Source organism: Strigops habroptila, chromosome 1, assembly GCF_004027225.2.
Source record: "Strigops habroptila isolate Jane chromosome 1, bStrHab1.2.pri, whole genome shotgun sequence".
NCBI classification, from domain to species: domain Eukaryota; kingdom Metazoa; phylum Chordata; class Aves; order Psittaciformes; family Psittacidae; genus Strigops; species Strigops habroptila.
Genome location: NC_044277.2, coordinates 128382845 through 128527023, shown reverse-complemented (window position 1 = coordinate 128527023; position 144179 = coordinate 128382845). Strand labels below are relative to the sequence as shown.

Here is a 144179-nt window from a genome sequence, read left to right as displayed (position 1 = left end):
TTTCTGGACCGTATTTCTCTCTTCCCCTAAGTACAGGTGGTACGTATGCTTACATCAAGTCTGGCACCACGACGCATGGAATTTGGAAATATACTGCACCTGCATGTCAGCCCTACACAGGATGGTTCACACTGAAATCAGAGACAGTCCTGTGGCAACCCAGTTTGCACGCAGAAAGGGGCATGTAGGAGACAGAGTGCCTTTTTTTTCTGTTTTCTGACATATAATGTCTAAATGCTTGCCTTGCTAATGCTTTCCTAATTGCTAATTGCTTTGCATGATATTGTTCTTTTAAATTCTCATTAAATGATGCACATGCACGCACAATTCTATTGTTTTTTAGGGGTTTTTTTTTGAGATCCCTATCAGCTAAAAAGCATTTAGAGGTGCTACAAGTGAAGATTGTGTCCACTACAAGGAAAACAGACTAACTAACATGTTATATTCACTGCAATTGAGCTTTTCTCCTATGTATTACCATAAATTATTTTCTCTACTTCAGTACCTTCCTGTTATTAGTCTCCATTTATGTAAATGGTATAACTAAGATCAACATCAGTCAAGCAGCTTGCAAATAAAATTCAGACTATCTTTGGAGGCCGGGCTCCTGTAGCAGGGCATTGGAAACAAAAGCAGTCTAACAAAGGAAATGGAAACCAGTTGCTACAAATTTATAAATGCAATTTAGTGTTCTCCGTGAGTTGTTAAGGCTGGTTTAGGGTGATTTCAAGCAATCTTTGTCTTCTTTTTCAGGTTAATATATGTCTTGTCAAGACAGACTGTTAATTTGTTGTAGTCATTGTGATCAGTTTTGAGAGAGTATGACATAGGAATGTGGGCTCTAAAGCAACCTTGGCATGACTTATTTGCCAGGGCCCATATGTGACAGGTTAAAATCAGAAGTTTTATATTTGCTACTGAACAAACTGACAAGTTAGTTACCACTAATGAAGACCATTCCTGTTAACAGTGAGATTCCACAGATGTCCTGAAGCAGTCTGGATGAGCTGGATGGATCCATATAAAATGAAAGTTCGGGACTTCCTCAGCAAAGCTGTTATACGTGACGTGATGGTATGTTATGAAACACTAGCAGAAATGGGAAAAGATTGGATTGGAAGGTTTATGATATAATGCATGATTAAATAGAGCTGGTTGTCATCCAGCTTTGTGTGCGACAATCAGTAGCAGGCTAGAATGGCTGAGCAACAGATGGCTGGTATGGATTTTAGAAAGGTTTGTGTTTAGGCACCCCATGTTAAGACAACTAATCTACCTCACAGATGTCCTTGCTTTTGCAGCTGTTTTCTTTAGATGTCCTTGAAAGTTCAAAGTCTGATCCAGTGCTACTCCTAGATACACCTGATATAGCTTGTATTTCATGTTACTTTCAAAGAGTGATAAATCCAGCGTTCAATCTAAATACTGTGAAGATGTAGTATGATGGCTGTATTTGACTAAAACTTATCACTGGTCCTAGCATAAGACCAGATTGTTCATCTCAGCAACCAGTTTTTTCTAAGATGCTCTGACAGAGCACCTTTATAATGAAACGGAAGGCGTTTCTACATAACTTTAAAGAAACTGATATATTTAATCAGGCAGTGTGAGACCAGCAGATTTGTTGGCTAAGGCAACTTCTACCAAACTCAGCATCCCATCAGGACCTCAGGGTTCCCGGGGAACACAGTAGTTGAAGTAAGATTGTAAGAAATGAGGCAAAAGTAGCAAACAGTAAGACAGAATATAGGTAGCTGTACCTGAGATGTTAAAAAGGGATACTCTTCCTAGGATGGGTCTAAAATATTTGGGTATTTCTAGACAAAAGATCTTGTCCAAACAAAGGAAAAATATCTATAATGTATGAAGCCTACAGGTACAGCTAGAACCATTGGTGCAGGAAGGGCAGTGCTTGAGTTGCCACAGACTGTCTTAAGGGAGGAGAGCACCATATGTAGTGGTATTTTAAGAAGTTTTATTGCAACATGTAGCTGTCAAAGTGCTACGGTATTTTTGAGAAAGGACATGCCAGACCATAGCTACATGCAAATATTGGCTGCTACTTATCCATTCAGGTACCAAAAGGCTGTGGAAATAGCATTGGCACTGTTGAATGAAATCTGCAGAGATTGTCATGTCAGTTAAATTTAAACACATCTGAAAATTGTGAGCTTGTATGGATACTGAATTTGCAAGGCTCTGCTTGGATACTAGAAACATTAACCGTAATCATAGAGTTTTAACTGCCTGTTAAGCATAGTGCTCATTTTTTCTAGAAAGTTTATAGAAAACAGGCCCGTGATATATGAAATGTAGCCCAGTACTTACATTTGGGCATATGTTAAAAATATCTGTCTTATTTTCCTTCTGGAAAACCACCAGAGAAACAAATCCGAAATTTAAGAAGCTTGCAAGATAGGGCTTCTAGGCATCTGTTTTCTTACCTTTTTCTCCACAGAAAATTAGAAGTATTGCTGCAGGATTTTCCAGTAAAGAGAGAAATTGTCATAAAATAGTGAATAGCAGGGACAAGAATACACGTCAGATAGCAGATTTTACAGAAACTATATTTTCTTCTTAGGGCTATGTTGAGCATCGCCCTTCCTTGGTAAATGAAAGAAAAACTACCATGGGGCTTGGAACACACTCAAAAAAGTGATTTGGATAGGAATTGAATTATGATAAGGTAAAATACTTCAAGAAAAGACTGTGTATGTATCAGTGCTTTATTTTTCATTATTCATAATCTATTAAGTTATTTCTCTTTTTGTTTGAATAGACGATTTAGGTGTGTCCTTTTTAGATGTATTGGAGCAAAAAAAAAGAAGCTATGCTGGATTTATCTTTCACCAGAACTAATGAATTCAGCCTGCATTTTAGGTAGTTGAAAGAGAGCTAAGGCTATGCTTCCACAAATAAAAACCCAAGTGTAGTGCCAATTCAGATGATCTGTGTAGAAAGATGTTGCTTATTATTGTTTTACTCAACTGTATACACAGAAGACAAGCTTCTCAGTTGGAGAACAGAGAAGTAGGGAAAGATGGGAGCTTCAGAAAAGCTTGCAAAAGTCTGTCTTGGAGACAGTGGGCTTTGGGGTGGAGGTGTTTGCTGAAGGCTAAGAAAGTGTTTGTTTCATCATATGTCCAAGAGAGAAATATTTTGTACATTTTTGCCATATGCTTCAGCCTCAGAACTTGGTAGGAGGCAAGGACTTTTTCTGTTGTTCCAACCACATTAGAGGCGCAACATTTCTACTGCATTTGTGCTTTCCACTGCTAGCATTTAGCAGTATTGTTTCTAGTCTAACTAGAGCTTCTTCAAAGATGCCCAAGTCTAGCACCATTTTTTTCTGCTAATTGAAATGTCCCAGAAAAAACAACTATTGGCTAGCCACTCTGGCTAGAAGGACTACTGCTTTAGCTTTATAATAACATTTTTGCATAACATCTTTCACCATGTGCCTAGCAAACTGCACGCATCCTTGAAACACTAAGAAAAGTGGCAATTGCCTAAGTGTCTTCGAATAACCCAGTACAGATGAAGAAAGTAAATCATATTAACTTTTTATAATGAGAATTTTAGATGGATATATAAATGAAATTCCAGTTTTCTGAACCAAACCAGAAGACAGCCCTTTTATAAATTAACTATTTAGCTTCTGGTCAGGATGAAACCATCACCCTTAGCTTAGAAAGGGATGGTCCAGATTATGGAGCCTTGACAGCTGACATGTCCGTTCCTCTCATGAGTTTATATTCTGCATGTCACTAAATTCCTGGACAACTCAGTATGCTTTTCTAGACTCCCTTCTTGTTGCTATTTTTGTCCTGGTGAAGAGACTTTTTTCAAAGGTTGCAGGGATCCATGAGTATCTTCTGACAGCTTAGCCACCAACAAGAGCAGCGTTGAAGAGCTGTAGATAAGCCAAATGAATCAATTACACCTCTTGTCCTATGGAACAATGCATTAAATTCCTAAAGTCAAGAGTGCCATCTTAAAACCTCTTCTGAAAAAGGACAAAATCCCCAAGTCAAGCTGGACAGATACAAAGGGACTCCTGGGGAGGGGTGATACTGAAAAAATCCCTAACAATGCTTTTTGCGGAGCGGTTTTTATTCTTTCCTATATCTACCAGAGACTGAGGATGTAGGTAAAGTCTAGGCCTGGGAAATTTTTCTTCGAAAAGAGAAAAAAGCTTTAGAGCGAGGATGAAAGAAATCTTAAATCTTTGGTTTTGGATCCAGGATCCACATGAAACCCTGTGCCATAGCAAGAGGATGAATCCAGATTTCCTAACTCCTGTCTAAGGCCTCCAGCCATTTATTTGCTTTCACATTTTTCCTGAAGCTATGGCCCTGGCAGGCGCTGATTACTGTATGAGAGTCACAGGCAGAGGTGCATGGCTATTCTCAAGCAGCCTACGTAAGCAGTCTGCAGACCAGAGTGGAGTGTGCTTAGTTTAAAATCTCTGGAATTTTAGGGGTGGACCAGAAAGAGCACAATTAGCAGAGCATTACTGGGACTCACTAGCACGCTGTGTTGTTAACCTGCCAGGCATAAAATCTACTTTATTGTTGGGAGTTTGTAATTCCACAAAATCCCCAACAATTTTCGGTTTTAACATCTGAAGGGACCTTGATGTTTACAGCACATGTTTGTTCATGATCTACTGAGAAATTCACCCCCTGAGATATGTTACTGGCAGGTATGACCTTTTGGGTAAGCTGGCAGTCTGGCTTAGTACTTTGTTTATATCTTCTTAAAGCTAAAAAGTAAGAAAGTAACATACAAAACAGTCTGCCTTCTCTGATATTGGAAAAGGTTATTTTGATTCTTTAGCGTGGACAGTTGATTTATGGCAACTCTTGCAGCATTTGTCTTACTAGCACATATTTCCAGAAACTAAGGGTTTTTTTGCAGTACCTGAAATACAATTGAAAAACTATGGCGCTTGTATAGTATTTTTTTGTTCATATTAAGAGTATTGAAGCCAGTGTTCTGACTGTCCACGCTTGCTGTATTTTGGTGAGCAATGTTTCTACGGCTTCTGAAACTGGATTCCTTTGGGATGAAACCAAACAACAGTATGCTCCAGGAGCAGAGCTGATGTGGTCCAGCCATCACTGGGCATTCAGTCCACTGAACCAGGCTAGAGATAGCCTGAAGTAAAAGGTCCCGAAGCATGCAACATGGGCAACATATCCTTAACTCCAAATGAGGTCTGGTTTTCCACAAAAACAGTGGGCTCAAAACTTCATGCTGTCTCAGCACTTGTCTGAAATTACAAAGTTAAGATCCATAAAGAGAAAGTCTTACTACAGAACATACTAACCTCCTTATCCTGTCTTTAGAAAATGGTAGAACTGATGAAAATGGATAACTGACATAAACACTACATTTAAAGTATTTCTTCAAACAAATATTATGAAAAGTCAAAAATATTGAAAACTAACTTGCCTTTCTTCCCAGTGGTCCTTTTTTATCAGCTAAGTTGTGCTTTGTGCAGCGACTTTTCTGTAGAATGGTAGTAATTCCTGGAGCTCCAGTAGTAATCAGGACCCCATGACTGAACAATTAAACAAATGATTAAACAAAGGTATCAGTACCTTCAGTCTAAATACTCTAGTGAAAAAAATCATAGCAGAAGAAAGAAATCAATGGGATGAAGTGATATGCACAGTATTACAGAGAAGATCTATTGAAGAGCCAGCGAGACTCCTGATAGTATTCTGATAAACTGCAATTTTTGCTATGCATGAAATGTCTGTGGGGATATCAGAGACATCTCTAAAAGATGAGTATGTTTTAAAGAAAGCAAGATGGTATAAAATAGCATCTGTCTTAATTTCAGCTCAAGGGTAGAGTTTCCACAGTATACATCCCTGCCTTCTGGAAAAAAACCCCAAACAAACCATTATTGCATACTATGCTCATTTAAGATGGTCATGACCAAAGTTCTGACACGGAGAGGTACTGATTTTTCCCAGATCACAAAGTTTTGCTGTCAGAATGCAAATGAAAACATTTACACTAATAAATTGAGATTGACTTGGAAAACTAATAAACTCTATGCAATTGTCTTCATAGTAGTAGCTGGAAGGAAAACGGTAATGTCTCTGCAGATACAATAACAGTAATCAGCTGAACAGAGTTTCTATTCAACACTTGTTTCTCAGGCATCTCAGTCCTATGTCCCATCAGCATCTGCCTTAGTTCAATATTCCTCAGACTTAAGAGCTGTATTAAATATTCTTTAGATCTGCCTCTCTACTCCTAGATTTTCTTGCAACATGCAGATTGCCCTATTTGTATACAAAGGTGAGTGTTGTTCTTCTTACAATGTGAGATTGTATTGTTTGAGTTGTACCAATTGTGTCTCACATTCTTTGAGGACAGTCTATTAATTTCATCATTACTGTTGTCCTCCCAAACTTCCATTCAAATTATCACTCTTCCAGGTTATGCATCCTGTATTGTGCCGCCTAAAATAAGTTTGCTGCCTCAGAGAACTCATGATCAGACTTGTGTGGTATTTGTATACATATGCAATGGGTGTTTGCATGATTTTCTTCTGGGTGCTCCATTGTAGCAATGACCAATCAGTCAAATCACCAATGATCTACTTATTTACTCACCTATATTTTTCTCAGTCATTCCCAAGTCATTTGAACACTGACCCTTAACTAGAAATTCAGCGCATAAATAGATCATGTCCTTTCTCTTGAGAGCTGATAATGTAACCAGATCATGCAGCAACAGATTACAATCAGGCCCTTCCTTAGAGAAAAAACTCTACACAAATGCCCAGGCAGCCACAGGATTTGGGGTCCAGGCAGGAACCAGCTCTGCAGAACACCAAGAGGCAGGGTTTGACTGATGTTACAGACTTTGGGCCTCACTGTGCTCAGTGAGGATTTTATATCTCCATGTGTTAATCCATGGTGATTCTATTTTTGCTTCCATGTATTTATGAAAATAGAGCTTAAAGCTACATTTCCAATGGCAGTATCTTAGCTTTTTGACACACATAGGTCATGACATTTGTATTTATGTGTAACCCAAGCCTAACTAGCAATACATGCAAAACAAGGGATAAGCTGCTAGAGCAGGGAGAACTATTATTAGCAAGCCATTGACTCAGCAAATGTATGTCTATTTTGTCTTTGTGAGTTACCTATTTGTCCCCACTGGACAGTTCCCAAACCCATAGAAGTGTTTCTAATGACCACTGCATACCTCTGGCATGAGCACTTCTGTAAGCACGTAATCGTGACAGCTTCTCATCCCATAAATAACTTTGCAGATAAAATGAACGTAAAGTTTCAGAGGAAGTGAATGAAAAGCAACTTTCAGTCCAAATGACTCAATTGTAGCCTGTATCCAACCAGATTTCCACAACTATTTACTTATCATCCTTTCTACCTATAGAGTACTAAAATAATTATACAAGAATCATGAAGAACTTATTTATTTCTACAAGGGCTGGAATGCTAAGAAGTTGCAAATATCCTTGTCTACACACAGCACTGGAAAGTGTATTGGCTAATGTTCTTTTGTACTGAAGTAATGCAATTAAATACTTTTATTGTGGCTAAATCCTACAAGGCACATTTAAAAATATACTTCAGGGTGGTTCTTTGTCTTTTGAAACACAAAAGCTTGTGTCAATGACACTGCTTTTATCTTATGAAGTAGCATTGGTAATAGCGGGCATACTTCAAGGAAACATTAATGCTTGTCACAGTGGACAGCTTTTTATTTCTCAATTGAGCTAAATTCCTTACTCTACTCAACTAATATAGTAAAAAATAGTAGGTCTGTTTTCAGGATATGGTACCAGTTTGGAGCTAAGGCTGTGTAATCAGGAAGCCGGGATTTCTGCAATATGATATTGTCTATTTTTTGTCTATCTGTCTCTCCCTTAACTCTATCTTTCTGGCTTCCCCCTACAGAATATCTCTCTTATATGGATAATAAAAATAAATAGTAGCATATGGAAACAGCTCAACTAACCACAAATGTGTATGATTAGAAAATTAAAGAAAAGTGTCCTACTCTCAGAAGGCTTCTGTTCTTGGAAAACTGTGGGGAAGTAGGAGACTGTAGTATGTTTGTTATTCATTCTCTCCATTTATTATATTAAAATAATTATCCATTTTTGTTTGTGCCTCAAGTCTAAATGGATAGCAGAGTACAGTGAATGAAACATCCAACATACAATTAAATATACAAGCTAAGTCGGCCATTAATGGTTCACTCTCTAGCGTCTGGATCCTGAATATACAGTTACACAAGTTGAATGAATATGATTGTTTACTCACATTCTTCCAGAGCATTTTCAGCCATAAGCCCTTTGCAATAATATTACACCTAGCCAGGCTGGAGTCTTACGCAGCTTCCCAACACAGTATCATTAATTTTTACTTGCATCTGAGATGTAAGTAATATGATTTAAAGTCTACTTAACCTTGAATTATCAGCATCCTTGTTAGGTATACTAAATATAGTTGGCTAGCACAGCAACAGTTTGAAGGTATTTTGGTATTCTTTCAATTTTTAACCCTATGGACTTTTCTAGATACAACTAGTGTTCAAAATGTTAATATTACTTGGAAGAAAAACCAAAGCTTGTTCTCCACCTGTAGAACTTAAATTCTTTTTTCCTGAATCTTTCAGAAGTTTCACCCTTATGGGGGAAATTCAGCCAAGGCAGCTTTTTCCAGCCTGAGGACTATGGCTGCAAAGCCTCTACATGAAAATTCAGCCACTGATCCAGCCTCTTTTTATTTTGCTGTCCATTTTTTCTCCACATTTGAAAGCTTTCTGTAAGGTTATGTACAAGCTGTTATTTCCCTGGGCTCTCCAACTACCAGCAAAATGTCATTTTAGGTGTTTGGAAGACCTTACCCTAAAATCTTTCACATGTCTCTGGAGGATCCAATACTATGAAAGGAATATTATAATTACTCAAAAACCAGGAAAAGTTAGGATCGTAATGTATTTACTTTCCAGTGGAATTTAAATCTGAAATCCATAGGGATCATCTGAAGACCATCTATTTAGAATATCCAAATGCCATGCTATGGTCAGTGCCACAGTATACGCTTTGATCTAGAAAAGGAGATAAGATGTTTCAATCAGCACTGAATAGCAGCTGTCTTTAATGGCTTTAAAGATAGAATAGACTATTTCAACTATTTTATAGTGTCATCTTTTAACATCTCAGTAGTAGGAGTGGTAAGCAGTGACTGTAAGATACATAGTATGGTATGGGGTGAAGTTAGAACATTTCTCTCAATACAAAAATAAAAATAGCATACAAGGTGAAGCTTGGAGATAGATACTGAAAAGAATCTTAATTCTGAAAACAGCCCCTGTGAAAACTTAGTTTTTGTATTCTTATTTCCCATGAAGCTTCATTTTTTGAAGGAAAATTACAGAAACTTCAAAGATTCCCATGAGATAAAAATTCTAAATTTTTACCAGGTATGCTTGGGAATCATGACAGATTGGCAGCTAAATGTTAGCCCATGCTTCAGCACTGTAGGTAAGAGAGTATATATAGACACACAGGCAAAGTAATATCAAGTTGCTACCGTGTTAGGGAGGTTAGGACTACAGTGCTACAACCTTTTTTTTTATGTATATCTTATGAGACAGAGTTCTGAAAAGTGCTTCTTGTGAGGACCATAATCATAGCAATCTACTGATTTAGTTCAAAGCAAAGGTTTAACAGTTCATTTAGTTACACATATCTGTGAAAACCAGTTCTTAGAGTATGAGGATCTCCAATAGAGCTGACAAAGGTTTAGCAAGGTCGCATGGCTGCAAGGGGAAGCCTGAGCAATTTAGGAATAAGATGAAGAATTTTGAAGCTAAGACCAGTTATTTCATTGTCACAATGTCTTTTTTTGGTGCAGCTCTTGTCATCTTTAAAAAGAGATTTGGAAAGATTCTTGAAAGAGATTCTGCACTCTCTGGGTATTTGCAGGCACACTGAGAGAAAGCTGAGGGCCTTTGCTACCCTGCTAATCCCAAAACTGCAAGGGATTTCAGATCACTCAAGGAATACTGGAGTGGTCACAGAAAGAATTTATTTTGACTCTTGAGTGTGTTGCACTATAGTTAGTGACAACAGAAATATCATGCTCTTTCCCTGCTTTGCTCTTAATTTTTTTCCCAAAATGAGCAAAATACATTTTTTCTCATTAGATTTGTTCACTGCCTTCCTATATCATTTATGACGGGATTCAGATTTCTTTTTTTCTTGAAAGCTCCCATCTTCTATTTCCTTCCCTCCTGTTTCAGGTCTCTCCTTTTCTCCATGTTTTCCTTCGTACTTAGAAAACAAAACAAAACAAAACAAAACAAAACCAGAACAACTAAGCAAACCAAATACAAACCTTCTTCCTGTTTGCAGCCACCTTCTTCACAGTGAAGATTATGGCTATTTCTTTTTTCATGAATTACCGCAGCTCTGCACAGTGTAATGCATTTGTTACCTAGGCCAATTTCATGAACAGAGACACACAGCAAGATTGTCTTTTATGATACAAAGCATCATCTTAATGACATTTCTTCCCAGAAGGAGAGAGAGACAGAGGAAGAGAGGGAGAATTTTCTGTTTTCCTGCTTGCAGCTTTAACTACTTTAGGATCAACCATTCAATCCAAGCTTAATGTAGTAATTAGGTCAGTGTGAGGCAGTTTCCCAAGGGCAGAGCCTTCTGGAATTTTTTGTTCTTTCTTAAATACAGAGATGTTATCCAAGACAGCAAGGTTCTTACAAACAATGTTGTGTAATGCACATTTAATCTTGTATCTATAACACAGCACTGCAGCAAGTCATAATTATTCAAGCTAGACCTGGCGACATTTCAATGTCTCTCCCATTTTCCTTTTCCCCCAAAAGAACCCAAAGAACTGCTTTTTCTTGTAAATATTCTTGTTCTGCATTGTTAGCAGCAATCCATGGAATTTTTCTCAACGCTGAGGAGATTGTGTATTGCAGCTCAGCTAAGTACTTTTTCACTGTCTGAATGAGTACATTGTGGCAGCAAACCACCACACTATCTGCACAACAATGTGCACAAAGTTGTATCTGTACAGTATATGACAGAGGTCCATATGTAACTGACAGTGCCATTAATATATTTTCCTACTAATAAATAATGCAAATGTCTCGTGACATTCTGTACATTGCATTTCTGATATAACTGTATTATTGTTTTGTTGACATCAGTAACAGTCAACTACTGTTTCTGTACAAACTAGAAATGCTAGAATGAAAAAGATGATACTACGTCAGTTTAGCTATAAAGATTAATTGCTGGAAAGCCATAAAATACTTCTGTGCTAATCAGTTTAAGTAGCAATAATCTCTTTCTGGAACTAGAAATTCATTAATTAATCATCCCAACTGTAAATGCAGTCTAGGCAGAAAAATCAATAAAACCCCCAGCCATTCTTTTGAGGTCAGATGTTATCAACCAAAACTCTGCTGTTTTACTTTCGCAAGACTGCACATCTAGTTAGAGATAAGGCAACCACTGCTGAAAATTCTTTGTATATGCGATGACGAATTTTCATAAAGACTTGAAAAAAAGTCTTTCTAGCTTTACTGAACTTGCTTTTGTCTTCATCCTTCTCACAGCATTACCTCCTCATTGTGCACTGCCTGCCCATAAGCAGAGAATTAAATGGGATTTTCACTTAGCATAAGGCAAAAGGGGAGTTTTGATCATTATTGAATTCATAGTCTTAACAGTTGTTCTTCTATAGAAGGACCTGGGAGATTTTCCTAAGTATGCAAGTAACTACTAGATGATCAAAATTCTAGAAATTCATGAATGATTGAGCAATAAATAATTAACAGTTTCTCATAAGAAAGGATGGGGTAGGAACACTCAAAGAAAAGTTAATAGGTGTAAAAACAGCACATGGTTGCAGTGTGGTAATTAGTAACACAAGATGCACTTAGTACTGAATCCTAAATAGATCAAAAAAGATTTATCCTACATAAGAATTTTGAAAGAAAAATCCATCAAGAACTATTAAGCACTATTATGTGCCTCAAAGACAGACCATTGTAGATACATGAGACACGTATTCTTACAGTTTTCATGCATTCTTTCCCTAAATATCAGCTTCAGACCTTTGACAGAGGCAGGATCTTTGGCCTTTAGTCTTTCTTTAACATGAGTATTTCTTATCTTCTGCTCTAGCTTTTGCATTGTATGACTCACTTGTCCATATTTCTGTCAGCAGATGGCATTACTCAATGTGACCCATGAATGTAAACAGAACAAAAGGGAGTTGATTGTTTCAGAAGAGGAAGTCTTCATCAGAGTACGATAACAAAGTAGTCTGATCTATTTTCATTCTGGAAATTCCACTCTGAAAGTTAGCCAAAAGAGATTAAAATGGTTCTCAGATGTATCCCTTAAAGTGTTACATAATGTGAGGCAAGAAACTAATTTTCCAGAAAAAATAAGAATTGCAAGTGCAGTATTTAACTCAGATATTTCCTTGAAGTGTAAATGTTATAAAGGCTCTCCAAATTCCACCTGTCCAGGCTGTAATAAAAGATTCTGCTGTTGAAACAAATTTTCACTATCAAATGAAAGCGTCTACTCCATTAAAAATATAATATTAACGCAGCTAACGAGACAAATTATTAGTTTACCCATCCTTGCTCATGTTACAAATGTCTTGCTATATGAATATGATGAAATGTATGTAACTACTTCTGATAATGATGTGGGAAAAATTTGTTTCTTCTTCAAAATTAATTCTGTTTATCAATGGAGAATGACCATGTAAGGCATGGGAGGCTAGAGAGAGAATCTTTTGAGGGTTGTTTTTCCTTTCTTTTCAGCAATACTGGTAGAGGTTTTCTGAATATGTTGATTCCCAAAAAGCCAACTAAAGTAGACCGGAAACAAAATGGCATCCAAACTGCATAAAAAATACAATTTAAATCAGGGTTAAAACAGTTCAAACTGCATGAAAAATATAATTCAAATCAGGGTTAAAACAATGCAGCTCACCTCACACTGGATAAAACAACTTGTGAACTTTGAAAGAGAGACAAGGAAAAGACGCAAAGAGTTGTGGTAAATGGCTCGACGTTCAGTTGGAAACCTGTAACGAGTGATGTCCCTCAGGGATCGGTGTTGGGACCGTTCCTGTTCAACATCTTTGTCGGCGACATGGACAGTGGGATTGAGTGCGCCCTCAGCAAGTTTGCCGACAACACCAAGCTGTGTGGTTCGGTTGATACACTGGAGGGAAGGGATGCCATCCAGAGGGACCTTGACACGCTTGTGAGGTGGGCCGATGACAACCTTATGAAGTTTAACCAAGCCAAGTGTAAGGTCCTACACCTGGGTCAGGGCAATCCCAGGCACTGTTACAGGTTGGGCAGAGAAGAGATTCAGAGCAGCCCTGCAGAGAAGGACTTGGGGGTGTTGGTTGATGAGAAGCTTAACATGAGCTGGCAGTGTGCACTTGCAGCCCAGAAAGCCAACCGTATCCTGGGCTGCATCAAAAGAAGCGTGACCAGCGGGTCGAGGGAGGTGATCCTGCCCCTCTACTCTGCTCTTGTGAGACCTCACTTGGAGTACTGCGTACAGTTCTGGTGTCCTCAACATAAAAAGGACATGGAGCTGTTGGAGCGAGTCCAGAGGATGGCCACGAGGATGATAAGGGGGCTGGAGCACCTCCCGTATGAAGACAGGCTGAGAGAGTTGGGGCTGTTCAGCCTGGAGGAGAGAAGGCTGCATGGAGACCTCATAGCAGCCTTCCAGTATCTGAAGGGGGTCTACAAGGATGCTGGGGAGGGACTCTTCCTTAGGGACTGTAGTGGTAGGACAAGGGGTAATGGGTTCAAACTTAAACAGGGGAAGTTTAGATTAGATATAAGGAAGAAGTTCTTTACAGTGAGGGTGGTGAAGCACTGGAATGGGTTGCCCAGGGAGGTTGTGGATGCTCCATCCCTGGCGGTGTTCAAGGCCAGGTTGGACAGAGCCTTGAGCCACATGGTTTAGTGCAAGGTGTCCCTGCCCATGGCAGGGGGGTTGGAACTAGATGATCTTAAGGTCCTTTCCAACCCTTACTATTCTATGATTCTATGATTCTATGATTCTATGAAAATGTATAACTGACTGAATCCCCGGTTATGTAGGCTGCTCATCAAGTGAAGTCATTACTCTGTGAATCATTCCTCCATGTTCTGAACTCTTCCGGAAGGTCAAGAACTTTCTCAGCAAATATGCAAGTGACCTGCAATTTTACAGGCTTTCATAAACTGCTTTTAGTTGATCATGATATTCTCACAATAAACTTACGTGGCTTTCAGTCTGTGTTTCATCTTAAATTGCATTCTTAGGAAAATTTACAAATACAGGGAATGTGGTTGACATCATCGCGAACACTGACACTGGTTAAACCATTTCGGACATCTAACTTAGGTACCACTTCTCTTCCTCCTCCTTTTCTTCTCCCCACCCTCTGAAGGCTTCCATCCTTCTCCCTTTGACTATGAAGAAAAGACAAGCCTCTCAGTTCATTGAAACACACCTAAGCCCCACGCCTAAAGTGAGAAAATGCAGATGGTGAAAATACCCTCTTATGAGTAACTACACCTAATGTAGAAGCAATGCAGAGCAATCCCTTTGGAAAAATACCCTACTAAGAATTTACACACATATCTTACAGTCCACTGAAAAATAAATCTTTTGCTGGGGGAATGTTTCAGAGCAGCATTTTTTTTTTTTTTTTTTTTAATAAAAAGACCTCACTGAAATGCTGTTTATCTTTCCAAATGTTTGCAGTGAATGAGGATGTTCAACAGCATAATGCCTACAAGGATAATTTAAAAAATTATGGGGAAAAACCTTGATATGACAAAACATAAATGTACGGTCATGTTTAAAAGCAGAAAAATGCTGACAAGTTATCTTTGCTTTAAGCTGGAGTATTGCGGCTAAAGATACTATGCTATTCAGAATGTGATTTGCATCACCATTGAAATTCTGTTTGCAAAACCAAATGCATTTAAGAATGCGGCTGGGCAGGATGAGTTCAGAATTCATTTATTCAACTCTAAAAATTTTAACTCATATTCTTACCTCAGGAATTTCATTTGAAAAGTATTTCACATTGACTTTGTGGCTACCAACGAGATATAACTTTTCTTAGATTAGTATAATGAAAGGAATTGCTGCTGTTGTTTCATTTTTGCTCAGAAAAAAAAAAAAGGAATTTATTTAGACAGTCATTTTATGTATGTTTTGCTAAAACTGGAAATGCACTGAAAAAATTTGCCACTTCTGTACAGCTTTAGGGAAATAATTTTATAGAAATCTTCCTCATCAAGAAATACCCAAGCAAATTAATTCCATTCAAACATCTGCAGCATTTCTCTGTATTCCTAATTTGGCAGATCTTGCAGGGGTGATTTTCATAATGTGCTTAGCACCACCCTCAGGAATCTTTAAGATGTCTCCCATAAAACTGGAGAAATGTCTTATCACTACTTTTTAAAATACTTTCTTATTTCTTTCTACCAGGAAAAGTTAATTATATGCACCATATGAAGAAGCATGAGAACTCACGAATACTCCAATAAGAAGAAAACTATAGCCTGAAAAAACCCCAGTATTTCCACAACGAGTAAGATGAGCAGCAGGTGAGAAAAAGATGTATAGGGGAGAATCACAGATTATAGCTACCCATAGCTAATTGCTGTTTAGATGAAACATGTGCATCTGTTTTCAGCAATTAGTGTGGAGATCAACAGAAAACATATATATTTAATTAGACATATGGTTCATTTTACTGTAATTGGAACCCCATGCCACTTCTGGCTCTCCATATACAGTATGCTCTAAATTGTTTTCTGGGGTGTATTTGCATCATATGGAAGGTGAAGCGCAGACACCAGCTGATACTCAGACCTCACTGTCTTCTGGTGCTGTTACATGTAGGCATTTACGGTGATTTAACCAGACCAGAAACCAATGAAACTTTGATTTTTAACGTCATTTAACCCTTTCCCTGGTGACAGACCACACTGCTTGTCTTGTAACGATCACAGCTGCTAACACCACACCTGTTCAACAGTGTTCAAATTTACCAGTACTTTGAAGAAAACTGTTTTCCAGATCTCTAATCAGTAAAGCAATTTTCATGTCAATACTTCTGAGAAATGGATACATTCAGAATAAAGAAGAATGGTAGTCAACTTATGCTATTTTATTCACAGAATGCCTCTTAATCAGTGATTTTGGTTTTGTTTTGATGTTTTGTTTTGTTTTGTTTTGTTTTGTTTTGTTTTGTTTTAAAAAGGCAGATAGAAACAGGAAAAAAAATCTTCCAACAAAGTCTGAGTAGACACTCTTATCCCAGCTCCCCAAATTTGTCCATTTACATAAGACTTGGTTGCTGTAGGTGAATTTATAAATATTAAACTATAAATGAGGGGAAGCTTCTTTTGCAGTGTCCAAGAGCAGATATAAAAAGCAACAGGATTTGGAAGAGAATTAGTAAAGTGCCTTATTGTCAGTGCCCAAACTGCCTGTTTGTATACATGTGATATCATAAAATATGTTAACAAACATTTAAAGGGTTTAACTCCAGCATCTAACTAGGACTATTTTAAATGCTAATTTAAATATTTCAATATTGTTCACCAGTTTTTTTAATTTAGAGACATAAAAAAAATTAAACAGGAATAATTTCATGAAAATCACAGCTTTCACATAGTTCTTGCTGAGAATACCTCACATTGTAAACATCCATCTGGTTCAGGTTAGCGTATCTGCTTTAAGCAGAACTCCTAATTAATAGACAGAGCAAGAAAGTTCTGTTAGAGAGGGGAAGGGAAATGACAGAAGGAAAGTTGCATCAACAGTATTAGACTTTCATGGTAAAAATTCTATGCTCAGTCTAATAAAGGATGCAGACACCAAAAACTATCACAGTGAAAGTATTATTTTAAAAGGATGAATGGGTGCCTTTGACCTGTTAAACGACCCGCTAGCTAAAGCTCACAAACAGGAACTAAGTGCTGAAGTAAATCAGATCTTCCATCTGGATGGAAGATTTCAAAACCTCATATCAGGAGAGCAACTTTGCAACCAGATATGGGATATTCTAGGTGAGGAAGTTTTCCAGTCTTCTTGTTTTATGCTCTGATAATACCAGGAAAGCATTGCTGTTTCATGGAGAGTGAAGAACAGCAAAATCATTAAAGTGCTGAATTTTACCTTTGAACCCCTTATATATAACTGCACATACATTTTCTAAGGTGAGATGTTCAACATAAAGAGGCTTTGTTTCCAGGATTATGTTTCAGGAATGGAGATCTTTAAACCAAGATCTCTAAAAAGTGTACGCAAACCTGAGTATTTCCTCTAAATGCCCTTCACTAGAGTATTTGATCATATGCACTAAGAATGCCACTTTTTAGTCTAACATGACTGCAAACTAACTGTGACTTCACTTTACCTTAATGTACTGACCTAAAAACTTTTGAAGTTGCTGATCAGCCTTTTTATAAGAGGTGGAATGTATAGATTTGGCATTTCTCAAGTTGAAGAAAAAATTTAACCCTTCTTCCCACTTCTTAGGGAAACCTTCTAAACTAATAGTAGGCACCTTCACCACTATTTTTTGTGAAGTCTGGTCCTGTCAGAAAAGGAGGTCTGGGAAAATATTCTTCTCAGGAGTCTTATATGGAAAAATATCTCTATATAATTAATTCTGAGAGAAATTAGGCAAAATTGCTCAAAACAGAGCAAGGTTGGATTTTGAACATCTGAAGAGAATGAAAATTTAAAAGTAAAGGATTTGCGGATTTAGAGGCAAGTTTCTCAGGAAGTTTCTAGATTGCTATCTTGGGTATAGGTCCTGAAACTCTATCCATGCCTCCTTTTCTTCTTAGACACATCCCTCTCTAACTGTGCAAGCTTCCTGGGATGTTTGGGGCTCTCTCTTACGTTTATTTGTTCACTCCATATTGGTAGAGGAGTCCACTGACCCAAGGAACCTTTGGTAGTAAGGCAACAGCTCTATAAGATGCACTTCCAGCAAGCAAGTCAGCTGCATGAATTTGTTTTGTCAGAAGGTTTTTCTTTATCTTAATTATATAAATAGGCTCAGAACAAAGCAGCCAGGGAGCAAGTGTCAGAAATGCCAGGGAACATCACATAGTTCCTTTCTCATGCTTCAAAGATCCTCTTTGCCCTGCCTAATATATTTTTTTTTTTTTCTTCCTTGCCCTTTAAATTGAAACTGTCCAGATCAGAAGTATTATTCTTGGATCAATGCCTGTGAATATTGTTGGTAATTCCCCCAATTGATGGGTACTTTCAAAGTATTATTGCCATTGAATGAATTGCCATCATTGCCTCTGTTTTACAAGGGGAAATTTCACTGGTATCTGAATTCTTGCTTGCCTCATTCTGCAGCCTTGGATATTGTTGCTGGACAGAGGTCTGGGTATGGAGAGCACTGAAGGACAAAATAATAACAATAAAAAATTCCTCTAGAAATCTATTGAAAGTGAAATTGTGTGTGTGAAGTTTTGTTTTTGCAGAGTTAACAGAAGTGCAGCTGGTTTGGTCAGGGGATACAGTGAACTGTGCTGAGCTACCTACGTGGTGCCCCACTTGCAACAGGAGGAAGGTGTGACAGTACCAGTCCACTCTGCAAGTGATATTAACAGTTGATTTCCTGCTAGCTCAGGATAGCATCAGCTTTTTTGGCTAACAAGGCCAAGTTTATTGCAAGGGCCGCTTGGGCTACCTTTGCACCAAGAGCATGTCCTCACTAAGGATCTGCTGGGCTTCCTGGCCATGTCTTGGCTGCACAGCAGGATGTGACCCAGAACTGACGAACATAAGAAAACAACATATTCAGATCAAGAAATATAAATGAGAGTGCTGCTCCTGTCAAGATTCGAGAGCCATGCAGGAAGGCAGCAGAGCAATGTCTGTGTGAACAGCACTGCCAGCGTCTGTCTGTGCTTGCGAGGAGCCCTCATCCTCTGACCAGGACTTAAGCACCAGACTGATCCAACACCATCTGCATGTTACCACCCACACAGAGATTATTCCTCTGTTCAGGCTGAAAGGATTACTGTTTACCACAGTGTCTGCCATGGAGTAGATATTTGCAAATAGTTACTTTTTTGTGCCTACCACCAGGCTTAAGAAACAAAGAGAAACTAAGTCCCAATAAAAGGTTTTATCTGCATCTTGGTATTTTTTGCATTTTATGTATGATTTTAACATTTTATGAAAAGTCATGAGCCTATTTTCTTCTTCTCTTTAAGCTGATTTTAGAGTTCTTTTGGCGTTGGAAGGATAGGTGCAAACCAGGTGAATTTTCATGGACATAAACTGCATTGCCTATACATCAGAGATATGTGCTAGGAGATGCAAAGCTAATGCTGCAGCCTCAGTGAAAAGCCCTTTGCTTGTTACTATCTCACTAGCAACTTCTCTAAAGACTTAGCTGCTCTGGGGGAATGGGAAAATGTCATCTCCTCCCAGCCCGTGGTTATTTAAATGTTCCAGTGTCAACCAGTATTATTCTGCTTTCATGTTTTCTCCGTTAGACAGCTGCTGTCTCTGCCTTTATGGGAAAGCCACCCTTGAAGTCACTTGACCTCTTAGTCCCTTAGCCAACACAGATGGAACACTGAATAAAACCAGGATGTTGCTAGAAATCATATGACTCATTTGAACTGGGAAGAGAGGGAATTTTGGGGAGTTGTTTTTCTTTCTCTTTGGATAAATAAGAGTTTGGCTTGTTCAATTATATGCAAAGGTATAGATTCTGTTTTGCAAAAATACATTTTTACATTCCAGCAGTCATCTTTAAATGGTCAACAGTTGTGTAAGAAAAAGTAGCATACATTTTCATCTAAATAAGTACCCTATGTTTCTTGTACTTCACATATGAGGATTACTGCATGGGAAAACATTGGCATATAGATGGTATCTGCTTTATATATCAAGAATTTAATTTGTTTTATAATGATATTTAGAAGTGTAACAGATTTCTTGTTACATGTAAAACAATCTAATAAATTGAAAATACAATTTTTTCTCAGAGACGAAATACCACAACCTGTAGTGATGAGTTTTTCACTATCATGACTAAGCAGCCCCCCCAAAGAGACCCTTTCTCCAGACAGCAATTGCCTGAAGGTCATGAGCTTGTTTCCTTCCATTTTTTCTGGCCTTCTGCCAAAGCAGATTAGTTCAGACGTTAAAACCAGCTCTACTTGCTGCTTCAATTCACCAACAATGCCTAATCATCCTATTCTGCCAAATCATGGAGTGGATTTGCTGAAGTATCATGGGAAGTAGGACTAAAGATACCGTGTTGCTTTAGAAGTGGGCTGAATATAAAAAATATGGAGCCTGGAAATCACGGGCTGGATGGCAACACAGGTGGAAACAGCAAAGTTCGAGACGTCAAACTGGAAAAATGCACACATTATTTATTAATCTATCAGAAGGAAAAGTGTCTAACAATTTTTCTCATGTCCACATGATTGATGTCAATTAGGTCCTCCCCTGTAAATTATTATCTCACTGAAGAGGCATTGACGTGAAGCTGTCACACGGTGAGCAATTCCAGAAGGCTGACCCTTTAATTTGGGTGCTTGTAATACAGGCAGAGAAGTTCTGGAGGAGCATGATAGGAATTCTAGTACATCCTCATTGTTATGTATCTGGACACAGAATATCTCTGCTTGCAAGCAAAGATCAAAGTGGTTTTCATTGGAATGCAGCGTTCTACCGTTGTTCATTATTGCAGTGCACTGCTGAACAGTGCATGGTCAGAAGTTTCCTTTCATGATCCCACCCAAGCACATTCTTTAGCTTTGGCGAAGGAAGCCTTCACCTCATCACTCCTGATATTTTCATCTAGCTTTCACATTTGATTTCAAGATTAGAAAAGGTTTCATTGAAACTATGCAATATTTACTGCTTCACATGACTTTTGGGATCACCAATACATTACAAAAGGTTTGTGAGCTTTAGTGGGTCAGTTGACAGCCCTGGTCTGAACAGGAAAAGATCGAATCAGGATGATCTCAGAATCCTAAAATACCTCTGATGCTGTGGCCCGCTTAAAATTCTGACATCCATTTACTGGGAGAAATAAACTCTGTAACAATGGCAGTAAAATAGATGTCTGCACACACAGTATGAGAAAGCCGTATATACCGGATGACTTGAAAGTCCATAAAAGAAGCACAGAAGAAACAGATGCGTCAGAGAATCACAAAACAAAGAGCAATGGTTAATTCCAGAGGAAAAGATACACAGCAGTTTAAAGGCATGGCTGGAAGCCCAAATTTTAAGAGAATGCCTTTGTAGAAAGGGTGACATTAGTTACCACAGCTATAAAGTAAGGGCTGTGTTCAGTCTTGGGGTCTGTGGGTTTCTGCTCAAAGAAGGTGTTGATGGTCTCACTGAGAAAGGACCAGCCCACCAAGAAGGACAAAGCACAGGCTTGCAGCTGGTGCATACGCCAAGTTCACATCACAAGCTCAGGAGTGCTGGGAAGTATTTTCATCTCTCCAAACTCCTTCAGGGAAGGTGTGACTCAAGATGGAGCTGTGCCTAAACACCACAACTAATCTCCGTGTTAACATGACAGATACTCTTCAAGTTAAATGTACTCACAACACAAATTGTATGGATAAGGCTGCTTGTTTTTTACAGAGCACTGAATCTCAGTTTGCCTGATGTGTCCTGTTAAGTACCTTATTCTTAAGGCAAATATATTTATATTGACCATGATCACACATTTGTTTTGTAACCCCTTGCCTATTGTGGAACTCTGGTAGATCTGTGTAATTCAGAGACCTCCCTCTTGACCTATTTCAGTGATAACTGCTTTTTGTTCCATTCTTTGATAAACATTATTTCACATCTGGAAGACAGTCCCACGTATTTTAATATCTATAACAGATGTTTTGTGTATAATTTAAAAATAGTTTTTAAGTGAAAGTTTAAAGAGTCGCTGCATATTATTTTGTTGTTGTTCTTATTGAAAACAAATAATTTGTAAGTTTTCTTCCTCCACCATTACAGCAGAAATGTATAATGAACTTCTGTTAAGCATAACAAAGGTTTCTGCCCAGCAGAAGTCACTTTAATGAAGTTCCATTGAATAGCATTGTTAACATCAATGCAAAATCCTGATGCAGAACTGCCCCCCAACACTATACTAAAAGCAATTATTTCATACTGAATCTCCTTGTAAGTTATAAAAGGAAGATATATTCCTCATAGACTGTAGGTAACCCAAAGTCACTGTTTATCAACAAATTTCATAAATGTATTAAACTCTTGATATAAATGCTGTTACAGCGAGCATTATTTTGCATGCAGACATGCACTCGCTAGGCATAAAACTTCCAGTAGACCTCACCCTTCACCCTCTTTCATTGATATCGTCTTCCAATAACTTTAAAATCTCTGTTTTCATGATTCCTCTCTAACTCCTAGAAAGGCATAACTGAAATCAATGCAGCAGATGATATCAGTAGGCTTTTATATTTGAAGTCTTAGGGATAGGGTAAGGACCGGAACAGTAGTATCATCACAGACCTGTTTGGCTCTCTGCAACCCACAAGTGAATCACACTAGTCAGTGGCTCTGTTGCATCTGTTCTGTGCATTTAAAAAGAGTTTCAATTCTCAGTGTGCTCTAAATGGTACACATTTTAAGTGCATGTGAATTCTTGAGGAAACCCATTCTCACCCAATAGTGCAAAAGTAAAGAAAAAAGCCTCACTGCTCAGTAAGCATTAAAAGTGGCTCAAATCTGTCACCTAAATATAAAATATTGTTTTTCTCTTTACCTGCATCTTGATTGCCACCCAAAAGTATGTCTACAGAAACTACTCATAAAGTTGCTGAATTGTTCACTGAATTAGCCAAAGGGATTCTGAACTTTATTGTGAATGGGACTGAAATAGTTATTCACAATCCAACTATTCATTTCCTCAAAAATAGTAAGAAAAAACCCCTTCATTTTGCAACAATACTAGTATAAATATATACTGGGAAGTTTATTACATTATAAATCGCTGCTATAAAAGATTTTCTTTGGAACAGTTATAAAATAAATTGATGAAAGAAGATAAATAGAATGATTCATATGTTCATGTGAACTCTGCTAAGCTACTTACGAAATGAATGAGAATTAGTGGTTTGTTAAGAAGTCTCTGCTTTCCTAGCTGTAAAGTTTTGGTGTTTTGTGGAAGAGTCTGATTGAAAATAATGACCTCATCTGCTGATTTACAATTGACCATTCTGTTATTAGAGATATAACGAGGCTTTCTGCTAATTAGAGCTTATTGGGTCTCATTATCTAAAGACTGACATTTCCCATAAAATAAAAGGGTATGCTGGAGGCATGTATGTCTCAGATGTAGTCTGGCATTCTGGAATCATTTGAGGACTGTAATTTTGAAAAATAACTGGAGACCTCATGGACTGTGAAGAGAAGGAAGCAGACAGTATAAAGGCTGGGCAATGTGCCACTGTAAATACAGAAGTGTTTGCCATCCATCACATCACTGGTCTGGGCAATACCCAGAGTTATGCCTCCAGGCCAAACTCAAAATCAGGTTTTGTGGCTCTCAAAAACAATTAACTGAATCCGTTATTTGTTTAACCCTTTATTGCTTAGGGAACTTATATGAAATGTATCCGTAGATCAACCACATATACTGGCTGGCATTCAAGTGAATCTAAAGAAAGTAGGGTATAGAAAGTGTTCAGATTAAAGAGCAGTAATGCTGAAAATTATTTCTTCCTAAATGTTTGATCACAGAGAGTTAAAAACCTAACCAAAACAAACCAAACAGTATTTGATCCTCAAACATCGCAAAGAACCTTCTAGAAAAATTATTACAATGATTTTTTTTTTTTTTTCTGTTTTCTGCTTTCATAGGCTTTTGACACATTTCCAAATGTTCTGCAAACCCATTGAAGTCAGTGAAGTTTCTTAGGTATATCTGAGATTGAAAATGTAACTTTCTGAGCTTTGTTTTGTTTCCTCTTTTGACAGTAAAGGTAGACACCTGTAATTACGAAAAAGTCCTGTCAAATTATTTGTATTTTCAAATGTTTTTCAAATGTTTTTGTAATGTTTCCAAACAACTCTGTGCAGTTTTGGGCCTTGCTCTGTTCAGATGCTTGAAGAGTAGTGCATACATAAGGTACAAATTTCTCTCTTGTGGCTTCCTTCTGAGCAAAACAGTGATTGACCATACATTCCCTTTCCTAACTGTGTAGAATATATTGGCAGATTTCCCTCCTTCAAGTGTTTGTATGTCTCAGTGGAGGCGTGCAGTCTGACAGCACCTTTTAATATTAATACAGACCTTGCCATAGCAACATACGTGTTGCCACAAAAAGGTCACTCAAGTCACTTACAAAAAGAATTTGAATTATTAAGGGGAAAATTCTAAAATAAGCCCAGCTTCCCAAAATTGTTGTAAGACACACAATTATTTCAGTCCCAAACTCTCAGTTTTGCATTCCCCCTCCATTTACAAGAAAACATGGCCTCATTTTTCATTAGATCTTAATAGCAAGAATTAAGAATAAACAGAACTCTGGCTTTAATTGCCAGTAATTTGCAGCACTTATGAGTGATTGATGGTGAACACAGAGAATAATCTCCCTAAACCAATAAGGTCTGTAGGCCCAGCCCCTCAGCAGATGTTTTTTGTCCTCATGGCAGCTCTCAGGAAAGAGTCTCTGTGAGGGTCGTAAACCTCCTCCAAGTGCTCAGGGCATCAGTGAAGGGATGGAGGAGAGGACTCAGCCCTCAGAGTCACTTCAGCCAGATGCAGGAACCAACTGACTGCAACCGTCAGTACTTCAGGCTGATCTGTCTGATGATATATTATAGGACACAGAAGGGGAAATTAATAAGAAATGGAAACCAAAATGAGCACAATGAATCTACCAGTGCAGAACTGAGGTCTGGGTCAGGCAACAGGCATTTTTTATAACCTCTAAGTATACCTTTCTCCTCACATAAAAGCAGCAGACTGGTGTTCTTCTTCGTGAGTCTGGCCACCGTTTTCCTTACAAAAGCATTAATTACAGTGGCAGAGGGGAGCCCAGGTAACATAACAAACAGTTCACATATTTCTTTTAATCTTTCCTTTCATTTACTCTCTGCCCTGTGAATCATTGGCACAAGATTTTCCACAGGAAAAGTTGAAGTTAATAGGTGAAACCCTTGACCTGAAGAAAACAATGCTGAAGCCTTCCAACCCTGGGCTAGTAACTCCCACATGACTATGGTTCCTGAGTTGAGGATAGAAGACAGACAGGAATACCAAGAGAAATTGTCTCAGGTTAGGCCGTGCTGACATCTCTTCTTCAGACCACTCTATGACTCCTTACCAGTTAAGGTAAATTGCAAGGCAATCTTCACTGTGCTGTTGTCTGAAGTTTGCCCATGTGTTGAAGACAGGAACAGAGCAGGTATCAAAACCCACAGGCAGAGGGGTAACTCCAGCTGTACTCTAAGATCAAAAGTCCTGAGGAAAAAACTCTTCATGCTTTTTTGAGTGAACACTAAAGATGAAGCAACAGGTTTCTATTTTTAAATGAGATACACTGTACAATTTAAGTACTCTTGTTTTAAGCTTTGTAAACCATAATGCCTTCAGAAAGATTTTTCAGAAGAAAACTGTAGGCTTTTCAGAGCATCTCTTCTTTGAATTGGTGCTTAATGATGCAAAATCTCTTTGCCTTTTGAACTCCGCTCATCATTGTCAAGGCAAGTACTGAGTAAAATTTATAGGATGTATCTGGTACTTGGGGCAAACATGAAAAGACTTACCAGAAACAAAAGAAACCATAGAGTTCACTTTTATCATGTGCTCAAGGATCACAAAAAGTATTTCACAAGATTCAAATAGCTGGAATGGGTGTGGCTGATCTGAAACAGCATGAAAAGACAAGAAAATTCATCTGTGCAGGGATCTTAAACTGCTGCTTGATAAGTATTTTGCACGATGACTCCAATTGCTTTGCTGAAGCTGTGGGAAGGTGCTACAAGTGGCAACTATGAGATGATCATGTACAGAGAATCTGTCCCCATTGCTGTTGGCAGCATCGCAGAAGAGCCAACCGTGAAAGTATTATTCTCCATGTGAAGATGTGGGGACCACACCCTTCAAGGTACCTTGGAGTCGAAAACTGTCCCAAAGGGATCCTCAAATAGCTAAAAGAAAGCATCATCCTGGACCAGCTACATCCCATAGTTTTGCCCTGAAAAACAAGCTAGAAAATTACTGAGCCATGATGAAGTTATTAAGGCTGCCAACTGAAGCATGCAATAGAGTAATCTTAACACACACTCCCGTATATATATGGCAATAGGAATTTTAACTAATTTAATTGCTTCCAAGACCTGTTGACTTGTTAAGTGTACAGGATGGCGATGAAACAGCTCTGCTGAAGAAGTCAAGGTCCTCCAATATCCTGTCAGCTGAGACTTGGGAGGCTCAATGTGAGAGCCTGCTATGTGCTCCAAGCTTCCACTGAGCTGGGAAATATATAGCCGCTATCCCACATAGACACAATGGTCCTAAGGATCACAAGAAAAAGCAAGGGAAAAAAAACCTAATTCTGTCTTGACTAGCATTTAAACAGTTTGCAGTAAATACAGCTGAGAAGCACACACTAAACACACAAAGAAAACAAATTTTAAATACCTGTGTAGTAGGGACACTCCATCTATGCTGAGCACTGGACAAGCCAAGGGTGATCTGGGATCCTACCTGAATGTATATGCACAAAACAGCTGGGTTACTGTCACAAAGACAAGCCTTAAGTCTACCATTTCCTAACTTCTGCATTACATGGCTTTTAATATTGTGGTTTTTCAAGATAGTCTGTGTGTGTATCGTTTAAACATATGGCAGCCAAAGAATCCAAATGAGGAGATCCAGACTCTCTACAAACCTGCTGAGAATTTTTCTCTTCCTTGAAAACCACAAGACTTCTTGCCAGAAGTTGAATGGACTTTTGTTTCAGTGTAGTTTTCTCACTAAGGCAAGTGACTGCAAACCAAGACATCTTTCTTCTGTTACAAATTCAAGCTAGGAAAGTTTGGAGAGATTGATTAAACTTACCTTTCTCTCCATTCAGCTCATACTCCTTCCTGACTTGCCTTCGATGCTCTGAATCTTCAGAGTCTAAATTCTTGCATGCTTTTGTCTAAATCCTGACATCAGAAGAATGTGTATAGCTCATGACTAAGCTCCAGCATGCTGCAGAAATGCATTAGTGTGCCTTCCCTCTTAACACCTTTTAGGAGCCAATATGATGCTTTTCAAGCAAAAGACACTGATTAAAGCCCATGTCTTCTTCACTGAGAAATCAGTGTTGAGAGGGCTTAGGCAGGATGGGGATATCCAAATACAAATCTGCCTGATCTGTGTGTGGGATTTAAATCTAGATCCTCTAACCACTGCAAAGCTAGAGTTGTTCAGTTCTGATAGCTCTCAGTCTCTCTTGTCCTACTGTGTAAAAACACTTAAATATTCATTGAGCTTGGACAGAGTGTGAAGATGACTATATATAGATCCAAACCTCTGCTTATACAGCTATTAATGTGTGTGTAAAGTGCATCACCTTCAATAAACAAAGACTTTGCTCAGCTTATTCTACGGTCTAAGAGTAAGGGAGCTCTCTTGGGAGTAAAGCAATTTTATTTCAAAGCCTTGTTCTAAATCAGGTGTAAGGAGGACTTGAACATCAGGATTGAATGCTTTTATTTCAGCTACAATGACAGACTTCCTCTCCTGGATTTTTATAACAACACTTTTGCATCTACTCTACTTCTGAGAAAGATTCATGGCTGTGAAGTATATGTTAAAGGAAGCCTTTGTCCCTCTACTCAAAAATTTGCAGGTGACCCACCTTTTAGAAGAGAGCTAAATCCTGTTCTTGCCTGGGAATTCTCTGTTGGCCACCTGAAATTGCCTCACATGCATCTGTCTGTCTTTTCTGAGCCTCTGGGGTACAGATTTTAAATGTACTCTATCAGTTGCCTGGCACTGATTTGGCAGTTGAGGACTGCCCATTTGTGCAAAGGGGAGCGAATTCCCCCATGTGTGCTCAGTCCAGACGGGAGGCAGTGTGATGGCTCTAGCAGCAATTTGGAGGCGGCAAGGACAGCAAGGGTGACACTGCCTCCTCAGTGAGGTAGAGAGCCTGGAGGGGGGATGTTCTGGGAGTCTCAGGGCCAGGGGGTGGTCCCAGATGGGACACAGCCCACCCCTCTCTCTGACAGCACCTGGGGCAGAACCCAGCCCTGCAATATCAGGCAGTTGTGCAAAAGCCAAGTAGAAAACATATGGAAGGAATGAAACTGGGGGACCTTGTAAAAAGACTGCATTTAGAAAGATGAAAAACATGGAGAACAACCTGCGAGGCTTAGCCTGAAGCCAAAGCTGTGGGTACTGCCAGCCTTTTTCTGTGCAAATAGAAACCCTTGGCCAAGATTTGAGGTATGAGGTAATTGTTAGCAATACTAAGGCTAACCAAGATCAGATTGGTACACTTGCAATATTTGCACTTTAGAAGGCCTGATTTTAATAAGCAATGGAGTTAAGTTAGAACCTCAGAACTTCTTGCACTTGACAAATACTCATGAAAATAATTTAGTTTCCTCAAAATTGTTATTCACATTTTTCTCTCCTGTTCCCATCCCTTCTAAGAAAGTGTGGTCTCCTAGACTGTGTACCAAGCAGAAGCTTCAGCTCACCCCAGGTAAACTCTGCCTGGATATTCCCCCCCGGCTCCATTTGCTATTGCTCATCCCTTTTATTTGAAGAAAGAGAGGAATGTATCTTGCCCCAGGGAATCTCTTCCCAATAGCACAGCAGAAAGCAAGCAATACACTCAAACCAGTGAGGTGAAGTTATCCCCAAAATACTTTGCTGACCCATCAGTTATGGCAGTATGCCTTGCATCTTTTATTGTGATCATAAGCAAAATAAGAGCTAGAAAAGGTAGTATGCTGTTCATGGCACAGCTACAAACACTGTAAGCATTCAAGCACCGCAAGCATCCATGAATGTTTTGCTTTCTGTGCATACTGCAGATATGAGTGAAGAAGTTTCATTGAATGAAGTTGTCAGCCATCCTTCAAAGCATAAAAATATTTCAGGATGCAGTAAATTACAAGCATGAAATCAATTGAATTGGGGATTTTTTCAGTTGAGCTGCTCATTGGATTTCATCTGTACTTATATTGCACAGGCTTTTTTATTTTGCTTCCTATTCTATGTTTATGATGTGTAAATATATGACAGCAAGGCTATTGCCAAGGGATACATGAAAGTAACATTTTCTAACTAATAAATTGAGAATCACTAGTGGGTTACGCCTAACCTTTCTGAGAATCCAACTTGGAACTTTTAAAGTTGATAACCGTACATCATCAGTGAACAAAACTAACAATGATTAATTCTCCTTAAATAAATCGTGCTTCTCTTCCATTGGCAAATTCAAGAATTTTGCTTATACAATCAGAAAAGCGAAGAGAACTTATTTATGTGAAAAAGTTTAGTGTTTGATAAGTACCACACACAAACTGAAAAAATGAACTGATAAATGAACATATGTTAAAAAATCCTAAAATATGATTATATGATAAACCCCTAAAACCTATTAAAATTGAAATACCTTGTTCAGGCCAAAATATATTTCAGCCCTATTCTGCAATGGCCTTGAAAAGGACTGGGTAGTGTCAACATTAAGCTTTCAGCTAGTGCACCTGAAATGCAGTAAATGTGTTTTGCTATTATCTGCACCTGTCTGAACTTGCTGTATTACTCCAGGGCTGCTCTCCACGCTAGTGTCTCTGATGTCTTTGCTTTGAAACAACCAGCCTGTAATGTAGGAAATAAACAGGTCTGTAGCACGCCCACTTAATTTTTTTGTTATGCCTGTGTTATCATGGAGGAACGTACACATTGCAACCTCTCCTGTTTTGTGTTAACGTAGAGTGACTATAGAATTCTTTCTGGATTACTTTGCAATCTGCAAGAACAAGCAATTACAGTAGGTACAAGGTATTACCTATCAAACCCAGTGTACTTATCATGTAAGCAGTGAGTGCTTACGTGATAGCCATGCTCTGTAACTTAATTATCTAAAACCCTGCTAAATGTTTTAAAGATCCTTTCACAGGCTTCCCCATCACTATAAAAACTAAAAAAAAACCTAAAAAAAAACCTAAGAAAAAAAAAAGTCAGCAGATGATATGTAGTAGCTGTGTTTCTAGCAGCTCTGGGCACTCGAAAGCACCAAAGATAATAGTTTATGAGACTCAAAAGTAATTCTTCACTTAAAAGCACAGAGGGCATTTATTGCTCAATGCAACTAAACCAAAAACTTTTGCTTCAATAAAATAATTGAAAACATCAGAATAAATAAACAAGTTAGCAATCTAAAATGAATGCAAGCCATCTTTGATCCTCAGTTTGACAGTTCCAGCAGTATGTTTCGTTCTGATCTAAATTACACTGGGTCATCTAATTTTTTACACTGTAGTAGTTTTTTCAGCTCATTAAAAAATAGACATTTATAATCCCTTTGCATGTTGAAAGCTGACTATTTCTTCTTGCTTTATAGTCAAATCCTTACCCATGACAGAACTTTACCCTTTGCCCCTTTATTGAATTAATATTATCTCACTACCTTAATAGGTATAGTTCTCAAAGGACATCAATTCTTTATAGGCTATTCCAGGATTTCTGTTGGCCATTTATTCAGCAATCATATTTCTGCACATACACTGAGGTAAATCTGATAAATTGAGCTTAATTTTCCATATGTGGAAAATACAAAAGAGTAGTTTAACCACAATGGACTGACACCAGGTGTGCATGAGGGTCCCCGTTTTTGTAAGCTTACTTTTCAGCTCTTGTAGGAGTTGTCAGAGCCTGTTCCACTCACATTTGAAACCTTTTATTGCTGGGACTTCCTTCAGAAGGACCTCATTTCTCCACATAGGTGAGCCTGTGATTCCCTGGTAATGAGTTCCCCCCTCATTACGCTTTGCCCACAGAGCACCCTGAAACTTTATTTCTTCCCCCTGTCAACAGGCAAGAAGACTTGATTTCCCCTCCCCTAACTCCTACAGATGTGCTCTGGGACTGGCAGTGGGTAGGGTACAGGGATCTGAAAGGTGTTCAGACAGGAAAAAGAGCAGGGACAGTTTATCATATTGTCGGCAGCTGATGAGAAGCTTGTTCTTGCCCAAGAAGTTCTATGTTCCCTGTGAAGTGCAAGCATATTGCTGAATATAATGAAAAAAAAGAAAAAGAAAAGGTATCTTTGCAATGACATACACCTATTCTTGATCCTCCATCACAAAAAATCTTTAGCTCATCATCTTCCCTGAGATAACATCTGTCCTTCGTTACCTTCTCATGTAGGTTTCTCTCTGATTTGTTTTGTGAATACCTCTTTTTTTTTCTGTGATAAGCCTGACATTACAAGACTCACGCTCACATTAGAAAACAAGGGTTCTTTTTGTTGAATTACTAGTACTGAGGTTTTCAGAGTTATGTTTTTAATGAAAGTTTCCATATATGGTGGATTTTATTTGGATGGCATTATACTCCCATAAAAAACAGTAGGTCTTTATTGTTTCCATATATACCTCTTACAGTTTTTTTGAGCTTGTCACAGGAAAAGCTGATGTCATGTAAAACATCCATGAAGGGACCCTTCCAAAGCTTTTTTGGATCATTATCACAGAAATAGAATAGGAAAGTGTGTGAAAGACCAGAGGAATTTTTACTAACTCACCTTTCTGGTATTAAGGTAGAAAGCTCAGCTTAGCTGTTCTTGGTCATGCTTACACTCACATGAGCCACAGAAGAAACAGTGAGTGTGGTGTTTGTGCTGTTTTCTCTAGTCATGATTAATTGTAGTGCTAGATTTTATTTTCATCTATAGTCTCTGAAGATCCCTACACATAAAACTTGCAGACACCTACATATATACATGAGTTCTAGATATAGCACTAGCATAAAAGATACAAGTCCTATCAACTTCTATTCCCTTCATTAAACCATGGATAGTATCTGTAATTTTGATGCTATTAGGCAAGGGTAAGAATTTTTCCTATAATTTAGGGCGAGGGGCTGAATTAATCTCATATGTCTTTAGGCATGTAAGTAGTAGGTGCTGTGTGTAAACTGGTTGCCTAGGCTGCTTCTGCAGGCACTAGAGGGAGATAAGAACATCTATGGGGCAATTTATTTCACTTGACTTAACAGCCCTCAACAGCCTTGGATCTACATAGCTGCCACACTTCTGGGAATAAAGCTGTGGCAGGCAACCTTAAAAATGAGGCCATACCAACTGTGCTGCCACAAAGCAAGTGGGTCTGTGCTTAGATATACTTGAAAATCAATCCTTTTTATTGATGTCAGTGGATGGATAGCAAGATTCACAACATGATGGAATAAGTGACAGGCATGAATGAGGCAAGAACTGAAAGAAATGTTTAAGCATATCTTCTCCCTGTCCTTGAGACTATGTTATATATACTTCAGCAAGAGTGTGCATGGTGCTTTGCAGGCATAAGAGAGCTCCCAGGGAATTTACCATCTAAGGTTATTTGTCAGTGCTTTACATGAAACTACTAAACTTGGCAGGATCCATATTCTTTTCTAATATTACGAGGGATAAAATAAGCAGCCAGAAATCCCACAGACTGAGTAATGCTAAAAGAAGGTGTTTTATACTGTAAATCTGGCACCCTCCACTTCTGTATCTTGAAAGTTGAGAAGCATCTGGTTTCAAGATGGCCTGGAGTGGAAGTGGACATCATGGTCATGTATAAAATTCCTCTATCTCAGCTTGAGAACTTGGCTGCTCCCGAGCCACAGGTGGTCCTCTGCTGGGGACACTGCCGCTTGCCAGGAGCTCTTAGCCAAGATGGGAGAAAGGAAAGCTCCAGAGTTTCCTGTTTTTTTGAACTGAAGTGTCAATGACCATTATTTATTAACTGACAAAGGGGCCTTTTTTTGCTCTTTTTTAATTAGAAACTACAACAACTTGCTTTTCAAAGCTGAAAATACTTGAAATGATCCCAAGTAATATTCCAAAACCACTAGCCTAAAGATGGCAGTTAAACCTAATGAAATCTGATCAACTGGCTGAGCTCTCCTTTTCCTACACACATACTCACATGCACACACACGTTCCCCTTGCCCCGGGACCACAAGAAAAGACCCCAGACAAGGCGACCACATTCCTTTTGAACAGCCATCTACATTTGTTATGCAGTGGACAACTTGGGATCTATCCATGAGAGATTACGCATACTGCTTTGAGAAGCAAAAAACTCCTTCTCAAAAACTCCCAAACAGACTAAGGAAAGCACATTCATTTCACAGGCTATTTTTAATTTAATTCCAGGCTCATCCCAGGGCTTTAAAATCCTCTTCTGTGGGGAATATCTTCACAGTTTGAACTCCTCTGTAGTGGAGTAGTTTGAGCATTTGCTGTGGGAGGGGGAAAAGCTAAATGAAGCTGCACTGAGTTGCAGCAGCTGCTTCATCGCAGGCTCTCTCCTTCCCTGTTTAGCACGGTTGCTATTCTAGCACCAGCCTCTGCAGCACACCATACCAGCTCACAAGATGTGAGCTGTGGGGGTTTTTTCGTGGCAGAATTTGACAGACAGCTTGCTGCTGAGGTTCAGCCAAATACAGCTGGTCAAAGCGATGCTGCTCATTTACATCTGTCTCCCATGCACTGAATTCTGTCAGCGTTTATTTGTCATGGATGGAGTTAATTGCGAAATGCTTGATACTGAGAGAATATGGAAGATGCAACATAAAACAAGCGTCTGTTCTATGAGAAAAATTAAATGCTGACACAAAGCTGGCCTAAAGCTCAAGCAGTTTAAATGGCAGCATAGACCCCATCTGTTTGAATGCTCTGGGATTATTTAGTCTGTCCCATCAAATCCTCCTCCTAGCAAGTTCCTCTTCCATATCCTGCCCATGGGAACAGCTTCTGAGCCTGTTCTTGCACTGTGACATTGTAAGAGGTGCTTGAATACGCTGGTAGGGCACAGATATATAAGACTATGCCACAGGGATATAAACAGTCACAAGGCTAGGGCTGGTGTATGGCTGAAAGGGTCTGAGGAAAAGGGACTTGTAGGGGTGGGGAGTGGGCAGAAGTTGGGAATGCTGAAGATGAATCAGTCACAAGACAACATAAAAAAATACTTTCCAAATGTGAAGTAGGTACTTCTTGAATTTTGCTTAAAGTATGCCCACATCACCTCAAACCTATCTGATACAGATGGTCTATGCTCCTTTTGCACAGGAATGCCTGTCTGCAGCGTGTTTCCTCAAACTGGGGCAGATGTTCTGTGTGTCATCCTCTTCAGCAACAGCAAGATTACTGTTAGCTGGTCACAGAGTCGTCATGATATGTTTGCCACCAAATGGAAAATGATTTTTAAGAGACTTTTCTAAAGACATTATGGTGCCCAGAAATTTCCACAAGGAAAAAAAAAAAAGCATCTCTCTGAAAGTATGGAAAAAACTTTTCTCTATAGACCTTCTCTATAGTCAATGACTGCCTCTAGGAAATGTAGGGATATATAAAACTGGCAAGTGGCGCTTCTCACACAGTATAAAGACCTTTTCCAAAAGCACGCTATTTGTCAGAAATCATGTTTCATTTCCATTTGCACAGTTTTATCATGTGTTATTATATCCATGCTTGATTATATTATGACTCTGTCCATGAAATCAAATCTCAAATGAGAAACTTTCAAGGCTACCCACACTCTGTATAGTTGGAGCATACTTTTTTCCTATGTTAACCTTTCTATAGGTGGAGAAATATCAGCGTTTGCAAAATATCCACAACACACCATACAATGAATATGCCAAGACATACACTTAAATCCTATTGATTCAAGTGAGACTTCAACATTGTAAGTTAAGCACGAACATAAACTCTTTGTGAAATGGTGCCTCAAATATTTTTTAAAGTCTACCTCTTTCATACCAAAGGATAATAACTTGGAGTTAGTGATGCCACTTCTGAGTACTTTGATATATGTAGCAAACTCCTCCTTGTTGCCTGCTGCTGCACATCTGTGTATCTTGCACTCCACAAGAGCCTCTCTGAAGTCCTACTCATTTAGGTGGGATGCAGCAGAAATGCAGTCCTGACCCACCAGAAACCCTAAGAATATTGACGCTCTTGAGTTGGGAGTTAGAAACTGTACCAGATGTGAAGAGGAACAAATCACAGCTAATTGTAGAATACTGCCAGCAACCCATGGGAAGATGCAGAACCAAACCAGGAAATCCCACAATCTTCAGGAACAGAAAAAATTCCTCTAGCCTATGGTGTCTTTACAGTCTTTCTTTAAACCCAGCCTCTACTCCTTTTAATGTCAAGTTAGCTACCCCTTTGCTTCTTCGTTAGTTTGCTACTCTTTTTCGCAATCCCTTTCCCATCACCCTCCCTACCTGCAAAAATATACAAGTAAATAAATAAGCAGTGGCTGTGACCTCTCTCTGACTTTATTCTGCTTTCAATAGAAACATGGCACAGGTTGATGCTTGAGCAGAATTCATGATAATTTTAATCCTCTTAAAATAAATGTTTTCCTGGTTTTGTCACCTGGAGCCTTAGGATAAATTTAGGGACAAGAATATGCTGTCTATATTTGTTTGCATTGTTTTCAAGATCTTTATGTCTACTTGGTTTTATTTGAATTTAGTATATGGTCCACTACCAAAAGAGAAGATGGAGTCTCCATGGAGTCATAGCTATTTGTAGTAAATCATTAATTTTTCTGTGCTTCAGAAATTTAGAATTCTCTTCCATGTTCAGGAGAATCCCTGAATACATCCGCTTCACATCTTCCTGAGCAGAGAAGGCAATATTATACCTGCCCCATTCACTAACCGATTTTCTTTTTCTTTGTCTTTGAAGTGTCATCATATGGAAGCCTGTGCAAGCAACAGATTTTTTTTAATTGCCCCATCTTTTTATGTCAGCAATTCTCCATCCTTTCTGTCCATATCATTTCTCTCACATCAGCAGTTCCAGAATAAGAAAATCTGTCTGGTCTACCAAAGATATGTGAAACTGCCACATCCATAGAAGGGCAGCTTTTTCACATCAATAAAGCACTTGACACATAGTAGATAGACTGGGTGAAAGATATCACACACCAAAACTGAGTGGCCGAGCACGGGGCTATGAATATTTTTATTCCACAACATTCAGAACTCTATTCTAAATGCAATAGGTAACTAGTTTTGGACATTTTGCCAGGTGTTTTCTCAAGGAATTTATGGATTTGCCTGGAAGAAGTGAAATGGTTTGCCAGATTATGTCAATTAGTGCTTTCTGAAATCCTGTGTTGGGCTCCATATTGTGAACATGTGCTTGCAGGTTCCACTGTAAGATAATAGAAGGCCAGGTCTCAGCTTGTCCAGCTGGCAAATGGCAATATTTACACTTCCTTGTCTACATTAGAAATTCATAACACAATAATTCAGAGCACATTAATGTGGGTGCTGAATGTGTACCAATTTCTTTGTGCCCGTAAGTACTATTTCTTATTTTTAAGAAATCAGAAGAAAGTTTAAATAAATAAAAACGAATACGTACACTTTGAATTTTTCCATGCTTTAATAGTTCAAGAAAGAGTTTTAAATGTGTAGTTATTTCTAGGACTTACAATACTAAATCTGAGATCAAGCAATTTAAAAGAACATAATATTTATTGGAACCATGTTTAGCTTGTTCTTAAAAACCAACATTTTGGCTCACAAACTCAGATTATTTTCATGCGAAATTAATGCCTACTGCTAATAGCTGGATTCAATTTCTAAGAAATTACCCCAGAAGCAATCTTCTGATACACAATTAAAGATCACTTGCGGATTTATCACATGGCCCAGATTTAAATTTGATCAGGTTCCCTAGTGTCTTCGTTTGCATTAGTGAGAGCTAATTCCAGAATTAAGGGGCTTAGTTAGTTGCAAATTTTTGAAGGACAGAGATGATGTTATTACATGAACAAAGCCTAGGATTTTAGAAGAACTTAGGGGAATTAAAGATCCTGCTTGCGGTGGAATGTAGACACCTAAATCTCCTAAAGCTTATTTATATTATAACTAAAAGATGTTTTGTTACAGAGTTACCTCCTTCCAGAAATGTCATGCTAACTATTCGTTAAATTTTGACCAGAGACCTCTATTGCAGGAAGGAACACGAGAAGTGCATGACCCATATGTAGCACTGTCTTTCTGGCATTTCCAGCCACGACCCATTAACAAAAATGCCAGGCATGGCAGTATGAAGCATTAACCTATGTCAGGGAAAAGCTCCCTGTTTCACTTAATTTTTTCTTAATAGATTATGGATATGAGCAGGACAGGGACAGCTGAAAAGATGCAGCTGAAGGTAATGGTCAGTGAGTGTACATGTCAGCTTCTGCCACCCAAGTAATGATGTGATTGTCTCAGCTATTAGAACATGTTACTGATGTCTTTCCATCCACAAAGAACTGCCTTGACAGGAAGATATGGGAATAAGAAAGAGAACGGTTTGAACATGAGGGAGAGTATCATAGAAAGGCCTTCAATTTTCCTTTTTTATTTGACATGCTATTGCTGAATCCTCAAGCTTCCCCTTTAAAGTGCTGCTTTTAGTTGACAGCATGGCACTGTGCAACCCTGTAATTTGGGTATAGAAAAAAAAATAAATAGGTGTTTCTTAATGCGAATTTTAGCCTTTTTTTAAAAAAAAGATGAATCAAGCTGTGGTATTTCTACTTTGCATGTTATTGTTTGCAACAAAGTTCTGCGCACCAGTTTGTGATACCATTCATAGCTCTAAAACAACATTCTCCTCAACTGTGCTGGCTGAGGAAGTGGGAACTGTGAGGTCAATTAGGTGTCAGTGTTTGAACTTGGTGATTGCTAGCAGTACCCATGGATAAACAAGATTAAAAGTACTAAGTAGTTCTTTCAGTTGCTGCCCCCGAATCCTGGGTAGCCAAGAAGAGCAATTGCTTTGTGAAGTTCAAGATCAGGCAGCGTTTCAATCAAACACAGTGATCTAACATAAAAGGGAAAAATGTCTTTGGTGGGAGAATAAGTTTGGTGATGGGAGACAGGAACGTGAGATGAATGTTCCCACTGCTGTATAGTACAAGAATTCTGAGGCGGATGAGCTGTGCAATGCATTGCTTATTGCACTAATTTTATTGTGGAGATTTTATAGGATGTCATATGTAAACATATGGGATAATTCAGCTCTCACTCTCCCATAAAAAGGGAATTTTTCAGTCATTAACTAATAATTACAGAGCACTAACTTGGAGCTAATGTGGCCCAGATCACAAAGAAATTAATTATTTATATAATAGTGACCAGATGAGGGCAAGCTGAGCGCCCATCTCCACTCAGTCACGGACAATGGTCAGAAATCCTCAGATCCGTGTCGTTACGCCCAAGGTGCAAATGTAGAACTAGAAATAAATGCCACAGTGAAGTTGACTCTGGTTACTTTATATGTTTCAGCTCAGGCTGGGTTGCTGTGCCACCCATCACAGTGTATTTTCCCTCCACTTGGAGAGCTTGGAGTAGCATCCTATGGACTGGTCTGCTCTATGTTACTGATTTGAAAGAACGAATAGAATCAAAGAAGTCCAACCCCCCTGCAATGAGCAGGGACATCTTCAAATAGATCAGGTTGCCCAGAACCTCATCCAACTTGGCCTTGATTGTCTCCAGGGATGGCGCATCCACCACTTCTTTGGGCGACCTGTGCCAGTGTTTTACCATCCTCATTGCAAAAAATTTCTGCCTTACGTCCAGCCTGACTCTCTCCTCTTCTAGCTTAAAACCATCACCCCTCACCCTATCGCAACAGGCCCTGCTAAAAAGTCTCTCCTCATCTTTCTTATGGGCCCCTTTTAAGTACTGAAAGACCACAATAAGAAAGTACTTTTAAGTACTTTTAAGTACTGAAAGACCTGGAGCCTTCTCTTCTCCAGGCTGAACAAGCCCAGCTTTCTCAGACTGTCTTTGTAGCAAAGGTGCTCCATCCTTCTGATCATTTTTGTGTCCCTCCTCTGGACCCTCTCCAGCAGGTCCATATCTTTCCTGTACTGAGGACTCCAGAGCTGGCATAGGCACCACCAATGTTTTAGACACATTTTTAGGTCAGACTTGGCAAAACCCAGAATAGTTAACGTACGCACTCTCACTTCAGACTATGTTTCAAATTGAACTGACACCTCTCCCTTTCCATTTACTTTATAAACAAGTAATAAATCATTGACATGCCTCAAATGAGCAGCTGGCTAACACTATTATTTTTCTTGAGATGAGAAATACTCACAAAACAAAACCTAATAGCCAAAACAGAGCTAGTTTAGTTGAAATACAATAGACTAAGTTTTTGGCTGTAAACCCTGTTTGTGGTGTACTATAGTGTTAGCAATTCTTCTACCCTGTGGGTAAGACAAAAATTAAAATGGTTGTTCTAAAGCACAAACACACAAAAAAAGCCCCAAACCTTATTCATTTTGGATGTATTTGTGCTTATCTAACCATAACGGTTAAAACTATTTTGGCAGTGTAACAGTGCATTATATAGTTTATTGCTTTTTGTTTTGGAAAATGAAAGCTGCTAAGATATTGTGGTTTGGAAGCTGTTTGCAGAGCGTGTACAGTGTTTCTCACAGACATACACTTTCACTGTGGTTTTGATTTGTCAATGAATTACAGACATCACATATAGTTAGACTTTTATGTATCTTTTTAAAGCACCTTAAAAAATGTAGGTAGACTCTCAACTGGTTTAATTTGAGTCAATCCTACGATATCAGAAGTGTTATGTACTATGCCATAATAAAATTAGTAATAATAATATATTATACCTCCACAGGAGTTGGTTTTATGCGTTACTATTACAGTTTTTGGTTCCTTATTTAATAAGTGAATCTGTATTCCCTTTACCTTTCCTTAAATAAGGTTTTCTATCTGTAAAAATGTCTCTCTTTTTGAAATTTATTTAATAAATAGAATGAAATTCCACAATCTTTTTTTATCGTGTATAGTGTCCAATACCAAGACACATAAAAAAGCAGTAAATGAAGAGAGAAATGAACAGAGCAAAAGATTTCCAGGGTAAACGACATAAGGAGTGTGAGGTGGGGACTGATTCTGATGGGTTTGCAACAGCGACAACAAAACCAGGTTTTATACTGAGGAAGGATCACAATGTCTATGGCACATGGCTTAGGTTATTTTTTTCAGGACGCTGAATATACAGAGATATGATGAGGGATAGTGTCAGGATGTAGTTGGAGCTTAGCACCTGGGGTTGGGAAGGCTTTACACATCTGTAGCTCTGCACATAAGTAGCTTTACACATACGGACACCAGTGTCATCAAAGTTGCACCAGATTCCTGCTTTGCCTGGGGACGTGGAAGGTGGCCTGGAGTTACCTCAGGGCTGTTGATGGGTAGTATATGTTGTTCTAACCAGTACTTTCAGCTCTTACAGCTGTGTTCGGATTACATTCCATGTCTTTAAATCAGATTTATCTTGCACTCAGTGTGCTGGGTGGTTATGGGGAGACTCCTTGTCTGTTTTGCTCAAAATGAATCCAAGTGTGGTAAGATTCCAAAGATTACTAGGGAAAAATAAGGAGTTTCAGTCCAAAGGTTATAGCAGAGATGTAAACTCTGTCAGGGCTCCATGAGCCAGACCTTTTCATTTCCCAGCACAGTCGCAGTGGTAATCCCTAACTTGGGATAGATATATTTAGGTTGAGGAATGTTTCACTGACTTCAGAGTTTCCTCCTTTTACAAATAAAATGTCAAGCTGCCATTTAAGCGCATCTCAGTGCCTTTTTCATTCTCTTTTCCTCCCACTTGTTTATCCCTATCAGCGAAACAGTAGCTTGAGTAAGAAATAACTGACAGCTTTTAAGATGGATAAAAAAGTTCTTTGTTTGTTCACTTTTATCTCAGGGCAGAAAGACTGATGAAAGTACAAGGAAATAAATTACTAACTTATTAAAGCGCTTGTCAAAGAGAAGGGGCTCCATTCTGCATGGTCCAACGTGTGAGTCGAGAGGAAGTGGGGAAATGCTTTTCTAGTGGAAAAGTACTACCTCCAAGGTAGTCATGAAAGTGAGCAGAGGCTGAGTGGCACTCAGGTGCCAGCCTCTTCCCACCACAGCCATGTCTCCCAGGCAGCTTGCCTGGCTGTGCCTTGGCAGTGTGCTCACCCCCAAACATGCTGGGGCAGGCACCCCAGAATGTGGGCTCTATGTATGCCTGGGGGTCATGTCTGCAGGCACACAGTACATGGAGAGAAGTCTGACCATGAAGAAAGCTTTCTTGCAAGTTACAAGTGCAGTGTAGACATGGCCAGAAATTCAAAGCTTGAGGTATCACCATTTTGAGTGAGGATATAGGTTTTAAAGACTACAACACATGGGGAAGACAGACTGCATTTTATATGTGGTTAAGTAAAGCATGTACTTACTAACAATCAAGCAGCCATTGCAGTGACTGTATACACAGTGCTTGTTATAACACTATTCCTTTGTTATTATGCTTTCCATTACTGTAGCCTTGCATTGACGTATGATAAAGATATGTGGTTGTAATAAATATTAGGGCGCTCTCATCTGTGGTATGCCACTGAGGACAGTAAAATCAATGAAGAAGAGATAAAAAAGGAAATGAGTGTTAGAGGCTGAAGCTATAAATCAACACTGTGTAAAGTGCCAGTCAGGTTTATTTGGTGCTTTTACTGCAAAAATACATAGCAGTAGGAATTGGCATGTGTAAGATATAATAACAGGTAGGGCTCACAATCGCACCTTTACCTTTGCTGCTAAAGTCTGCCCCTGCCAACACGACTATGCTCTGACTTACTAAGGGTCTCCTTTTTTATGTTAATCTACCTACCAGCTCCCCAGCATCTGCACTGAGGGTCCCTGGCAGTGCATGGGAGCCAGCATGGCTGACAGTCTGGGAAGACACTGGCCTCGCAGTAGCACTCGCAGGCCATGCTGCTGGGCTGGTTCACCCCCTCTGTCGTGAGAGCATCCTCCTCCCTGCTCTGCTGCAGTGCAGCTATGCAATTCCCCAAGATCTGTACCAGATACCAGTGCTAGTGGGGCCCACATACTCCTATGAACTGAATGCAAACTGATTTCCAACACCTCTTCCAGGGACCACAGCCTGCCTGCTGGACCGACTAGGGAAGAGAAGTGCAGGTCTAGGCTCAGTTCCCAGATCCTGGAGATCCTGATGGGGAAACAAAGGTGCTCTTCTGCAGCCCAGGCAAGCACTTTAACCCTGCACGTGTTGCAAAGGGGCCCCTCCACTCATGGCAGTGTTTAAAGGAAAGTAGCAGTCACAAGGCATTCAACATGCTTTGCGAATGCCTCTCTGATCATGACCCTTCAGGGATTTAGGCAGAGGAATGCCTGATTCCCCAGCACCCAGCTGCTCGGCCCTGTCGGAAATGGGCCCGTTCTGGTAATGTGCTGAGATGTGAACCCTGGCACTGGGGAGTTGCAGTGAAAAAGGAAAGTGTCTCTGGTGTTTATGTGCCTGCAGGCTTCTGTGGCAGCTGTGCGGTGGTATTCAGTTGTCTTAATTTTGTATTCACCAACCAAATTCTGCTCAAGACCCCTGGCTAGAATCCAGGGTCTGGTTGCATCCAACTCACTTTGAGTGCATTAATCAGTGCATAGAATCATCCCTTCCCTTTCTAAGATGGGTCTTCACCTCTCTGTCTGCTGATATTCCTTTATTTCACCTCTTTTTTACTCTATTCCTTCATCTGACCCCTAAATTTGACCTCCCCTTGTGATTTGTGGACCTGGTCTCACCCTGGCAGGTCTCAGTCCTCCCTGCAAAGACCTTGTCCAAACCTGGCCTTTACTCACAGTCTGCCTCCCCAGGGCCTTTCCTGGCTCTGACCATGCACCTACACCTGCAGATGGTCTGCCTTGGATCATTCCCCACATACCTCCCAGTTTTCCCTAAGCCTGCAATCAGGATCCCTCCATGGTCTCCCAGTCCCAGTCACAACTGCTGCTCTTACCCAGAGCTGTGGAGCAAGCACTCGTTTCCAGAAGAAAGGGCTTATTTTATGTGGGAACTGCAGACTTTTTGGGTCTTTTTTTGTTCATTATTAAGCGTTTCCTTCCTGAAAGTCTTCCCTGTGAAGGGACCGCAGGTAACGCGCAACAGCGTATTGTGTAACCTGGTGCAATTATGTGTTTGCTCTGGTAAACAAACAGGGTGCAGAGCCCAGCCAGTTCCCAGATTTCAAACTTTCCACAAATGTTTTCACAGGAAAGAATTCACATTTCGCTTCCTCTGTTGTTGCAAAGGTTCAAAGCAATCATACTTGGCATATGGTTTTATTTTATTTTAAGTTTTATTTATCCTTGTTTTCCCTGAATATAGAAGCTGCCATCATAACTCAACTGGAGTGTAATTCAAATACGTGTTTAACTACATAGTAAAAAAATGAAAAGCAAGTTTAAATAAAAAGTAAATAAACTCGGCACTAAACCACAGCCTATTTCCAAATTAAACCATAACTGCCCTGAAGAATCACTGCATTGCCTATCTCGTGGGATAAAATGAAAATTATCTCTGTCAATGTTTTTTTTAAGCAAAATGACAATGGAGACTATATAAATATATTTATGTATGTATATATATGTATAATGTAACATTGGCTAGTATTACTTGAACTTTATTCTTCTCTATAATATCCTTGATTACACAGCCATTACCTTTGATTTATGTTAATAGAAGTAAGAGAAGGACCATGCCCTACCACTTACAGGCAATCATGTCATCATGTTCTCAAATGTAACCTCTGTAACAAGCATGTTTTCCATTACTTGTTTTTCTTCTCACATTGAAAGCTGCACTTTGTATTTATCTCTGTTGTGATTTTTTTTTTTACAAACTGTAAATGGCACAAAAAAAAAAAACCAAACAGGATCCAAATACATAATCCTACATTTTCTTCCACCTGAGATTCTAAAAAAAGAAAGGGTAATCTTCTTTCTGTGAAGGAGTCAATTTCTACATTAGAAAGATAGTACTTTTCCAGCTAAAATAGTGTTAGACATGGGATTTATCAGTGCAGGCAAATGTTAGTCATTCATCTTATTTGTTATTACTCCTTTGAATCCAAATGTTCAATGTAGGTTAATAAAATTCCTGCCAGTCACAAAAAAACCACTGTTCCAACTGGAGAAGAAAATCTTGGCAGAACTATGGGAGAGTCATAGTCAATCTGACAGAGAACAATGAGTTCTTCAACAACAACAAAAAAAGAAAAAAAGGGAGTTTCTGCACTGCAGTAATTTTATATCCCCCATTTAAAATGAAGTAATAATCAAACAATTTGCTGTGCAGATGCATTCTCTTTGCATTAATTGTGGCAGGGTGAACAAGTTCTAACAATATGGTGATTAAAGCTGATCATATTTCCATCCACAGCTAAAAAAGGCTGGAAGGTTTCAGTAGGTAAGTACTGCAAAACAGCGTTTTTCATCTTTCTATAGCTGGCTTGAAGCAGCCCAGGTCAGTAGCAACCAAAAGTTTTTACTGTCCTTGATAAGGATCTTCTGAAGTCTGTTCTCTAAAAGTGAAATGAAGCAGCAGTTTCAGTTCCACGGACCAGTAAATCTTTCACTGTCATCAGGGGCTTCACAGGCTGTCCCAGCACGCTAGCAGGAGTCTAGCATTCAGGACTGTGTACTTCTCACCGTAAAAATATCCCCATAGACAGGTTTGGGAAAGCTTGCTGTGGGAACATCTGAAGGACAGACAATGTTAAAGTCACCCATGCTAACTTAACATGTAAAATATACAAATTGTTTCAAATAGTTATTCTTTTTTATTTGACCTGTTGAGACCTGCTGCAGACCTGCTGAGCATCTTTAGAGGCTGCAGGAGATGTACTGTAAGTCACATGCTGAATGATGTTAACATGAAACCAGAGCGTAGGAAGACTCTGCTTTACCTTCACCTTCTGTACTATTTCTGTTGCTTGGTCTTCTTATTAAGTGAGTTACAGTAACACTCAATGAGAACCTTATACTGCTTGTTTCTGAATTTGAACCAGTCAGGAAAATGTCTGCATTAAATTTAGAGAGAAAGCTTTGCCTTCTTTCCTTATTAGTGTAAATAATTTTGTTCTGAGTCAGTACAAACCTCAGAGCTGCAAGACTTTCAGGAAATGATAAGTAGGCCTCTGCTTTGCATGTAGGAGAAAAAGGCTGGAGGGGAACCCCCTCTAATTTATTCATATGAATGATAGTATTTCTCTTTTACCATGTTGCATGGTGTTCAAGGTAGTCTTGTTGAGGAGCTAATGTTCTAGTTGTGGAAATGACACCCTGTGCTGAATCTAAGTAGATCTACAGAACTGGTGGAAAAGAGAGGAACAGCTAGTGGGAGGGCAGAAGCAGTGCACATCCCTGGGCAAATAGGTGCAGGATTCTTGCCGGTGTAAAATATAGCCTTCAACACGGTAGACTGGCTGAAACAATTTTCCACCTCATCTTGAATTGCTCAGCCCTATCTAGATGTTATTCCTTCTACTGAGGGCTTCTCTGTGGGACTGCTCAGGCAATAGCTGAATTAATGAGCTATATTTGTGAAGCTGGAGCATATAGTTAATGCCATAGAGATATCTCAGGTCAGACTCCTCCTGCCTCTTTGAGTAGTCTAGACAGACATGTAAAATCAATTTGGGGCAAGAGAGAACTATTTTCTAATTGTTCTGAAACTGATTAGTTAAATTTTTGGACAGCAGATTGGACTGCATCCTGATTCACATTTATTCTCTTCTAGCTTCCGATTCTGCAAATATCTTCGCAATAAAAACCAGCCCGTATTCCCAGAGATCTCAGGGTGCTCTCAAATAACCACTGAAAACAACGCTGGTAGCAAGGATTGCTTAAGACCCTCTGCCCTCCAATTATAGCTAGAATATGACCCTGCAGGAATTTCCCATGTACTAAGAAAACCAAAACGTTCTAGAGCAGACCAGCAACTTGCCCACTTGCTTTCATGTCGCTGTCACATCATATGCATTGAGGACAAAAAAGAGGAGAGCATATGAATTTAACTCTGCGAGTCATATGTCTCTTGTAACTATCACAGCCAGGAGCCTTAGAGACAGATTTTTGCTTTTGCTCTTGAACAGTAGTAAAGGAATATATTGGACAAGAGGATCTGCTTGGCTATTTTCAAAGTACGGAATGTATTTCTAGAGAGCTGGAAAAAGAAAAATAATAATTCCAGATTGAGGAAATTTAATCTTTTAGAGTATGAGCAAGCCCTGAAAGTCTTGAAAAACAAAGCAGTATAAGAAAATAAGCCAAAGAGATACACAAACTTTTTTGAATGTTGCTGGTCATGCTACCAAGGAAGATGAAAAAAACAGAGGCTCACTTTGTGCACATGGCAGTGTCACTTTCTAGTTAGAATTGCAGCTCTATGAAGATTCATCCTGAAGGCAGGAGCCTGAAGATGCTTTTCTATGGTACTTACTTATAACTATGCTTAAGCTTGGGCAAGAATGAATTTGATTATAAGAAAGCTGACTAAAAGGCAATCAGAGAAATTAAAAGGACACACATTAGAAGTGTTCATTCTGCAAATGAACCCCATTTTGAACTGTAATGAATTCTATTTTGGCTATAGTGTTGTGAGCAAGCTTGATTTGTAATGCTTTATGTACATGTAATGGTAGGTTAAAGTTACATGTTTATTAAAAGAAAAGATACAGGGCTTAGCCAATATATGATCACCCTAGATAAAAGCTGATTCATTCTGGCTCAAGGGCAGAATCACTGGAATAAATCCTACTAAGCGCTAAAATCAGAAAGAATCAAAGCTACAAATCTGGCATGGAAGAGCTTTAATCTAGAAGCACTATATACATTGTATTATAGTTTGGATTTTAATGTACTCATTGCTTGAGGAAAAACCATCTGCTTTATATTCTGCCTGCGGTGCAGAGTACATTGATTTCATCACATCTCCATACAGAATAACAATAAATGGACTGTGAACCATTCTTCAAATAACTTCTTTAAGAATATAACAACCGGTGTAATATTTCAAGGTATGAAAACAGAGAGAATGAAACAGAGTATGAAAACAGAACGAAACAGAGTAACTACGAATGCACTTTGAGAGCGTGTTTTGGAACTGTCTTGGTCATCTTCCATTTATTTTGTTTTCTGTTTTGACAGTTGGCTATCTTCAGCTGTCACTGAAGAAATTGATTCAAAACTTTCACTTTGTTCCTATTTTAGAGACACTGTATAGTACTGGGAAGAGATGCTGATCTTCTGCAACATGAAAGCTGCAGGACATGTCCTGTGCCTTTCTTTTTTTTGTTTACGAGAAAGTTATTACTTACAACATTAAGGAAAAATTTTGCTAAACTTCAGATTTTCAATAGATTAAGGGAGAAAACATTTGCTGGGTTTACAAATAACCGGATTTAGAAAAAGTGGATGTCGGGTTGCTTTCTGGAATAGGACTTCCAGAGCAAAATAAACAACCCCAAAAGCACAGTGCTTACAATCGTTTTGCAAAAGAAGTCGGCAACAAGTTTGGGCACAGAAGCAAACCCAAGTCTGGAACTTTGAGGAAAGCAGAATAGATGATGGGTATGTTACACAAGCTATGTCACTGTGCAAACATTATCTACAGCATAGAGTGACATACATGGTTATTATGGTCACTAGCCAGCACAAAGAACGTTCAAAGGATGAGGTGAAGTGGTGAAAGTAAATACAGTCACTAGCAGTTTTCCACTGCTTTGGCGAAGAATGTGTGGTTGCTCCATGCAGTGCAATGTCATAGTATTACAGCAGGAACTCATTCAGAAAAAATCATCAGATCCTGAAATTTTAATAGTAATCGAAACAGTACTGAGCTGGACATCAGTGACTGCATGATGCGAGGGGCAAGCCCCGAAGTCCTGTTATTCTATCACTGTATGATCTGGATTCCTGTGCTTTGGAGGATAAATAATCATTAACAGACCATGATTAGGCCAGTACTTACAAAATTTGTCCTAGTCATCAGAGAAAATTCAATGGTGCTTGGTAACTTTGAGTGTGGGATGATATGACCAGATTCCTTTAACACTGGAATGCTAGCTTTGGTGATCTAGAACTCTTCCTCAGCGGGTATCGGAGAGCCATTCTGCTTACAGTAGATCAGACTCCAATAACTGAATCACTCTCCCGACTTCACTGATTGTAGGCTCTTTGCTGACAATAATAATTGAAGTACTGACACCAAGCTCACATGTAGATTCTAAAATAAGGCATCTTCACCCAGTGCTGACTCCCCACCTTTCCCTCTGCTGTTGTTTCTGTTGCTCGTTTTCAGTCATGAGCCAAGACAGCACTAAGTTATGACCATGCAGACTAGCTGGCATGGATTATTCTGATTCATCCATGAATCTGTAAATCAAAAGAAGTTTCAAACACTCAGTAAAATGGTCTCAGATGATGAGGTCTGCATACAGGGAATATGAAAACATTTTTTTTTTCACTCAACCTTAATTAAAATTAAAGGCCTCATATTTAAGTGGGAACTAGAGAGTAGTTACATTTTATCACGAGGGTAAGCTCCAGTGCTTTGGGTCAGCCCCATTACATGACTCAGTGCTTCACAAGAGAGCAACCAGGACTGCAGGTTCCTCATTTCCTCAAGGTTTATTCATAATTCTGAGGGGAAGTGAATGACTTACTTGGGAATGAAATCTGCTTCTGGAAAGGCAGTGAAATTAAAACAAGTAACCTTTTCCATGGAAGCCCACTCATTCTCTCTGCTCAGACTAGAAAAGTCCATCTCTAACAGTTGTGTGGGTTGCACAGTGCTTGTGCTTTTTGAGGTCAGTAATACCTGCCCCTTACCCTGACTGATTTCATGAGGTGGCAATGACAACATCTGCCTGTGCAGTCTTGAAAAACAGAAAGTATAGAAATAAACTTATGCAGTTCTGACTTCCACAATGGTATGCCAGAGATGGCCTATGATGACTTCTTAGCAAGAGAAAACAAGGGGTGGGGATAGGCAGCAGTAAGGGGTGACAACAGCACACCCAAACACAGATAGCGATGTTTTTTCCCCATTATTTGCAGTCCTCTCTCACCAGTCATTTCTGCTCAAAATGTGCTCTTGCCCAAGCACCACAGCACCCCTGCCCCAGCCCTGCTGTGCATACCTTCATAACTACCATCTCAGGCGCTTGGCATCTCAATTTCTACCTGGTTTTTGAAGGCCTGCTGCTGCCCCATGTGCCCTGAGTTTACATGTTCTGGCCCACGACTGTGTGTTGCTGCTGCACAGCAGCTGCTCTGGCTGAGCCTGACTCTGTAAAAGAGTACCAGAGTACTTCTGTGAGTACATAAAATGAGCTGCATTTCTTTGAATCTGTTTTGACATATTTGTGAAGACAGAAAAAGCAGGAACTGTCTAGTAGAAAGTAAAATATAGGTGGTAGTCTACATTTACTATTTTTCATTTTATTTTTTAGCCTGGGACTGAAAATGAGGTTGATGCAGGAGATCATAGAATCATAGAATATCTCAAGTTGAAAGGGACCCATAAGGATCATATTATACCCTAGACCTTCATTTTTCCATTTTATGGACAGTAAGCAGAAGAAGTGACCATACATTTCTAGTTCCCTTTTTGGCACCTAAAAGAAGACTATGAAACTAAATGAAATGACGTTAGCACTTTGCCTGATGTGACATTGTATATATTCTTTTCTTCTTTAACATACGTCTGTGGCTTCCAGCAGAATCCAAATAAATGTAATACATCGTTATAAACATAAACTCAAGTAGAAGAGAGGGCTTTTACAAACCCAATCAAAGTGATGGGGAAAGACTGCTAAGCAAGTCAAGGGGATGAAAGCAAAATATTGTGCTATCATTACACTAAATACAAGGAAAGAGTTTGAAGACCTGACCCTACCTAGCATTTGTCAAGACGCAGATGTCAGAATACATCTGCAATGTTGAGAGACATGTTGTCAGTGGCTACATGACTTCAAAGGGCAGTCATTTGGTGTGTAGGACCCCAAGAAAGATGTGTCATACAAAAAATCCCCAAGTAAATAACCTTTTTGACAAAGATCATGTTGGTATTTCAGGTAAATCAGACCATGATTTAAAAAAAAATGCAGTAAAACCTTAATGAATGCTTCTGCATTTGGCATGAAGCCAAAGAAAAATGATGTACCACTACTTTTCAGAGAAAGTGAAGTTATTATTCACTTTATGGGTGTAGGATAATTATTATGCACTTCTTTGAAGCAAAAGGCAATTTTAAGCATCAGGTAAATTGCATGTGTTTTAAAAATAAAATACCTCTTTTATTGACAATACACAAACTTTGGCTAGGAGGAAATCTATACAAGGGGCAAATTTATTGGAAGAAGAGGCAGGAAGGTTTTCCAAAGATTGGGACTCAATACAATACAATACTTTTTTTGTGACTCTTACTGCATCTGTTCCAGCAAGCTGATTTCAGTGGGAAGTTGGTTCCTGTGTGTACATGTGTGTGTGCGTGTTTATAGACAGATAGATGGATGGATGGATGGATGGATAGAGAGAGAGAGAGAGAGAGAGAGAGAGAGAGAGAGAGATAAAACTACCTGATCCCTCTATGAGTCCAGACCCTGGAGAGTTGTAGGGGTTCTCAGCCTTGTTCACTTCATGGGGTGATGCAGATTCTCAGCAAACTACCTGGAACCTCTCTGCTCATATTTTAATTTTATTTAGAGTAAAATCTTCTCTTGGATAGGTAGTTTGAATGATTTAATCACTTACAAGAGCTAATATGTGCATATGTCCCAGGCAAGCCTTTCCACCCAGTTTTGATTTTCTGAATCACAGATCACACAGTTTGTAAAACTGTGAACTGTCCACAGAATTTTTGGCCTGGTTAGCAAGCTTATCTTTGGCCCATTACCTCATCTGCAAACAGAAAGACTCCTCAGAATGAGAAACCAGAGATAAGAGGGGAGCAGTTATGGCAGAGCTTCTATTGGAGAAGTGGAAGCATCATCAATGAAAAATATCCAGCACTGTTCCAGCCAGATGATGCTACCCAGATACATGCAAAGCATATGCTTGAGGGATCACAATCAGCTTTGAAAGCCTTTGCTTCAAAAATCTCTCTTCAGAAATGTTCTTCCTCCCTCACCAGGCCGGAGACCTGGAGGAAGAAGAATTAGCATAGAAAACTGAGGTGAGTGCCAACAGTTCCAGCAGAGCCGCAGTGGTGCGCTCACTATATCCGGCTTTCGTCTCTGATCACTATAACACCCAGTGGTACTGGCAAACAGCCTGCACCATGTCACTGTAAAAGCTTTCTGACTGACTTTGTTAACCACTGTCAAGAGAGGGGAACAGGTTGCCCAGAGAGGCTGTGGCTGCCCCATCCCTGGCAGTATTCAAGGCCAGGCTGGACGGGGCTCTGAGCAACCTGGTCTAGTGGAAGGTGTCCCTGCCCATGGCAGGGGGTTGGAACTGGATGATACTTAAGGTTCCTTCCAACCCAAACCATTCTGTGATTCCAAGATGCCACTGGCAGCAGCAAATGGGTAACTCCCAAGGTCTTTTGCTCACAGAACACTTACAAGCGGGATGCAACCCCACTGAATGTGTTAGAGAACTGATCAGAATGGTTTTAAACTGAAGGCCGAACACCAGAGGCCAGAACTGATGTGCATCACCTGATGTGACTATCACGCAGCCACATTTGGACAAAAGCACTGCATTTCTTTAGTGAGATGAGACTGGCCGCTTTTTGCACATAAAAATGTAAGTTCCTTCCACATTCCAGATGTTTTGGTGGTACAATTAACTTTTTTAAATTTTAAAAAGTTTTATTAGTGCAACATTAACCAGTTTTGAGGACAAAAGGACTATGACCTGGTGGTGGATTAGAAAGACAAAATGTTAGTTACTTCAGTTTTGCTCTTCTAATTTCCAGGTCCGTGACATGGTAGGTAAGTCAAACTGTTTGCTATTAATGTGTTGAACAAATCCACATGTTGATCATGTCAGAATGTAAAAGGGACATAATTCTTTATACTTTTTTTCCTTCTAAGTGTTCCTCAACAATGTGGGGATGCCCCACTGTGGCAGTGATTCATATGCCTGGCATAGGCATCAATCTGTTCTGGCCTACCAGCTGCTGCTGTAAAAGTTTGTGAGATTGCTTATGTAGATGCTTTGGATAGCCTATAGCTAAAAGGGCACTACATGCCTGTGTTTAGATCCCTGAATATCTTCCAGTGTGTCATTCATTGATGTGGGTAGGAGATTGAATTTACAAGTTCAGAATTTCAAGATTTATTTGTGTAACCACTAGCTATGTATATCCCGAGTAATTAAATGGCTGATCTTGATATTCTACCTTAGTCATGCTCTTGATATTCTGTAAATTCAGAAGAAAGCTACATCTAGTATTACATCTGGTAACAGATCCTTTCCCTTTTCAGCAGTGAAGTATTTCAAATAGTCACTCTTCATTCCTCAGAGTTAAGAGTAAAATGGATGATGACATTATCGCTGAGCAAGAAGGAAAAGATGCATACCAGTAAGACTGTGTCAGTAGATTGCTAATACAGCAAAGGTTTCAATTTCCCAGTGAAGGGCAGGGATTACATTCTTTGAAACTACACAGATGCTGAGGAGAGGCTGAACGGCTGAGGATAGAAAATAGAAAGAAGAAAAACCACAAAAGCTGATTTCTCTGCCAGTAGAAAAGATAATCTTCCAAAGGCGTTTAGAAAATAAAGTATAAAATTCTTTATTTTGTCTCAACCTCTTCAAATAGTATATTATCATTTATGAAAAACAGCTAACAAACAGGCCAAGTAGTAGCAGGACTGAAACATGGAAAGAGTACTGGTTTTGTTCTAATGTAATATTTTCTATCTCCTCTGATTTGATGCCAAAAGTTTTGTAGCATAGATCAGAAATGTAAGAATAAACAATGCCCCAACAGTCAGTATTTTCCAAGCTTGATCCATATTAATTTTAAAAATGGGCCTAAGATCTTTCCTCTGTTTCGCATGAATGACAATCATCTCCAGCTTCAGAGGCAGTAACCATTGCTGCTGGGATGGCAGCAAAATTAGGAGACCCAGAGGTGAAATTCAGAGTCAGAGACTGACAGAGCTGTTTCAGTTGGATGCAGTGAGTACAGTTACTTTCACAAATATGTTCTGTATTTTTCCACATGGATAGGCAGAAGTGATCTCTTTCCAAAGGCATATCGTTTCTAAGTAAAGTAGGCCACCTCTCAACTCACCTGTCAGCTTTAAACAAGCTAATTTTCTTACTTTGCAGACTCAATTAAATCCAGTGTGACTGGGCCTTCAGGTGAGGAAGAACAGTCAGAGTACAGACACCAGCAGGAATGGAGGGGAAGACAGAAAGTCAGTGGGTAAATCTATACCTGTCTTTTTGTTTGGCTGTTTTTCCCGTAGGCCAGAAGGATTCCACAGAACACTGCCAGAAATTTTTAGAAGCAGCAAATATAGGATTTACATGCAATTTTTGTATGGAATCTCAGATAACTTATGCTGCAGTTTGTCAAGTTCCATGAGATAAAACCATATTGTGAGCAAAGGGAGATGTATGTTCAGCTGCTATGAAAGCATCTTGCTGATAGCTGAGAACACCTGCTGCAGGCTGAGATATGACACACAGAGGCTGACAGCTAGGGAGTAAACACCTTTCCTTTCCAATTTTTCTGCATGGATTTTGAAGTGTTTGGGTCACTTCCAAAGGTTTTGTATGATTTTTCAAAAATACATGAAACCAAAAAGAAAAAGCAGTTTGAGAGGCAACTATGAGCCCCTTAAAAACACACAGGCAAGCATCCACTCTTAGGCAGTGCACACATGTTTTTGCCATAGAATGAAAGGCCCCAGCCATGGGCTAAGCAGAGTCATGAATAAAAGATGGCAGAAATGCATTAAGCCATATAGATTGTTCCCAGAGTACAAGCTAATACTAAGGCCTGAGTGCCCTACACAAGGGCATTTCTAACTAACCCCAAGGGACCATCACTGGATCTCCTATTACTCCCTCAACCTTCCTTAATATTTTGGTCTATCTTTCTTTCACAATTTTATCTAACAGATCCTTGCTGCATCCTCTTCTGTCAGAACAGTTCTCCCTTTCCATCTTTATTGTTTGGGAAACACAGACTGTCACCTCTTTCAAAGTATGCAGAAAACAAAGAAATCTTAGTGATGGAGAAAGTGACACTTGGACGGGCATTTGACATGAGCTTGCAACATCATGTTCAGCAAAACCAAACCAGTACCAATCTGGCATGCATAAGTAAAATAAAGGAGGTGGCAAGAGATTTGCCCATGTATATATGTATGTCTCTAATACATGAGCAATTGATTCAACTCTTTGTCTAGCACTGACATAATGGACTGTATTCAGTTTCAGAAAAAAAACTCACAAAAAAAAAAACCAACCCAAAAAACCAACCCTCCAAAGCCCTAAGAAAACAAAACAAACAAAAAAAAACCAACCAACCAAAACCATCCCTCCTAAAGCCCCCAAAACAAAACAAGCCACCCCAAAAAAAACCAAACCAAAACAAACCAAACAAAATGAACCAACCTCCAGCTTGCTAAAATGAAAGGATTTTGGAAACACAATGATAAAAATGGGCTTATGTTATAAGGGAAAGGATTAAGGATTTTATTGAAGAACTTACTTTCTTTTATAGAAAAAATAGTACCTGGTCACCTGCCACTTCTGCTGGATTGCTCTATTTCTTTTAACTTGTCTCTTCATATCAACTATTTTATTGCATGTTACATGGAAATCCCGGTCCCTGAATAGATACTGTTCACCTACAAAATGACTAAGGGTAATAGTCAAGAAATTTTTTGTTGTGTGGCTGTCTGAGAGGCAAAAATAACTACACAGAAAGACCAGTAGGAAGAAATGAACAGGAAAAGATGGGATGAATGAAGGGGAATCTTCTTCCCAGGGAGAACTTGTACAGACTGACTGCACTCTTGAGTGATTATGATTTACCACAGTTGCCCTCATCAGACAGACAAAGCTTTTATACAACAATAAAGAATCCTGTTCTGTCCCTGAGAGGAGAAAGATGATGTAAGAGGTCTTTGCATCATTCTATGATTCACCAGTAATGTTTCTGTTTACCGATGCAGTTGATATTCAAGTTAATCAGGTGATGTACTTCTACTAAAGGCTTTGCTGTGAATAGTGATCTTCAAGGTTCCTGACTGATAAGCAGAGATTAAACAGTCTGATCAAAAGCTATAGAAAGCCATAGGTCATGGCTTGTTTATGCAACTCCCCAGGAAACACTCCAGCAGAACAACGACAAGACTTTACATGAGCAGGCTAATGAGCACAATATAGGTGCAATTCATAGCACTTCACTATTTTTAGTTTCCAGTGTGCCTAAAAAGCAGGCTTTGAGACACTGAGAATCCAAAAAATCTGAACAGGATGCAATTTATCCTGCAAGGCGAAAAATGTTAGCCTAAAGATCTCTTTAATGTGATCTTAATGGCACTGTACTGATATTCATCTGATATGAATGATTTTATTTAGGCAGACTAACAAAAAAATCTGAAAAGCCACAGAGCCTGCACTGTGGTTACAAATGAGCATGATCCCAAAAGCAGATAAGTAGCTGATTTGCTCCCAAATGTGCAGGATCTCAAAATACATTCATGGTGGGTGAGACTTTTTTTAATCTCCAGCCAAGAATTACTATTTTTCCTCTTTCTGCTACTAGGCAAAATGTGCCTGGACATTTACAGTGTGTCATAAATTAAAGAACACCAAAGGGACCTTTCCTCTTTATTATAGCAATCTACACCAAAACCACACTCTGACTTTATATTGTAAATAAAACAACATATCTGGTTTCTAATTCCAGCAAGCTGAGCAGCTAGTTGTTAATGTGGCTCTGAAAAAGCATTTCAAGCATGATTTAAGAAGCTGAGTGTAGATAATTGTATCTGAAATTATACTACTAAAAATACAGTATGGTAAATAAAGGGTCAAATACTGGCTCTTGAGGGATGGAAGAAGGCCCTTCGTCATTTATTGCATGCTATTTTTAAAGTCGTGTTTCTCAAATTTTGGGTTAAAACTAGAAAGTTACGAGAGACTTCGAAGAGGTAATGGTTGGAAGAAGTGTGTAGAAGTTCTATTCCTCTAACATGGGGAGTGACGAGGGAACACGAGTGGGCTGTAATACCTGGCTGGGTATGTTTATCTTAGCCAGGGCATTGCTACCCTCCTCTCGCTGCTGGCAGCAGCTTGGTTCCTCCCGGGCAGAAAAATTGACTCAGGGCTCCATGAAGAACGGCAGGCCAACAAGTTGAGAAAGACTGCTTTCATGGAAGACATGACTCAGAAGCGACTGGCAATGAGAACAGCCTTGAGTCTGGCACTGGGGCGAGGCCCATGTTCCCAGCACACAGGGGGCAGAGGAGGAATGGTGATGACAAGGGACAAGAAAGATGTTCTACTTTCCAACTCCACTGTAAGACTGATAGCTAAGACCTAAAAAAACCCCAGATCTATCCACTAAAGGTGCATAAAGGACTATTATGCAAAAATTGCCCTGTATGCTGCAAAGTTGGAAAAAGCTGTTTAAGTGAACATGCATAAATATGTTACATGTCTGTGCTGTTTTCAGTGTTACCTGCTCTGAGTTGTCATAGCAGCAACTGCTTACCAATGTGCCACGGTAAAGAAAGTGGCTGGCAGAGCAAGGCATGGAGACCAGTGAGAAGTTGCAAAGAACAGTAGCAAAGGAGTGTTGCAAAGCTACAAAAAGCAGATAACAGAAGCAGCTTAGCAGCTATTCAAATTGGGTCATGCTACCCAACAGGTTTTATCAATTGAGGGCTGCTGCTTAAGTGATATTGCAAAGTGGACAAGAGTTGACCCGACAGTTGCCATATCAGGGGAAAACAAACTCTAAAATAGTCTGGTATTTGCTTTAGGCATTAGGTGTTATAAACCATCCTGTTTACCCAACTTCTTGGAATTTTCTCTCCCTTCCACCCCCCCACCTTAAATAACAACTGTTAAGTGATTTGTGTTTGCAAGCAGAGAAGTCAGCTCATTTCGAGCATCAAGTAATTCAGATCAGTTATTCCAAGTTCCTGGGTGGGAGCTCAACTGGTGTGTTTGTTGCGATGCTCTGCATTTGAATGCAGTCCTTTCTGCAGCCAATCAAGCCCTGGCAGAAGGGTTATGCTGGAACCATGAGGCTGTTGCGTAAAAGGGAATTGCCAGTTTCGCCACAATTGTCTCTGAAAAACCTGGTCTAGGAGCTTACGGTCAGCTCTGTGGTGTGAGCAGTACTTAGCAATACGGATCTCCCTGCAGCGCCTATGGAGGAGTTAAGAGCCTTGGCAGCAATTCTCAGCCGTATTAGTCCTTTGCACGTCCCGTTAGTGACTTCGACTACTGTGCAGTATTGTGGCAGGCGTCTAGATACCTTGTTCCCTAAGGAAATGGGTGACTGCTCTGGCCATGAAGCAACCATTCTTGCTACACAGGCTCCCATAGGCTATTTAAACTCTTTGTCTGCCTTTGCCATCTGGAAGCTACAAGCCAAAGTGATTTGAAGAGACTTTCGTACGATACTTTGACCCTTTCTGCAGATGCTACACCATTGTCTTCATTAAGAAGCAGCAGAGGCTACAAACACCACTGATAGCATCTAAATGACAAGCTTAACTTGGCCTTATTCTGCTAACATCTATTGGAGCAGGCTCCATGCAAGGTTTACATGGCTCCTGAGAGCAGGTAGGCAAGCATGTCCATTAATACACAAATAGTCTACTTCTAAGGATAAATAAAAGTATGAAAAATGTTCCAGTGGTGCATCCACTCAGAGCTAGATCTTTTGGCATGTCTCATTCTTGTCCAAATTTTACCATTAGAGAGCAACTGTCATACTGACTTCAAATCACTTTGAACTTCCACAAATTTTGAAGTCACAACTGAATCCGAAAATCTGTATCTTTCATCTGCAGCAAGAAACATTTTAAATGCTGGTTTTAGATGTCAGCAAAACAAGGAGGGAATGGAACTAACCTGATGAATGTGCCTTCACATAGATACAGTTGAGGGAAAAAGCAAGAGTTTGGAAGCATGTTAATGAGGTTTATCTACATTATTTTAACTGATCAATTCCATATTTCTGCTGCTTAACAATAATATTCTTAGTCTGAAGTTCCTGCCATTATTGTTTTACCTAGCAATACAAAACCTGAAGCATTAAAAAGTTAGCAAAACTTTTCTTCGCCTGAGAATTTCCTTTTATTTATTTTATCAGGAACTATTGAGGGACTGGAAGTAGACTTGAGCCATAAAGCGAAGTACATAAAAAGTTTATGTGCTGATTATAAGTCTAGTCCTGAAGTTTAATGCAGATTTTTTTTTTTTTTTATGTTGAATGAGGTGTCACAGGCTCTTATTAGCCTTTCAAGGTTTGATTAGATGCCAGTGTAATTAAAACATTCTTTGGCACATGATCTTGTGCCTTCATGATCACAGGCTGCTCTGTGTGCGTGCATGTGCACGTTACACAGCAATGCTACCACCACCCACTAAGGACTCACAAACACTATACCATTTTGTCTAGTAATTTTAGTGACTTCTGCAAGTAAAGGACTATTCTATTTTTTATAGTGATTGGCACTACTGTAAAGCCCTGACCAGCTCTTACCATTGTATTTGAAGTCCTACTGGTAGAAAGTCATTCACCTCTTCTCTACAGTTCCATTTATAACTTGGAAGAACAACTCGCAACTTCTGTAGAAACAAGTCTCAGAGACACTGATGATTATTATGTTGATGCGAACTTGGAAAACATGTGCTTTAGAAACAATATATGGCAGCATGAATAGCTAAAATCAAAGGGAATAACCTCTCTGATAAGACCATCAATAGCACATTTTAGCTACAGAGATCTATCTACTACAGATGTAAACCCAAGTATGAAGATCAGGCTGGTTTTTTTGTCGTTGGTTTTGGGCTTTTACATTTAGACCTCCCCTACATTTATGACACTTCTGCCATCAAGAGAATGAAAAAGATGCTGGTGAAGAGCACGAGTGCCCTAATCACTGGGCCACAGATATCCCTGGGCACCCAGCACCTCCTACTGAGGAATCCAGTTGTTCTAAGCACATGTCCTAGCTCCTAGACTAAAGGATAAATGCTTTGCACTCTCATTTTCTTCAGTTATTCATAAACTATTTGTTCCAAGTGGAATAATTGAAGCAGAGAGCCTGTTTCATTTCAGGATATCCTATGAACAACCACTTTGGAGACCTTGATTTCATTCACATCCTAACTCCCAACAAGGTACAGGATGGTGCTAATTTGTGTGTTTTGCTTGCCCATTAGTTCATTTTGACAGAAGACTTTGTCTGCTTTCTATTGGACAATTTTTTTTCAGTATGTTCTGCAATCACTTGCTGGTCTGGGCCCCTTAGAGATGCAGGAAACACCTGCTATGCAACTTCTTGAGGGTTTGGTAGCCAAGTAGCTCAGTTTTGCCAGGATCTGAGTAGTTACAGAAGAATGAAGGTAGTTGGCAGCCAAGAAGAGACTCGAGACTTGAACATTCTTTAAAAAAGTATGGATGATGATTCAGAAACTAGAAGAGAATACAAATACCCTGAAACATCTTATAAGTACATTAAGGGTGAGACTCTCTTTTCTCTTTCCACACTTCCCTCTCAAAACTTCACTGACTAGTGCCACAAAGTGAACTCAGTAGTTTCTTCTAATTTAGCTCTTACTTTTATTAGCAAGGAGCCAAGTTCCTCTGGCTCATACCAACTACCAATAGGCATTCATTATTCTGAGGGAATAACACCGAGGGAAGTCTTCCTGTCTGCAGTCAGTAAAAAGAGAAAAATCTGATAAATTTTTCATTTTTTTTTTCTTGTCATTCTGAAATACAGGAGGAATTTTTACATTTATTATTATTATGCAGTATGAAGGATTCCAATTAGTCTCAACATCCCTCAGGCTTCCTCTTATGGTTTTATAATTTACTTTTTTTTTTAATAATGAAACTTCTCAAACTTATTTGTATGGATTTTAGACATCCAGTTATGATCACACACTAACTTCAAAATAATGTAAAAAAGATCCGGTGAAGTTATTAACTTCTAAATATTGCTTATACATTCATTTGTAGCCAGACTGGATTCAAGAGAAGATAAAAGCCTGTTGGCTTCAGCATAAATTGTAACAACCACAGTAATTTTAATGTTGAGGAACCTCTCCCTTTCTCAAAGACTGGCTACTTTGGAAACTAAATTGTACGTAGCTTTGTTTAATGTTAATAACATTGCCTGCTGAACCTTGACTAGGTGGTTAGGTTATAAAGAAGAAACCTCAATGTCCCAAAGACTGATCACATCTTGGATTTCACATCTTTGGTTGACCCTTTGAAAATTTTGCACTTAGCTGCTGATGTCTTACTATTATGGTGGTTCTTTACCTGTCAGGAAGATCAACTTCAAGAGAAAAGGAGTTACAAAACATAGGTTCAGCACAAAAATCAATGCATCAGAACTTGTTTGAGACGAAGAATGGATGTTTATCTCGAGAGCTGGCTCTGATTCCCTGGTAAGCTATCAAAGTGAGTATTGCTCACTGGAGGTAACAGAAAGAAAAGGGGAAAAGTGAACAGTGGCCGGTGCTGGAAACTCATTAAATGTTCACATTACACAGAGTGTGCGATGGCTGGAATTTCATTATTAGTTTTAGATGTCAACTTGTATTATAGATGTCTAAAGTTTTAACTTAATCGATGGACAGAATAAAAATATTAACAGTGGAACCAGGCTATTATTCTAGATAGTAACTTTAACCTAAATTAGTAAGCCAGTTCTCAAGTGAACAAAATCATCTGAGACTAAAACAGCTCTCAGTTTAAAGTACGTGAGTGGGAATATGGTTCCTCACTAGGAAAATGCATTTCCAGAAGAGCTATTTGGGAAAGCCTCCCTCGGAGATTTGAGTAAGATGACTTCCACCAATGAACTGCTTGAGCTTATGATGCTGTCGACTACTACAGGTTTGGTACCACCATGGTTGTTCACTTTCATGTGGAATTAGAAGTGGAATTCCATAAATCATAAAGAAAATGGCTTAGTCAAGAAGAAAATTTCTCCCTCCTTCAAACAAAACTGGACAGTGAAGTCTTATGCTTCTGGGAACAGATTATGTGGCTTGAACAGATTATGTATCCTTTTAAGAAATGCAACAGACTACAAAAAAAGGACAGCCTGTGTTGCTTATATTATTGCCTGATTATTTCCAGATGTTACTTAACAGATTTGCAGCATTGTTGAATTACTCTTCTATCTTAGCTTGTCTTTTTGAGCTATGCAAGAAGAATAAACAAGAAGACCTAGCATTGGCTGTGGATAAGACACGTGTCTGAATACATTACAAGGTAACAGCATAGTTGAAACCAATTAAATTCTTGTCTATCATGTCACTAAACCAAAGAACTACTGTAAGGTTGGTAAACTGCATAGGGGATTACAGTGAAACATTTGATACAGCACTACAACTGATTTTAAAAGTCTATCATGCAAAGCCAAATATAGCACACAGGAAACGGTAGTAACAATAATTAGAAATAAACTGAAAGAATTTTTTCTTAACTTAAAATCACTCTTTATGAACTAGCAATATGCAGTTAATAGGTTACCAATGGCCAGCTACAAATCTCAAAAGAGAAAATACTTCTTTTTGGCAGCGTATATGCAGAAATCTATTCCTGTCTCCGTACTTTTCAACTGTGTCACTAAGCAATGAATATAGTAGCCTTCCAACTGCTAATTGTGGCTTACTATTTACAAAGTTTATTTATAAACTCATTTTCATGCAAGTATAAAATACTAATTCCATAGACAAATACACATTTGTTCACTCTAAATTATATACATTGTATTTGCATCTAATATTCAGAGAAGTGCAAAGTCCACAGTGATGTAAATAACAAGTTTTGTAAACTATTAGATGACGAGCTCTCAAAAGATATCAGTAACTGTACGATAACATTTTTTTGTATACTGCTGAAATCAAACATTTGTGCAGTAAAAGAACATACATTTCAGCTACATTCAAGTGATTATTTTATTACCATATATTATGTCTTACAAACTTCAGTGGAGATGAGCAAGAGCGCTACAAAACCATACCTTAATGCAAGAGGTGTACTGCATGGTATGTGCAGGTATAGCAAAGGAAAGACAAGAACTGGAAAGAAAAACAAGCTAAGGAAACTTGTACAAAAATGGATAGTAATACTGACTAACACTGGGTTATAATCTTACTTATAACAGACCTGAAAGGCTAATAGAGATCCAATTCAGAAACACCTGTGCACTGTAGGTACAGTTTGGTGCAGATCAAGAGCGCACTAATACAGTCAATGATGTACGCATAAGATAATGCACAAAAGACACTGATATGCATATAAACAACTAATTTGTTTACAGTAAGTAGGGCAGCACAGTTGTAGTACTGCACCGTTGGCACTTGGTGATAGGACAACAGGTATTTGGTTTAACTAAATTCATAAACAGGATATATACTGGTTTGTAAGATGTAAAACACATTATCCCTTTGAACCTTCTGGTTTTACAGCATTTTCCTAATTTTCAAGTTCAAACACAAACACGATTCACTAACTAGATATGGAAGACGTTTCAGATTTGGCTTAAAACAAGACCTCCAATTAAAAACAAAGGACAGAAACTCAAATTAATTCAAATTACATTATTTAGATCTGTTACTGATGTCTTGTGCTGAAAACAGAATCTGAAACGTTAAACAAAAAAAAAAAAAAAAAAAAAAAAAGGCAACCTTGTAATACAACCCACAATGTCTTTATGGGCTTTTCCTGAACAGTAATTGCTTCCTTAACGTCCCTTTCATATATGGTAATTTCACTTAAAAGAACTGCTGAAGTTATTCATCTGAAAAGTTGTAACTGAATTAGAAGTTTAGCCTGGCATATCATATCACACAGAATGGAAGATAATATGCTCTTCTTGAAAGCAAGCATGTTTCAGCTACAAAAGGATTTCAATTTTAAGTGATTGTCCTTGATTTAAACAATATTAACAACCGTCTGGAGGGAGCCAATTTACTTTTGCCCATTTCAAACAAACTGGCTAAATTGCCATTTTATATTATATATAACAAACGTAATAAAACTGTTCTTAACATATAATGATGTAACACTTTAAAATTAACTGGTTTAAAATATTTTACAAAGACATTTTATTATATATGAACTATACAACACACAAGAGTATGAAATATTTTGAACATATACACATTTTTGTATTTTTCCATGTAGATTATTATTTTGCACCAAACATTGGTGTCTGCAATTCTAACAATCCTCTCAGATAAAAACCCAGAACGTTTTTGTGGATGTGGGTTTATTTCCTGAAAATAAAGCCTACTACAAGGAGAATTTCTCTAATGACTTTTTTCTTTTCCCAATTTCATATTTCGCACAAAGCTTTTCAAATGGATCAACATACATAAAAAAACTAACCTCTCCGTACTTTGCAGTGCAATTTGCAAGGGATAAAGTTTAAACCAAACTTGACCCTCTCCCCACTACCAACATTGAAAACTGCAGTCAAAGTAAACGTCAATACCAATCGCTATTGAGACTCCTTTCCCCCTTATTTAAAATGCAAACCTTTTCAATATCCATTTTAATGAAAATATTTGCATAGAGCAGCCTTGTATTATTTCTAAAGAACATTATGAGCATTTTAACACAAGATAAGGCACATGTTTTTCAGCATTAATAATCTAAAACTAATCCTGAGGATCTGCTCTTCCCCCTCAGCAAAGTTTGCTTTTTTAATATACCCTGTATTACCTGAAGAAAGCAGAAAAGCAGTATAGAATAAACCAAACATCTTCAGCTGAGCTAAATTCAGAATATTAATGACTCCTGATAATAGCATAACAAATCCACAGATAAAGAACTAAGTCATTCTCTGAACAAACTATCTTTAGGGGGGAAAAAAAAAAAAGATATAGCCAGTAGCAATGTAAATGTTAGACAAAGGTTCACATAATATGGATGACACATAATAGTGAGTTTTGCTAAAATAAGCTCCCATCAGAAACAAGGTAGCTAAACTGTGAGGCACTTAAGGTTGACAAGAAAAGGAGGAATGCAAGGGGTCTGTTTCGTAGAAAACCTGAAGTTGCATATCATATCCTTGTATTAAGCCTTCTATTAAAGTGCTAGAAATGGAGACTTAAAACAAAAGGATTTAAATATAAATGATTAAAGAGCTTAGTATGCATTAAAATTAAGTGCTTTTGATTCTCATGAATTCAGAGCTTTTTAATAGTTTTTAAAAAATAAAGTCTGGAAATAATCCACGTGTGAAATCATCTTTCTTGTGCCATTGATGCTATTTGTAAAGTGCCCAATTATTTTCTAAACAACAAAACCATTTGCCTTATCTTATGTTGTATAGCATGACATAGTCTGTAATACATACGTAATCCATACTGCAATAACACAGTCAATCTGATGGAAAACAGCACATGCGTACTTTTAATCAGAAGTTTTAATTCCACCTGTCACTCTAAAAAGCCAGGTCTTGGATTACATATCCACCAGTATATAGTGCAACCAACCTCGTATTCTCAAAATGTAATTTAGCTGTTAAAGTCCAATGCTCAAAGAGACTTATCAAGAGCCTTTCCCCAGAGCAGCCTCACACCCAGACAAAATCACAGATGGAGCTCTAGATATGAATCACATAAATCCACTAGATGCCAAATCTGAGAAGGATCTGGGTTCTGTCGGATGATGAAGAGGCTGAAGATGTGTGGCAGTCTGTGCGTTACCGATCACATCTAACTGAGAGGGATATGCTTCATTTACATTTCCTCCATTGAAACCGTTTTGGAACTAGCAGGAAAAGAGACAATATAAGTGGTTATTATGGGAAACCAATTTATTTTTAAGTTTTCAAAAATCCTCCTAAAGACATAGATTGGATGAAATAATCTTAAAGCACAATGAATAGCTTTTAAACTTTTTTTTAACAATGAATGATGAGAAGTTAATTTGCATTAAATTAAGGTCTGAATCATCAGTGAAACTTTCCCATGTTGCAGCCAGTGAGAGTCCTACGTCTGCTAAGTAAAGAAACATTGCTATCATCTCTAAAGTGTTGTAGAAAGCACAGTCTGACTGAGCACTCCTAACTTCCACATCCAGCTGCTACATTTTAAAAGCGACCTATTTACATATTTTCATGTCTGCAATGGATCCAGACTTTAAAGCTCTTCCAGGAATGCACATGCAGTCCTATGAGTAAGCTGAAGTGTACTGCATTCAATCTAGAGGCTAAGCTATCATAGGGTGGGCTTTTCTGATAAACGGTCTTCATATTGACAAGTAAGAGCAATGACTGGCTTTCATCAGTCTTGACATAATTGTTCACAGGATTATTTTAATCATCTGATGTAATGCTTCCCGTCATGCTATGGAAAAGTCACTTTATCTACAAAATACTCCATTCAGTCATGCAAAGAAAATACAGCAAAGTATTTTAAGAATTTCCATCACCTCTTCGGGAGTAGCTTATATCCTAGGTATTCATTCATTCAAGGTCTGTCCTTAAAAATATATATTATATATTCATTCACTCATCTATCAAAATACGCTGGGTGCTAGAAACTTCTTTTTTTACATTCTACGCAAACATTAAATTTAGTGTGACCAGTTCTTCTAAGTTTTTAACAAGACTATAGCCATATGAATTACGTTTTTAATCAAAGTTGCCATACTTTTAAAGATAGCTACAGTAACAAACTAGGATTACTTCTGACAGAAGCAGATTATTCCAATATACTTCATTAATAAGACAAGCATGCTTATTAAAATTTCTAAGAGTTCTCAACACAGAAGAACTTAGCAAGGTTTCTCCTGATTAATAAAGGAATGCCGACCTTAAACAAGCAATTACATTATCTAAGGCCATTCTGCCCTTCACCACTGAAAGCGTTTTTAGAGTATATTGGCTATGATCCTGCCACAATAACAAGTTAGGCAGAAGGTCAAGGCAGATGACTACAATAGACCCTTCTGGCTTTCTAATCCCCTAGTCTTTTCACATTGAAATTGAAAAGAGTAAGGCAGCTGAGAAAAGGATAGCAATCGTGGCTTGCATAGCAACGTCTGTCCTCTCTCCAGACTCCAACTGCTGATAGAGATGTCATTGTGCTAAATCCAACCACAAAGACTGCCCTACTTTGGTTTGACTGTGTGAACACAGGCTCAGACAGTAGTATCCTATCTGCTTAGTCACATCCTAACTTGAGCTACCAATTAGCAAAAAAATCAAACTTTATTATCATAAGCAGTGATACGTTCTGCCTATTTACAACAAACAAATATATATTATTTGCCACCAATTTACAAGATTACTTCAAGTGCAGCAGCTATACTTCTGACTTACTAGTTCCCATGGGTTCACATATTTTAAAGTTCTTAACTCTGATACAAGACTAAATACAATCTCTGTAATATAAGCATATACAAATATAGGGTTATCTTTCTCTGGACCAATGACATTTCTCAGTAAAAAGCTGTTTCTACATTAAAACATTTCTCAACACAACATATTTGGTTTATATAAAGCCTTACTTTGCCATCAATCTATAAAAATGTTAATTTGCAGATGTGACTGGAGGTCAAAACTGAGTAGTCTGATAAAAGAGATGCTGGGTTTTTTCATGTGAACAGTATATACCAGTATAGGCTGCTAAAGTCAATGTTATTTGGTTTAGGAACAAGCAGTCTCTTCCCACCCCCAACCAACCCCAGTTGGCATACATAAGTTTTGGACCCACAAAGACTTGAAGAGAGCTACGATCACTCTTTCACGAAAGGGGTTGGGGGAATAATCCTTCCTTATCAACGAACATGCTCCTTTTTTAAGCTCATTTGGACAAATGTTCAGCAGTTCTCCTCAGAGGTAAACAAGAGCTAATGTGCACCAGTTCTGCACTAGCATTCTGCTTATGAATGCTATCCAAATCCACATAGCATAGGTATACCATAGCAAGAGGGGCTGAATTTGCCTCTGAACAACTTATAGATAACCTTTCACAAAGCAGCCTTTGTTCACTTTTTTTTTTAGTGACAAACAAGCTAAACACAATATTAGTACTGAAGCACTGTACTGTAGTAAATATGAAGTAATAGACGTATTCATTCCTGCATTGAGATGCTTAGTCATTAGTCATTAAAATTTATACGAATAAATGAGAAGAAAAAGTAAGCAAGAAAGAAAATTATGAAAAAGATTAATGCAACATAACAAAATAATCTACAAAATAAATGTAATTGAAACCAACCATCAAAGAGAAAAAATGGAATTGCTTATTCACTGGCTGTTCAAAACTTACGCATCACACCAGTATAGCTTTTGTGAACAGAACAATTCTATACTACTTTAGAGATGAACTTGGATGACCTTGGAACTGCTTTGCAGCAATCAAACACTGAAGGGTTAATAACATTGACCAGGCAACATTGGCTTGGTAACAAACAGCCAAGCACTGTGCATGCTTGCGCACAGCAGCTTGCCAGTAGATTCATGCTACTTCAGCTCTTGGGTACCCAGGCAGCAGTTGGTCATCTTGCTGAACTGTCCCATATTTTAGCTAGATTTCTGCAATTCTGCAATTATCTTTTTTTCCACTAGTGAAGCAGTTTTAAAAAAGGGTATGTTTTGTACTTGTATTAAGCGTACCAAAAAACTGGGTATGTTCTACTTGCATTCCTCACCTCTGCCTTGTGTAGTTTAAATGGCAATTAATGCTTTAATTCTGTAAATGCTTATGCATGTGCATAAGCATTTGTAGGATCAGTACTTTAGAACCTTAACTCACTGAAGTAAAAAAAAAAAAAAAAAATATATAATAACTGTAGCCTTGTACTTGAGCAGCATTAACAGAAAGAAATGGTACAATTTAAATTACTTCAAAGGTTGTTCAGAATCAGGAACTGCCCTAGTAATTGATTTTTTTTTTTTATTTCTAAGTTAATTTTATGAAGAACTGTGCTTAAAGCTGTAGTCTATGCTACAGCCAGGCTCCTCTTTTACAGCTTTTACTGTGCATTCTCCTTAGCACAATGTGGAAAAAGGTCCAACTTACCTACTTGAAAATACTTTTTTTCCTGCTATTTTGTCTGCAGCAGACAAATTAGCAGCCTGAAGAACAAGCTGACTTTCACTTACTGTGTGTAGAAATGCAAGTTCATAATATTTCACACTATTTGTGTGACATTACAATCCGATATTTTAAGCAATCCTAAAAGCATTGAAGAATCTGAGAAGCTAGAGAACATTAGTGGTTTTTTTTTTTTTTTGAAGGTGTCTTTCTGGATCTTTACAACATATTTCATGAAAACAAATGTGCCAGACAATATTTCTGACATCATGCCACTCCTCTCAAAAAAGACATATAAGCAAATCCCAAACTTTTGACCAAACTGCTTTTCCTTTACTCCTATGGGAAAATTACCGGTAGGTACAACAGACTAGTTCACTCACTCTTGTTATAATACTGCAAAGAGAGCTACCAAGCTGTGGATACCTGTACATAAAAAAATGACCAAATACAACTCTCTTCAATCTAATGAACAAATAAAGCAAGGACATTCGCCACACTGCTAACCCATCAAACTCAGTGACACACAATTATGGCAAATTGCATCCTGGTAGCCACCCAGAACAATAAAACCACGATTCAAAATGCAAGCAATGTAGCAATGTTGTTCACCTTACCTTGTTCAACAACGTTTGTTGACTTGTCATCATAGGATCAAACTGCATTTGATCCACACAGCTGGGCTGTGCTTCTTGCGCGCACTGGTACATAGAAACAGCGCCTGCGTAGCACGTTTGAGGAGTTAGCGTAACAGACTCAGAGTTTATCCCACACTCATGATTTTCAGGGACTTGCTGCAAGCAACTGAGAAAATCCTCCAAGTTGGAAGAAGCAGAATAGGTTGATCTGTCAAAACCTGCTACAGGGAAATCAATTTGAGAGAAATTAGAAAGCTGCGGCATCATTGCTGTGGGTTGCTTGTAAGGGATAAACTCTTGCCTACACGCATACGGGGAAGTGTTTACTTCTGATTTGTAAGAGAACTCGGATGTAGTTGCGTGCATGCCAGGGAATTCATATTGCTGAGGCTGCTGCTGCGAGCAGCTATGAGGCATGCTGGTGCCAGAGCTCCAATTTGTGAACATCCCATTAACTTGCATATGTTTCATCTTTTGACAGAGTTGCTGCTGCTGCTGCTGTTGCTGCTCTATGAGCTGTTTCTGGTGCTGATGAAATTGATGTGGATCTAACTCTGGCTGTACCAAGCAACCTTCATTCTGGACCAAGGACTGCTGCTGGTTACAGCCTGAATATAAGAAGTCAGACCTATTTAAGGAATCCTGAACGTAAGTCAAGATTTCATCAGTTATGTTGATATCCCCAATATCATCCACATCAGATAATTCAGTTTTAAAAAACTCCTCATCCTGCTGAATACACTTTAGATCTTCAAAGTCAATACCCAGATTTTTCATGATGTTGTACAAATCACTGGTTTTGTTATCTTGAAAGAGTGCTGCACTGTCTTCAGGGAGTGGAACAGTACTGTCCTGGGAACACTCCATTAGTTTCCGCTTGAGAATGTTGTCATTTCCAGCAGGTAGGAGATTATCCATCCAACTGCTGCTAACACCACCACCCAGTTCATCCCTGCTGTCTGCAAAGAAGTTCCGCTCAAAGGAAAGTTTATGTGACGCTGGAGGGCAGAGATACACAGACTCATCTTGCCTTAACATGGCACCTAGCAGGGAGTTTGGATCCACAGAATCATTTTGTAGCGTTGCTTTGGCTCCTTTTGCTGTTGTGCTTTTATTCTTCGGCTGAGAAGGATCCATAAGGCTTGACATAGGGAAAGATACCTCATATAACACAGCCTCACCAGTGGCAAACATGAAGGGCAATTTCATGTTACGCTTCCGTAGATGTTCTGCCCCTTCGTCATCTCTGAAAATAAATCAGATATATAGCATAATACTGCAGTACTAAACATTTTCTGTAACCTTTTTGTCCCCTGGAATTAATATAAAAAAAAACAAACTGTATTTGTAGGCATTTTTTAAATTCCTAGCTGTTTGAGCTCAACTTGGCTGTGTTAAACCAAGAGGCAGATTACGAAATAAGGAGCTTATGACTCTAACACCACATTTACATATTACATTTGTAATTAAATGTAGATAGCATACATCATTTTCTGTGCATTATGAGCTGAAATGAAAATAAGTGGGCTTTGTTCCACACTTTGTTTTTCTTGGCATATCAAGTAAATGAATACTTCAATACCGAAGTATCTCTTTTCCTCCATTTTACAGACTCCTTAGCAAAAATTATTTAACCTGTATAATCATGCCGAATTCCATACTATGTAGAATTTAGATCAGCACCATAAAGGACTTAATTTATGTTATCTGCTGTTTCTTCTACACAACTGCATTTAGATTGCTTAGTTTTCATGAATGGGGATACTGTATTAAAAAAAAGGCTGGATGGAATAACATGGTGCTTGTACCACTGCTCTTATTCTTCATATGAAATAAAAATGTCTAGAATTTTACACATAAAGGACTATGCCACGTAAAGTTCTGAAATAACAGAATTATTTTCAATATTTTTCAGCAGTTTGAAAGAGGTTTTCTATTTGGAGTTCAGGTTTTAAAGGGGGTTTATTTAAAAATAACAAATGCCTTTCTGAATATAAAAAAGCTCAAAAGTTTTCAGTTTTGAAGTATACTGCTTCATACAATGATGACTTACGTAAGAGGTCTTTGCGTAGCAATGATGTAATCTGGTCTTCCATTTTTGTAGACAAGACGTGCATTTGCCTGCACCCAGGCCCATCGATTTTCTTTGGTTAGAAGCCTAAATACAGTCATTCCACTTTCACCTGTCTTCATCACTAGAGTCAAAGAGTAAGCATACTGTTTACTATCCAGTGAATAAAAATAGGAAAATCTGGTATGTCATTAAAGTACTCCCATTTGTAGAGCAATTTTACAAATCTCATGTCCTCAATCACCCATTTCTGTGCAGCACTAATGTATTCATAGTGAAACAGGATGATTGATCACTTTAAGATGCCTACTTTAGTGGTAAAATCAAAGCCAAGCTGCATGCAATTTTAAGAGATCCCCCACAGACTGGCAACATCCTGTATTGAGCTTCATCCATTATTTCTGCAATAAGAGAAATTAATACTAGAACATGTAAATGACATTTTCATGAAAAGAGCTTAAATCTCTTTTACATCTGAAATGTGACTATTATTTAAGAAATCAAAAACCACATTCACTTTGAATCCAATTCTTTCATATCGTGACTGGTTTATGCAGAGCTACTTCAAAATACATTATTTTTCATTTCCACTATCACTTCACTGGCAATGCTTGTAAAAAATACTACATTTTTGTTATACGTTGCTGAAAACACTGCATTTCTAGACAGAAAAATTAAATAAAAGATATAGGGAAGTTTAAGAATCCTCAAATAATCTTTGCTACAAGACTTTCTTTTTATCTTAGCATCAGAAATGCAATAAAACCAGTTTTAAGACAAAGTTTTAAACCATAATTTCAAAACAAAGTTTCATCCCATTCTATTCTGGAAATCTTTCTTATTCCTTACTGAAAAATCAAAACCTACTGATAGACAAAAGTGACTGAGCTGTACCTGAAAGAGAAAACCTGCTTAATACAGGTTGAGAACTAAGCTTCTCAAGTTAAAAAGAAAAAGCAGTTTTTCAAGAGAAGTCAGTAGAAAAGAAGCAGCACCAAAACATCCTGAAGATGTTTCTGTAACTTCCAAAGACAAGTATGTTACAGCTAACAAAAATATAAAGAAAGAAGTCCATTCAGCAGTTACATATCAGATAGCTGATGCTTATTTCCTTAGCTTAAAACATACTTCTCTTCTTAAGCTGTTACTTAAACCAAATCAAGCCGACAAGAATCAAAACTCGAAAGGTACACAGACATAGCATGCTAAATCACAGGTTAAATAGTGTTAAAAAATCTTACACTGATTATCAGAAGAAAATACTTTATTTAACTTCCTAACAGGAAAGCTATCTTTGAAACAGTCCCTTTGCCCAAAGGAAGTTGTTGAAATAGCAGAAGCTGGATTGAGCAGAGAAGGAAGTGAGAAGAGCAAGATATGACAGAAACTGGAATATATAACCTAAAAGGGTCTAGATATTAATTCATCCAATGTAAGTTTTTATAGGGAGGGAAAGATGACATGAACAGTGTTCTTTTTGTTAACAATAACTTCTTTTTTTTTTTTTCTTTTTTAAGAGTACTTCATTGTATTTTTTCAGTACAAATATAATAAATGCTTTAAATTTTCCAGCCTTTCTTAGGGAATGAAGCTTACTTCGGACATGATTTTCAGCACAGTAAAGCATATCAGCTGCATGAATAAACTGGTATCCTGTTCCTCTCATACATAGCTCTGCTTCAGTGTATCCCAGGACAATCTTTCCTCTGAAAGGTAAAAACAAAAAATTGCAACACTGCTGATGAGCCAACTCACAGAATTAAAGTCAAGCAAGTCAATTATGGCTAGAACATTTCAGATGCAAGTGCTAACTACATTTTGTTGCAATACCAATTGTATGCAGAAGCATGACAGTTCTAAAAGGAAACATACAGCTAGCAAATCAAAATTTTTACTAGTCCCCCAACTTGCTTCCAGTGACTAGAAACGGGCTCACAGAATTATTACATCATCGAAAAAGAAAGAGTATGTCTACAGTTCAGCTGGACTCCTGATTTCATACTTTTGAACATGCTCACTTATAGCAGGCAGCTGCCATCTGTTGCAATGAAAGACACTGTTTGCTTAGCTCTATTTCATAGCATTTACCTACACGTGCGTGCATGTAGAAATGACTAGGGGCTTAACTTTAGCCATGCAAAACTTCTTGCCTAAATTAGTACTTTTATTAGCTTAAAATTCAAACCAGGGCATATCTCAGAACTACATCCCTTTTGCTATTGATTTGGCACCCCTGCGTTTGCGTTTAAGCATTTAAGCTTTCTAAGACACACCTCAGAGGAGTACAGGCAATATCACATTTGATCTTGGTAGTCAAAATTACTTTACTAGAGGTCAGGGAGATGAAGAACTTAACAGCATTTGTTAAAGAGACTGAAACAGGATTTGGAACAAAAATAGAGATCTAAACATAGAGGGAAAAAAAAGAGGAAAAAGTAGGGCTGGGAAAAAATATATGCAAAAGTGTAAAATATGACAAAAATTGAAGGTTTCAAGTGAAGCATAATGGAAAAAAAAAAAATCGAACAGAAGAATGAAAAGCCTGTGTTAACTTTTTGTTAACTTTTACTTGTATCAGTTTATAAAAACCCATAGAACATTTTAGTTTATCAATAGACAGAATACCAAGTAATTTGACTACATTATCCTACAAGTAGGCATGGAAATCCATATGAGATTTGACTGAAAATGAGTCTGAAAGCTGAAAGCATTATCAGTCAATAATAGGAAGGAGGAGAGAAGGAAGGAAGGAGACCAGAGGCTATACTTTTGATAAAGAAGCATCTTAATGGGCTTTCTGCCATGTTGATGCATAGTTATGTTATGTTGATCTGTGGATCAACATAATGGAATAGTATTTCCAGTTTTTATGTAGGGAAAAAAATTACTTGGAAATCGGTAAAGCCATAGTACAAAAAAAGGACTTAATTTATTTTGAAGTAAATAACATCTCCATTGTATTTTACATCTCTTGGAGTTGAAGGAGAAATAGTTCGTGTATGGGTGTGGTTTGTTTTTTTTGGGGGCGGCCTGTTTGGTTTGGAATGATTCAGAGTCAGAAAGCAATATGCCCTTTTAAGGAAGTACACTATGACAATCCCATTTCTCTTTACTTAGTAGCAGAGCTAAAGAGAAAAATCGTAACAGCTCCTAAACAATCATCAGTATCGACTGAAATAGTAGCCCTTATATTTCAAATACATACTTGAAACTGATATCATCAGTAAATTATTAGAGCATTATGCAGAATAATTTATACCTACTTTGCATCACAGCCAGTAGGTGTGAAATCCAGTTTATGTTTAGTTCTGAAGATGAAGTTTTTGGTTCGTATCTCAAGGATAGATGGTGGCTGCAGGGGAGTAGCTACTGCAAACAGAGCGAGCTGAGGAGACAAAGCAGCACCATCCTTCCCTTTCTTGTTTTGTCCATGGAGAAACTTTAATCGTCCTTGAAAATTCATAGCCTTAGGATAAGGAAAAAAATAATTGCTATATGTTGGAGATATTTAAGAGTAAGGTATTTCTGTCACGATGCAATACATGTATTTACCTTTTTTTAGACCCATGTAATTCAAGCTTTGTAGCATCACATACACAAATGCTAGCTACAATGCAGAATACTGTTGTTACAGCCCTGAGCGTATCACTGAGATCTACTAATAAACTTACTGGAAAAAGAACTAACAGGAAGGTAGTAAAAACTGGGTTTTCTAATATCCTAATGAACATGGCATCATACATACATACAATTAACATGACATTATTTCTCTTGCATTTGTCAGTCATTAGTATGAGGTATGCAAATGTGTACAATGGCAACATCCTATATAAACAATTCTATTTGTAAGAAGTCACCTAAATGATGATAAACCCACATTTCTTTTCACATCTCCAACACTTGGGGGGGGGGGGGGGGGAGGAAGAGAGAGAGAAGGATTAAAAAGAGCAAGCACTGACCTTCCCAAGTAAGGGAAAACTACGGCTCTGTTAGTTATTATGACTTATTGCATCTCAAGATACTCAACAGAAAATAATCTTTGTAATGCTTCTTTATCCGCAAATCACATAGTACTTTACAAAAGCAGATGCTTATTCATATTTCATTGAGTAAACTGAGCCATGAGAAATGAGAGAACTTGCACCTGGTTGTAACATGTTGAAGGGGATGCAATTAGTGTCACTAACTCAAACATACTGGTTCAAGCAGCTCAGATATGTAAGAAGATTTAACAAATAAAGCAAATTGCTGTACTTATTGTAAACATAGTGCAGATTTCCAACTTGCAAGCATATGTGGAAGTTTTTACACAACTCCATACTCACCAGGAACCCAGATGAATTATCCAGGAGGCATCGTAACCTGCAGATGAAATTCCTTTCCATAAAGGAAGAATTCTCTGGAGGAAGTTGGTCTGGGTTATAATAGGTTGCTGGCTGTGAAAAGCCATTATCTCCTACAGGAAAGGATTGTTTATAAGGATTATTTTTAGAAGAACACCTAGTGAAGGCTATCTATAACAAATCATCTTCCGTCTCATAAACAAAGCATTAGTTCATGACCTGAGCAAGAACAATGTAAACTGGAAACATCCTCAGAACCTATACTGATTATAACACCAGGTTAAGTACCAGTTCTTCTGATGGGATTACATTTTACAATATTTGAAAACTGCACGGGTTTGGGGTTTTTTGTTTTGTTTAGGGTTTTTTATTTTTATTTTTTTAAGTCATGGGGTTTTTTGAGTTTTGTTTGGGGTTTTTGTTTGTTTATTTTTAATTGATTCATTATGATTGTCAACAATCTAGAATCTGCATCAGTTGCAGAGTTCTCAAAGAGCACGCCAGTATTTCTGCAACAGCAGGATCTGCAAAAGGCACAGTAACTATAAGAAAAAAAAGACTCAAACCCATGATTGACAACTAGGATATCAACATGATATTCTTTTCCCACTTCAGGACAAACTTTCGCTGCTAAGTAGCATTTAGAAAACAGACTTAAACATTTGCAATATAGAGTAAAAACAGAAGGTAAATCAATAAACTTCTGATAGAATACATATGTTCTGCATGAGACTACATACACAGAGATACCAGAGCATGTCTACTTATAGCAAATTTAGCAAAGTGATCTTATTTGTAATATATATGTCTGTATGAAAAACCCACAAACTGGTCATTCCCTAGAAATTAATACACACAGAAAATTAAGTAAAAACTGGTGGGCATGCCCTTCAGGTTTTCTGCCACAGAAGCAACTCAGTGTTTTCCTTTTGGTAACCACAGAGCTGGAATTTGAACGCAGGTATCTTATCTGGGTTCTCTAAAGCATCTGTCAGCTTACTGAGGAAAACTGGTAGTTCCCAAGAGTGAACAGGCTTTGGTGGAAGAAGCGACACCATCTGTAGCTCACAATAGGAGATGAACAGAACTCAAAACACAAGGGAATGTGCTTCAAGCCCAAACCTCCTACATTTGTGAAAGGCATACTGCTGCACTTTCCCAGGCAGACAAGATGCAGAATGGTATTACTGCTAAGATTTTTGAGAAGTGACACTGTAAGAAGGCAAAGTGTCCTACAGAGCATCTGCAATCCCTGGAGCAAAACTACCAGTTAACACTACAGGGGTCAGAACTCGTATCCCTCATGAAACTCACACCGTATCTCATCAACACCATGAAACTCACACCGTATCTCATCAACACCATGAAGTGATGTGCAGATGATGCTGTGCATTGAGTCCTTTTCTTCTCTATAACCTCAAGACCACACATGGTGGTATAGCAAGCAATCTTTAGAAAATAATCCAGACTTGTGGCCCTGAAGCAGGTATTTTGGACTGAAAAATCAGAATTCTGCAGACTTCTCTGGGAATGTAACAGGACTGGGAAGAGTGTCTGGGAAGCACAGTAACAGCTGAGGAAACCAGTGGTCTAGGGGCATACTCCAGGGTATTGAGTGAGAAACAACCAGTTTGGGCTAACTGAAGCAGAATTAGTTCCCAGACTCAGGCTGGAATCTCTGCTTAAGCCTGAGTCCAATTATATCTATAAATATCTACATAATGCTAGCTGAACATATTAAAAAGGAAATGGATTAAATTAGCAGAAATGGAGAGGATCCTTATGATCATAGCATTATCATTTGTTATAAATCTCAATTCAGTTTAAAAATCCTCAACATCCAAACATTTTATGTTACTTGAGGCCCAAAAATAATTAGCAGCTTTTAGTAAGCTGGGAACACAAGGTACAAAACAAACAACTGTTTGTAATCCTGCTCACCACTTCCCATTATTCAGTTAAATCTGATGCCAAGTCAACTTGGCATCATACATTTCAAATACAACCTTTTGTAAATTAATATGCGTTTGCTTAAGTGCTATAGAACACTATTTCACTCTAAAGCATACAGTAAGCCAACACATAAAAGCCTCATTTCTGAACGCCAGCAGCTGCTTGCTCTACCAAACTGTAATATTAACTAGTTGCATAGCATGTTTTCAACCGGACTGTGTAGATTGATCCATAGGCGATATAACAATGTTGACAACTAAATGAAAGATTGAAATCTACTGAGCTGTGAGCCAATCAAGTGAATAACACTTGCTGGGTTTTATTTCTCTGTCAAATCACAGCATTTCCATACTCTAAAATATTAAATATGAAGCTGTTAGAGTTTTAAATCAAGTTGCTTTATGAATGGTAGATTTATTCAAAAATAACACGGACTTTTTCTGGATTAAACCCAGCAACCTATAATCAAGTAACTTACAGTAACAGAGAGTTTTATCTACATATTTAAACAACTGTTGTGCAAAATGGAGCATTGTTGAGTTGTCTCAGCAGTTTTGTTGTTGTCATGAGGCAGGCATATGCTTCCCAAGCTACACACCACTATCTGTACCTACACATCTCTGTTCTGACAGATAGCAATGTTTCTCCTCAGTTGTTTCTCGCTATAGCGGGTCACTTAAGCATCAGCCAATAATGTGATAATCTGATGCTCTAACAAGCATACCATTTGGTCTTAAAGGCTCATGTATTTCATCTTTTATTCCTCTTCCCTTCTTATTCCCAAGAGAAGTGCTGGCCCATGTGGTAGCCTGCATAAAATACTGACGAATGTGGATGAGAACATTCTTTGTCCTTCCATAACATTAACACTGTAAATAACACATTCTTATTTACAGAACAGATCTACCAGCCTGCAGAGCTTAAAGAAGCTGTCGTACCCAACTGTCTGCTGGCTTTTGCAAGGTAAAAAATCAGGCATCACAATCTGCGACCAAGAGTAGCAGGTGCAAAAGAGAGACCATTACTTCGGAGAAACCACTTTCTCATTCAAATAACTATTTAAGACAAGCCGTACAGTTGAGGGTGAACACAGAAAAATGAAACTTCCTTGTTTCTTATGTCACCAAAAGAAACTGTCCACTTATGAGTGCCTTGTTTGCAACACAAACATGCAGGTACCTGATTTGCTGTTTACCACAGCACTACTGATCAGACATGCAAGATATTCAGTCATTTATGCTTCAAACTAAAGTCTTCTAATTTAAAGTATAATTAGCATTTTAATGGTGCTGGGCTATGAATAGCAGTGCTAATCTAAAGTGTAAAAAAAATAGTAATTCCTACTGTTGGCTAAACATATCTAAAAGTCAGTAAGTTTAGAAGATGTTTTTCCTTCCTTTGTTAGTATAAAAGATTTTTTTTTTTTTTTTTTTTTTTTTTTTTTTTTTACATACAAAGATTGAAAAACCCCAAACACTAATCAGACAGGCAAACACCTAAGTTGAGCGTATTCTCACCTTGTACACTTGGTCCAGAATCTCCAGACTGGGCAGGATTTAATGCCCAATGTAGCTGTCGTTGAAACTCAGGCCTGTCTTCTGTGTGAATCAATTCAAATACGCTCTGATGTATAATATCAGACTACATACAAAAAGGAAAAAGGTGGGAAAGGGAGAATAAGAAACTTATATGACAGTGTGATATAAGTTGCCTGGTTGAAAACGCTGCTACAGATATAACAAAATTCATTTTGCTCAGAGATAAAAACATACATTTGCATGCATGTGGTAAAGCTTTGTGAAACAATTTTTAGCAGCCCAGAGAAGAATACAGTCACACCCATGACTGCAAACATAAGAAATAATAATTAAAAAAAAAATATACTACCTTTGAAAAAATAACATTATGTCAAGTATTTCTTTACCTGCTTTTATCTAAGCAAGCCTGGAACTGTTATGCTTAAGGTTTAAACCATTTAACTTTACATACTGGTAAATAAAGTACTTGCCAGCTGGTACTTGGACCTGACTCATTCTAGATGCTGCAGGAATACAAAAGAAGCCAAATAACTTCCAGAACTAAGCGAAGTAGATTATGAACATTGGTTTTGTTTGACTGAAAGCTTTGTCACTTCTAAAGGATGAATTAAAATCTGTAATTATTAAGCTCTCATATCACCACCAGTTGCATGGTTAGGATTGTGATCTAAATGGTAAAGCTACAACAGCCAGAATCAGTGGTTGAAAGAAATTAAAGGGAAAAAGCCCACCCAAAATAGTCAAGAAAAGCCTCAGTCAACTTAGAGGAGTTAAACTGCCCGTTTTCTGCGTGAATGGAAAATCCAACCATTATATAAACAGAAAGTATTTAAAATAAAACATAGACCTGAAGAAATTAGATGAGCTGGCAAAAGCATAAGCTTAGCTCGTTTTGCTTTCATGAATTTCATAAAAGAGTCAGTATTTTCCAGAATAAATTGCCAGAAATGCTATTTTTTGTAACTAAGACTTCACTCCTATAACATGCACTTGATTTATTGGCATTACTGTACAAATTTTATGCCCAATTTGTTTTCCAAGCATTTTTCTTCATTCCCCGACACCAAAAGAATCTGTAACCCCAGGAATAATTATGTTCTGTTTGGAATATTTTCTTCTATACAAACATTCCCCAGTCTCTTATCAGTTAGCTAAAATTGCAGAACATGCAGAGTTTCTCCCTATTTTTAGACAGCAACTGAATCTATTATCATCCAGTACCCAAAGATATAAGCCGATAACTATACCTAATCTTCTATCTTCTTAACATAAACTAATCCCAGGAGTTCTCTAAGGAAGGCAACGTGAGCCCACTGGGTCTTGGTCTTTACTACTTTGGTACGTGGCTTGCAAGCCCAAGGAAGCTAGCCACATGCGATCTCCACCATTAACTGTAAATAACAAATACTGTTTTGAAATAAATAAGTAAATAAAGTAAATATGAGCAAGAGAACACTAAAATTCTAAAAATACTAATACTAATACTAAAATCACACGAGTTAAAGCCTCAGGGCATATGGAGTTAACTTTGCATGAAGGGTTTCTATTAAAATAAGTACCTTCCCATTGAATTATGTCTCGATCAGCATCATAAACTGGATAACACCACAGTATTACATTTCAAACAGTTGTTCTAGTAAAGACTAATTAAGTGTGAAAATTTCATATCTCGCCTAACTCAGCTTGGGAACTATATTCCTGTTGTGCTTGGCCTGAGGTCCCATTTCAGCTACGTAAACTGATAGAAAAGTAATACGGTTTCAAAGTAACCCAACCCAAAGTACCTCAGTGAGACTTCTGTTACACAAACTATTAGACCCTAAACATGAACACTGATGCTCTCTGAAATTAAGCAAAACTGCTGCAAAAAAATAGAGGAAAAAATAAACTTACTTGTTGGAACCCCAAGTAGTCTTGGATAGTAGAAGAGACGTAAAAAACCAGAGCATCGGCCGTAACAACTAATACAAAACCATTTAATGCCTGGGGAGGAAACACCAATCTGTCAGCTTGAGAGACAAAATTCCAGATAATTACTGAGGCTGTAAGTCTTACCTATGCGCTAGTCTCCCAATAAAATGTGAAGCATGCAAAAACGTTACCATTATTAACAGCACGAACAGAAGCATTCTTCATTGCCTCTCTCTATAGTATACATGGCACAATGAAGAAAAATGCATGTAATGAAGGAAAAATGGATAATTGAAAAATTCAGGGGAGAAGCCAAACCCTTCTGATGACTTTTAATTACCCTTGATTGTAGGAAATGAGGGACATCAGCAAGAACAACCGTAAGTTTATCTAATATCAACCATAGCTCACAAGGATTACGTAGCTCAAGCCTTCAGCACACCCAGCTGCCCACTGCACAAATGGCAACCATGTCAGAACCCCATTCGCAAAATCCATTCTATTCATAGTGCAGACGGGCCTAAGTGGACAGGAAATCGAGCCATCAAGATCTCCTATATAGTCCAAGAAAACATTTTATAGCTTACTTAAAATAGAAAGCCTCTGCACAAGCGGACTGTTGCAAGTAAACAATGTTTTTGAAGAGACTTCCCCCTTCATGAAGCAACAGACTAAGCGGCTCCTCACTCAAAGTCACGCAAAGGGCATTTATCTGAACTCCAAATCAATATGGTTCATGGCAATTGTTGTGATAGCAAACAGTACATTTGTGACTTGGCAGCTCATCTGAAAGGTGCTGATTTACTTCTATGGATTTCAGTCAAGATTTAACAAAAGGCTGTCTCAAGGGACTGAGTTAAGTATATTGTGCCACTTAATTTCCTCAGCTGCATTCAAAGTCAGATTTGGCCAGTGCACTCAAAACGCATTTTTCTGAAACTCTTTATTATGCAAAATTATTGTAACATAGAAAATGTAAAGTAAGTGAAGAATATCCTATCTTACTGTAACAGCATAATATATTTTCTATTATAAACCAGCATAATTTTTTTTCACAAACATTAATTCCCATAGCCCCACACTATGGTAACCACCACAGTTGCTTTTCCATATTTTGGAAAGATATGGTTTTACTATTTCTTGTTCTTTTACTAAGACAGTCTAATTAAGTCAATACCTGATTAAATGACTGGTCTTTAATTGCTGCAAACCACTCCTATTTAATGTGTAGACATTTCTTAATCTATTCTCATAAACAGTTGTAAGCTCAATAAAAACTCCTTATGGAAGTTTAGTGAACTTTACATGAATACAGTATGAGTTAAAAAAAAAAAATTAGTAATAACCCGAAATTAAACAGTGTAGCCAACCCACGAAATCTTGAGTAGTTACATAGAAACCTTGGTTTTGAGCAAGTTTACAGTAATTCCCAGGGAGCAGAATGCCACAATAGCAGGTGCTTGTGTCCTCTGCTGACCTATTCTGCAGGGCATTTCACCGCAAGGTATTGATATAAAAAGTCTGCAAGCTGCACAGTATCTAATTCTGACCCACACGTTAAAATGAGTTATTCTGCTCTGTTTCGTATAAAGCTATGTACAGCTCCTGCACCTGGAATTCAAACACATTTTACAGTGGCTCTGGTACGCAGCTCATTTTGGAGCAGGATTGTTAATGCTGTAATCAGATGCATTCTGTAAGCCTAAAATTCTGTAAAATGCAAGTTGTTTGCCCACAAAGCTAATGCAATGAATTACTGAAGTTCCTTAAAACATGCAGATATACCAATAAATGGGAGATAAGTTCTGATGGAGATTTTGCAAAATGCAATCCTAAAATAATTATCTTAAAAGGCATAATGAAATTTCTCAATGATTTTATTATTCTGGAGCATTGGAAATAATATTTGTGCTGCTACAAAAATACTCTCAATATTCCTAATATAAAGGCAATTACGAAACTTTAATACTGGTGAGAATTAGGATGTTTTAAAAATTTCTTACAGATCATCATCTGGCTTGCACTTCGTACCATAAACTTATCTAAAATAAAAATTAAAAATAATTTAAATTATTTTAAAGGTCATATAGCTTCATTTTAAGGAAGGCACATCTATGTATTTGATCTCTACTTCCATAATATATTGAATTGGTAAGGCAGTTTCTATGCTGGAAATTAAAGGCACAATTTTTCTGTTAGGAAACAAGAAAAAACATCTGATGAACAAATAAAACCAAATGTAAACAATATCATGTACATCGATGCTGCCTTTGCAAAACATAAAGAGAGAATAAAAAGCAAATGTTCATCATCAGTTATAATTTATGGAACCCTGTGTGACACAAAAGACTTCTGAGGTTAGACAGAAAGGAAGGATTTTACCAATATTTACATCTTACTGATGCTCGGTATCTTCTAGAAAACTCCCACTTCCACCAACTTTCACCACTCACAATTTCTTACATTCCCTAGGAAATAGTCTTTTATTTTTTTAATATAGAAAATATTTAAAAAACAAATTAATTTTAAGAAATTCAGTTCATCTGCTTACTTCCCAAGGGAGCCAGAACTTACAGTAATAAGTATATCCCCCATTTAATTCTCATACTGGAAAGCAATTTGCTATAGCAGTTCTCTCATATAACTCCCATTCAGAAGTCATAAAAACCTAAATTTCACATCAAATAGAAACCTCAAAAACAAATCATATCCTGTACCTTTTTATATCATTTGTGTTTAAAAGAAAGCTGTTCACCTGCAGTAACTCCATAACAGTTCGTCATACTGCATTAAGGATCGAAAATTACATATATGTCCTAGTTTTTCAGTTGGTCAGGAAACAATTTTCAACCAGCATTAGTTTACAGTAAATGTTTTGTGGGATTCTTAGAACCTGTTTTCATTTCTACCCTTTGAACAGCTACATTAATTTTGTTCTAGGCAAGCCATTGGCTCCAACTGACCTAATGTTTGCCACTTCTGATGGATATAACAGTGTGAAACCTTTGTACAAGATAGATTATGAACATATTTTAAATGGAGCTGCAGGTCACAGTAAAATCTATTTTACAAAACTAATTAGAACATTGAAATACTTATATTAGTCATTTCTTGAGTTTAATCTGGATGTAGTATTATATCATTATATTTCATATGCTTTGACACTGTACAACATTAAAGCAGACTATAAAACAGACTATATGATTTTTTAAAAAAAACTATCTATGTTTCATTAACATTTTCCATTAGTTGCGAAAGTATTTTAAAATTTGTATTTAACCAGTGTTACAAACTATGAGTTCTTTCTAACCACTGAGGAAGCAAGATATTTCAGCAAGCCCAAAGTCTTAGAGATTTCTTTTTAGACAATTAGTCATCAAATTTACAGCAGATGACTAACTTATCTGACTTTTATGAAGACTGTTTCTTAATATTAATATCTTTGTTAACAATAGATGCAAAGAGATGGGAAAAAACAGTCTAAGAAATGACTCAGAGTTAAGAGGAACATGTAGTCTAACACCCTCTCTTCAAAGTCATTACTACCACCTGAGAAAGTGCAAGAGCTGTGTACTATTAACCTTTAGGTGCATGAAATGAGGAAAATGAGAAAGAATTTGACAATAATAAAACTTTTTCAATCTCATGAGTGAATAACTGGCACATTAAATATATATTTTATTTATTTTTATGTAAATCTGTGTGTAATACATCCACTGTGAAACATACCTGTAGTAAGAGTTCTCCTTCCAGGATCTGCATTCCTTCTCCTCGTTTTGCTGTTCGACAGTTTTCCTGAATGCCATTTATCTCTGGTCTGGTAGAGTTAGAAGACTTTAATGCAACTAGAACAAAGAAATAAAAAAGCTGAGTGATTTTTGAAAGGCTCACTAGAAATTTATGTGATGATGTGCTATTTTGTGTAAGAAAAAACTGATTTTAAAAATGCTTACAAAGTCAACCTAATAAAAGATTTTTATTTCAGTGTCAGATATTTTCCTTACCATTAGAGATAACTCCAGTTTTCTTCTTAATAAAGGAGTTTTGTTATAATACAACAACCTCCTATAACCTGGTAACAACTCTGCTTATGGTATGACAATGTGGTATGATGTGTGGTATACCTCAGCTATAAGCCTGCTCTAGACCTAAAGAGAAGAAATGAAAGAAACAGGAACCCTAAACACATATTACATGTTAAAGAAAACAAAGAAAGCTATTTCAAACAAAAAGGCTGTGTTTTTTCTGCCATAGTTAAATTTTAAACTGTTTAAACAATTAAGCAAACTTTCCAATTTCAGATAAAATACTGTAACCATGAATCATTATTCAGGTCACAAATACATCCAATTGAAAGAAAAAAAATTACTCAATGAATAAGGGATGTAGAATCAGACTAAATTGCTACAGAGTACCTGAAAGACATACTACCTCCCATCTCTTAATGTGTCTTCTAGTAAACACGATGCTATCAAGTAAAACTAGATACTCAAAGATTGTCCCTAACTTGGAATTTATCTGCTTTCCACATAATTTGGAAAAGAAAAAAATAAGAGTTTCCAAATCTGAAATTAGTCTGAGCAGGTCTGCAGTTCCTAAGCAGTTTAAAGTTATTTGAGTAATTGTACCTTAAACTTCATAAAGCTAACCACCACCACCCCCAAAATATCTGAGCTGCAAAGCAAGTGAAATTTATAAAAGCAACAGCACTTCTGTAAAATAACCAATGGTTTATATCAAGCAATGAGATATTCACCCTAAATTGCAAATGATTTTTCAACCTGTGGAAAACCTTCATTTTTGGCTGCTCAGAACTCTAGTCAAGAATCCTGAAGAACTCCTATTTGCTCACTTTTCAACTAAGGTAAATGATACTTTACACTATGTACATTAACTGAAAGATAAATTATCCCTTTCGGGTTTTTTTCAAGCTATCACTGCAGCTAACAACTTTCAAGTCAGATAGTTTTCGTTAAAATATCCCTCACAGGCACCACAGAGGAAAAACATATTCTAAAAAGACCTTAACTGATTAATCAGTCAGGAATTTATCTGAGGGTTTGCTTTGAAATTAAAACCTTAATACACTTCTTCCTACCATATAGTCAAAAAGTCCTGTAACGGGCACACAGAATTGCAATTGCAAATTCATTTGAAATTCAAGCGAGTGGAAGATGTAGCAATATTTTTTTCCTAAGCATTATTTTAGAAGGATATCTAGAACATTCACTAAGTCCCCCTGAAGCCCCGATCTGTGTGATTAAACTTCTTGATCAACACTCTTCAAGCAAACATTAAAAAGAAATTTGCTAGTAAGATTTTAGGTTGACATATATACTGTGAGAGTAACAAACCGAGACAACACAGGTCCCTGACACTGAGCAACCCCAGATACCTGGATGAAAACTTGCAATGTGTGGCTTGATACAGTCCAATTAAAGGCTACCAGATCCAAACAAGTGGCCTTGGGACAAGATAATGGGAGGGTTATCTTGTAAAGCAATAATTCTGAAAAGACTTAGACACAACACACAATGCTGTGGCCTCAGAAATATCAACTAGAGATCATAGAATCATAGAATCATAGAATCGTAAGGGTTGGAAAGGACCTTAAGATCATCTAGTTCCAACCCCCCTGCCATGGGCAGGGACACCTTGCACTAAACCATGTGGCTCAAGGCTCTGTCCAACCTGGCCTTGAACACCGCCAGGGATGGAGCATCCACAACCTCCCTGGGCAACCCATTCCAGTGCTTCACCACCCTCACTGTAAAGAACTTCTTCCTTATATCTAATCTAAACTTCCTCTGTTTAAGTTTGAAGCCATTACCCCTTGTCCTACCACTACAGTCCCTAAGGAAGAGTCCCTCCCCAGCATCCTTGTAGACCCCCTTCAGATACTGGAAGGCTGCTATGAGGTCACCACGCAGCCTTCTCTTCTCCAGGCTGAACAGCCCCAACTTTCTCAGCCTGTCTTCACATGGGAGGTGCTCCAGCCCTCTTATCATCCTCGTGGCCCTCCTCTGGACTCGCTCCAACAGCTCCATGTCCTTTTTATGTTGAGGACACCAGAACTGTACGCAGTACTCCAAGTGAGGTCTCACAAGAGCAGAGTAGAGGGGCAGGATCACCTCCTTCGACCTGCTGGTCACGCTTCTTTTGATGCAGCCCAGGATGCGGTTGGCTTTCTGGGCTGCAAGCGCACACTGCCGGCTCATGTTAAGCTTCTCGTCAACCAACACCCCCAAGTCCTTTTCTGCAGGGCTGCTCTGAATCTCTTCTCTGCCCAACCTGTAACAGTGCCTGGGGTTGCCCCGACCCAGGTGTAGGACCTTGCACTTGCCTTGGTTAAACTTCATAAGGTTGGCATCGGCCCACCTCACAAGCGTGTCAAGGTCCTCACAAGCGTGTCAAGATGTAGTAATAGATAAGAATTGAAACTAAAAAGCATAACTCACCCAAAGGTAATATTACAGTAAACATCACCTAGTTTAAAATCAGCCATGTATATACTTCTCATAGTCTACATTATGTAGTCAGACAAAATAATTCCAGTAGTTCATTGCTTTATAATCTTTGAATCCTGAACTAAGTACAACTCACTTCGGCCTATCCCCTCTTAATTTTCAGCCACAGGAAATTAAAGCATGAATACTCCCACAGAGCAAAAAGAAAAAAAATCTGCAGGCATACTCTAAAACACATGAAAGACAAAGAATTTACCTCTCAGAATTTCCCACTGGTAACATTAAAGTAACAAAATTAAAGCAAAGTTGTTTATACCTGTTAAAAATAAAAATCTGCTACACAATTTTAGCAAGAGGGCTACATTGTAAACACTTGCTTTCCAAGTAGGTTAATGACTGTCACTTAATCTTATGTCCAGCAACAAGTATCATTTCCATTGCCCAGACATTCCTGATTTGAAGTAAAAGCTAAATCCCAAAGACAACAGAACTAGACAGTGACCTTTAATAATTTTTTCGAGACACAGAACAACATTATAGTTTCCGTTACATTTGTTTTACAGTTGCAAAATGTTTTAGCACCCAAAACAGCAAATGTAAAAGATAGTCAATTTTACATTATATCTAAAAAGACAAATTAGATAATGGTAACATCAGTGTTTACGAGCTTCTTGTCTCTAGTTCTAACTGTTACATTCAGGTGATGAGAGATTTGTATATAGATGTTTTTTTAGAGACTAACAGTATTTCTTGGGGTGGAGGGGGGGTGGAGGGGGGTGAGGGTAGGGGGGAAGTCTGACATACAACTACTTCAGGTCTGGAACAGAATTCCAGAATCCAAGCAATTGAGTTCTAACTACTGCCAAATGCCATCTTTCATTTTAAAACCATGTAAGTATTCATTAATTTTCAATACCCAAGGACAACAGGTATTACGCAGTCCTTTTTCTTTGCAGGGAATAGCATTCAGTATGAGAAGCTACTTTGGGATATATTCTAAACTACATGAGTTATAAAGCAGTGTGCTGAATCAACCGATAATACATGATAGATTAATTTCATGAACTATCTGTTGAGATACTGAAGCTAACCGCTTTTAAAAAAAAAAAAAAGAAAAAAAAAAAAAAAAAGAAAATCCATCCACCATCTCATTTAATCTCCATGCTGCCTCCCAAGAGAGGCCTTACACCAGGATGAAAAAGACCTTTTTCACCTTCAAATACTTCATCTCCAGCATATTTAGTAAATATGCTCCCCCAAGCTGCAACCCACAGCAACCAGTGTCCTCTTCCCTCCAGGCTGTCACTCCTACTCACAGCAAGAACCTTTGCCATCTTCACTATTTCATCCAGTTCAGCTTGCAAAACCAATGACCATGCAGCCATCTGTAGCTACCAGAGCACCTTCAGCAGGAATCCTGCAAATGGTGATTGCTTACTCTGTTTACCAGAAGTTACAACAGCAGAGAACAGCAAAACTGTCACAGAGCAAGTGCAAGTACACTTGACTGACATACTCAAAAGGGCACTACCTGTATTAATTGTTGCAAAGTTAATAACGTAACTGAAGACTCAGAATTCAGCGTAAGGTATATGTTGGCATCTATCTAGCCAACTTTCTGATAGGCGTTTATACAGAATCTTGATTTAACATACAAACACTTGAGTTGTCGACTTTACTAGCACATTAAGAAAACATTATTGGTCATTAAACTTCTTAAAGTAATACAAAGAGGCATTCAAAAACCATTCCAGTACTCCTTTCCATGAAAGAAGTGACACACCTATAATACTTGCAAAAATATTCAAAAGGAGTATCAGTAAAAATGAAATCTAATAAAAATAACCTTTAACATGCACATGACTACTGTATCATGAAATAGTTAGTTGGTTGGTTGGCCATAGAACAAGAGATTAAGATACCTAGCAGAGTATATCAGGACATCGGCAATACTCAACTCAGCCAAACCAAGTTCTATTATACTGTTTTTCTCAAATCTGGACACTAATTTGAAGAAAAGTGTATTTTTGCAAAGCATCAGAAAGAACAAAATAAACATGCAAAGAAATAGAGGTATTTTTTTCTGTGTTGAGTGAATAAAGAGTTTTTTCTGACATAAATGAAGAAAATATACCGCATTTGCTGTACTCAGCCAGGGAGTCTGGAGAGATTATTCTCCACTGAAACCTAAGCATTCCCACATCAAATGCCTCTTATTATTATGAAAAGACTGAAGAACAGTCTTTCCGTCTCAATATTCACCTAAACCAGTCATGTGTTAAAAGAGTGCTGAATACAAACTAATCCAGTAATTGCTGGCTGAAAAGCTTCACTGAAATCATACGAGATACTCTGCAATTGGAACTTTTTCTCTTTCATACCTTTTCTTTCCCAAAGAAAAGGCATAGTAAAAAGTTTTTGAGGACCCAGGGTAGCTCACGCAAGAGAGTTGTAGAGAAAGGAACACCAAGATGTAAAATTTTAACTGGGCCATTTAAAATCATATTCAGATGCAACAAATTACTTAAATCAGGCTGAAGATAATTTTTACTTTTAGGTGAATGATCTGTTCAAGCCTAAAACTGTATTAGAGTGACACTTGCCTAATATCACAAGTATATCATTAGCACATCACTCATGCAGTCCCGGAATTTAATCTTAAAGAGCTTCCCAGAACTGCTTTCTATCAAATTTTGGCACAGTTCCCACAATTCAGCCAAACAGGTCAAAGTTTGCAGTCAGAGCCAATGTAGACTGTCTCATAACCTTTTCAGCAGAATTATGAATTCAACTAGTCTGTTCTAGATTACTGTAAAAAACAATAGTTCTGATGAGGGGGGTGGTCTTACTTCAGCAGCAAATGCTAACCTTCAACACGAACATCACCAGCCAAAACTAGACAAGGAAGGCACTACTGAGAAAACTGAGCTTGATATAAAGCTCTTGCCTGAGTCATTAATATACACTAAACTGTTTATACTGGCAAAGGATCCATTTGAAGTAGGAGAAAATATCACATCTATCCATGTACCTAGATGTAACCTTAGCTACCTCCATTTATTAAGATGATATGAAACATTTTGCGCCTGTTATCTGCAAGACTGTAAAGGGAAAAATGTTTATGAAAGTTATTAACACAGAGGAAAAATGCAATTAATTATTTTTTTTATTTTTTGAAAGATAAAACATGCATTGACTGAATATTTTGTAAATAGTTACACTTCTACTAGATAGCATAAACTGTACATTTCATTAATAAATATGTAAAGGATTGCTTGGTACTTAGAGATACAAGAGAAATTAATTACAATTCTGAATTATTATAATTCTCTCTAACATTTTAGTTATGTCACACAAAGAGGTAAGATTGACTTCTGTGTAGGCTGCATGTACAAGGAAAACATGTTACATGCGGGGAAAAAAAAGTTTTCACCATATTTTGCATAATTCTTTTACCTTTATTTATGAATTATGAATAATCTTCAAGATAGCTTTACATTGTTTATTTATATCCTACTAAAAGCTGAGCAAGTATTTACACGAAAGTACTAGAAAAACCAATGTATGGTAGACATATCCTGGTTTTAATATTGACAAGTTTTTAATATTGAAGAGTTCTATATTTCTATTTTCTAATTCCAATATCTTGGCTTCCAATTATTCTGCCATCTATTAACAATTAAATTGAGAAGTTGTGATATGCATCAGCCTTTTTTTTTCTTACGTCTGAAATAATGTAAGGGCAGTCTTCCTTGTAAGCTGTAATACAATTTACAATACTGCTTGTAAATTACAGTAAAGTGTGAATGGATGGAGGCATAACAACATGTATTTTCCATTACTAACAAAAAACCGAAACATAAACACATTATTTTAAAAAATGCCTCACTATTCTGATATAGTCTGGAGCACTATATGCAGAAAACAATTTCAAAACTAGTCATGGAAGTCAAATAACTGGATTTTGTAAACATAAGCAAAATAACGGTGAAATTGTACATTCGGGATACCTTTTTCCTCTTAATCATGTGAATGACAATATGCCAAATTATGACAACACTGGAATTGCTTTCAAAGAATATATTTTACTTTTAAAGCAGAAAAATACCAATAAAACATATGTAGGAGCTGCCTATATTTTGATATTTCCATAAGAAAAGCAGAACAGAGGTTACAAAATTAGTAAGAAGCAACTTTCAAACTGAGAGGACACAGTGCTTTAATTCATGTGCATATTTTCAGCTAATGCAGAGACATAAACATATCTATGGATTTAGGAAAAGCAGCTGAAAGAACCTATGCACCATGGGAGGCTGGTCTTGATTCTTTGAGGTCTTGATTTGACCCCCAAAGAAATTATTCAAGGTTCAAGAGAGAGAAAACACCATGAAACAGCTATCACAAGAGGATAAATCATACCACCATGAATACTTTCAAAGAAATATTAGTAGGTTATAGCTCGTGAATGAAAAGAAGAAAAAAAAAAAAAAAAGAAAAGAAAAGAGAGACTGAGGAAGAAAGGGGAAATAACACTTTTACCCGAACAAGTTTTAAAAAGAGAGATTGGAGGAGGGGATGGGAGGAAGCCTGCAAAAACTATTTCCACTAGTTAAAAAACGAAAAGAGAACAAGGGTAAAAAAATATAAGCGGTCCAGTTCCAGGAGTTTCCTGGGCTTTTGAGAGTCAATAACTTAGCTGCTGTACAGATACAGATCATCTACTGATGTGTACAGATCTCTAGAAATCAAGAATTTCCAGGCATTGCCTCCTTTGCAATGCAGATTTTGTGCATTTCCAGTCATCCAGTACTTTCTGGTTTAACCCAAATTCAATCCAAGTAAAATGCAACCTCATGTAGCTATACAAACACAGCAGAGAGAACACAAGTCTACCCAGGTGTGAGGATTTTCAGATCTACGAGATATCTTCAATATAGGAAGAAATGCAGGATTTGCCCCAAAATATTTAGACTAGAGAGAAAACAGAAAAAGGAAGTGTTAATCTCTAGAAGTGGATGATTCCGAGGGTTAAAAGCACTTTAATACAAAAGATTTCTATAGAAACCTTTTAGGAACCTTTAAGGTTTGCCACCAACGCAACTACAATAAAGCCATGTGTGTTTGCTAGACTAAAGAGATAAATCAAGATAAAGAACTTCCTATATCAAGGTTCGATTAAGAAACACCCTTGAACATTTCACAGACCATGGATGAAAACAGACTCACAAACCAAAAATATACCAGTAAATATTTTGTCAGCATCTGACTGAAATTACTCAAGGTACAGCTCCAGAACTTCCCAAGGGCCCACTGTACGTACTTATACTTCAGACATGTCTTCATACATATTTTATACTCAACGATAGAAAAGCACATAAGTGGTACACCTTACTTGAACTGCTGAAGGAGTCTAAACTATTCTCTTCATTGTAATCAACATAAAATAAATATACACGAGGAATAAAACCAGTACACAACATTTTTCTCAATGCCAAGTGCCACAGTTTTTTTCAATGTGTGATATTTCAGATTCACCCAAGAAAACCCATCTAATATTAAAATGACCTTAGGCTTACCCCACCACACAAAAAAAGGTCCAAAGTGCAAAATATTATTTTCCATTTATCTGTGATCAAATGCTATGCTTAAAGAATCTAGCATAAAAGCTATTTTTGGCATAAGGAAGTCTGTTGCTTGCCCTCTCAAAACTGACATGCTTCTCAGTGCAGACCAGTGCTACTTGGTTCCCAGGTCTATGGCAAGGATACATTTGCAATGTTCAGAGTTATAAATCATACAAGGGACAAAAACTTGGCAGGAGTATCACCTTTTTTTCTACCTAAACTTTAATCAAGTCTCACTGGCCAAGACTCAAATGGAGTCATGAATTTCCCAGAAATCACATTTCTGGATCACAAGATTATTTATGAGACACTAAATGAGTTTACTGTTCCACTGCGGGGGAAAAAAAGATAATCTAATTTTGCTGCTTGTAAAATTAACTGATATTAACAAAAAAAAGCAGGAAAAGCCCCTTTCAAATAGTTTTGGAGCCCTTCTGTACCCCTTTGTTGATAAACCACTTATTAATATCTTAATTCCCCTTTAGTCTGGTTTTGATATGTTATGCTTGAACACAGTATGTATTTGAATATGTATATTCTATGGAAGATTATTTTAATTTAGGTTTGTCAATTTTGTCATTTAAATAATTATTAAATGGCATAGCCATAGTAAAAAAAAACCACAGAGGCATACCAGCAACTTTAAAATGCCTTAAAGTTACACAAGGTGAAACGAACAATTCAGCAACTACTTTACTGGTTTACAGCATGTAAAGTTGTGTGTTTACTGAACCACAATTTCAATCATAGAACTACTTCATAATAAAACTAGGAGATACATTTTAATACTTTGTTGTACTGATAAGACATTGTTCTGCTAAGTGTGTTATTACATGGGCAAATACTAAACAGAAAGAAGAAGAAAACCAGGAATCCCTTATTTGTAGCACCTTGAAATATGGGAAAGCCTCTGCGAAAAAGCTCCCACTCTCCCTGGTATGATTTTTATGACCAGTAGAAAGCCTCTTACGAGAAAGGAACCTTAACCTCATTCTCCTATGGAAAGCTGAATAGGTAACAGCAGGTAACCAGGACAGGAATTAAGTCTTACCTAATGAGTTTACTTGTGACAGGCTAAATGTATAACAACTTCCTGAGCCAGTATTTGGACAAGACACTGCGCTTCCACTGTTATATTTGGAGAAAAATCACAAACTTCATGGTTAAATACACTAAAAGAATGATGTTTTAACTGCAACAGTCTCCAAAAGTGACAGGTGTCTTTCCCCGCATCTTCAGTCACGGCAGCATTTTAAGACAACAGAACTACGTATCCAAAAAATGAGAAAGAAACTCTACTGTTAATGAGCTGCCTCAAAAATCAAGATAGATACCTAAACAGTATTCATGAAGCATCACCACTTAACTGACCCTTCGATATACATAAACAAAGAAAGTTCCTGCCTTGAGAAAATTGCCCTGGAGGACAACCACACAAAAACAAAAGATGAGCAGTAGCATCTCAGACTTCTAATACAAGTTCTCAGTTTCTTGCTGCAGTGTCATGCCTTAGAAGAACTACCTGACTTGTATGGACTTGCTGAGGGTTTTTTTGAGATACTGGGGAATTTTTGAGAGTTTGGGTTTTTTTGTTTTTCTTCTGTTTGTATGAGGGGTGGGGTGGGGGTGTTTGTTTTCAAACTATTTAGAAATACAACCTATTCTGAGCACCTGACAGCACAAGGCACCTTTCTAGAGTTGTGATACTACTTGGCCATGGAGCTGATATGCTATCCATGATGTGTTGCTGAAGTATCTTTTATCTCTGGAGCTGACAATTCTATGCTACACTTTAAAAGAGATTTCCATCTGTTTCCACATAACTTTTTCCACAGTTTTACAGAAAATATGAGATTTTGCCAGATGTGCAGAAAGAACAGCCCATTTCACTGACTCTTCATTTCACACACATTCCTTACTTGTTTGGGAATTCCATATATTCTTATTTCTAAAGAAGCTTTGACATTTGAAAGGGTGTACATAAGTACCATTTTCTCTTGAAATGTTTTTGAAGCATATTCAACCTTCACTGCAGCTGAAATGCCAGTAAAAAGCTAAGCTGGAAGGTGCAATATCTTATAATGAGACAAAGCAACATTTTCAGTCAGCAACTGCTGTAACATCAACATAAATATCAAGCTAAAACCAAAGAATACTTAGTCCTTCCTCTTTTTTTTGAAATTCTAGTAAGACTTATTTTGCTACTAGACACCTTCAACTCTCCAGTGCACATTTTATCTCATTAAACTTATTCCTATGCCCTCCTGTGACAATGCTGCCCATTAACCTCAACAGCGCTCCTCCCTTCTCAGTGTTACCCTACCTTGTATGTCCATAGAACGTAATCATAACCCCTAGCCTTTATTTTGCCACATTAACATGACAAATTTAGTCATCTCCTGTGATATACACTCTCTGGGCCTTCTCTGCACATGTTCTAATTATACTCGTAATACCCTAACTTGATTTTACAAACTCTCTAAGATCTTCTAGAGAATCTCCATTGTTTTAAACTGAATTTGATAAATGGAGTAACTGTGTTATGGGAAAGCACTACCCAGTTCTATGTCCAAGACTCCTTCAGGAGACTTCACCAAAATTTCCAGAAGGAAGAAACAAAAGACAATTAGTCCAACTTAATGAACAGTCCTCCCCATCACCGTATTTAAGTCCCACCAGAAAAGCCAATACAAAAAAAACCTGCAAGTTCATAAAAACACTTTTCATCGATTTTTTACTAACTGGAGCTACCAAAGTAAAAAACATTCCTAATATTCTAGGAGGTGGTTTGAACGTCTATTGTCTGGCTCCCAGACTTCTGAAAACAGTTACATAATAGGAAATACTGTTTTAACATGGACAATTGTAATAGAGATTGATATGGCTATACGCCAGAGTACTGTACAACTCCAGAAGGACAGATCCATATAACGGACTTGATACATAAAATTTGGGGTTCTATACCCAATAAATTATTTAGAAACCTCACAAGCTAAATACCACATGTACTTCAGTTTCCTAAGTTTCACTATAAGCCCAAACAAGTACAGCTGCTATACCTCCCCTCTAGATGGGAAAGAATGGCTTGGTACCCACTTCACCCTGACCCCAAGCATGATTCAGAAACTAAGTGTTCTCCTGAGTCTCTCCCATATGGCATAAATCCAGGTTCTTCTGACAGCTGGTAGCCACCAATTCTTTTGTATGCCTGGAGAAAATTACATAGCCCATTTTTACAGTATCAAGATATGCTAAATTCATGTTTCATTCCCCCCTCTGCTTACAGGTGGTTCTGAATCCTTTCTTCCACTGCAGTAGAAGTCTTAAAGCTGGGAGTACAAATAATACCTGCTCTGCCTGTTGAATATATTCTATCATAAAGGAAGAAAAAAAGGTTCCCAAGCCTGAAAGTTATAATTAGAAAGTAGGCACAAACCACAGTTGGGGCACAAACCACAAAGGCCAAGATCAGTCCCTGATCCAGTCCCTGCTGAAAGGGCCTTTCTGTTCTTCTGTGGGATGGCTGCTTCATGTGAAATGCATAGCCTAGTCCAGAAAACCCAATTTTGAAAGGACCTTAAATCAATTTAAGTCAATTAAGCAAAATCATTTAATAGGGAGCATACTGAATTAATCCTGACAGCATGTTTCTTACGTTGTAAGAAGTGGTTTTTACAGGCAAAGCTACAACACTGGTAAGGATATCTCCTCACAGAGTGGACGCTGCAATGGAGAATTGGCATTCAGTGATTTTGGCCTCCAAATAGAAAAGAAAATCAGAAGCAAGCTTAGAGCCAAAATTTGATGGCAGCTTTATTTACAATGAATGTAATAATGTGCATACATTTGCTTGTGAACAGCTGCATGATATTAAGCTTGTTTTTACAGTTACATAGATTGTTCAGGTTCTTACCAAGATAAATGTACTTTGGTTTCTTTGCCTCAAAATTTCAGTTAGAAGTTTGTGCCATGCCTTTACCAAGTATATTCAGATTCATATTAGAGTAAGTACAAATCAATGCATATTTTAATGGTGCCATCTGTCTTTTTATTTTTTTAATCTTCTGCCAATACAGCCAAAGATCAAATGAAACAAAATCTAAACAGGAGGTTTCATTTACTCTGCCACAAGAAATAATGTTCAAGGTGGCAAAGACAGATCTGTTTTATAATTATGTATTTTCTGCTAAATTGTTCCATATGCTTGGAATATTTGGGATTTAGCCAGGAAGAAAAGCAAAAGCACTTCTGGTAGTTGAGCAGTTCCTCCCCCAGATGCATGTCAAGTTACCTTTGCACAATTGATTCTTAGGTAAAAAGATTTATCTGTGTTCACTATGTTCACCAGGAAAATAACTTGCGCAATTCCAGAAATATATGCACTTGCCTTAAGAGTTTAAAACATGAAAGAAAATTGTGCAAAAATACTTGGAAATAATCTATTGGCAATTTCACTCAATTGGCTCCGTCTGCTTTCCTAGGTATTGTGAATTATTAACCACAACATTTATAAATATATTCCTTTGACAACTGTCATTAATGACAAGATACATTTATATAAAACAATCCAGCACAGTTGCAACTATTCAAGTCTGTTTAATCTTTTAATAGAAACTAAGTTTTACTCCCATATTTATAATCTGAGACATTTGCTTCGGTTCTAAAATTACTCCATCTAATTAAAGATTAGCTTTGATAAAACAGAAACTATTATTAGCTTTAATATGTTAGTGAAGGAAACACAGAGACAAGATGACACAAAGCTCTCCCCAGGAGGCCCTTGTGCAGAAGGATTCTGAACTCATCGAGACTTTTAATTAGTGGTTGTAAACTACATCATATTCTGATCATAATGGGTTTTTTTTTCAAATATGATGTTGCTATGAAGTGTTTTGTAGAAATGAGTACCAATGGATTCTGATAACCAGGATTCTGGATCCTGACCTTACAGTACAGAAGGAACAGAAAATGAGAATTTTTGGCAAGATCTGTATGCATCTCCCTTACTGCCTTGCATGTCACTCATTCTGGAAAAAAAAATTGCCAATCTTAATTTAAGGAATTAATTTACCTCTCAGGTATGTTTAAACATAAAAGTTCAAGTGCAAAGGGGAATTAAAGAGGCAAATTACTGGTGATGACTATACTAATCTGTAAACAGAGGAAAGTACCAACATTTAGAAAGCTAAAATAGTCAGTGGGATAGACATGATCTGTTTTGCACAAAGCATATGCAGAACCTCTGAGATGGATCTGATTTTGTTCAGTTTCATAAAAGACAGACACAAAATCGCCAGGCATTTCTTCTTGAGGACAGCCTGGCTTTCTAGGGCAAAGTTATCATATTGCTATGAACTTTCCTAGCCTACTTCTGGCTTTAACAACAGAAGAAGTAGTTAAAAAATGTGTCTCTAGTAACAGATTTGGTTTTCTGCTCTTCATGCCTGGAGGATTGTGAAAGCTACCAATACTTACCTCTCTCCTCAAACAGAACTGGCAAATAATTTACATGGAGTTTAGTAACATATTTCTTAAGAAAGGAACTATGGGTGTTTAGTCTAGTTAGTACTGTAGTAATTTACAACTTTCTGCTTTTATGTAGCAAATGGCATTTCCATCCTTAGATCCCAGTGCCAAAAATATCTACTATTTCATTCCAAGCATTTAGCAGTATTACACTGACTATGCAAACAAATATACAGCTGCCAGCTTTGCAGAATAAATTCATGTTACAAAATACTTGACATCCAACCTGTTCCCCAGAAGGAACTAACTCTACAAGCAAAACAGCAAAATCTTCTGCTATAAACAATTCAGCCTGCTCACAAAACTAAAAATCAAATTTGAGTATCACAGCTGATTACAACTTTCACTGTTGCAGGGCATGAAAAAAAAAACAAAACCAAAAATAATAAGCCTTTATAAAATTATTATTTCCACCTCAGCTCCATTTATCTTATGCACGTAATTTCCTTACACAGAGCCTTTAAGTGGGGTGACAATTACTCTCAAATTCAATGATAATCACAGTCTGTTATCACATTCAGAAAGGAGACAGCAACATTTTCAGAGAAGTACATGGAGAAGGTGACAGTGTAGCAATGTTATATTCGGACTTACTGTGTCAGCTAACAATTTACGAGGTTGAGACTCACTTTTGAGTTACCAGAAATGACACAACCATCATTTCAGTATAAATACATTAACGCTATTAACAATGTCTTGAAAGGAAGAGGGTTCAGTTTGTGGCCTTTATATATATATATATACACACACACACACACACACATATATATACACATATACAGTAAGTATCCCATAATATGGATTTTTTTCCCCCCTAGGTTAACTTTTTTGACAAAAAGTAGCATTTAGTGACATGTTTTAGTGCTTTGGTTCCTACTTATTTTAATGATGAAATCACAAACAAAAATGTAAAGCTATTCCCTAGATCTCACAGATGCTGCCAGATGAGCTACACCCTCTGTTAAGCATTAAGTTTCTAATTAAGGGAGATGAAATCTTCATGTGTCATAGGAGTAACAGTGAAAGCTATAATCTTCACTGTGTATCTTCCCAGAGAACCTTCCACATAGCTATAGGTCGAAAGTATGCCTATGAGCATTTAATGGTATGATTTGCATTTTAAAAGCCCCTCAAACACGGAGTTCAATTCTTGATGCTAAGAAGGATCCTAATAGCACCTACTGGGTTCTTCCATCAGAGAAGGTGAACAAAAAGGAGAGAATCTTGTCATGACATGTTCCCACCACTATAACTTGCTAATGGAGAAGGGGGGGAGGAGATAAATTAAGGCAATTCCTCCAAAAGTCTCTTGTACTTTCCATTTAATTTAATATGGCTCTAATTTGACATTTCCTTTAATATGGCTGTGAGTATAGGTGTTGGCTAATGCAACCAAGGAATCTTCAGAATCCTTGAAAGATACTTCGAGTATGAAAATATTTATATACAGTGTAAATTCTCATGTTTTATTTTCATCCTGAAAGGAATGTGACCCACTTTACAAAAAAGAGCAACTGTAGGCTTGGGGGCCATTACCAAATCCAAAGGAAGGCATATCTTCTCCCATATGATTTCCCACAGATAAGATCCCATAAAATTTCAAGCAGCACGTAACTTTGAACAGCACTAAAGATTTTGCAAAGCCTGTTTTCTCTGAGACAGTGTTAAAGCAGAATCGTTTTCTGAACAGTTATAACCATCTAACAGTGCACCATTTGATTCTACCCCCTTCCACCTGATATCACCTTACCTCCCTGTTTATTTCCATTTACATTCCTTAATCAGACAAATCCTTTCCAAAAGATCCTAATTTACATATGGGACAAAATGAACATACCTTAAATCACATTTTATGAGCTGGCAGCTCAGATCCATTTGGTGAAGGATGATCTGCTTGTACACACAGGCCTACTCTCACAAATATTTTTTTTTCTTTACAACCAAGGCCTTTTATTGTTTATAAAAGTTCACCTTTATTTGGCTTGTAGAGCAAAAAAGATTTTTATTTTTTTTTAAAGCCTATTCCCACTACTGCAAGCTATTTCAATTAAGCAAGCAGAAATTTTGTCTGAGAAGGAAACCACGTTGCACAATATAGTACTTAAACATGCAGGCAATTAGCCACTTATTTTTTTAACATTTTCCCAATCAGTGTGTTTTAATGTATCACTCATGAAGAAATGTTAAAACAGAAACACCATAACTTATCATGAACTGACTGCCTAGTAACCTTTTCTTCTGCTATGGTTTAAGAAGAGCAAATGTCTATTTTGCTCTTGAATTCTGAAGTGACTTAAATATTTGAGTGCTGGTTTTAACATGTTTTCAAAATATACAAATCTGACTAAATACAACTGGAAAGCCTGTTGACAGTGTTATGCTAAACTCTTCCTAGTTCAACTCAAATATACAAATCTCCTAACATCAGCAGTTTATCCTCAAAAACTTGCCAACAGAAATCACTTGACTTTTGAGGTACCAGAAATACCATAAGTAAAAAGCCCCAAAACATTCTAGTGCTAGACCCACTAAAATGGAAAACTAGCGTGAGCATCAGAGGTTTAATGCCTGAGCTCTTTTTTCTCCTCCCACCCTGACAAATCTACAAACTGTTGGCCAAATCTCACTCCTGAAGTCACAGCTACTACTGGCTATAAAATCTACTGCTATTAAACAGCAGTAGTATTAGCAACGACGGAAAAATTATGACCCAAAGTAATGAATTGGGGCTTTTTTCCACACCTGTAAAATTAATTCCATTTTCAGTATCTTGCATAATATTCTAGTCCTCCATGTGAGACATCAGAAGAGGAAGTTTATGAAGTTAGTTACATGGCAGATGATGTTAATCAACCCTACCGGCTTATACAAAAATGTGCATTGCATGCATAGAGAAGAATGCTTTGCAAAAGTGTAAGCTGCAGAGTAATTGAATTCTTTTCCCTACAATATCATACCCAGAGTCCGTTTCTTTTAAAAGCATTAACAGCAGCTATGACATTCTTAAACATGGCTGAATTTATGACATTGAAGAAACATACTTACTGAGTTTAAAAGCACTTTACAGAATTAAGACATTAGATTTTACTAGATTTGTCTAACATATATATCATAAATATATAAAAACCTATTTTAAAACATTCACATAACCTAAGTAATTGAAGTTCAATCAGACTGTGCATGATATTTTCCTCAACTTTCATAAGATACTCTTTTGATCTATTCCCAAAATGCAGCTCAGCATTAAAGATATGAAAAAGACATTAAAGATATGTTAAAGATACGAAGATACGGGAGTTGAAAGGCAAGCAGCCATTTTTGAGAGCTAGGCAGAAGGTTACAGGACCATGAAGTGTAGGATCAGGAATAAACTATTATGTCTTTGTCCAAAAGGGTCATTGGTATCTATATGCTGTCTGGGAATTTCTTAGCTTCTAATACATCAGCGGCAGTTCTCCTCAACTTAAAGTAGAGCCTGGAGTTGAGAAAAAACAACCAGAAAAGCAGGACAGCAATTACTGTGCAGTGCATTTACAGCTAGACAGTTGCACCTAGTCACCTGATGCCAGAATTTCAGTTTAGTTGTTTGTCTGGGGTTTTTTTAAACACACATAGGGAATATAACTTCACTTTTGCTTTTATCATTTACTATAAAACAGAAAAGTAAATCTCAGGAAACATGCAGTTGTTCCAATTTGCCAATTCTCACTTGGGCTTTAAAGCTTAACCAACCACATACCAAACCGTATACTGTTTGTGGTTTCAAGACACAGAAGAAATGAACTCTTGTTCCATAAATATAACACCTGCTGAATCACCAAAACCATATCCTGGCACACCCACACTTCTTCTGAGGTACTTCCCACTCAATTGCTGTCTGGGTACCTCTTCCTTGCTTCTACAGAAAAAAAAAAAAAAAAAAAAAAAATGTCAGCAAGAGGTGTGTGCTTGTAAATTGTAACTTACCTTCAGACCTATTACTATCATACTGCTTTAATGATACTCCCACAAAAAAAGGGAGAAAAAAAAGCTTCCTAAGTTTTTTGAGGTAAGAGATGAAAAGTCAGAAAAGAAAGGAGTGATTTATTTCCTCATGGAATGAGATCTATGGGAAGTGGTGTGGGTTAGATGAGTGGACAGTGAGGTGCATTGAGAACTGGCCAAATGGCAGAGCTCAGAAGGCTGTGATCAGTGGTGCAGAGTCTAGTTGCAGGCCTGTAGCTAACAGTGTCCCCGAGAGATTAGTACTGGGTCCAGTCTTGTTCAACTTATTCATCAATGACCTGGATGAAGGGACAGAGCATGCCCTCAGCAAGTTTCCTGATGATACAAAACCAGAAGGAGCGACTGAAACACCAGAAGGTTGTGCTGCCATTCACTGGGACCTTGATAAGCTGGAAAATTGGGTGGAGAGAAACCTAATACGGTTCAACAAGGGCAAGTGTATGGTACTGCACTGGCAAGAAAAAGCCTCAGGTACCAGTAGAGGTTAGGGGTTGACCTGCTGGAAAGCAGCTCTGCTGAGAAGGACCTTGGAATCCTGGTGGACAAGTTAACCATGAGCCATCAGCGTGCCTTTGTGGTAAAGAAGGCCAATGGTATCCTGGGCTGCAGTAGGAGGAGCGTGGCCAGCAGGTCAAGGGAGGTTATCCTCTCCATCTACTCTGCCCTGGTGAGGCCACATCTGGCATACTGTGTCTCGTTCTAGGCTTACCAGTTCAATAAAGACAAGGAACTACAGGAGAGGGCCCAGTGGAGGGCTACAAAGATGATTAGGGGACTGGGGCATCTCTCTTCTGAGGAAGGACTGAAAGAGCTGGACTTGTTTAGTCTGAAGAAAACTGAGAGGGGATCTTATCAGTTCATTCAAATACCTTAAGGATGGGTGTCAAGAAGGAAGGGCCAGTCTGTTTTCAGTGGTACCCAGAGACAGGATAAGCGGCAGTGGGCACAAACTGAAACACAGGAAGTTCTATCAATGTGAGGAAAAATTTCTTTACTTTGAGGGTGACAAAGCACTGGAATAACCTGCCCAGAGAAGTTGTGGAGTCTTCTTCTACAGAGCTACTCAAAACCTGCCTGGACCTGCCTGTGCAACCTGTTCTAGGTTGCATTAACCTGCATTAACAGGTGGTTTGGACTAGATGTTCTCCAGAGATCCCTTCCATGTATGAAACATGACAGTTTAAGCATTCTACTAGTAAAATGCAATGTTGAGTTTTGCCATTATTACATTAAAAGGGTAGGCAGGTGGGTTTGAAGGTTTCTTTACAAGACCTTTCAAGCCCAACCCTTGCTATTTAAAGATATTCATGAATAAGCACTAACAGAAATATCTCATTTAAATTGAGGAAAAAACCCCATACACTTCACCAACAGATGAAGTTGGGTTTTTATGCCAACTCAAAACTTTTCAGCAATTTAACAGAAGAGTTTCTGCAATGACTGAAGCACAGCAAGGGATTCAACTATGCTTTTGGAGGGTTGCTTCCTTTCCAGGAACAGTATTTTCTCTACTTGGGATAGGGGGCTTGTTCCCACCTTGTTTCACTGTCAAGGCTCATGAACATATTCTGTTAAAGCCGTGTTAAATGCCTGTCCTCAGTCTGAAATATATTAGTCGTTCCTTGTCCCTTACAGAAATCTCTAGTCACCCCATGCAATTCACAGGTTGCTGCTGAGGTCAACACAGTCAGACCTCAATTGTACTACACAGAGGACAAAAGAAACGGATTGCTTGGGATAGAACTGGGGAGATACTCTGGAGAGACCCTAAATCACCATCTGGGTGATATGAAAACAATGAGAGTCAACATTGAAGACCTTGTTAAAGTCAAGGAAAACAATATTGACTGCTCTCCCATTGTCCACAAAACCAGGCATCCTTCATAAAAAGCAGTCAGACCTGATTAGCCCATAGTCCACAGATGAATAAGACTAGTATTCTCACAGGGTAACAGCTGAAGAACTTCACTTAATGAAGGGTAGCCATTTCAGAGTTGTACATCCATGTTAGAAAAAATGCTGAGAAATTCAGGACAGATGACACTCCTAACACTGAAGGTAAGTAACTGCAAGCATTCCGGCAGAGGACCTGCAGTTAGCTAATACAGCTTGAGACAAGCAGGAGAAAGAGGGACACTACAGGAAAACACAGGCTGATACATTCCTAAACACCTCTTACAGCCAAGGGGCTCAAACCCTTCCTGCAGGGGAACATAAGCTCTGTGTTCTACCTTCTAATGCTGATGAAGTGCATGAAGAGGGGCAACTTTTTTTCCTTCCACATCACTGGGAATAACTCATTAGTGTTTATGCCACCTGATTAGCATACTGACCAGGAATTCATGTTTGCATTGCTATCCTTCTGAAGGATCAGCTACAAACCACAAAATTATATATATTAAGCTCCACCTGTCTACAGTTCCCCACTAAATAGGTCAAGAAAGCATATTAACAAAAGCCTTTGGTGTCACTGTGCTGCATGACACCAGATGCATTTCAACATCCTTTAATGTGATCGAATAAACAGCCTGGTCTCTGGTAAGTAACTATATATAGCATCATGCAAAGCATGATGATATCAAAGCAAAATTAACAGCAGTTGTGAGGACAAGGAAAGACTGGGATTGTTTCTTCTAGGCACACCCCTTATCATTGATAAAAGTACACCAAACAACAAATGGTACAAACAAGGAGGAGACTCGGGGCTACCCTGATCTTTTCCTCCAAACATGCAAAATACACGGGATGATTAAAAAAAAAAAAAAAAAAAAAAAGGGAGAAAAAAAAAAAATCAATGAAGGAAAAGACATCCTTCAGTTTGTTTCTCTGACATAGATACTAAGAGGCAAAAATGAATTCACTGAAACCAAATACTTTGGTATGAAAAGCTAGTGTCTCATGCTGGCCCAGAGGAATTGTACTGCTGAAGATGTGACAATGCAGCTGATGGGGGAGTCAACATTTGACCAGCCAGTCCATGGACTTGTTCTAGTAAATTCCTACTTTATGCAATCAGTTAGAATGTGTCTTGAAGGGCCAAGCATGTATGCTTTTCAGCCTACTAGATATTATATGATGCCACTCAAAAAGCGTGCAGTACTGAGCAATTCAAAAGGCACATGGGTTGAATTTCAAGAGGCAATTATTCAGTGGAAAAAACCCGAGCATCTCTTTATTCAATTAAAAACAGAGTTTAGCATGCATCACTGAGGGCAACTAATTCCTATTTGTACGTCCCCTTTAATGTTCACAGCTGGCAAACAGTAAACCTCTATTTTCTTAAGGCAGTTTCAGATAACTATTTTAGTCCTTCAGTTTACTTTATTTAAGTTTCTAGAACATCTATAGTAAGTTTCATCATTAACAGAATACCTTGCTAACACATACAAATTCGACAGGCTGTTCTGCATTGAGGTGTAGAACTCCCAGGAGGCTTTTCCCAGGAAACATTTATCAGTACATCCTCTGAAACTCTGAAGAGCACTTTTGAAACTGGTTATTTATCTTTTTCAGATTCTCTTAAAAGAAATTATAAATGAATCCATTACAACAACCGAGCTCTGGTAACCAGAATGAGCTTCTAGTTATCTAGCTAGATTTCCAAAACTATGCACAAAGCTCTTATTCTTTAACTAGTTAGAGCTTTATCAAAGCATGTATGGAACAGAAACTGTTTTAACAGTGCTAACATTTTTGTTTACTTGGGAAAAATAAACAGTTATAACTGGACAGAACTGTAAACATCTACAGAGCTCAATCATACAAGCAAGTCTTATTTCCTTATCAGAACACAGATTCAGTCAAACAGGAAAAGCTAGGGCATTTCTCCAACAACAAGCACAGGAGGAAAACTGCTGAGTCATAGTGGCACACACAGCATTAAAAGCTAATCCAGCATTAATAGACTATTTGTACACATTTTTAAAGTGAATTCACACTGAAGTCTTAAATTACCATGACATATTTTTAAGGTCATAGCCAAGCAAACTATACTTGTTCAAATTCAAATGGATGAATCAAAAGCCCATGGAAGACAGGTGTTGAGAACCTGGTGCTACCTCTAATTATACTTCTCCACTCAAACTGTATTTGGAGAGGGATCAACAGTTACTGTGGTTTGTATAACAAAACCAAAAAGCTCCAAATCTCATTATCTTTAGGTGCTACAGTATAGTAATAAAAATGTTAACAAAGATTACAAGATTTGGAATACAAAGTGTCAGAGAAGCAGCAGTACTTCCTCAGGCCAGGCTTTTCATCTTGCTCCCCATTCCGGGCTTGAGTGTCATACCAACCCTAAAAACATCAATCCCCAGAACACGTATATGGTTAGCATAGGATAAATTATACTTTAGGCTCTGATCTTGCAAATGAGAGAATGTTTGCTGCAGAAGATATCCAGAGCAAAGTCCAGAACGGTACGCTTAAAACTAATCTATGAAGACTACGGAGAAAAGACAAATGCTTTGCATACTAAGACAGGGTTTTCAAGAAATTTTACAACAGCTTTGGGAAACATAAAAGGCTTCTACACTGACTTTCCATATGTAAATAATACATACAGGGCAGAGAAGAAGAGGTAACCTTTTATTTCTCTTCCTTGCAAAGGGAGTTCTAACAATGATTAACAATCACTGAAAACCAATTCAGAACAGAAAATCCAAAGAATATGTTAACTATCAGTATTTGTAGCCAGTTTCTTCTCTTTATCCTATGGATAAATTGACATACTGAGCTCTTTGTGATATAAACAGAATTTTCAATTTTAGGTGTTTGGTTTGGGGTATGTTAAATGTCAACTGTATCAACCCATAGGGGTATAGGGCTGCTAAGCTGCATGACATGCTTCGTGACACAGCACTCTAAAAAAAAAAAAAAAATCTTTCTGAGTAGGCTAAGAATGAGCATGTAATAGTGAAAACAAACACTTTGAGACTTAAAGTGATGTCACAGCTACATGGCTCTTAATCATCATTTTTGAGGATCAGAATTTAGGACTTCAAAGTCTAAATCCCTACTTATGTTCTGTTACGTAAAATACAGGCTAAAATAGCCTGTAGCAGACAGACACAAATGCTCAGTATGAATCTCAGGGGATTAGGGGCAGAAGGGGGAAACGGTGGTGGATGGGAGGGAGGTGGGGCAGGAAGACAAGTACAGCAGAGTGGAAGAACAGTCATGGATTAGGAAGTAACTTGCATAGTTATTTCAGTATCAGACAATCATACCATTCAATGCCAGGGTTCACATTTTGTCATAGTTTTGGATTGGGGCCAGGGGGAAGAGTACAAAAGGAAACACGATTGGCTTCTTCGTGGGATTCCTCTCCCCCTCCCCCCCCAATTATTTTTGTTCCCCTCCTACACTCTCAGGTAAGACTCAAAGCAGCTCATTCAAAAAACTGAAAATAAATTCATATGCACAGTAGAAATACCAAGTACAGGAAAGATAATTGGACAGAGAACAACATAACTCCCAAGGCTGGAAGCCAAACAAATTTAAGTCTGGATAACATCTTAACAGGATGATACATCTGCTAGAAGAATCACTAAGAGACATGGTGGATTCTCCATTTAATTTCATATAAAAATTGAATAGTGTTCTACAAAACCCACAATCAATCTCTCAAACTATGGGATGTCTTCTACCTTGGGAATACAAAAATGGCTCAAGACAGTCATGAATCAAGTAAGACAAGTCAAGCCCACCAGAAGCTGCTGGCAACAGTAAATTCCTATATAGCATCAATATAGATACTTGAAAGCAGTAAGTGCAGCCTGATTCCACCGCTCTACCCTGGAAAGCTTTAGCTTTTCCTGACCTGGAAGTCAGGAGTGTCTATGTATGCAGCAGGAAGAGCAGGGAAAGAGGGTAACACCAAAAGGAAGTCACACTTTCAAAAAATACATGAGGAAAGCTGCCTTAGACAAACAAGGTAGGTAAATATAGAAACAGTCTGAAATAAAAGCAAGTCAGGCCACATCTGCTGCATTATCCTGGCCTTAACCGCTTGAGCTTTAATCAGTTGGTTTGTACTTTCAGGTTTCTGTTTCAGACCACCACCTAACACTTGGCAGAAAGGCTACCTACATCCACTAGACTGTAAACACATTGCAGCTCTTCTCAATGGGACAGAATAAATACACTGTCTCCCACTTTGCCCATCTTTCCCATCTGTACACCTTATCTTAAGCCATCCTCTGCAGAGTAGGAACCAAGTGCAATCTTGGTTTCTCCAATACACAGTATGATAGAACAGCGGGCATCACAGGAAAAATACATTATATCAAAGAGTATATTTTATGTGATGACAATGGGTGCATTGCAGATTTAGGCTACATTATGCCAAGGAATGTGTGTTAATTATATTACAAAGTAAAATTAAGCAATGCAAACTTACTGGGAAAATTCTTAATTATTTTGTTATTGCTGTGCTTGCCAGAATCACTGCATACAACATAAGAAACCAATTCTAAACTAATTTTGAGCAGAAACTTTCTTCTGTAATTGCAGAATACTGTCCAATAAGCAAGAAGGGGAAAAAAAAAAAATCCACATTCTTTAAACCACAGGAATTCTTACTGAAACAGATGAAAGGATAATTAATAAGCAACATGTTAGATTTTGTTTCTAATGTATCGATACACATGCATAGCACAGCTACTTCATTTTAGATTCTGCAAGCTTCTCCTTGATTCTCACTATACCTTAAAAAGAAAAATCATGCCACTACTATTAAAAAAGTGACCGTATAAACTCTACTTTTATTCCTTTAATTTAACCACTTCACCAAAACCCTGAGAAGACTTATTATAAACGTTCTTCCTTACTGCAGTAAAGAATTTAAATTATTACCAATTCATCATATAAGGACCAAAGCTAGAGGCAAAAGAGCTTTTTCCTTTAGTATGCATTGGGAACACAGGCTATGCCTAAATGATCATCCAGTTGTTCTTCAGATGCTGAACTCACACTAACCTGCACCCACACAAAGAGCTGTTGTCCCATATTCCACTTTATATTTTTCACTGCTGAATGCACACATGCATGGGCACTTAGCATCAAAACAGCCTAAAATAATACCAGGACAACATATAAAGTCTTTCTTTACTGACTGTCAGCAGACACCTGCCCGATTTATCCTAGTCTCTTAAAAATAAAAAGCTTGCCTTAAGCCACTTTCAGAAAGTATCTTACATGCACAAAATAAATACTTCAACAGTGATTTAAGCTAACCTGCTTGACTTTGAGGACTGCTAATCCACTTTAGTACAGGCAGCTATAGCACTGCACAGCTGAGAAACACCACCACCTTAAATCACTCATTAGCTTTGGCTCACCACAGAAGAACTTTGACTTTACAAAGAAACAGACTTGAGACACAGTATTTTAAGCCACTACAGAAATTTCCTTCTTGACTACAAGGTCAAAGTTATACACATAAGAGCATGCTAGAGTGCTTGACATGGGGATACAGAAAGCCTTCTGATACTGTGTGGACTTGAGACTAATCTGACCACACAGAACTAGTGTACCTAAAGGGTAGTGATATAGAAGAGTCACTTAGCAGGACAATAACTTTACTAACAAACTACAGCAATCAAAAGCAGCTGCTTAACAGAATCACTAACAGAAGAAAGATGTTTTGAGGTTCTAGAAGAGGGGAAAAAACACACACCTATTTCTTACAACCTGAAATATGGTAAGCGTGCAGAAATCTAGCACATTTCAGTTGACAGCATTGAACAAACACTCACCTGCCTTTAGGTCTGGAGACAATTCTGTAACACCTTAATGACTGGGGGGAGGGGAAGGTACTTTTTTGTTTGGGTTTTTTTTGTTTGGGGTTTTTCGGGTTTTTTTTTTTTATATATATATATGTATACACACACACACTTAGCTTTTAAAGTAACAACAGAAAACCTTGTAGACATCTAAGGTACATTCATTCAAATTGATGTAACTTCCTGAGATGTCTTTCACAAAACAGTTCTTTCTCCACCCTCTATCCCTCCAACTTCTGCCTTCAGAAAACAGACATTCACTCTGGATTATTTAAACTTGGAAAAATGCAAGTGTTTTCTTTGAAAAAAATATCTATTGTTACAGCAAAAACTTGGGTTTCCTTTCAAGCAAGATCATATGATTACGCATTTATATTTTACTTTCCGCAGGAATTTACACACCCCCCATTTGCATCCTGTTATTCATTTAGCGTTTCCCTTCAGCATGCTGCGCTAATAAAGTGGACCTGTTGGCCCAGTCTAGGGACTCGAGGTGACAATCAGTGCTCACTCTTGCATTTGCCAGATTTATTCTACAGGGCTTTCCGCATATATTTAACTGTGCAAAACACTCCTTCAGAACAACAGTTCTGTGAGAAGCACTGCATAGATTGCCGAATTCCAACCTAGGAGTTTTCAGGGTATTTTGATCAGTTCTGTACTTCAAAGAGCTAATTTAGTTTTTGGAGGGTAAGTTTCAACTGAAATAGACTCCATGCTATTTAAGTACATTAAAATAGTACAAGAGATCTTATTTTCAATACTGGGCCTGTCATAGTCACAGATTGCTTACTTTTGTTTATCTTCAGTGATTGATATGCTAGCCTTTAAACACCTTCAGATAGATACCAATAACCAACCTGATTCACAGTCCTACAGTTCAAAGACCTGAAAAGTAGAGGAAAAAAAAAGCCTTTTTCTCCTAAAAAAAAAAACCAAAAAACAAAACACAAAACCAAAAAAAAAAAAAACCACCCCCCCCAAAAAGAAAACCCCACCAAAGGTTAAGACACCTTCTACTGAAGCTCCTCTATCTGAAGGTATAAATTAAACTTGCTTCACCTTACACTCTTCAAAATATCTTGCACAAGATAAGCAACATCAAATTGTTCATCTTTTCGTATTTATCAGGTTTTTTTTATTTTATGGGCGCTATAGGAAAAATAGTCTGTTGTAATGCACCTAGTATACACATTTACTTGCTGTTTAAAAAGTCCTTTCCTGGAAGGCAAATCAAAATTCTGCTACTTCATTCATTATAGCACAATTAAATACCCTATATTCTACAGCTGTGGTCCAGTAAGGTAGCGTTAGCTGCATATGTTTGTCTAACATGGATACCATCCTAATAGTATGCTACTGAGTTGAAAAAACAGGTTAAGTTTGCTTCAGTTCTGGATCCATAGTAGTTAAAGGCAACCTGAAATGCAAATATAACTTCTCTGCCATTAATATATATCTAATTTATCACCACTCTCAACAGCTGAAAGGTTCCTTCACATTCAAATTAAAAACAAGCAACTGATGTAAGTTTTGGTGTGAAGCGATTTTGCCGCTTTACAGCCATGATTTTTTTCCCCCACATACAGAAATCACAGCCTTAAACCCTTTTATTCTAGGACCTTCAAGTAAAAATTGTGAGGGTGGAGGAAGAAACAAAAATCAAGCACTTCCATTGCATGAGAAATGGAGATTTGCTTTTACCACTCCATCCCAACTAAAGCAAAAGACTTGCAACCTTGTATTTGTTTCAGAATACGTAATTTCATGAAACTCATGTGCCAGTAAAATTCTTTCGTTTCGTGGGAGCAAATATTTTCATTTGAAAGAACACTGCTAGAAATTTGACCAACTCTAGCCTTGAGACACAATAAATGAAAATAAGTGCTCTGTATTCCTGCAGGAAAAAGTGGAACTATCTTAGGCAGTTAAGTTTCTTCAGTTCTTTCATCCATGGTATGAAGTCACCATCAAGAGGCAGAAACACTAAATCTTAAACTGGTAAGGACAGAGATTATTTTAATGTCCAAAACACTTTGTTACATACCTAAAAGCAACAAAATTGCAATTTTATATCAACTCCATGCAAGTAAGATTCCTTAGCTAAGGCTGATCAATATAACTCCACTTTCAGCATAATATTATAAAATTTCACTGACTGATAGAAAAGAACAATTATTAAATACAAGCTGCCTGCTTTATTCCAGCAGTGAAAAGGAACAGACTATTTCTGCCTTTGAAGAAATTGGCATGAAGCCAGCCATCGCATCTCACCCTACAGAACAGCTAAGGTAGTGAAGGAGAGGGGCAAGATTCCTCAGTCAGCTCTGAGGTGGTGCAAGAGAACACGTGCTTCTGGCCTGATTACTACTCTGAGTGCTGCTGTATTACCCTTGACAGGGCTGGGGTCAGTGAAAACCTGCCCACACAACTGGAGAACCTTAGCTGTCATCTTAATGCTTCATGCTGTGCATTCAGCAGGACCTGAATACAGGAAAGACTTTCCCCTCTATTCTTCAGAAATCACCTTTGCAATAAACTACAGGAAGGGGCACTAGCAATTACATTATATCAAAACAAAGTCATTTTTGATGCATCATTATGAAAAACGCAACTCACAGAAACTCGTATGACATGTTTTGAACAGCAACAGTTTTATGAAGGTAATTCTCAGAAAGCAAAAAAAAAAAGAAATTTCCTAAGAATCTTTGATAGTCTAAGGAAAAGGACTGGAAGACTCATTAAGGACAATATTACTTCCAAAGTAATACTTAGTCAAGCAAAGATTTGAAAGCCTGGTGATTTAAGTGAAATATAAGTAGTTACATTTGGTTTTCAAGAAACTGGAAAGTTTACTTTATACAGTTACATTGCAAATACCCACGCAACTGGATGTTCCATTAAAATACAGATAAAATTAACAGTTTTAAGTATTTAAACAGCTGAAATCAGCATACAGTATAAACAGTATTTTACGAGCAGCCCAAAACCAAATAAAATCCCAACCCTTACCGTCAAAAAAACTTTTGGCTCTCAGGTAACTGACGCTGAGCCTGAGCACAGACAGCTTATCCAATTTGGCGATAACATCTTGAGGGAAAGGCAGAAGACTAGCCAAGCGGTCCAGCTCTGCATTCAAGCGGTCCCTGTGTCTCTTGGATGGATTGGACTTGACTCCTTCAGCTGGGGATGGCTTTACTCTGTGGCAAAAAAACCCAAACACAATATAAACCTAAGTTACTTCGCAAAATTAAGGTAAATATTTGCCAAACCTAATGTTACAAATTGTCTTTAAAACCTTGACAAGCAAAATGTTCTTCCAAGTGACTTCTCTTTCCTCTCGGGGAGAGGAAAAAAAAAAAAATTAAAAAATGAACATTTCAAACCATTGAGATTTAGCATTTTTTATAAAAATGCTTCCTACACTTTCACTCAGATATCACTTGAATTCTTCAAAATGGTCATATTACAAATGATTCAATAACTTCTAGTAATATTTGTGTACGACTATTACTAGAAATGCATATTAAATGCATTTAACAGTACACTTTCACTTCTTACACTTTTTCTACAGGTGTCCTTATTTTTTGTCAATGTTTGGAACAGGCTATTGTCAATTGCACACAATAAATGTTTTAGTAACTTGCTAGACAACAAGGCATACAAAACTGCACACGTAAACAAGATATACAGCTCAGTCAGCAGGGAAGATCTCTGTAGCAAACACTATTGAGCTCATCCTTTAAGTCACTTCTCAGCTCAAAGAGTTTCATTTGAGCATGACATGAAGACGCCTTTGTACCTTACAACAAACAATTTTAAGAAATGTTAATTATGAATTACATAATGAAGTTTTTGTAAACTTGCAACTTTCCATTCATACCCACCCTGAGCTTCAATTCCAGATACTTGGATACTCACACCTTCCCACATACAGACTTCTAGGAATAGGTTTAAACCCCTACTTACTTGAATTATAATTAGTCATTACAAGCCAATACTGAAACCAAATAATTTACCTGCATGAGCCATAGTGGATTTTATGACATTAAACAGTTTTCTAATGAAAGAGTGATCATTCTCATTTTTCCAGTATTGCAGATCTAATTGAGATCTGCAGCAGTTACCAATTTGTGCAGCTCCCATAAGGAACGTTGGTTCTGCAAGATGTTTCACTCACAAAAATACTAAGCATGAAGACATTCAGCAGTTAATTTCTTCAGTATTTCATTTCGTCTGCTTCCGAACTTTGCCCTTACATCAATTTTACAATGAGAAATTGCAAGAGTTCTGATAGTTATTTTTGCAACTGATGAAAGTAAACTGAAAAATAATTTCATCTGTATTTCCAGTCAAATAAGTAGTGACAGAGTGGACATTCCTATTCTTAGCTGGTTTTACTTTATGTTTTAATTACATTTCTTGTTAGTTTAAATTCAAGCCCTTCTTTGTACAGGCATTGTGTATTTAAGTGTCCTTGTCAAAAACTCACACTTAAGTCTCACTGCCTGTCCCCTAGCACTATGGCTGCTGTTTTGCACATTACAGGAGGCACGTTCCTTACATGGAGCCTGGAAACCTGAAGATGCTGTAACACAAAATGTTGTTCGTACACAGAAATATAGCAGCAGCAACTACTTACTCCCCATATGGAAAAAGTTAAGCTTGCTGCAGGGTAAAGATTGCCTAGGACACAGTTCTAGCCGAGCTTTATCCTAAAAACACTGGAAAAGTGGGGAAGCAGATTTATCAAGAAATATGAAAATTCTCTCTCTTGGAAAAAAAAGCATAGGTTCACCACCAATTGCAATGGATGACTAAGTATTTCATTAGATGTGTGGTTTGGTCACAAGCCCTGACTTGGAGAGCTGCAGCTTACCAGATCCCCATGTGAATATTAAACCTAAAATAATTTAGTAAAGCTTTCTTCACATTTTCTTATTCTGGCAGAATATTCACTTGTACAAGCCATATGATTAACACAATTTAAATATCATCCTTATAAAATATAGTTCAAAACCACTAAATGTTACCAGTAACAGTAAGAGTTACTTCATATTTTTTATGTATTAAACTGCAACAAATAGAGACAGGATAATAAATTTCAAATTGAAGCAGGTAACAGTTGTATAACAATCAGTGAACAGCTCGCTACTATCAAATCAAACAGGCCTGCTTCTGAAAAGTGGAGGTCCCCATGGAACCCATCCAAAACACGCCATCTTTTCCAAATAAACCAGCACTAAATACCAGACTTTTTATTTTCACAACTGTCCTCCACTTTGCTTAAAATTTCTATAAGCAATTTGACAAGTTAGCTGAAACTATATGCAACTCTGTAGTTATCTCATCAAGCTGTTAGATTGACGTTTTGCTTTACTTTCTAACGATTTCTCTGTCTTACTGCTAACTAGTTCAAAGCATAAGGATTTTCTAAGTGTAGTATACAACACTTCTGAATATTAAGTCACCATTATTTGCAGCATAAATCTTACCATGCTCTCTCCCTCCAAATCAAACACTGATTTTCCCTAATTTTCCCTAGTTTTCCCCCTTGTCACCCAACTAAAATCCATTATACAAAAAGGCATCCTTCAGTGATGAAGGGAATGAGGGTGGAAGTGCCGGGGGCATAAGTAGCAAGCTAAACCATTTTCCATCCACTTATGTAAACCCTTGATGCTAAAGACAGCCCTAGGTACGTTGCAGAAAATTACCTTCAAGGAAAATTACATGCTATGTCAAGATTAAATCCACGTATGTGTTTTATTTAAAAGGAAAAAAAAAAAAGGAGGAAAAAAAGAAAAAAGGACTAAAGGAATGGGTGGATTTTAAGCTGATCTTTCAGTTCATGATCTTTTACCTTCCACAGGAAATTTGAGTTCCCTAAGCAAAGGCCAGGTCTCTGTACACTTAATGCCCCTGAACTGAGCCACAATCCTTATCATCCAACAGCTACAAGACAAGCAAGCACTTTTAATTCTTGTTTTAACAATTCTAAAGGATTTGACATCATAACATTAGCTGACTAGTATTTTCACAGGTCTATAGACTACTACTATAGACTACTTAATCAGAACTTTCCATTATGTATGTTTACCATGTGCTCCTTCACAGACATTAACAGCACCAAATTATTACAAAGAAACTGCATGAGTAACCAAGTCTTCATTATTATCAAAAGGCCGAAGTGAGTTTCAATATTTACATGTTAATTCATATTTTTTAAAGTGACATTGAAGCAGTTCTTTAAGAAAATTAAATGAAAGCACAAATTTATTTTGCTCATAATATGTCAATGAAAACTATGAAAAGGAGGAAAAATAATCAAAAACCAAGTACGAAAAAGCATGGTAACTGATTAACAAGACTGAAGTGTGAAATTAAGTCAGGAAACACAATAATGTGCAAGATGAGCACTAAGGACACAGCTACATGTTAAAAGAAGTAATTCTATTAAAAAAAACACAAACAAAAAAGAACTAATTTGAAGTTCATCAGAACTGTTTTATTGCTTAGGAAAGAAGGACATAAGAATATACATGTCATCTAGCTAACGGATTTAATCCTTGCAGATATATATATTTGTCATCTCATTTAGTAGTACATGCAATAACATGTTATTCTTATCTATATGATTTAATTCAATTTAAATGTAATTTAATTAAAATTAATGTAATTAAATTAATAATTTCATATATTATGAAATGCATGAGTTACCACTAAGCAAGTCTTTCAATAGGTAACATCCTCCAAAATTCTTTGTTTACTTTAGCAACTGAAAAATACTTCTAAGTATTTACTCTTCTTTCCCACATCAAGTTTACAACTACTGAAAATTCAGCTAACAATTCCTTTGGAAGCAACAAATATGACACAGACTATTGACCTCTTCAACCAAAAGTTGTTGTCAACCCATCTTGAAGGGGCAAGAGACCCTTTCCAGTGGCTTCTTTAGCAGGCAATAAAACCAGCAAAGATTTAGGCTACTGGAGGGATAAAGTTGTCTTTAATAAAACAAACTCCACCTCAATCAGCAGTGTGCTACTCATTTGATGCTGGGCAACTGTCTTCTAGTAGTAAACAGTTTTAGTTTGCTCAGGTTGTTTTGGTGTATGAAGATCTCCACCAGAGTGATAGAGATAGCCAGAACACCAACCAAGAATTAAAGTTTCACACTTGCTTTTAACATATTTTATTACTGTTCAAGATGACAAGCCAAAGCTATTTGGAAATGGGGGGGTGGGGGGGGGGTGGGGGGATAAAAAAGAAGTTTGTATCTACTAACCATGATATCTACATGTGCCTACCTCCATTTCCTTCAGGTTCTCTAAAAAGTGTACGTTTGCAAGAAGTGTTGACCAAAAATCAACCAACCAAAAACACCTCACAAGCCTTAAAATCAGTGAATTTTAAGTAGCAGTTTGCACGTAACATACAGGTACCCCAAAACTGGCAAGGTTATCATTTATATATAAATTTATTCTACATACAATAACAGTTTTATTGCCTCCATTCCAAAAAAGAGGTGCAAGCTGCACTTTCTAGAATATCCTGCTTTACACAAAGGAATCTTATAATGATTATTTTTCCTTTTCTAATGAACTTCCATTTTGAAAGTTTGTTCTGGCACTTTTTGTTTGTTTGTATTGAAAGAATACATAAATAGTTTCCTTTTTTCTTCTTTTTTTTTTTTTTTTACATTAGAATATCTCTGCACTGCTTTCTGAAATTACTACAGCTACTCATAATTAAGGCTCAACCAGTCAAACGTTTTTCTCTGTAGTACTTCACATCATTAACACATTTAAGACAACACAGAACAAAACCATATTGTAATTTCTATTTAGTCTGTAAAAGAAACATGCCATCATGCATTTTATGCCTGCATAGTATGAAACATCTAGACCTCCCCAATCCTCTTCTTGTCTTTTACATTTATCCAGTTATGCAAAACAATTCTTATTGGAACACTGAGAAAACAGTGAGAAAAACAAGGCAAATCAGAGCTAGCAAGCAGAGAAATATAAAAACTACAGGGTGGAGCTAAATCTATTTAATATCCTTTACCTAATATTAGAATCTATCTACAGCAATCCCTAGTTCCACAAAATCTGCATTTTATTCTTCCTATTACGATACTATTATATTAACTCAGCAGGTCAGTTAATAATTCCCAGAGCAAAGGAATTCAAAACTAAAGAAAAAAAGGAAAAAGCAAAACGTCGGGGCCATCCATTGCTGCCCAAGCGCCAGTGGGGTGCAAGAGGCCCCACAGACGTGCTGCCACCAGAGGGACTCACAGGGTTCAAACATTACATTGGAAGGAAACTGAAAGGCTCCCAGGTTTTAAGAAAGCGATTTCTGTAGCATAGTACATGCAATTGGAGGTTTTGGGGGGTTTTTTTGTGGGTTTTATTTGTTTGGTTGTTTTTTTTCTTTTTTAGCTTTTCCCCCCCCTCCCCCCGATAACAAGATGGACTGCAGAAACAGTTGCCTATTAAGTTTCCCCATGCTTTCCTTTTTCAGCTGTGATACTGTAATTCCTTACTGAACTGAAGCAGCACATTTCAACACTCGGCACTGTCAGGCAACAGCCCGAGATTCCCCTTTAAGTTTGGTTCTTCACAACGGACATAATCAAAACAGTGAGTTGTAGTGGGGAAGTTTCTTAAACTGGTTTTGAGTTACCACCATGGCTTTAAGGAGTTATTTGTACCTGAAGCCAGAAGTATTTAATCTACTTCATTTTTTTTCCATGGCAACTATGACATTATACTAATAGCTTCTTCCATTTCTATAAGCTAGCTGCCTGTTGCCACAGGTTACCAATTATCATGCTCCATTCAGAGTTGCATAGGCAGGAAATAAAACATTAGAAGAACTATCTACAGAAACAATCTCTCCTATGACAGATACCAGTCCCAACAATGTCCCCCTTTTCTATAAATAAAAAAAGGGGAGGCTGGAGGGGGGGGAAGCTATGAATTCTGCCAGGGGAGGAAACGTCAACCTCAAATATATTTAAGCCATGGTAGTGTCAAACCTTTATTAACCAGCAGCAAGTACATTTTTCCCTCCCTCCCCAACCAGTTACAAAAGCTTACTGCCTCTCTTACTTTTTTTTTTGCTTAAAAGTATGTATGTGAGAAATGGGAACCCGCTGACCCGCTAGCAGTGTTCTGTAAGGTTGGTCTAAAAGAACTAGCAACCGAAGAGCATAGCCATTTTTAGGAGAGAAGAAACACATAAGCATTATGTGCAAGATTAACTTGTCTTGCATAAAAATAATTTCTAGTAACCCAAGCAAGGTGGGTTAGTTATCAGCCTCCACTTCAATTTATGAGGCAGCAAACTATTTTAATACTTCTAAGAAGAAACACTTACTTTTCTTCCTTTAGTCCTAAAGGGCAAAGTCCCTCACAGATAAACATCCCTCACAGATAATCCATTAGTAATAAAAAAAGGCTTCAAGTTCAACTTACCGGAGAAGCTCGGCCAACTTACATAAAGAGGAGATACACGGAAAAGGATTACGTACATAGATACTACCATAATGCAAAAGGGAAGGTTTCACATCCTCTAACCAAGACTAACCAGAATTTAATAGTAAGCCAGAAATTAGGCAATTTTACCAGCAAGGCAGAATACCTCGTCCTTTCACAAACACAACTTCAGAATTATTTGCCTTAGTTATCGATAATCTAAAAATACCACAAATACGTCTTTATTTCTTCACGAAAAAACACGTTCATTTCATTTCATTCTTCCAGATCTACAGCATGAATTTAACCTGGTACCTCTACATTTTTACCTGGAAAATAATGGTCAAAAAAGCAGACACTGCTGTTTTCATAAGGAATGCATCTTCTAGCAAGGGAATTTTCAAGAGAAAAAAATGCACTTTTAGACTTTGTGTTAATTTGCAGGGTGAAGCTCCAGTTATGTACATGCATTCATTCTAACAATTCCAAGCCTAAAGAAGCAAGCACTCGAGCTAATTCCCCTCCCCCCCAGGACAGTTGTCTGCTATAAATCTAAAAACATATAATTCACAATAGAATTTCATTAAATATTTGTCATTCTCTCCCTCAACACTTTTGAGGTCTTGGCAGTTATTTTACATGTACCAAAGTACCCCGCAGAAATACATTTTTTGAGCTTTGATTAGTTTGCTTGTAACTCAGTAGTAGTTTATGAGCTATAGATTCTTGACTTTGAGATGAAAGTGCAAATTAAGCATCTCCTCTAGCCTGAAAAATCACTCTCCTGAGACCAGCCTTTCAGAGGAGCCTTCAAAGCCTGGGACTCAACCTAAAGCAGGTGCAGAATATGAAATTACTCATGTGCTAAGCTGTTCCTAGGGTTTCAAAATGATGAATTAATAAAGGAGAAAGCCACCATACGGACAGACTTTTTGTGGTTTTTTCTTCTCGGCTCTTTCGACCGGTCTCAGCACTTGACTTTGTTTGGAGCTGAACAGATAGAAACATCTACTGTAATACTGGAGTGTTAAAGCTGGTTCAGCCCTCCCAAACAGGCTAAAAACAGCCCTGCAGGGTGGGAATCGGCCAAGCCTCTCCCGGCTCAGACCCCGTGCTGCCGGCAGAGACACCTGAGCGCGCCGGCAGCCGCGTAGCGCTGCGCAGAGGAGCGGAACGGCCCGGGAGCACCGCAGCGCGGCAGCGATAGCGCGGCACCCACCCGCCCACCCACCGGCAGGACGCACCGGCGGGACCCGCTCTGGTGGGGCGAGCGCAGGCACCGCTCGGAGCCGTCACCTCAGATGCCTCCCAATGTAGGTCAGCCGGCTGCGCCGCGCTGCCGGCACCGCTCCCTCCTTCCACCGCCTCGACTCTCCGCGCCCCAACACCCCTTTTATCTTGAAAGAAAAAAAAGCTAAAACCAGTAAAACCCCCGCGGCACCCCTGGGCGCCACCTCCCCGGGCGCCCCTGCACCGCACCGTGCCACCGGCCGGCCCCGCCGGGCCTCCACGGCGCGGTGCGGAGCCGGGGGAAGCCCGTCTCCCCTTCCCGCCTCCCTCCGCTCCCGGCCCGCGGGGCCGCTTACATTTTCTGCACAGGTTTCCGCCGTTTGCGACTGGCGTAGGTGACATTGGGGTTCATCCTGCCGCGGCTCCAGCGCTCCGCGCCGCAGGCTCCGCCGGCCGGGGGCCGCCGCCCTCCTGCCCGCCTCGCTCCGATTGCCGGGGCCCCACCGGCGCCGCAAGCCCTCGCTTCGCTTCACCCGCGGGCCCCAGCCCTGCTGCCGGCGGTCGGTCTCCCACTCGCAGCGGCGGCGCCGCCTTCCCCAGCCGGGCGGGGACAGAGGCGGAGGCGCCACGGGGCGGGGATCCAGGTGATCGGCGGCGGCTACACCCACTCGCCGCCCCCGGAGGGCGCAGGTGTGGGGGAGGCCGGGGCTTTCCAGCGCCGCTCGCCCCGCGTCTACCCCGCCGAGGCGACGCCAACTCCCGGCCGGCTCCCTCTGCGGCGGCGGGAGGGTGCGCGGCGGCCTCTGCACCCCGGCGCGGCCGCCGTCTGCTGGCCGAGCGCCTGTCAGTGTGCGCGGCGCCGGCCCGCCCCGCCCGGCACAGCCCCTTGCCCGCTCCCCCGCCCCGCCCCGCCCGGTTGATCAGCCACCGCCCCCTCGGCAGGGAGGCCCCTCGCGGCGGCGGCGGGCGGAGGGAGCGGCCGTGCCGCCATGTTGGGAAGGTCACACGAGGAGAGGCAGGGCCGGCGGGGGGCGCCGGGCCGGGGGGCGCCGCGACGGGAGCACTGCGTGGCGCGGATGGGGTCGGGCGCTATCCGAGTGGCACGATGGGGCCTGTGTTTGTTACCTCCCCTGCGCTGGAACCGTCACGGCCGCAGGTCGCCCAGCAGAGAAAACGGAGATAACATGCGGCCGCCCAAAGCGGGGTGAGGGAGCCCTGGGCAGGAGTAGCGGGGTTGGGGGACACGGACACACCAAGCTCCGCCGGGGACGGGGACAGCGGGACACCTGCGGGAAGGAAGGAAGTCACTGGGGGCATGTCTGCCGCTTGCCAAGCACCGGGGGCATCCATGCGGCTCCCTGGACGAGGACGCAGTACCTATCTTGTTAAGGGGATAAGTGCCTGAGTTATTACACTGGCATTTTAAGCTAAACAACTTTAAAGGGAAGGAGCAGCATCGCAAAGAAAGTAAGAGGTGCTGCCTAACTACTGACAAATGGGGGACCCCTTTCTGACCCGCCGCCGCTTGTCCCGCCCATTTTCCTCCTCTGTTCCCTTTCACAGCAGCAGAGCTCTTCCCCGGGAATAATCGCGATCAACTCAGTCCCGACACTAAACTCGGGAGCCTGGGAGTCGCCCTGTGTAAGCACAGGTTGTACGCGGGCAGAGAGCCGGGAAAAACTCTCCTCTCTCCCACCGAACGCACCCGGGGGGCCGAGCCCAGCCGCCGGAGAGCGACCGCAGCTGCGGGCTCAGCACCGCCCGTCGGTGTCCCCACGGTTCGGTGCTGCCGGATCCGCCCGTGTCCGGCTGCCGGGAGGCTGAGGCAGTGTCCGTGGTGCTGGTCCCTGTCCGCCCGTCCGCAGGGCCCGGCCGGGCGCTCAGCGCTGCACCAGCGCCCGGGAGCTCGCACCTCCCGCGATGGTGACCGAAGCCCCGGTCATTGCGAGCATCTCCACCCGCTCTGCTGGCAGAGGTGATGAGCGGTGGCCCAGGTGTTACCGTGCGGTACAAACCGGGGCTGCGCAAAGCCCTGCCCCAGCCAACCGGCGGGCGGAGAGCGGCGCCCGCACCGCAGCACCGCGGCTTCTCCCGGTGCCGGTGCCCGTGCCCGTGCCCGGGTGGGCTCTGCGGTCGCTCCTCCCGCTGGGGCTCGGTAGCACAACGCTTCCTTGTTCACCGGCTTAGTTTGTTCAGGGTTAGTCTCCTGGGAAGCTATCCCAGATGCAAAGTATGCTGAAGCCACGATATGCAGATAAAACTAATTTGACTAAACCTTAACGATGTTAAGGTGCTTGTTAGTACGGCAGGAGTTTACCCTGTTAAGGTGTTTTCAAAATATGTCTTCAGCAAACAAGATTTTTGAAAAAATACAGTTAAAGAACCTCATGAGGTCAGTGCCTTGCAGTCACATTCCTGCCGCATTCCCGGCCAAACACCTTTGCAGAGGACATCAGCTTATTCACTAGCTTCTGTCACTCAGTCCTTTTCTTCTTCACTCCTCTCTTCACAAGAACTTCCTAGTGTCCTGGAAAACAAACAAACATACAAAACAAACAAACAAATAAAACCATGGGCAGTACTGTACACCACGTCTTCTCCAGCCATTTTCTTTTTATTTTAGAGCTGAAACTGGAAATGAATGCGCTCCAAACTCATCCATCTGTCCAAGCACACAGTTTCTTTCAGCCTAAACTGTCTAGCCGCTTTCAGTACTCTTTTCACCCCTAGCCTCTCCCTGCTCACTGGTTTCCTCCTCTGTCAACACAAGTGTGCTGTGATCACTCCATATGCAGAACAAATTGCTGCTCTGCTTTCATTCTTCTCTTCAGCTACATTATCTTTGTGTTGAAAGCTTACAGTTATTGTTCAAGGCTCCTCTTCTTCTAATTTTTAATTTAATAGCTTCCAGTCTGCCTTTTACTTCCCCACTGAGATTGAACAAAGTCTCTAGCAACTTCTTGTTCTTCACCAGACCTCAAGATCTCAACTGCTTCTTGACCTTCTGTGCTACGTAGATACCGTCAGAAACACCCATACTTACACTGTTTCATCTGCCAACTCCAACTCTACTGGGGGCTACATGGAGAAGGAAGCAGGCTTTAGCCTCCCATGATGGACTTCATCTCCCAGTTCCCTTCTGAGGCCCTGGGAACTTGCATGGCACCAGTAAGGTACTGTGGTTACTCTTCAACTCTCTAATTTGGTGAGTAAGGAAAATTCATGCTGCTGGGCAGAAAGCACATCTTCCGAACATTTGCAATCCACTGTCTGCTATTGGAAATCCACTTCTATGGGTCAGCCACCTATTTAACAACAAATACAAGATTTCAGTTGTTCAGCACACAGAGAATCACAGAAGGCATGGAGAACTTCCTTATATGCCACTGGGGCCTTTTAGATACAGGTACCTAAAAATTTCGATACCACATTGTCTGCAGCTTTTGCAAATCCATCCTCACCCGGTGTTCTTACTGACTCTTTGTCTAATCCATTGTCTCACTATTTTCTTTTCTATGTGATAATTTGGGTACAGTAGGGATCCTGTCTCATATTCAGTGTAGAACAAGCAAAACCCATCCAATCATGGTTCTGCAATCCTAGAGCCTTCTTTACAGTGTAAGTTTTTTGTTGGGCTTTCCTTATTATTACTGTTCTTTTTAACATAATATTTTGTAAGGTTTAACAACATGTTTGGTCTTGCAAAAGATGACTGCAGCTGATGTTATGTGGACAATTAAAAGGATTTAATTCCTGTGCAGATCACCTTCATGTGTGTTGTAGAGCTCTAACTGGTCTCTTCTCATTTTATCTCTAGGCTACTACCCAGATGGATTATTAGGTCTGAACTAAAGATCACATCTTCCCTTAATAAATTCTCTTGAACCACTAGTGATCGCTTTTCTCCTCATTACTAAAATCCAACATTTTTGCCTTTGTAGTCATGAATCGTGATGCATTGAATGATGAGATTTTTAAGAAAAATGTGTTTGTGCATCTAGTGATCCATTGCTTTCCCTATCCCCGGCATGTGATGTGCCACATTAATGAAGACATTCTTCTGTATCCAGTATGCTTTGTGGTTATCATCCTCTGAAGCTTCCAAAGCTCTTGCTTGTCAGCAGCCACACCTGCTGCCCTGACTCCAACAGGAGCGATGTTCTTTTGTTCCATGCTTCTGTTCTGCCACATTTCTGCTTCTCCTGTCCTGCACAGTCCCCTCCTCAGCTCTGCCTCCTGGCCCCTCACTCATTTCACAAGGTGGGAGCTGTTTGGAAGAGGGGACTTACTAAACAGATTCCTGAGTGGGCTGGAGTTTCATAGATCACCACGAGACCAACAAAAATCTTGTCATTTGGGAGGAATTCATAAGAGTTATAAACACTGCTTGCTATCTTAGGGTCATCTCTGACTCATTTCTAGCCTTTATCCTACTCTTTCTGTTCATGGCCAAAATTTTACTTCCCTCAGCTTAAATCTGTGTGCTGACTTGTTCTAGCTGTTTGCAGTGCAAATAACAGCGAAGAAATCTGGTTTGGTTATCTGTGATTTCTCTTCTGCCTCCCTGTTGTTTGTATTTTTGTCACTGTAGGACAGAACCAGCACATTCTTTTTCTCTTCTCCTGTCTCCACACCAGGCTCCCCATTCCCACTACGTTCCACTACCCTTGCAGGTACTTCTGATATGCCAGTGTGAAAAATTACATCCAGTTTTCTATTGAGTACTTAACTTGGGGAGCATTTCCAGAAGTTGTAGAGCCATATAAAGAAAATGTGAAACATAATTAATGCTTGGACAAGCAGACTATGATCCTCACATAATTGTTAGTGCTGAAAGGTCTTTGTTATTAATGGTATTTTAATTATTTTAAATTCACTAACTTGGACTAATCCAATGAAATCTATAGTCTTAATAGTTCCAACTTTCTTCCTGAGTAGAAGAAACATATATTTAGAGACAGTGTTCAAGTTTTTTCCACATTGAGAAAGTTTGAGAAATTCATAAGCAGCATCTGTGAGGCAGGATCATGATTCTGCTCAGATCCTAAGATATGTAAAATGAAAAGCATGTTTCACTTATAAGCACAGGAATAAAAGAACAATATCATTATAGAGCAAGTATAAAAATCAGTACAGTGCTTACTATTCTCAGGTTTTCTCTCATGTACAGAAATGAGCAGAAGAGAACAATTTTATACAGGAACTGTCTCTCAGTTCAAGAGAACTCTCTTTTTTAATCTAAACCGAAAAAGTTTTGAAGAGCTATACAGATAGAGCAAGCAATTTAGATTAACCTCACCTGCCTAAAACATTCAGCAACCCTTTTCCTCCCCAGGCATTAAAAGTAAATTTTATTATATAGCTAAAGTAGTCTTACATTATCATTCCTAATGAGCATCACCTTACCTGAAAGGTAAAGAGCCACTCGTTATTTTAATCCAATGTAATCCACTCCCAGTCAAGTACTGAGAGCCATAAAGTAATCAGTGGTAACAAGTCATTCCTCCCCAAGGGCAAGTCAGGAGGACCTGGTAGAGCCTCTTAACCAAGACACTAGTATGACCAACTGCCACTCCTTCCTTCTCCCCTCCTTCCTGGTAGAAGAGGTAAGTTTATTTTTGTTACATGATTATACAAAGACTTAGCTGCAACTTATATGGCTGCAACTACAAACCCCTTTAAAGAAAAGTAAAGAAAAATATGTTTCCGCTTATCTGTATGATATTTTCGATAGCCACACTATCGGGATCTACAAAAGCCTTCTGTTTCCAGGATCCTTCCCTGACAATGAGGCTTACTGGCTCATCTGAACAAATCAGATCTGTACTGTTGTATTTTCTTAGTTTCCAAACTAGGTGGCTAAATGCAAACTGCAAATGGCCACTGGCTTGTGCTAATCCCTGGGAAATGCCCCTGGGAATGATATGGAAACATGCCAAAACTATGTAAATGACAATTCCAACAATTTAAAACTACTGCTGATTGAGTTTTAATGTCCAGGAAATTCCATGGCAGTTGTTAAATTTACTAGTACCTTAGAGTATATTTCCAATGCTTTTGGCCATGAATGTTACAAATAGCCTACAATTATTAGTGTGCAGAAGCAGGAAAGTTTTGGTCACAACAGTAAATCACCATGACAATCAGCAAATGTGGGCAGCGTATGATCCAGCTGAACCAACATATGATCTTGCTGCACCAAGACCGTCTGTGCTGTTATATGCTGAACAAATATATAAAGAGCTGATCATTTTATGTGTCTTTTTAAAACACTGCTAAACTGTATTTACTAACAGGGCTTTGTTGCTAAATTGGCTTGTAATGTAAAAAAACCTGTGGTTTGAGAGGGCCTGAAACAAACTTACCATTATGATAGCTAACTCAGTAGGCTGCGAATTCTCTTTCTGCTCTCATTAAGAGGAAAGGGTATATACAAAGTAAGACTAATGAGTAAAAAAAATTGTCTAAATTAGAAATGACAATGCAGTTGCCATGCCAGAGTTTAATTTCTGTACCAACAAACCTGAGCTAATTTTAATAAATATAGCTAGTTGTCATGAATTTGAATTTAGCCTTATAAAACCTTTCCATGACTAAGACAAGCTACAGGTATTGTACTAATGGCAATTGTATTCTCTCTCTTTTTAATAGGGCTTCCTATCAAATCTAGTAGGTGTACACAGGGAAGAATGTAAAAAAATAGCAAATAGATATACAGATGTATGAATGTCAAAGAGCAAGGCTAAAACCAATAACAAAGTAAATCTGTATAATTAAATCTGTATAATTACACAGAGTGATTTCCATGAACATAATGTGTAATTAGTAATAAACAAGAACAAACAAACAAGAAAGCCCAAACACAGGGATTTTAATACCTACTCAGGAAATAACATACTTGGGAACAGAAATGTATGTGTTAGTTCCATTCAAACTATTTTCATTGACATCATACAGAATGCAGTCGTTCATTGAGTCCATAGTCCTCAAAAGCATTGGTGAGCTGTACCTTGTGTCACACCTGATGGCTAATTGCCCAGCCCACCATTTTCAGCCTTCTGTCACAAGGAGACTACAGCCTCCATGGGTAACCTGACCAGGGCTTACGCCTAAGACTGTTTCTCAATGAGCAATAGTAATTTTTGCAGGTTTTGTAATTTAGACCTGTAACATCTTTTCCTATCCAGAGTGACCACAACTTTCTGTCATTCCAACAAGAAACTTCAGCTGTGATTGAGACCCTTACGGAAGTGAAGAGAGGAGAAAAGACAATGAGTCTGTTAGGGCGAGAAACTAGAGAAGCAACTGTCTCTGGAGAATTAAAGCTAGCATGTATCGAGAGAGCTACTACATTGCATAAAGAGTAACACTGGAGAAAGGGTAACAGGAGCAGGTATCTTTCCTGTGGGATAGACTTGAACACTTGTATTCTATACCATTTGATATATTGCTTGCTTTATCCTTTTTTTTTCGTTACTTATCCTGTTAAGCATCCTATCCAGACTGTGTTTACATGTATCCCTAAGGAAGCCTCAACTGTTGTTAGCTATATATCATCTTTATAGTCCCATTATCTCTGGTTCTCTGAATTCAGTCTGGCCCACAGAGTAACTTGTAGTATTTAACACTTGCTGGTAATGAGTCTTCTGAAAACCTAATCAATGTGCCTTGCATGCAAGATAAATGTTTACCTCCTCAGTTACAGTAACTTACCTCTTAATTTTCCCAGCTAGCTATGTAGCATCAGCTTCAGTGTAGAGCCTCAGGTGCTGTCTGGTAAGTGAGGTTTTAACAATCTCAGCTATGCAGAAGCTGTCTCTTAGATGTTTGTGTATTATAGATGTACAAAAAAACAGGCTAGTGTCTCGAGTGTTCTTTTGCAGTTCAGAATGTTCTTTAAATATTTTTCTATTTACACTAATATTGTCGAAGATACTGAATTAGAAAATTATCTGTACAGTGAAAAAAGCTGTTTCCTTTAAAGGAAATTGCCTTATTTCTAATCTGTATTCTACATCATATAAATCTAACTTTGTAAAGTCCCTAACAAAGTATGGAAGTGGGAAAAAAGCTATCATGGACATTCTTTGTAATAAAAGATCTCTTAAAAAAGAAATGCTTAATTTTAGCGTGTCTTCAGTCTTCTAGAAAACAGTAGATAAAACCAGCCACAAAACGTACATAGTGCCTGGGTTTTTTTGACCGTCAGTGCTCTTAGCAATTTCAGAGATCTCAGCACAAAGTGTTCAGAACTTCAGTTTCTTCAGTGTTTCACACAAATATTCTTACTGTGTCCCTATAGCTACAATAGATTGCATCACCAATATACCACAAAGCTTTAGAAGTTTATCATTTCCCTTTAATAGTCAATGGAGCTGCTATCTAGTCTATCTGCCAGAGATTTAAAAGTTGCTCATTTCAGAGGTATAAAATATTGCTGGTTTATTTCTGAGGGCATGTATCTGGAGCCAGTTCACAGCTTCTTTTGCAAGGAAGGCTTACTAAAAGAGATATGGAGGCAGCAAGACTCCAGCAAGCATGAATTTTTCATCCAGGATTTCTCTTACAAGAATTCCTTGACTCTATACTTAGTAAGTTTGGACCTGGGCTCTTCCATCTTACTAAATTAAGGGTGAGGTTTCTGTATAATGTGCAGCATGATACATGATCCTTAAAAAGTAGTTGATAATCCTTTCAAGGAACACATGACAACACTTTGGAGTGGGATTTGAAAAGAAACCAAACATTAAGCACAGAAATTGGGTGAGGCAGTTTCATCTATGTTAAGAAAGAAACTAACAGCTGCAGGTTGGTCTATCTGAACCTTTCAGCTAACATTCAGGTTTGGCTTAGGGTGGCCCGTGGTCTGGATAATGGCCCAAGACTGGTGTGATTTGATTTAAATGTATTTCTAAAGAAGGAAGGAAATGTGTTTCTAAAGATGGAAGAAATAATTTCTGATCTTGTTATTACCTCAACCCTAAAATAATCAGGAGTTACAGCTGAAGGTTACTTCAGTTACTGCAGTTATCTTTCTGAATGAAATGCAACAACTCTGTTAAATTTTCTTTTTTTCTGTTTTCTAGTAATCTTTCCTATTATCCCCACTAAAAATATAAATAATTATAATAATATGCAGTGAATTGAGTTTATGTTTCATCCAGTTCCCTAATTCCATCAGATCAGAAAATCTGGCAAATAGTCTTGAGCGTGCTAAGTGATAAGAGAACATCCTGTTGTTCTTGGTGCAATTATGTATTCATTAACTGCTAAAAGTGATTAAGCATCTTTACACAATCTTGAGATGTTTAATAAGCAAAAAGTCTTGTGGCCTTTTATCAGAGTCACAGACCTTTTAAAGTCTTACTCTCTAGAACTGGGATTCATACAGTACATTCCTAGAAATGCAGCAAGAATTGAACAGGAAGATTAAGCTGATGAAAAGGAAAGACAATAAGCACAACAGACAAGGAAATTCAGAAACAACAATAAGCCAATAATTAAAAGAGCAGTTATTGAAGAGGAAACTGGCAACAGCTAAGGAAAAACTTATGTCAAAAGGAAAGCATAACAAAAATCTGAAAAAAAATTAAAAGACAAAAGAGAAAATCAGAGTTCTATTAGTAGCTCATAGAACCATGGAAGCTATTATTTTCTAATAGTTCATTTAGGAAGTCACTGTAGGATCTAGTGATCAATATGTTGTTACATTAAAAAGACCTTAGAGTTTTCAATGGCTGTAGTTGCAGTGGCAGAAAGCCATACAAGGAATTTTACGAATTTAGCAGTGTGTGTATGTATGTCTGAGCTGCAGTATCTGGGCCATTGCCAACATCTAGGCTCTACTTAGTTTCCTAGGTATATGTTGCCTTTTATGCCCATGTTCTAGAATCAGCCAGTCCGAAGAATGGACCAAGAAAGGGAAAGATATGGGAATAATCTTCAGCTTGTGCCTGTACAGTCTCCTGGTGGCCTACTGGCTCCGTAGAGCATCTTGTGAATTTACAGTAAATCTTCCTCAGTGAAGCCCTCAGGGAAGAGCACACACGAGGAAACTTCCACCTCCCCCACCACACAGTCCTTCTGCAGTAAACTGAAAAAAGAAAGCCTCTCTAAAAGGAGACCTGTAAACAAGTTTACTTTGGGATCATTAGTCTTCCTGTAGGAACCTCTCCCCAGCCGCAATTGTTTCAGCAGTCCATGTTCCAGAATGTTATGGCTAGATGATGTTTGTTCAAGATGTGTTGCTACCCTTGTATAAAATATTTAGGTCATTCCCATAACATTCTCAATATGTAGCAAATATGTATTTCGTAGTCTCCATTGTTTAAGGCCAAAGTTTGAACTAGAGTCATGACAACATTTATAATGGACACAATGAGGCAGTTATCTCAATCAGGGCAGAACCTGGTAGTTACCTTGTGCATGTTTTCCTCTTGTTTTCCTTCGCTTTGTAGCTACACAGATGGAATAAACACAGCTCAGTGGGTTTTTTCACCCTTCATCTCTAATTTTTCTCTTGTACGCAGAGCAGAATAAAGAAAACCACCAGTTTAGGATTCATGGCCTAAAATGTTACAGTTCCTGATGGCTGGAAATATAGTTTCCTTAAAATCATGGCTGTGAACTGCTTTAAAAAATAAAATTAAGTACAATACATTAAGTACAAGAATTTCAGGTGTGTTTGTGCTATTCTATCTCTGCTATGATTAGTGATGCTCTGACTTTGATGAGTTTGTTCCTTCAGCATCTATTGACAGTCTACCCACAAGCAGCTTAATAGTTGCTACCATAATATAATTTCACGTATGCGTGATTAATGACATTAAACTTGATGATGATGCTGTAGGTAGCTCAGGCTTGTGGCTAGAACAACCACAACTATAAACTGTCCTACAAAGATTTATGTATGTCTAACATACAGTCAGAAAAACAGTAACTTCCAACATCAAGCTATATGCAGACTTAGAGCAGAATTTTCTACAAATGGACAAATGATTCTGGTTAAAGTGACAATATGTCACAGGGGAGAGAAAGGAAAGAATGAGATACACATTTTGCTGTTAAATTACTATTATTAACATTAGGCATTTGATGGAGTTACTTGGTATTCACATCGTGTAACAACAGACAACATTGGTAATATTCAATACATTATGCTCATTTAATTGAGCCTCTTTGACACTGATAATATATTTGCATGTAAGCAAACAGCCGAGGTATACATGTTCTCAAAAATATTTTATAAGAATGACAAAACATATAGAAGAAGTTTCGAACAGTGCTCCATATTCTAACTAACTTACTTGTGTCTCCTTTATGTAATAAAACGTCTTTTTTTTTTGAGTAACTAGGTTATTTCCATCTATAAAAAACACAGAAATCACAGTGTTTAGTAGTATTTCCCAGTCCTATCAATACATGTAGCTTAACAAATGTACTGAGGCCCACAGATGGGAACAAATCAGTCCTTTTCAAGCTTGTTGTTCAAGAAACTAATCAGGACAGCAAGCTGGTGACATTATTCCTGTCTTGTAAACAAAACTATTGCAATGGTGATATAGGAAGAAAAAACCATATCAATTTCTAGAAAACTGTGGCTTCCACATGGGTTATCTAATATTAAGCCTAACTTATTCCTGGAAATCACTCCAGCTTAAGGGAAGAAGTGGCTCTCCTCATTAACTTTGAGCAACATGCTGCTTGTCAAGGGCTTCCGTTGAAATTAATGGCTCATCCAAACGGTGGGTGCTGTAGTACCTGAGCCTGGGTGCAGGTGCTTGCTGCATCCTATGGCCAGATCAGGTGAGCTGCAATTGAATATTATTTTCACTCTTTCTCTTCCCTTATTTCCTACCTTCCAGTTTACACTGGAAGAAGAAATACCAATAGGAAGGGAAGTCAGTGTGTGCTTTGTGTGCATCAGGGTAGCTGAAGTAGGGATCAGTTACAAAGTACTCCATCTCAGTGGTCGACATGCAATCCAGAAAGAGATATTACTGGAAATAAAGTTAACAGAAGCTAATCAATGATGAGTACTTTTGCAATTTCATCATACATTTCTAAGGAGTGATAGGATTCAGAAAAAAACCACAATAGTGCTCTTTGGTTTGATGAGCAGCCACCTGTACTGCCAGATGTACAGATCCTCAGGCTTTTGTACCTTTCAAGTCTGTATTCTGCAATTCAGTCACTCTCACCAGCAATCAGGTAACAGTCTCAAACTTTCAGCATGGCTCACTCAGGAATTTCAGCTGCGATTTGGACCCTACAGGACTTTCCCTGGGGGAGCTTGTCACAGCATGTTTGCACTGACAGAGGGCTTTACAAACAGAGTAATTTATATTACTTTTTGCAAAGTAAAAAACCTTTAGGTAAAGTAATAAATAAATAAATCCTCTTTGTGAGCAAATCCCACCACTGAAAAGAAAACAAACAAAAAATCACCTTGTTGTTTTGAGAAGATATCAATGGCACATTTTGACAGTATCTCCTTTCTTTTCAAACTTCCTCCTATTTGAAGGATTCTTGAGATTTTTGTTGTGCCTTGATCTGAGGATTACTGACATATCTATGTTGTATTCCTCCCAACCACTCTTCTCCCAGTATATCCAATCTGCAAGCACTCTTCTCTGCTGCTTTGCAGAGGAGTGGGGAAGTTGTACCAGTACCATTACTTTACCTTTCTTTCTCTCTCATATTTTTAACTCTTCCTTCATTGCTTTCTTTTATCTAACTCTTAGCTGTTGAACAGGCAGGCAACAATAAAAAGCTAAACACATGAGTCATTGAAATTATCTCCATCATCACCCTTCATCAGAATGTATTTTGTTTCTTCTGCAGCTGTACACTGCACAAAGACACATTCATGAAATCACACACAACTTTGGTTATTTCAAAGACATGGGGAAAACAAGCAACAAGAGCAAAACAACCAAAAAATACAGGCGTCAAAATATCCTCTTTAATTGCTTTCTTACTGAAATTAAACTGTAATCTTAAAGAATGAATGCTTAAGGTGTCTAAATTAAATAAATGGAAAGTGATATTAGATGTAATTACAGGAAATACTTTTATTTTTTAATAGTTCTTATGGCAATGTTTACAAACATTTTTACCTACTGTGATCTTACTGCATTTAGTAAACAAATACAGAGGCTGAAATTAGAAGATATCAATAATACTGACTTGTAAATGGAAAATTACAGGTGTAGTTTTTAAGTTGAGACCTATTCTTATAAAGTAGACTCAACTGTTTTTTAGGGGGGAGGGGGAGAAGTGGAAGAGAATCATAAAAATTATTGATTTTGTTTGAACCGAAACAGCAATAATTGTTTCTCTTCCAAAAGGAAATTTCTTCATTTAGGCATGGCTTAAGGTTTCCAATCTTTGGAGTAAACATTTTAAAAAGCTCTGCAATATTGTTTTTTTCCATGTCAGTTGAAACAAAGTCAGAATTATTGCTCAGTGGATTTGCTGAAATAAATGAATCTCATACACGTAATAAAAAAACCTACTTGGATCCAGCTCTACTCAAAATAGATGCAAATTTGCTTTTTGCTATGGGTTTATACAGTGCCATGCACAACGAATAGAATGCAATTCAGGCTTACATTCTGAATGTACTCTCAGGCACACTTTGCATGTGTTACCTATTTCATTGGAAGCTATCAAGCTGAAATAAATAGGCATCAGTTTATATTCTGCAGAATAATTAATAAATAGACTTGAATTATGCTGAGAAGTTGACTCTTGAAAAGTCAGAATTAAGCTGAACATCCTGTCTGGAATCTAACAAATAGGGAACACCTAACATTCCTTATACCATATTACTAATACAATTAGTTATACAATTAACACACAATACAGGTAGTTACACAACCAAAGCCAAAATCCAGAAAGCCAGTAGCGATATATTGATGTCCAGTTGCCAAATTGCTCCTGAAGAGCTGTTGTTACTGGGTGGAAAACAATGCAAAGCAGGAGAAGAGTTCCAAGGGAAATATTTTTTTTTTAAGGAATTGTTGCTCTTAAGTGGTTATGCTTCAAGCAAGCATATAGATGAGAATAACAACACTAATTTAAATAATTAATAAGTAGCTCCTGAACCATAAACGTACTGCACAAACCCTGACTAGGGGTTATGTCTGTTCACTTTCATTCCGTATTTTCACCTTGGAGTGAAACAGTCAACCTCTTCTTTCAGTTCTCCCCATAATGCCTCCAGGAACCAGGTGTTTCAAGCTCAACAGAAGCAGTGAGAAAACATGGGATTTTAGGGCTTGTTGTAAACAACGTCAGAAGGCAGTAGAAATCCCCATCTATGTATCAACCATCACAGCAAGCATTTAAAAACTTCCATAGGAGTAAGCTAAGATTCATATATCCATATAGCCTCAGTCTTAAGGTGAAGTAATGATGGCTCTGACATTTCAGCATAAATACCACAAACTGCTGTATTATTAACAGGTGCTTGTTTACCTCAGTTTGTCGAGAAGGAAAGATACTATTATTATCAGAGTAAATCCATGTTATATGTATGGTACAACTAGCTAGTTACAAAAAAGGTTCCAGAAATGAAGAGAGAAAATCGGGTTATATGGTAGGAAGCAGCCAATAAATATTAATATACATAAATATTAGTGCCATTATAATAAAATGGAAAAAGTAGCCTGGAAACAGCACACAAACTGTTTCCAAAATCAATCAGAACTGATCTAAAGCTTGGGGGCAATGAAGTAGAAGAGAGGTTAATCTCAACATGTAACAATCCTTATGACCCCATTATGTTGATAGGATCACTCCTCTTAAGAGGAATTAAAACTTACAAAAGAATAAATATGCTAAATTGTGCTGAGATGAAAATGCTTATCAAATTATATTTTGCTGAAAATAATTGTGCTGTGAAGGCTGCCCATAAGACATCATTTGCCATCACTGCACCACTACCTGCCTCTGCAGGTAAGGTGCTGATTTTGAATAACTTGATTCTGCAGGAATCTATTGATTCACCCACTTTGTTGCCTCACTGCTTCAGCAGTCTTCTCTCTTCTTGACTTTTATCAGATCACCATGGGACACCTAGGTTTTCCATTTGCTTCAACTAAAAATAAGGCTAATGAAATATCAGCCAGCTTCCATTGATGACTGGTTTGGCAGGCTGAAATGAGTAGGTGTTATTTAATTTTTGTATCATAATTCATGCACAGACCTGGATGTTTCAAGAAGATTTAAATTAAGATTTTAAAAACATTCCAAAGAAATAAAGTCTTTAAAAAAGATTTTGAAAGAAATCCAATAGATCCAGAATTTCTGATAGAGATCATGAATACAAGATTGTGTGTAGTGTGTACAAACACCAAAATAAGATTAGAAAGCTCAATCAACTTTCATGCTTTGAATCATCTGGAAGCAAAATAACATTTTTACAAGAACAGCAAATGGACCAAATAAAAGGGAAAACAGACTTAAAGAAAATAGTTAAGCAAATAATTTAATTACTGTATTATTGTTAACAATGTTCACTTTAAACTTTTAGTTCATTACTGTTGTATCTGCCTTTGGACACAACTAATCAAATTGCCTCAGCATAATTTAATTCTTTTGGGCATAATAAGCTTAATTCTTTATATAGCAGTGCTAAACCTAACAACTGTACTGAGTCCTGTACATGTGAAGAGTAATTCGTCATTGTATAAAGCATCACACGCAAGTACCCCAATTTAGACAAAGCTATAAACTACTTCGAGCAAGATTTCAAAGATGCCAGCACATGGCCTGACACAAAACTATTTGTGCAAGAGAACTAAAATATATTTACAAAGCATGAATGCATTTTTTTTACTTTTGCAAGGCACCACAGCACAGCACTGTGTACTGCACTCTGTACACACTAAATGCTCAGATGCAGTTTCAGAAATATTTTAATTAGAACAACTTATCAATGACTTGAAAGTAAAACCACTCAAACAGTTCCTTAGTCTCTTCCTACCTGTGAAAATATCTCATTAATAATGCTTTCCAGGAGAGAGATGGGGGAAGGAAGACAGCTCATAGGTACTTTTCGTCGTAATGCTGAAGGCTATGTCTGTAGCAGGTATGCAGTATATAAAAAGACAAAGTATCGATAGGTGTATTTATGGGTTTTTTTTAACCCAAGGTAACTTCTGAGTATATTGACATATCTCCTGTAAAAATGTAGCCAGCCTTTTGTTTAAAAGATAGAAACATCTTGTGTGTATGAATATATTTTTAAAACCTTGTTTAACCATAAGAATCAATATTTGGATTGATAGCATATGGTTACATTAGGCATTTCTTTTGGAGTATAGCTACTATTACTAAGATACATTCACAATATCTTTTGAATCTGGATTTCTATTCCTAAAACATTTTCTCATTTTCCTGATTTTTTTCTTAATTTTCCTTCAATTGAGAGTCCCACGTCCTCGCCTACCAGAAAAGATCAGTTCCAGTAGAACTATGATCTTATCAATACAAAAAATTTGCTGCCTATTCTAGATAGCCATACTACTTTGGATTATTAGAAATGAAGAGATATTTTTTATTCCAGTGCACCTTCTGCAGTATTTGCTTTCTTTGTTGTCCTTTTTTTTTCTTTTCTTTAATAAATAAAATGCTTTCTTTGTCTTATACAGGGTTGTGAACACATCTGAACATTTCAGGATTCTGTGTCATTCTGTAAATCTGTAATTTGTGTGTGTGAATTATTCTACAGAAAAGTGAAACCCATTTGTATGCTTTCCATTGTTATGCAACTTGCTGAATTGACATTTGAGTGGAAAAAGAAAAAAGAGTGTGACTGTAAATAGTCATTCCTTCATTCAACTTGATACATTTGCTCTTCTTTTTTGTTTAGCCAAAACAAGGGAAACCAAACAAAGATTTAAAAAAAAAAAAAAGGGGGGGGAAGAATCTTGAGGTAGAGCATTTCCTGGACTTTGTCGGGCTTCTTTATTCTCAGAATTTGTCTTTTTTTTCACACAGAATCCACACAGAAACACACCAACAGTGCTGCCAAGTCCGCCCAGTTCAGGTTACTTCCCTTTTTCCTTTAACATAGTAAAAATGGCAACAACAAAAACAAAGATGTTCCAGTCCACTGGTTTCACAAGAAATTCACAAATATTTGTGGCTGGTGTGTACAAAATAAAAAGTGAGCAATACATGTTTTCATTATAGTCATACACTTTTCTACTTTTGAAAAGATTTCTGTTACAGGTTAAGTGGTTCAAGAAGGCCTTTTCTTTTTTTCGGTGCAGAAATAGGAAACAGATATTTAGAAAGATGGGAAAAGTTGGAAGATTGAGATCCCAACCTGTTATTCAAATGCTCTCAGGATCTGTGCACATTCAAATACAGATATGAAAACCTCTGTGTGTGTACTGACCCTAACCTAAACACTCAAGGTGAAGAAGCTGGCATGGAAAACAAAAACTGATGGCTAAGGCCTATCTGTATTTAGGGATCTTTATTATAGTTTTGAAAACCTAAAACATTACTTGTTGCTTTGCAGGAAACCCTTCTGAAGCTCTGAAAGAGGACAGTGCCTCTGCTCAGGAATACTTATCATATGCACATTTACCTTTGGGAAAAAAGAAAAAGAATAAAAATCCCACCACCCACATTTGCGCCTATATTTTTCTAAATGGGGATAGATTTCAGAAGACTCTCAGAAGCTTCTTCAGCAGACACAATGTGTCGATTAGTGTGTCACTTAACTGTCTGTCATGCCAGGGAATGTGTAAAAGAGACATTATTTCTTTAACCATGGCTCAAGAGCATTTGGAATTTTGATAACAATACGAAGAGGAAGCTGGAGAAGCAGAGTAGAATTCTCTTTCTCCTCATCTGTGTACAGAATGATTGGATGTAGTTAATCTCTCACAGCTGGCAGTGAGAAAACTGGGCAGCTGTAACCATCCCATTAGCACTGAGGAAGCTAGGTCCTAAAGCAGAATAGCCAGCATATAAACTAAAGGAACTGTATTTTGTTGTAGTATATAGAAAAGGAAGGGCCGATTATAGATTAGAGAAACCAACCCTATGGTACTGTATGGTATAGTCACCAGACAGAGGTTGTAGCAGATAGAAAAATAAGATATCTGAGATACTCTAAAATATATTTAATACAGGAAATTTATCTCCTGTAAAATGAATTGAAATGCAGAAAGGAAAATGAATTATGGTTGTTTTGACAACCTGTACCTTGATCCTTATTTTAGGGATTATTCCATGATTTACCAAACACGGTTGTGTTTGTAATTCACATATGAGGCTTCTGTGTGTGCTTTTCACTGTGTAAATGTTGTCAGATATGATATTCTGACCTTTATTTTGTGCTTCTGTGTTGTTCCTGTAACAGTGGGAGGGACGACCGGCTCCCCAGCAACTTGCTGTAACCATCACTTCTCCAGAGAAAGCAAATCAGAAGTATTCACTCCACTCAGGTGCTTTCCCACAAAATCCTTCAGATGGGAGGCTTAAATTAAGCCCTTAAAGGGATCAGATTGTGCTCCTGGGGAGTAGTTGCTTTTATGTTCTCTTCTTTGAGAAAAGGATCAGCAAAACATCTGCTGTAGGGTATGAAGTAGTTAGAAAAAGAGGCTTTTGATAGGCCTAAAGAAGAATGAGGGAGAAGAAGAATCATAGAAAATGGATAAGCAGTATTAACATGCTGCTCAAATGTAGGTTTGGAAACTACCGAAGATACTTCTGTCATATCTACCACTATTACATGCAAAAATATAATAAAATTTAGCTTACTGTAAAGCAAGAAAATAAAAATTGTAGGATTTACAGTAGACTAAGAAACCTTAAATCTTCCTTCTTATGTATTTCTTGAGAGGTCAGTATAAACATAAGGTGCTATGCAATAAAATAGATCATGATCAGGTAATTGAAAGCAGTATTGTAATACAAATGGAGCATAACGCTATTGGTATCTTTTCCTGCACTTTAAAGCTTGTCCTTTCAACTCAATAGTGTGTAGCAATTTACACAAAGTAGTCCTATCTTCATACATTTCAGTTCTATAACTCATAAATCTTGGGATGTCAGCTGTAAGACACCTCAACTATGGAGCAACTTTGCGACTGTGAATCTTCTGAGAAAAAATGCCAAGAGGCCTAATAGGGTAGGCAAGAAAAATTAATTCCCAAGGAATATACCTACATCACCATATATGATTAAATAACGTCTGGAAAAAAATGCTTAAAGAGTGTTTTTAGGATGTAAAAGCAGTTGTTGAGATGTAGCTCTCATAGATCATGACAGTGACACTTCAGCTCTGCAGCAAATTCTGGGTTCCACCATTACCTGTCACTGCTGAGGTCTGGTTGCTCAGCATCAGAAGTTACAGGAAAAACACGTGAGAAAGAGAATATATTGAGACTTTTACAAAAGTTTTATGACAGAAGTCACTGACATCTGGGACTGTTTCCAGTAACAACTGCCTCAAGGAAACAGCACAATCAGCAGCTATGAAGTCCAAAAATTAGAAATTAGTTTGGCATAGAAATCAGTAATTTTGAGGAAAGGAGCCAAGTGAAGAGCACTTTATGCATCTGGCATCTGGTGAATAGCTGCTCTGTACGGCACAGAATGATGTTGTGGGCAAAGATTTGAAACAAACTGGAAACAAGTGGCTTAAAATCAAGCATTCTGGGGACTGAGAAAGATTCTGTGTTGATAACAAAATGGAAAAGCTAAAATATGAATCTCCCGGGAAAAGGGTGAACCACAAAACAGGCATTGCTACGAGTATGACTGAACAGAAGTATTACTTTCCAACGCCTTAGTGTGTAGATAAGCTAAAAACACATCACTCTTAGTAAAGAAAACAATTGAGATTATAAATACATCATTAATTAAGTACAAGTAAAAAAAAATGTTATTTTTCATTTGCTATGAATATGAATGTTAACCTGTCAGTTCTTCAAATAAGCCATTTTCAGTGAGAGTGAAGAAACGTGGAACTGGGATCTACAATATTAAAGCAACTCTGAATAATGATTTAAGACAGTGTTAGACGAAAGAAGACTATGAATAAACTAGCATTCTTTAAGCCCTAACGGGATTAAGGTGGCAACATGATGCAATTTGATTAATCTTTCCAACAAGAAGTTGAATGCATTTGGTTTTCACAGCCATAAAAGCATCACTCTTTTCTAAGTGTTTTTTATTTTGATGGGGTATCCAATATAATATGATGTGGATCAGCTTAAAGCCAGTTGTGTTTGATTATTTTCCTCTCTGCTTATTATATTCCTACCGTTATTTTAAGTAAAAGTATCTCCGCAATGCTAAGAACAGATTCAAAAGCTGTAATTAACGGACTCTAGACATGGACGACTCTAAATGTATACAAATACAAAAGAAGTCTTGAGCCAAGTCTGAGCATGATGAGTAAATTATTCTAAGAACCATAACTTAAGTGTCATCAGCAACACCAGACTGCATGGAACAAACTGTAAATTGAAAACATGACCTTATATTTTCCCTAATTGCAGACACTGAAAATTTATAGAGCCTGACCTACTTTGAATTGTGAGCCCCTAAATCTCTGTTAGAGAACCTTTGACCTGGGGCACCAACCTACGTCCAGGATTCCCTTTTGTAAATCCTGTGGTCACACTGGTTTTGGGTTTCCTTCCCTGCCACGCTATACAGAGTGGTGCACGTATAACTATGGTCTACCAAATGAGTCTGCAAGACTAGTTTGGCCTTTACAAGAGCAAGTTCTCTACCCTCTTGCCTTCCAGTTCTTTCTTCAGCTTAGCATCTGATTTTAGCTTTAGCCTTTTAACTAAATGATCACTCATGTTTTTTTTGTCTGGTCAGCTTCTCTCGGAAAGGTCTAGTATATTCATCAGCAGGCACATTAATATTCTGCTGCGTGTTTGTACTGAATAGGTGTTAATTTTCACCTTAAAAGTCTACCTATCTGATGAAAGAGAAGGTGGCACTTCTATTTTGTCAGACTACAATTCAGTTTCTTCACATATACAAGAAACATAAAAATCAAAAGGCAAGTATGAGGAGACAATCTTCTTCAGCCACTCTTAAAATCCACAGCTTCTGTACAGGTTGAAGGGCCTTCAAGCTACCTTTGAAATGTAAACATTTACTAGTGGCAAAGAAATAATGGATTTTGCCTTGGGACATTGCAGTGTAAGAGCCAGGTCAACAGGTTTGAGAGCAGAGCTTTTTGCTACTTTGAAGTTGTCAAATTTAGCTTGTGCTAAAAGCCACCATGGTCCCCAGTGAAAGTTAAGAGGCTGTTTACACCTTACAGAGAGAAGAAACTACCCTTAACTGATGTTTGGTGAGATGTTTCCTGCAACCAGAATCCTTCATAGTCCAGAAGCCTCGTTTATCTCCCCTAGCACCCAGGCAAGCTCCCTCTGCTGGGGACTTCATTCGCTTCGTGAGCAAGAGGTTCAGACCTTGCTTTGTAAAACAGAAGCCTACCTCAGTATTGAGGGAATTCTTCCCTCACCTCTTGACAAAGCCAGGGATCAGGAATATTTCCCATTACACCCAGTTTAGCCAGACTTGGCAAGAAACAGCAGCAGTTGTCTCTAAAATTTCCTTCTTTGAGGTTTTCTTCAAAAAATTTGTGATGCCAGTGTTCAGGGCAGGGAGGGAGGCAGGGTCATTTTTACTGTTAATTCAAAATTTATGCTTGAGTAGATGTGTAGTGAGCAGAAAACCCTAGTCTTATAAGACAGATTTGCATTCGATGCTACCATATTGACACTGACATCTGCTATACTGCAGCAAAGCATTTTTGGTTTTGGTGTTGGCATTTCAATTTGGCACTCTTTGGTAGGCTCTAATGGTATGATCGACTCCCTCATGCACACCTCTCCCTTTTTTACAAGCCCTGCCATTACATATTGTGCCTTTGTCTGGATATATTTCAGAACAAAGCAGCCAAGTAATGCTTTAAGGCTTACTCTCATGAACCATTCGTCCCTCTAATTTAAACAGGGGTTATACCCTTACCATTTCTGGCAGAGTTAAATACTTAGGCATATCAGCTCAGAATTGAAAATTTCTGCCATTTCCTGACATCTAAACCACAGAGATGTTGAACCACTTGATAGACAAGACGTTACTATATTTGTTAATCAGATAAAATGACAGAAATACAACCACGACTGAAAAGTCATGTTTCTGTTCTAATACCAAGTTCTCACTAATACAGCCAAATAGAGACATGTAGATGTGAAACTACACCCGTTGCTTCTGAAGCTGACAAACTCTTCAGTGCAATTTCTCCTCCCACTATATCTTTCTGTACTCCTGTGGCTTTTTAAATCCATAGACTCACACACCCACACAGAGCAACTAAATGAATCATTTTCCTCTGTGTTACTTCCCCCATGTCTACTTTTAAAATTGAATAACCAGACTGTTAGCAGTCACATGCATAATAATGAGAGCCCATCAAGGAAACATGATTTCTCAAAATGTCAGCAATGCCATAAGTTCCATAAAGGGCTTTGAATGAGGTCACCATTCCATATAGACACAGCGTATGTTCTGGTGATCAGACTGTCGGTTCCCTATCCAAGGGAGGTTCCCTCTTAAAAGCATCTGATCACTTCCCTGCAAGAGCAATCCCGTTGAGGTAACAGGCATATATGATTGTAAAGTTTAGCTCAGCTTATTAAAATGCCACAGAACAGGGGAACACCCACTTCACTCCATAACTGCTTTCTTCAAGCATCTCAAGCCAAAAGCATTCTTTTAGTGCTGGAAAATATCAAGAAAACATATATGATACTCCTACAAACTGTGCAAAAGTGAGCTCTATTTCAAAATGTAAAAAAAAGAAAGCAAGCCAAAGAAAAATAGTTAGAGAAAATCATGGCACACCACCACTGGGGAAAGTTGTAACCCGTGATGAAATAATCTTTCTTAGGATCATAGCTGAATACATCAGTCTTTGAATACCACCCTGCTTACCAAACATAATACATATTTCTGCTTTTCAAGTAGTAGGACTCAGCCAAAGCGAAAAATCAGTCTAGGAGGAGATAAGACATCTGTTACATTAACTACTTAGCTGTG

At 38.3% G+C, this 144179-nt stretch overlaps 1 protein-coding gene and 1 long non-coding RNA gene across 2 annotated transcripts; one reads left to right on the top strand and one right to left on the bottom strand.

The window, feature by feature from the left end:
* Positions 1 to 62115: 62115 nt before the first annotated feature.
* Positions 62116 to 121939, bottom strand: AHR (aryl hydrocarbon receptor). The gene is made up of 11 exons (XM_030487819.1): positions 121436 to 121939; positions 113377 to 113564; positions 84688 to 84803; positions 80941 to 81030; positions 79027 to 79150; positions 75539 to 75669; positions 74477 to 74679; positions 72810 to 72919; positions 71196 to 71337; positions 69122 to 70388; positions 62116 to 65229 (listed from the first exon to the last, which is right to left on the bottom strand). Exons 1-11 carry the CDS (start codon positions 121489 to 121491, stop codon positions 65074 to 65076), a joined length of 2583 nt encoding a protein of 860 aa, XP_030343679.1. The 5' UTR covers positions 121492 to 121939; the 3' UTR covers positions 62116 to 65073.
* Positions 121940 to 122193: 254 nt separating this feature from the next.
* On the top strand, positions 122194 to 124970 carry LOC115615605. The gene is made up of 2 exons (XR_003994096.1): positions 122194 to 122283; positions 124054 to 124970. It is a non-coding gene; the product is annotated as an uncharacterized LOC115615605 (long non-coding RNA).
* Positions 124971 to 144179: the final 19209 nt, after the last annotated feature.

What these genes read in the sequence shown, in the direction of transcription:
- AHR (XM_030487819.1), bottom strand. Translation starts at nt 121,491, where the DNA reads ATGAACCCCAATGTCACCTACGCCAGTCGCAAACGGCGGAAACCTGTG. An exon ending in AGCCAAAAGTTTTTTTGACG is followed by an intron (nt 84,804 to 113,376) that starts GTAAGGGTTGGG and finishes TCTTTGTTCTAG; the next exon opens with TTGCATTAAAGTCTTCTAAC. An exon ending in AAGGAGAACTCTTACTACAG is followed by an intron (nt 81,031 to 84,687) that starts GTATGTTTCACA and finishes TTTCCTCCCCAG; the next exon opens with GCATTAAATGGTTTTGTATT.